The sequence below is a fragment of the Scyliorhinus torazame genome, chromosome 19, assembly GCF_047496885.1.
Source record: "Scyliorhinus torazame isolate Kashiwa2021f chromosome 19, sScyTor2.1, whole genome shotgun sequence".
Lineage (NCBI taxonomy): Eukaryota > Metazoa > Chordata > Chondrichthyes > Carcharhiniformes > Scyliorhinidae > Scyliorhinus > Scyliorhinus torazame.
This window is the reverse complement of record NC_092725.1, coordinates 101910148-102054326: the sequence shown is the minus strand read 5'-3', so window position 1 is coordinate 102054326 and position 144179 is coordinate 101910148. Positions and strand designations below refer to the sequence as shown.

Here is a 144179-nt window from a genome sequence, read left to right as displayed (position 1 = left end):
ATGGATGCCTATATGGACCATAGAATCATTGATTTTACAGTGCAGGAAGAGGCCATTCGGCCCATCGAGTCTGCACCGGCCCTTGGAAAGAGCACCCTACTTAATCCTGTGCCACCCTACCCTATCCCCGTAAACCCTCTGTAACCCGACCTAACCTTTTGGACACTAAGGGACAATTTAGCATGGCCAATCTACCCAACCTGCACATCTTTGGCATGTGGGAGGAAACCAGAGCACCCGGAGGAAACCCACACAGACACAAGGGGAAGTGCAAAATCCACACAGACAGTCACCCGAAGCCGGAATTGAACCTGGGCCCCTGGAGCAGTGAGGCAGCAATAATAACCATTGTGACATAGTGCCACCCCGGGTCCTGCCTGCTTGCCTTTTTGAAAGATAGGTGGAACGTTCTTTGTTCGGCTTTCTGTAAGGACTCAGAATCACAGAATTGTCACAACACAGAAAAATGAAAATGCTCGCTCGTAGTTACATCTGATGGCCTGGTATAGAAAAGGACATTGAAATCATGGTATGCCAGTATGGCCCTTGCCAGACACAGCAGGCATTGATTCCCTACATCGAACTAAGCCTTTGGGAGCGACCTAATTGCCCATGGATGAGGGTCCATGTGGGCCTCGCTGGTCCTTTCATGGGCAAGATGTTCGCCATTTTAATCATTATACATTCAAAGTTGTTTGAGGTTCAAGAGATGGGAACTGCGACCTCAGTAGCCACAGTAGAGGCCTTGCGGCCAGTGTTTGCTACTCATGGCCTTCCCGGAAGTAAAAGTGTCGGACAATGGCACCACCTTCACTGGCAAGGACTTTCAGCATTTTGTTAGAACAAATGGCATTTTCCATACCAGGACAACCTCTTAACACCCTCAAACGGGTTAGCAGAGAGAGCTGAGCAAACCTTCATGGCAGCTACGAAGAAGAAGTCCAGCTGACCACTATGTCTTAGGTTGGTCAGATTTCAGTTGTCTTACAATACTATTTCCCCATACTACTACGGGCGTCACAGCGGCAGAATGACTGATGGGCTATCATTTAAGGACACGGTTGGACTTGGTTTTTGCAAATTTGGTGGGAAGAAACAACATACTTCGCGAATAGGGGACAGATCGTTCCAAGTAGGTGACCCGGTCCTTGTCAGAAGCTTTGCCTCAGGCCCACCATGGTTACCAAGCCAGATCATGTCCAAGTCAGATCAGGGCCAGTTTCATATGTAGTGAGGCTCCTGTGACCACCTACATCTTAAGTTTATTGACCTTTACTGCAGGATAAATAGACTCCGCGCATACCTCACTCACATTGTACGTGTTATAGGAGCCCTCCTCTTCCTGCTCTGTGTTTTCCAGCTGATAAGGAACAGACTGAGGCTGCTTTGAATTTGAATTTGAAATTCCCAGCCCAGCCTTTGACTGGTCTCAGCAGTCTTGCACTTTTTAGCCAAAAGTCCGCTTTGATGCAATTGCGGCTACAGTGTCCCAGAACTTGAAATGATTGGCACTGTCTGCCTCCATACCTGAAACATTCTACTGCATTCACTTTTTTGTTTGCTGGCTCTTTTCTTACTTGATGCACTGCAGGCACCTGTGCCCCTCTGTGTGCCTTTGAATATCCTTTGCATTGTTGGCAGCAATCTCCATGCCCTGAGAAATGTCTAGAGCCTACACGAAAGTTAATGTGGCTTTCCCCAACAAACATTAATGCCACAGACCGATTTGTCCCAGAGCATGGGCGGGATTTTCCGTAATCGGCGCGATGACCTACCGACCGGCGCCAAAAATGGCGCGAATCAGTCCGGCATCGCGCCGCCCCAAAGGTGCAAATTCTCCACATCTTGAGGGGCCGAGCCCTTACCTTGAGGGGCTAGGCCCGTGCCGGACTGATTTGCGGGAAAGGCCTTTGGTGCCCCGCCAGCTGGCGCGGAAATGACTTTGCCGGGCGGCGCATGCGCGGGAGCATCAGCGGCCGCTCACGGCATCCCCGCGCTTGCACAGTGGAGGGGGTCTCTTCCGCCTCTGCCATAGTGGAGACCATGGTGAAGGCGGAAGGAAAAGAGTGCCCCCACGGCAGAGGCCCGCCCGCGGATCAGTGGGCCCCGATCGCGGGCCAGGCCACCGTGGGGGCACCCCCCGGGGCCAGATCACCCCCCAGGACCCCGAGCCCGCCCGCGCCGCCGTGTCCCGCCGTCCCAAAGGTGGTTCAATCCACGGCGACTGGCGTGGGTTGACAGCAGCGGGACCTCCGCCCCCGCCGAATCACCGGTGGCGGTGATTTCGCGACACGGCGGGGGTGGGATTCACGCCGGCCCCCGGCGATTCTCCAACCCGGTGGGGGTTGGAGAATCGCGCCCCAGATCTTCCAACACAGCGCTCAGAGAGTTGCTGCAGTTCAGCAGAAAAAGCAGCCATAGTTTGTCCTACCTTTCGAAACTGACTATGGAACTTGAACATTGGACAATCACGGAGGGCTGAGGATGGTTATGATTCTGAATGAGTGCAATTAACTCCGCAAATGAAATGTCCTCCGGTTTCTGTGGCGTTGCTAAATTCCTCATTAGTATCTAAGTCTTTGCCCCACACACAAGAGAATTGAGCACTTTTTAGCCTCACCTGCAATTTCATTTGCCAGGAAAAATATCCCAACCTTTCCACATACTCAATTCAGTCCTCTTGCCCTCCACAATCTCACTGATAGTCTGGAACATAACCATTTCCACCAACCACGCTGTAAACTAGCTACTCACGGTGCAAAACTTTGTGCACCTCAAATCTTTCTCTTGTTCTTTTTAATTCTCATTGCCAGAAAGGTGTAGTAAAGCTGTATTATCACCTCAATGCTTTCTAAAGTAAAGAAAATTTAACTTTTACAACGTGTTCAACTATCTTTCTTGTGATCAAGTTACCGTAAATACTTTTAAAGAATAAAATTGCACATGAAAGCAAAAGAAAATTACATTTTTCCTGAATGTACTTTAAACTTTCTGTCCATTGTTCAGCTGTGATAATTTATTACCTACATGCTGATCATGGGCACCGTTCATTTCCCTTCTTTTCGAGTAATGCACCATGTATCCCTGGGAGTAGTGAAGGGTGGTGACTGAGGAGGGTTGGCCGCACTTGTCTCCTGAATAGTATTTCCATGTTGGTTCCTCATTGTGATGATGTTTGCAACTTTGGAATGGATATTGTGATGAATATAGGAAATTTTAATATATATTATCTTATATGTCCTTTGCAGTCACGTTATTAACAGAACTCAGGTTAAGGTATTCAGATTATATGTCTGCTAAAGCTGTGATTAAAGGGTGAACAGCTTGGCAGGCTGTGATGTCACTCATGGGAAGGGGCTGGGTCTTTAGTTTTGCTTTTGCAGCCTTGTCATGTGCCTCTTGTTTTAAGTTTTGTTTTGAGTTCTGCTCTGGTTCCTGAGCCTGTGTTTACTCAGGCTGACTTCTGAAAGCTTCTCTCCCAAGGACTGTGTGAATAAATCTGTAAGCTATAGTGTGTTAGCATTGTTAATAAGTGGCATTTGACCTGGGTGTGTGGATTTTGCTGAATTAAAATTTCAGAAGTAGATGGGACAGTAAGTTCAAAGTCCTTTCTTTATATTTTTAAAGAACTGTTTAACTGTTAATTGAAAAGCTATTTTTTCCTTGGATGCTAATGGGGTTAATCGTGTGTTAAAATAAAGTTTGCCTAGTCGGCTAGTGAACGGAGGTGAGGTGAAATGAGGGCTGTGGACATTGGAGCTTGGTCAGCAGGTTTCGATGGGCCTACGAGGCGAGCGGGGGGGAACAGATTGATGCTGGGAGATGTTTTTTTCGAGAGGAAATGTAGGGGGGGGGGTGGTTTTGGAAGGGGGGGAAGGGGTTCGATGTTAATAATGGATAAGGGCGGGTCAGGCTCATGGGGCAGGGCCCGGTGGTATGATGATGGTGGATAAGAAGGGGGGAGTGAGAGACCCCCAGTTAGGATAGTCACGTGGAACGTGAGGGGGTTAGGAGGTCCGGTCAAGAGGTCAAGGGTGCGTGCGCATCTTATAAGTTTGAAAGCCAATGTAGCAATGCTGCAGGAGACTCACTTGTGGGTGAAGGACCAGGTGAGACTTAAAAAGGTCTGGGTTAGTCAGGTGTTTCACTCTCGATTTGATGGAAGGGCTCGAGGGGTAGCGGTGCTGGTCAGCAAAAGGGTACGCTTCCAGATGGCGAAGGTGGTGGTAGATCAGGGGGGTAGATATCTGATCGTAGCAGGGGCGCTGGAGGGGAGGTTAGTGGAGCTGTTAACTGTATATGGTCCCAAATGGGACGATGTGGGATTCGCGAGGAAGGTGTTTGGGGCCATCCCCGCCTTGGACACACACAAATTGATTGTGGGGGGGGGGACTGGAACTTGGCGCAGGAGCCAAGGTTGGACAGATCACGGCCGCGCTCGCTGGTCCCATCAGGGGGGGGGGGGGGGGCGAAGGCACTGGCTGGGCTAATGGTGGAAATGGGAGGAGTGGACCCTTGGAGGTTTCTGCACCCGAGGGAACGGAAGTACTCGTTTTTCTCAGCGGTCCATAAGGTATACTCGCGGATTGACTTTTTCATGGTGGGGAAGGCTTTGCTGGCTGGAGTCGAGGGTCGGAGTACTCGGCAATTGCAGTGTCAGATCATGCTCCGCATTGGGTGGATATGGTACTGGAGAAGGGGGAGCACAGAGTCCGGGGTGGAAATTAGATGTGGGACTTTTGGGGGACCAAGGTTTCTGCCAAAATTGAAAAGGTAATTAAGGAATATGTAGGTTTCAACTGTACAGGTGAGGTGTCGAAGGCAGTTGTTTGGGAGACTCGAGACTCTCAAGGCGGGGGTGAGGGTGAGGTTATTTTGTTTAAGGCCAGGGTGGACAAAGAGGAGAGGTTGGAGCGGCAGAGGATAATAGATGAGATGTTGGCGGTAAATAGGAGTAATGCAGAACATGGGGACCCAGCGAAGTTCATAGAATTTACAGTGCAGAAGGAGGCCATTCGGCCCATCGAGTCTGCACCGGCTCTTGGAAAGAGCACCCTACCCAAGGTCAACACCTCCACCCTATCCCCATAACCCAGTAACCCCATCCCACACTCAGGGCAATTTTGGACACTAAGGGCAATTTATCATGGCCAATCCACCTAACCTCTTTGGACTGTGGGAGGAAACCGGAGCACCCGGAGGAAACCCACGCACACACGGGCAGGATGTGCAGACTCCGCACAGACAGTGAGCCAAGCCGGAATCGAACCTGGAACCTGGGACCCTGGAGCTGTGAAGCAATTATGCTATCCACAATGCTACCGTGCTGCCCCAAATGAAAATCGCTTATTGTCACAAGTAGGCTTCAATTAAGTTGCTGTGAAAAGCCCCTAGTCGCCACATTCCAGCGCCTGTTCGGGGAGGCTGTTATGGGAATTGAACCGTGCTGCTGGCCTGCCTTGGTCTGCTTTCAAAGCCAACGATTTAGCCCAGTGTGCTAAACAGCCCCTCTTGGGTTGGAAAAGAGGAAGGAACTACAGGCGCGCTTTGACCGACTATCTACCAGGAAGGCGGTGCGCCAATTGAGATGAGCAAGGGGTGCAGTTTACGAACATGGAGATCTGGGACGAGATTCTCCGACCCCCCGCCGGGTCGGAGAATCGCCAGGGGCTGGCGTGAATCCCGCCCTCGCCGGTTGCCGAATTCTCCGGCACCGGAGATTCGGCAGGGGCGGGAATCATGCCGCGCCGGTTGGCGGGCCCGCCCACCCCCTCCGCGATTCTCCAGCCCGGATGGGCCGAAGTCCCGCAGGTAAAATGCCTGTCCCACCGGCGTGGATTAAACCACCTACCTTACCGGCGGGACAAGGCGGCGCAGGTGGGCTCCGGGGTCCTGGGGGGGGGCGCGTGTGGGGCGATCTGGCCCCGGGGAGTGCCCCCACGGTGGCCTGGCCGGCGATCGGGGCCCACCTGTGCCGTGGGGGCACTCTTTTCCTTCTGCCTTCGCCACGGTCTCCACCATGGCGGAGGCGGAAGAGACTCCTTCCACTGCGCATGCGCGGGAATGCCGTCAGCGGCCGCTAACGCTCCCGCGCATGCGCCGCCCGGAGATGTCATTTCCGCGCCAGCTGGCGGGGCACCAAAGGCCTTTTCCGCCAGCTGGCGGGGCGGAAATTCGTCCGGCGTGGGCCTAGCCCCTTAAGGTTGGGTCTCGGCCCCCCAAGATGCGGAGCATTCCGCACCTTTGGGGCGGCGCGATGCCCGACTGATTTGCGCCGATTTGGGCGCCAGTCGGCGGATATCGCGCCGATACCGGAGAATTTCGCCCAAGGTATTGTAGCCACTTGGCTTGGCCACTTCCCGACTTAAAATGGAGAACCGCAAAGACTACAGGGAAATTCAGCCAACACAGGCAATAACTAGCAAGTGCAGAAATCCTGTGTATTAGAACTTGCAAAAGCCAGACAGCACTGAAACTCACAGCCATCTGCATAGTAATGAGCGATTCCCGGGAACAATCGAAACATTTAAGGTGAATAAGGCCAAGCCAGACTCCTCGGCGCCAGCAGGAGCCAAGACAAAGGAAGGCCAACGGACACTCACGGACCGCCCAGCGATCCGGGAACAACTCCAGTGTTGGAGAAATCGATCCAAGTGATCGAAACCTAGTCCAATCACTTGGAACCAGATATGGGGTCCGCCCCGAACGGCGCAAAGCCCCTGGGGACTATAAAGTAGAGCCCCCAAGTTCAAATCGGTCTTCTTGGCAGGGTCACTCAGCAACTCGAATCAGCCCTCGACAGTGAACTGCCTAGCTGCCGCAACAACCAAGTAAGTCTCCAGTCAACGCTCGCTACGAGATAGGCGCTCCTAGCTACCAGTCCATACCAGCTTTTGAATCCTGCAGACTCAGATCGAACGATAGACCATTTGTTCCCCTGACCTGGTGGGCCAATTTCCGAAGCTAAGTATAGGCCTTTTAGTGATAGAGAATAGTCTAGAAAGTAGAGTTTATGCATGAGTAGCGATTACTGTGTATAATAAATGTGTTTTGATTTGAATCTTACTAATTGGTGTGTTGAGTTATTGATCATTACTTGAACTTGAACCTCGTGACGGTATCATAAAGATACCTGGCGACTCTAGAGCAAAGGTTATAGAAACAGAGCAAATTCAGTAAAGACCCAACGGGCAACGAATTAAAAGCCAACCAAAGTTAGCAACAGTATGTTAGCAGGTCAGCTCTGGAGGGAGGCAGCGGTAAGGGAAATTGTTCAGGTGAGGCATAGGGCAGGGAAGTTGGTGGTGGCTCTGGATCTGATCAACAAGGTCTTTGAGGAATTTTCTGAGAGGTTGCACAGGTCAGAGCCACCTGGGGGAGACCGGGAGATGCAGGAATTTCTAGATGGGTTGGAGTACCCGAGGTTAGGGGAGGGGACAGGGTTATATTAGAAGGAGCGATAGTGGAGCAGGAGATAAAAGATGCGATTGTGAGGATGCAGTCGGGGAAGGTGGCAGGGACGGATGGGTTTCCGGTGTAATATTATAAAAAATTCAAGGATAAGCTGGCACCCCTGATGATGGGGATGTTTGAAGAGGTGATAGAGAAGGGGGTGTTGCCACAAACTTTGGGGCAGGCATCGATTTCCCCGTTGCTAAAAAAAATAAGGATCCGACAGAGTGTGGATAGTATAGGCCCATATCACTTTTGAATGCGGACGCAAAAGTATTGGCGAAGGTACTGGCGGGTAGGTTGGAGGAGTGCCTCCCGAAGGTGAAGATCAGATGCGGTTCGTGAGAGGGAGGCAGCTCTTTTCAAAAGTTAGAAGGGTATTGAACGTGGTTATAGCAACGGCGGAGGGGAAGGAATGTGGTTGTGGCATTGGACGCTGAGAAGGTGTTTGACCGGGTAGAATGGGGGTACTTGACGGCAGTTCTGGAGCGGTTTGGGACTGGACCAAGATTTGTGAACTAGGTAAAACTACTATATAAGGAGCCGAGGGTGAGTGTCCGCACAAAAAACATCATCTCGAGATACTTTTCTCTCCACCGTGGGACAAGACAGGGATGTCCTATGTCCCCCCTGCTGTTTGCACTCGCGATTGAGCCGTTGGCCATCACATTAAGAAGCTCGGAGGGTATGGAAAGGAATAGCGCAGGGGTGGGGATAGAGCATAGGGTGTCCTTGTATGCCAATTATTTGCTGTTATACGCGTCGGAACCGAGTGTGTCGATAGGGGGAGTATTGGAGCTGCTTCGAGTGTTTGGGTCTTTCTCGGGGTACAAGCTGAATCTAGACAAGAGTGAGTATTTTGTGGTGTCTCGGCCGGGGGTGGGGGCAAGGGTGGGGGGGCTGCCATTCCGTAGGGCAGGGACTCACTTTAGGTACCTGGGAGTGCAGGTTGATCGGGTGTGGGGGGGGCTCTGCAGGTACAACATTTCTAATTTGGTGGGGAGAGTGAAAGCTGGTCTGGCAAGGTGGGATGGTCTCCCTCTGTCACTGGCGGGTCGGGTCCAGGCAGTTAAAATGAACGTGTTGCCGCGATTTCTGTTTATTTTTCAATGCCTGACGATTTTCCTGCCAAAGGCTTTTTTCAGAGAGATTGAGAGAAGGATTACTTTGTTCACATCATAGAATTCATGGAATTTACAGTGCAGAAGGAGGCCATTCGGCCCATCGAGTCTGCACCGGCTCTTGGAAAGAGCACCCTACCCAAGGTCCACACCTCCACCCTATCCCCATAACCCAGTAACCCCACCCAACATTAAGGGCACTTTTGGACACTAAGGGCAATTTATCATGGCCAATCCACCTAACCAGCACATCTTTGGACTGTGGGAGGAAACCGGAGCACCCGGAGGAAACCCACGCAGACACGGGGAGGACGTGCAGACTCCGCACAGACAGTGAACCAAGCCGGGAAGTGAACCTGGGACCCTGGAGCTGTGAAGCAATTGTGCTATCCACAATGCTACCGGAGGGAAGGTGGCCAGAGTGAGAAAGGTGCTGGACAGAGGGGAAGGCAGGCAGAGGGTTTGGATCTTCCGAACCTGATGTATTACTACTGGGCGGCGAATGTGGAGAAGGTGCGGAGCTGGGTCAGAGGGGTTGATTCCCAATGGGTCAGAATGGAGGAGAGTTTGTGCAGGGGGTCGGGATTGAAAGCACTAGCAACAGCGCCGCTCCCGATGGCCCCGGGGAAATTCTCGGGGAGTCCGGTAATAATAGCTTCAATGAGAATTTGGAGGCAGTTTCGCCAACACTTCGGGTTGGGGGCAGGGTCAAGGGAACCACAGATTTGAGCCAGGGAAGTGGGATGGAAATTTTTGGAAATGGGAGGAGAAGGGGATTAAGACGCTAAAAGATTTGTTTCTTCGGGGTCAGTTTGCAGGATTGAAGGAGCTGGAAGTGAAGACTGGGCTGGAGCAGGGGGAAATGTTTAGATACATGCAGGTTCGAGATTTTGCCAGAAAGGAGATACAGAGCTTCCCAGTGGGGTTGGCCTTCACATTGCTGGAGGAGGTGCTGACGACAGGGGGACTGGAGAAAGGGGTAATGTCAGCGGTTTACGGAGCTATTTTGGAAGAGAAGAAGGCACCACTGGAAGGGATCAAAGCAAAGTGGGAGGAAGAGTTGGGAGAGGATATGGAGGAGGGGTTCTGGTGTGAGGAGAGTGAATGCCTTCACCTCGTGCGAGAGGTTGGGGCTGATACAGCTGAAAATGGTATACAGAGCACACCTCACGAGGGTGAGGATGAGCCGATTCTTTGAAGGAGTAGAAGATGAGTGTGAACATTGCGGGGGGGGGCGCTAATCACGTTCATATGTTTTGGTCCCGTCCAAAGCTAGAGGATTACTGGAAGGAGATTTTTAGGGTAATTTCTAAAGTGGTGCACGGGAAACTGGACCCGGGCCCCCGGGAGGCCATATTCGGGATGCTGGACCAGCCAGGGTTGGAAACGGGTGCGGAGGCAGATGATCGCCTGAAGGCGAATCCTGATAGGTTGGAGAGCAACCTCTCCACCCTGTGTCCTAGCCTGGCGGGGGGGACTTGTTGAAATTCTTGACTCTTGAGAAGGTTAAGTTTGAACTGAGGGGAAGGATGGAGGGGTTCTACAATTCATGGGCATTATTCATTCTGCACTTTCAAGAACTGGATAACATCGAACATTAGTTGGGGCGGGTGGGTGGGAGGGTTGGGGGGAGGGGGGGCTGTGTGTGTTAATGGTGACTATGGGTGATCCCTAATTCCTTTTTGTCATTTGTTTATGTGAACATGCGGGCTAATGTTTGACATTTGGTGGGAGGATGGGATCGTTGTTATTGATATAGGGAGTGACATATTTGTTACTGATTATTGTTTATTGTTGGTGGGTGTAAATTTGGGAGAAAATTTGAAAAAGGGGGAGAATAAAAAATATATTTAAAAAAAATAAATAAAGTTTGCCTTAATACAAAAATTCCTTATTGCCAGTGCAATCATTCCTGGGGGTGAATCCTGGGGGTGAAGTATCTTTCCTCACAGTTTACAAATTGAACAATTGTTGTGGTTTCTCAACCAGTTTCCTGATTTATATTGGAGTGTCTGGTCCAATACCATAACAGTATATGTATTTGGTTCAAACAGTGGCATGTAGCCTGTCAACTTATGATCTATGTTGCAGAGTTAGTGATCTTCTCCCAGTGTAAGCACAGAGTTTCCAATGGTGTGCCTTGTTTCTATGGTCCTCGGCATTGTCTTAACAATACCATGGAAGGCAATCATGAACAGGTCCTTGCACATCGGTAGAGCTACGGTCACCGGAACTGAAGGGTGCACAACAAAAATATCTGGGGTGACCAGAGTGAGTTTTTGCAGGAACATTTCAGTGTACTGGTTTCAAGGGTTGGAATCTCTGAGCCAAAGGCTTCTGTTATTACCACCATGCCGATGCTCTCTTTAATGTTTACCATGCTGAATGTTGGCTCACCTTGCCATCCACATCATCTGGTCATCCACATCATCTGAACATGTAATGTGGCTAGGCATTTTATGGTTCTGATCTTTACGCCGTTTGCCACAAGCTCTTGGTTGTTTAGAGTATTGCACCTGTCTGGTCCTATTGGTGGCTTCTCATGATGTCGCACTGCTTTTTTAGCCTATGCTTTCTGCATTGACTTGCCCATAGTTCTCTGCTGCCGCAGACCTTCCATACAGTGATAAAAGCTGAGCATTCCCTTGGTGCTTGAGGCTACACTGCTTACTAGGCTTGCCAGCATTGGCTATCGTGCCAATGGTGGTTGAATTATACTGTGTCTGCCAATTAGTGTGGCTTCCTACTTTCATCTTTCTCAATAGTGCTTCCTCAGTGTACAATGATCTTGCAATAAAGGATTGCATGTCTGAATTCCAAATTCAGTCGGAGGGCAATAAACTTGAGACTCACACCAGTGTTCTGGTGTTAAATCAAGTTAAGTACATAGACATGAAGACAGAGTTGGCCCCACTGGACTGGGCAGAAAGACTAAAAGGTCGGACAGTTGATGAAGAGTGGCAGATATTTAAGGAGATATTCAATTCATCCCAACTAAAGATATTTCACAGAAGAAGAAAGGTTGTGTCATGATATTCAAACACACACATCATGATGGACACACTCACAGGCAAATCAGAGTACACAACACCACAACCAATCACAGACAAGAACACCAACCATATAAAAAGCACGAGCACGACACCTGGTGGTCAGTAGGTCTGGGGAGAAGGGAACAAGAAAGAGCTGTTAAAACACCACAAGCAGGGAACCCCCCACGTGCAGAGTGCAAAGACCAAACTGTAAATAGTAAGTTTAAATAAAGAAGCGTTGTACCATATGCAACTGTGTTGGCTCATCTGTGTGTCAGAACACCCAACACCACATGGTACAGGAGTGGATCGATACCTGCCTACTAACCTGCCATTCTGGACATGGACCACACCGGCAAACCGCAGCCGATGCAAGTCACGGGGAACCTAGGTACCAACTGGAAGCTCTACAGGCAGCGATTTGACCTGTACATCCGTGCCACCGAAAAACAGAATGTCTCGGATGACTCGAAGATTGCAATGCTCCTCTTCTACGCAGGTCCGCACGCAACCGACGTCTTCAACTCACTGGTGTTCGAAGAAGGCGAAAGCCAAGCCAAATATGACACGGTCATCCTCAAGCTGGACCAGCACTTTCAAGTTGAAGTAAATGAAAGTTTTGAAAGATACCTCTTTCAGCAACGCCTGCAAGGTAAGGAGGAGCTTTTTCAACCCTTTTTGACGCACCTCCGGATTCTAGCGCAGTCCTGCGGTTACGGCACCACCACAGAGTCCATGATCAGGGACCAGATTGTTTTTGGCGTTGCCTCTAGTGGCCTACGCCAGCAGCTTCTAAAAATGAAAAGCCTTACCTTAGCGTCTGCTGTGGAAGCCTGTGTCCTCCACAAAAATGCTACCTGCCGTTTTGCCCGATTTCAGGCATCCGAGTTGGCACGGAGGGGGTCCCCAGCCGTCGAATCGGCAAGCCAGGCCGCCCACGACGTCGAACGCATCCAGGCCGTCGATTACTTCCCGACCCACGGCCCGGACGACAGCGGCCGCTTCCCGCACTTTTCGCGGTCTCCCGCACAGGTGCGCGCCAAAAATAACGGCCACAACGAGGGACGCACTGCGCAGGCGCGCCCACCGCAAGATCGCACTGCGCATGCGCAGTGGCGCAACGAACGCCGTGACGTCATGACGTGCGGCAAGTGTGGAGCTCTACATTTAAAAGGGCAATGTCCAGCAAAAAACCGACAGTGCCACAGATGTGGCACGATGGGCCACTACGCAGCCCACTGTCGTTCGGCTCAACCCATGGATCCGGCGCATCCTCGACAACCTCGCAGACGAGTCAGGACCGTCCAGCCCACGCATCAAGACTTCCAGTTAAGTGATGCAGATGACCAGGATGCCTTCCGAGTTTCCGTCATAGATGTCAACAAGGTCAATGCCATCAATCCAGCCGATGAGTGGTGTGCCACCCTGATGGTCAACCCAAACTCATCGCAAGCCCATTAGACTGGACTTATAATACCGTTCATATGTTTAACAAGTTGCACAATTTTACATGATAACCTGTTGTTGTTTATCGTTCCAGAGGTCGTCTGACTGGACAACTGTTCAAGTTTTTTTTTTTTCTTCTTCTCTCGTTCGCATTTATGTTATGTTATGGTACAACTTGGCTCATGTGACGCACCCGACATCGCCCCATGTACATAGTTCCGTCATATGCACATGCTGCACACGACACACACACACTCCTAGATGCACTCACGACACGATCATATTTATCACCACGTAGGCACATATCTTTGTAAAAAGGGGGGATGTCATGATATTCAAACACACACATCATGATGGACACACTCACAGGCAAATCAGAGTACACAACACCACAACCAATCACAGACAAGAACACCAACCGTATAAAAAGCACGAGCACGACACCTGGTGGTCAGTAGGTCTGGGGAGAAGGGAACAAGAAAGAGCTGTTAAAACACCACAAGCAGGGAACCCCCCACGTGCAGAGTGCAAAGACCAAACTGTAAATAGTAAGTTTAAATAAAGAAGCGTTGTACCATATGCAACTGTGTTGGCTCATCTGTGTGTCAGAACACCCAACACCACAGGTTGTAAGAGGCTAAGAAGGGAGATACAAGGTAACATAAAGGCAAAACCTAAGGCACACCAATTTGCAGAGGTCAGTAGCAAACTGGAGGATTGGGAAACCTTTAAAGAGCAACGGGGGATGATTTGTAAAAGTAATAAAAAGAGCAAAGGCAAATTATAAAAAGTCTAGTGCAAACTACAAAAACAGACAGCAAAAGACTGTATAAGTATTTAAAAATGAAGAGAGTAGCTAAAGTCACCGTTGGTCACTTAGAGGACGAGACTGGAAATCAATAATGAGGAACACAGAAATGGCAGAGACAGTAAATCAATATTTTGCCTCAGTTTTCATGGTGGAGGACACTAGAACCATTCCAATAGTAACAGGTTATGGAAAAGGAGGAACTTAAACCAATCGCCAGCCCTAGGGATATAGTACTGAGCAAACCATTGGGATTAAAGGCAGACAGTCCCCAGGGCCTGACGGCCTAGATCCTGTGGTCCAAGAGGAAGTGGCAGCAGAGATAGTGGAGGCATTGGCTATAATATTCCAAAATTCCTTACATTGTGGAAAGGTTCCAGTGGATTGGAAAAAGGTTAATGTTCAAAAATGGAGAAAGGCAGACAGAAGAAAACTATAAACCGGTTAGTTTATCATCAGTTGTTGGGAAACTGTTAGAATTCATTATCAGTAAAGTAGTAGCAGGACATTTGGAAAGTCAAAATGCAATCCATCAGCATCAGCGTGGTTTCATGAAGGGTAAATCATGTTTGACTAATTTGCTGGAGTTCTTCGAAGATGTAACAAGCAAAGTGGATAATGGGCATCCCTTAGATGTAGGCCTGAATTCTCCGGATTCACGCCGGGAACTCTGCCCATAGGTTTCCGGGTGGCGTGGGATGGGTTCATTGGGAAATCCTTTTGATAAGCGGCAGGAGTAGAGAATCCCACCACCAGAGAACAGCGTGCCACCTAGAAACATGCAACTGGGGGACCGGAGAATCCAGCCCATAGTGTATCTGGACTTCCAGAAGGTATTTGATAAGGTGGCGCACAAAATGTTAACACAAGGTATGATCCCATGGGGTTGGGGGTAATATATTAGCTTGGATAGAAGATTGGCTAAACAACAGAAAGCAGAGAGTGGGGATAAATGGGCATTTTTCTAGTTGGCAAGCTGTAACTAGTGGTGTGCATCGGGGTTCAGTCCTCAGGCCCTGACTACTCACAATCTACGTTTTCATAATCTTTATTGTCACAAGTAGGCTTACATTAACACTGCAATGAAGTTATTGTGAAAATCCCATAGTTGCCACATTCCGGTACCTATTCGGGTACACAGAGGGAGAATTCTGAATGTCTAATTCACCTAAGAAGCACATCTTTCGGGACTTGTGGGAGGAAACCGGAGCACCCGGAGGCAGACACGGGGAGAACATGTAGGCTCTGCACAGACAGTGACCCAAGCCTGGAATAGAACCTGGGTCCCTGGCGTTGTGAAGCAACAGGGTGAACCACTTTGCACCATGCAGCTCCCACGATTCTCCGGTCCGGCGCTGTTGGAGGCCATTGAAAGAGGCTTCCGCGGCGATTCTCCAAGTGCAGCTGGCCGAGTTTCTGCCAGTGTGGTTCTCTCATGGTTCCACCCGGCGGGCACTCGGCGTGGCGGTTGCGGACTCGGTCCTCATTCCCAGCACCCACAATTTTCACTGGTTCAGGATAAGGGTGAAGACAGTAAGTCTGTAGCCTGCACTCGTGACATGCGTGCCTCCATTGCGGGGGTTAGAATATCCTAGCCCTTTGCAAATTTCTTGGGGCCGCAGGCCTGTTAAGTGCTTGAGTAGCAGACCTTCCCAAAAAGAGATGACACAGAGATCTCACCTCCACGAGATTGCTCCCGTTTCCCTCTGTATCTACCTTTGAGAACTTTGATCAGGTCAGCCCTTAACCTTCTAAGTTCCAAGGAATATCACCCTGGCTTGGTGGAACCTCTGCTTGTAATTTGACTCTTGGATTACAGACATCAATCTAATAATATCATGACTAATCTGCAAACTAACCAACCCATTTTTGCATGATCCCCATATCTCTTGATTCCTTTACCAAAATTATCTGTTTACCTCAGACTTGCCTGACCATCGATGATCATGTCTTCAGTTGCTGAGCTCCAAACTGTGGAATTCCCGCCTTAGACCTCACTATTTATCCACCTCGATCTCCTCCTTAATACCTACTTCCTTGCCCAAGCTTTCGGTCCAAATATCTTTTTGTGTCTCATAATGCTCCTGTACCACATCTGGAATACTGTGTGCAGTTTGGCCTCCATATTTAAGAAAGGATATGTTTGCATTGAAGACGGTATAGCGAAGGTTCACTAGATAGTTCCCTGGGATGAGAGGGTTGTTGATGCTCCGTCATCGAACACATTTACGGCTGGGGTAGACAGATTTTTCATCTTTCAGGGAATCAAGAGATACGGGAACGAGCGGGAAAATTGAATTGAAGCCCAAGATCAGTCATTTTAAAAAAAAATATGTTTATTAAGAATTTTTAAACAAAATTTTCAACCATACAAACAAACCCCCCCCCCCCCCCCATTAACAAAAAGAAAAGAAAGCTCGCATAGCAAGACATAAACATGGCAAGTCAATATGATACAGAACTTTGTATATTGGATTCCTCCCGTTCATATCAGTTTTCCGGATCATTTATGTATTTTCTTGCTCAGATGCCCCCCAGAAAACCCCCCCTTCCCCGTCCCTCCCTCTCTCCCCCCCCCCCCCAAAATAGATGCCCCCCCCCCTCCTCTCTCTCTCTCTCCGCCCCCTCCCCCCCCCCCCCCCCCCCCCCCCCCCCGCCCTGGGTTGCTGCTGCTGTCGACCGAACTTCATCTAACGCTCCGCGAGATAGTCTAGGAACGGTTGCCACTGCCTGGAGAACCCCTGCGCAGACCCTCTCAAGGCAAACTTTATCCTCTCCAACTTGATAAACCCTGCCATGTCATTTATCCAGGCTTCCACACTGGGGGGCTTCGCATCTTTCCACATTAACAAGATCCTTCGTCGGGCTACCAGGGACGCAAAGGCCAGAATGCCGGCCTCTTTCGCCTCCTGCACTCCCGGCTCGTCCGCTATTCCAATTAATGCCAGCCCCCAACTTGGCTTGACCTGGACATTCACCACCTTAGATATAGTTCTCGCAACTCCCCTCCAGAACCCATCCAGTGCCGGGCATGACCAAAACATATGGGCATGGTTCGCCGGGCTTCCTGGGAATCTCCCACACCTGTCCTCCACCCCAAAGAGCCTACTCAGCCTCGCCCCCGTCATATGCGCTCTGTGAACAACCTTAAATTGTATCAGGCTAAGCCTGGCACACGAGGAAGAAGAGTTAACCCTACTTAGGGCACCAGCCCACAGACTCTCCTCAATCTCCTCCCCCAGCTCCTCTTCCCATTTACCCTTCAGCTCCTCTACTAAAGCCTCCCCCTCTTCTTTCATCTCCTGGTATATCGCCGACACCTTGCCCTCTCCGACCCATATGCCCGAAATCACCCTGTCTTGAATCCCCTGTGCCGGGAGCAGCGGGAATTCCCTCACCTGCTGCCTCACAAACGCCCGCACTTGCATGTACCTGAAAGCGGTCCCCGGGGGCAACCCAAACTTCTCCTCCAGCACCCCTAAGCTCGCAAACATCCCATCGATGAACAGGTCCCCCATTCTTCTAATCCCTGCCCGATGCCAGCTCTGAAACCCCCCGTCCATCCTTCCTGGGACAAACCGATGGTTGTCTCTGATCGGGGACCACACCGAGGCTCCCATCGCACCCCTGTGCCGTCTCCACTGCCCCCAGATCTTTAGCGTTGCCGCCACTACCGGACTCGTGGTGTACCTTGTCGGTAAGAGCGGCAGCGGTGCCGTCACCAGCGCCCCCAGGCTCGTTCCTTTGCAGGACGCCATCTCCAACCTCTTCCATGCCGTCCCCTCTCCCTCCATCAACCACTTACAGATCATCGCCACGTTGGCTGCCCAGTAGTAGCCACCCAGATTTGGCAACGCCAGCCCTCCTCTGTCCCTACTACGTTCCAGAAACCCCCTCCTTACCCTCGGGGTCTTACTCACCCACACAAAACCCATAATGCTCCTGCCTACCCTCTTAAAAAAGGTCTTGGTGATCACAATTGGAAGGCATTGGAATACAAAAAGAAACCTCGGGAGGACCACCATTTTAATCAACTGTACTCTGCCCGCTAGCGAGAGTGGCAACATGTCCCACCGTTTAAAGTCCTCCTCCATCTGCTCCACCAGCCGCGTCAAATTAAGTTTGTGCAGGGCCCCCCAGCTCCTAGCTACCTGGATCCCCAAGTATCGAAAGCTCCTTTCCGCCCTCCTCAATGGTAAGTCGTCTATACCTCTTCCCTGATCCCCCGGATGCACCACAAAGAGCTCACTCTTCCCTACATTCAGCTTGTAGCCCGAGAAGTCCCCAAACTCCCTTAGCACCTGCATGACCTCCACCATCCCCTCCACTGGGTCCGCCACATACAGCAACAGGCCGTCTGCAGATAGCGACACTCGATCCTCCTCTCCCCTCCATTTCCTGGACTCCCTTAATGCCATGGCCAAAAGTTCAATTGCTAAATCAAACAACAGGGGGGACAGGGGGCACCCCTGCCTCGTCCCTCGATACAGCCGGAAGTACTCCGACCTCCGCCGATTCATAACCACACTCGCCACCGGGGCTCTATATAGGAGCTTAACCCAGCTAATAAACCCTCCCCCGAACCCAAACCTCCGCAACACTTTCCAGAGATACTCCCACTCTAATTGGTCAAAGGCCTTCTCCGCATCCATAGCTGCCGCTATCTCCGCCTCTCCCTCCACCGATGGCATCATAATCACGTTTAGGAGCCTTCGCACTTTGGTATTTAGCTGCCTGCCCTTTACAATCCTGTCCGGTCCTCGTGAATCACCCCCGGGACACAGTCCTCAATCCTCGTAGCCAACACTTTTGCCAGCAACTTTGCATCTACATTGAGGAGCGAGATCGGCCTATACGACCCGCATTGCAGTGGGTCCTTATCCCGCTTCAGGATCAAAGAGATCGTCGCCTCCGACATTGTCGGGGGCAGGGTCCCCCCCTCCCTTGCCTCATTGAAAGTCCTTACCAGCAACGGGGATAACAGGTCTACATACTTCCTGTAGAACTCCACCGGGAACCCATCCGGTCCCGGGGCCTTCCCTGCCTGCATGCTCCCCAGTCCTTTAACCAGCTCCTCCACCCCAATTGGCGCCCCCAGACCAGCCACCTCCTGCTCCTCCACCCTCGGGAACCTCAGTTGGTCCAAGAATCATCGCATCCCCTCTTTTCCCCCTGGGGGCTGGGACCTACACAGCTCCTCGTAGAAGGCCTTGAATGCCTCAGTCACTTTCACCGCACTCCGCACCGTAGTTCCCCTTCCATCCTTGACTCCACCTATTTCCCTCGCTGCCATCCTCTTACGGAGCTCATGTGCCAGCATCCGGCTCGCCTTCTCCCCATACTCATACATCGCCCCCTGTGCCTTCCTCCACTGTGCCTCTGCCTTCCCTGTGGTCAACAGGTCGAACTCCGTCTGGAGACTTCGCCTCTCCCTGAGTAGTCCTTCTTCAGGGGCCTCTGCATATCTCCTGTCCACTCTTAAAATCTCCCCCACTAACCTTTCCCTTTCCCTGCCCTCTCTCTTCTCCCTATGAGCCCTGATGGAGATTAACTCTCCCCTAACCACCGCCTTCAGCGCCTCCCATACTACTTCCACCTGCACCTCCCCATTGTCGTTGGCCTCCAAATACCTTTCGATGCACCCCTGCACCCTCCCGCACACTTCCTCGTCTGCCAGCAGTCCCACATCCAACCGCCACAGCGGGCGTTGGTCCCTCTCGTCCCCCAGCTCTAGTTCCACCCAGTGCGGTGCGTGGTCTGAAATGGCTATGGCCGAATACTCCGTTCCCTCCACTTTCGGGATCAATGCCCTGCCCAGAACAAAAAAATCTATCCGGGAGTAGGCCTTGTGTACATGGGGGAAAAAAGAAAATTCTCCAGCCAAAGGCCTGGCAAATCTCCACAGATCTACTCCCCCCATCTGATCCATAAACCCCCTGAGCACCTTGGCCGCAGCCGGCCTCTTTCCGGTCCTAGATCTGGAGCGATCCAGTGCTGGGTCCAATACCGTGTTGAAATCCCCACCCATTATCAAGCTTCCTACCTCCAAGTCCGGAATACACCCCAACATCTGTTTCATGAATCCAGCATCGTCCCAATTCGGGGCGTTTACCAATACCACCCCCGTCCCCTGCAACCTACCGCTCACCATCACGTATCGGCCTCCATTGTCCGCTACTATGTTCTTGGCCTCAAACGACACCCACTTCCCCACCAGTATTGCCACCCCTCTATTCTTCGCATCCAGCCCCGAATGGAACACCTGTCCTACCCATCCCTTCCTTAACCTGACCTGATCTGCCACCTTCAGATGTGTCTCCTGAAGCATGACCACGTCTGCCTTCAGTCCCTTTACGTGCGCGAACACTCGGGCCCTCTTAACCGGCCCATTTCGGCCCTTCACATTCCACGTGATCAGCCGGACTTTGGCTGGCTACAGCATTCCGAATCTCACCCTTTTTTTATGCAGCACCGCCTTGGCCCGGTTGAAGCCAGCTCTCCTCTTTGCCACCTCCGTGCTCCAGTCCTGGTAGACCCGGATCACCACATTCTCCCATCTACTGCTCCGCTCCTTCTTGGTCCATCTCAGGACACTCTCTCTGTCCGCAAAACTATGGAACCTCGCCACTATCGCCCTTGGTGGCTCGCCAGCCTTGGGTCTCCTCGCCAGTACCCGGTGAGCCCCTTCTAGCTCCAGGGGGCTCGGAGAGGCCTCCGCACCCATCAGCGAATGGAGCATCATGCTCACATACACCCCGGCATCAGCCCCCTCCACTCCTTCGGGGAGACCCAGAATCCGGAGATTCTTCCTCCTCGACCTGTTCTCCAGGACCTCGAATCTCTCGGCCTACCTCTTGTGCAGCGCCTCGTGCGCCTCCATCTTCACTGCCAGGCCCAAGATCTCGTCCTCGTTCTCGATAGTTTTGTCCTTCACCGCTCGGAGCTCTACCGCCTGGGCCTTCTGGGTCTCCTTCAGCCCCTCGATCACCAACAGCATTGACGCCAGCACCTCCTTTTTAAGCTCCTCCACGCAGCGCCTGAGAAACTCCTGCTGGTCCGGCCCCCATGCTGCTCGAATTCCGCCCTCCGCCATCTTGTTTTTTCCCCCTCGTTTCTGCCGCTGCTCCAAAGCCTCTTTTTCCGCCGCTCCACTTCTAGTCCCCTCCATACACGACGGAAGGGGGACCTTGCTTCACCTTCCCACACGTGATTTGATCAAAAGATTTCCGTTGGGGCTCCTCCGGAGAGCCCAAAAGTCCGTTCTAGCGGGAGCTGCCAAAATGTGCGGCTTAGCTCCGCATCGCCGCAACCGGAAGTCCCCCAAGATCAGTCATGAGGGTATTGAATGGCGGAACATGCTCGATGGGTTGAATAGTCTACTCCTCCTATTTATTGGTGACTTATTTTTTGTAAAGCACCGAGGGATGGTTTTACTGCTTTAAAGGTGCTATGTAAATGCAAACTGTTGTTGTGATTCTTTTAATGTTGTCAATTCTGGATGTATTCCTCAACTTTTCATCAAAGGAACTCTCACTTCCAATCACCTCACTCAGTCAAACACCTTTTTCCCACACCTACCCCATCAGAGTTTTGGTCTCCTTTTCTGAGGAAGGGTGTTCTTGCTCTAGAGTGCAGCGAAGGTTTACCAGACTGATTCCAAGGATAGCGGGACTGATGTATGAGGAGTGATTGAATCGGTTAGGATTGTATTCACTGGAGTTCAGAAGAATGAGGGGGGATCTCATAGAAACATATGAATTTCTAACGGGACTAAACAGGGTAGGTGCAGGAAGGATGTTCCCGAATGTGGGTGTGTCCAGAAACAGGGGTCACAATCTGAGGATATGTGGTAGACCACTTAGAACAGAGCTGAGGAGACATTTGTTCACCCAGTGAGTGGTCAGCCTGTGGAATTTGTTGCCACAGGAAGTAGCTGAGGCCAAAACATTGTGGGCGGGATTCTCCGTTCCTGAGACTAAGTCCACGACAGCAAAACTGGCACCGCACCTGGACTGATTCAGCGACTGTTGATGGACTCGCACTAGCGCCACGTAGTACGCAATCGATTCCAATAAGAAACAGTGCGGGTCTGTGATTGTCACTCATGCTGCAGCCACATATACACATTATAATCCCCACACACTCATCCCAGCTAACAAAATGGCACTGGTTGCACTGGAGCGCGCCCATCCCACTGATGGGTCGGCTGGAGCAAGAGTGTACCTAGGGGGACACCCATACGACCCTTGGCACTAAGTTCACAGTGGGCAGTCAGCGGCTTGAGTAGCTGCTTGGCACCCTTGCAGACTGGGGGCAATAGTATTCTGTGCTCGTCCACCCCGACCCCACAGCCCACCTCTTGCATGATTTTTAAAAGCACAAGTGAACCGCGCCGTCGGGAATTCGCCCCAGTGGAGGTGGAGCATCGTGGAGGCCCCGGAGAATACCGGGTCAGGCCCGCTAATGATATGCCAACGGCGTTTACGGTGTGTGCGTTCTGGGACGCATTGACGCGCTGTTGAGGCACCTGAGAATTGCAATTTGGCGTGAAACCGGCACCTGCCACGATTCCGGCGCCAAAACCGATTCTCCGCCCAATCGTGTTTCCCGATTCCACCGTCAGCCGACTGAGAATCCCACCCTGTATGTTTTCAAGAAGCAGTTAGATACAGCACTTAGGGTGAAGGGGATCAAAGGATATGGGGGGAAAGCGGGATTAGGCTATTGAGTTGGATGGTCAGCCATGAACATAATGAATGGCGAAGCAGGCTAGGAGGGCTGAATGGCCTCCTCTTATTTTCTATGTTGCTTTGTTTATATTTCTATAACTAAGAATCAATCGACCAGCTCAATTTATGGCCCTGACTTCTGATGCCACCTTAGAGTGGAAACATCTTCCATGTTACACACGGAAAGCAGACTGAGCTAATGCTGAGTACTTGGAGGATTTCTGGAGAATATTTTTCCAGCCGTGGTCATTGGGCCATTCTACAAGCAGCTGGAACAATTGACTCATAAATCACTGGCAAATGTTCCTTCCCAGCAGCAAATGTTTAATCTGCACAATTTTTGGCGGGCTCAATTTTTTGATCGCAAAATGGAGTAATTTCAAAGCGCACATTGCTACGGTGGGTGTGGGGGGAGGGGAATGTTTCCTAATTAGGTTGGCAGCTGCAAGTAATTGGATACTCATCATTTATCTTGGATATCCTGAAAGATTTTCTGGTCCTGTTCAAATTGTGAAAAAAAAGTTGTAAAAACATGTAAAAATAAACCCTCTTTCAGACTTTACAACTGATATGCCACATAGCAAAATAAACATGGCAGGTATTTTAATTGAATTGCAATATTATCCCTTCAGAGAACAATGCTCGATGCTGGGTTACTAACTGAGAGCGCCTCTCATCGCAGAATACAATTATCAAAAATTATTAAAAGTGTGGAAAGAAATGGGTTCTCACCTTATTGAGCGCGTGAAGTAACTCATTTACTTCAGAGATCGCAGCTGGTAAATCCTCCTGAGGATCTGAAGTCTCAAAGTTAGCCAAGGGAAGGGGTGAGGCGTTCAACCATCGCCACACAGCAGCTGTTGAGTGTAGTGGGTGGAGTTTCAAGAGAGGTAGATTATATCAGCTAACTCGGGAAAGAATTTGGACAAGTACTTGGAGAATCAATTGATGGAGTGCTGCAAGAGGAGCCATGGGATACGATATATCCTGGCCAACCTGACTAGCCATCTGGGCCACAGCGGTCTTTCCCTGTCCTGTAAATTCCTATGTTCCGATGCAACCATGTCTTAGGAAGGGTGGGAGGTTGTCGGAAGCGTGTGCACTGCTTGCTGCACAGTGACAGTATCTGTCTTCAGACACCACTGGTTCGCACAACTGGAAGCTGAGGACATCTTCCTGAGATTCCTAGTGGCCCATTTTCACTAGATGGAGTTTGAAAACATGACCAAAATTATAATCGGAGATACTGAGGACGTGGTGCGATTGTCTAAATCAGCAAAGAGGAAAAAAAGGACTTGCACTTATCTCACTTCTTCTAAAACCTCAGGTCATCCCAAAGCACTTTACAACTAATTAAGCACATCTAGCCAATGTAAGCAGCGCAGGATGGAATCTTGATGAGGGGACGGAGTCTTGCCCAACGGATCAAAGTCTCCGGCCTTCCGTGCTCGGTGGGCACCACACGGGTTGGATTGCTTCATCGGCCTCTCTTTTCACATTATGATTTGATGTTAAGTTGTTAAGTGCCCCGACCAGGAGATGCCCTTTTTAATTTGTCCCTGAGTTAATTTCCTTTATTATATTGTTTTAGATTGGACCTCAAAATAAATCAAAGTCCACAGGAAGTCCAGCCGGCCAAGAGCTCCCGATCAATCAAAGACTGATGCAGCTCTTCTGTACCCAGCAATGTCACGGGGGAGGCAGTGGCTGCTGCCAGTACCTTTTCCACCTGAGGCCTAGGATCGAGGATGCCTCGGGCACAAGTAGGTGATGGCAGAGAGGGATCACAGGGTAGAGGTGAAGGGGAGATTGTTATAATATACACCAGTATATCATGGTGCAGACACACTGATGGGCACACAGCAAGACCAATCAACACACACAACACCGCAGCCAATCACCAGTTAGAGCACACTCACTATATAGACAGAGGGCATCAGAGTTCCCGCTCATTCGGGATGCAGCCTCTCAGAAGGACAGAGCTTACAGCTTACAGCACAGATCTTCACCATGTGCTGAGTGCATAGACTGGTTAGGACACACATAGGTCTTTAGTTTAATCTAACATTGTGTTAACCCACATTGAAAATATGTTCAACGGTTTCTAACTTAATAAAATAGTGTACTATTTTAAGTGTTGGTGGCCTGTATGTGTTCCACGGATCCAGAGCACCCAACACATCAGAGATGAGGACAGCAAGGGCGGAGAGGGTGAATTCAGCTCTCAAGATTACATCCACAATAGCCCAATTTGTACACAGCAAGCTCCCAGAAACGGCATTGTGGTAATGAGGCACACAGGAAAGTAGACAGAATGTAGCGTCTAATGTGTTTTTCTTCTTGGTACAAGTTTTGCTTTCTTATCGTTAACACATCCATCACCTTCAGGAAATTACTTCTGGCTGTCTCTATCCTTCTGACTTCAGCATCACATCTACCATCTTCTGTTACCACTAATTAGACAAACTTATCTATTTGTTCCAGGGTGACACCATTCATTTCAATCTTCACACTTGTTTTTATAATGTATTCCCTCTGTCTCCTGTTGTTTTGTCTTTTTGGTGTTCATCCACGTTCTCAACTTCTAAATTTTACTTGATCTATGGGGTTGGATTCTCTGTTGGCGGGATCCTCCGATTCGCTGGCAGCGCACTCACGCCCGCGGATTTCCCGATGGCGTGGGGGTGTCCACAATGGGAAACCCCATTGGCCGGCTGTCGGGACAGAGAAAACGGGTGCAGTGGGATGGAGAATCCTGCCAATGATATATTGTGTGGCCTTTTCGGATCCTGCAATTAGTGTTGTGTTGGCAACGTCCTTGCCTCCATTTTCTCGCCCTGGAAATACAATTTATTCTCTGAATATATATGCTGTGTATAGATTGACTAATTTTGCTAGCAGTAAACAGATTCGTACTTCCCTCTTCATGTGAAATATATCTGACTCTCCACCTTCCTGACTGATGCTCACTATTTGGCTCCACTTTCGGCTCTGGATAAATCTCACATCTCACTGTCAATGTCACATTTCAATATATGCACTTGAAAAGGAAAGCAGAGGGTTTGGGATGAATTTGACAACTCTGTGATGCACGATCAATTGCACAAAGACTAAAGTTGGGTACAACTGTGGCTTTATTACAGTCAGATGCGTGGCCTCCTGCTGCAGCTGGCGAAATGGCAGGGCACTGGAGGTCATGCATATTTATACAGTTCTCCCTGGGCGGAGCCAGCCGGCAGGGGCTACCGGCGAACCTGTAGTGCAGGTCCTACCTTACATCTCCTATTACAGTAGATCACCACATTCACCCCCTGTTAAAAATGAGTCCGGCGGGGGTGACGTGAAACTATCTACAATTAGTGCAATTATGTACAGTGGTAGGGAACGGAAAGTCCATGTTGACGGTCCGGAGTCCGTCAAATGTTCAGCCGGTCCGGTGCTTTGGTGCTTCGTTGGGAGCGGCGTAATGGTGGCGGTGAAGTCGGTGCTGGCGGTAGTGGAGGTGGCAGCGATGGTGGTGCTGATGCTGGCCAGTCATCGGGGAACTCCAGGAGCGTGCAGAAATCCTCTTCGTCCTCTTGTGCGGAAAAGGGGAGGGGGGGTGGTCTGGTGGGGTCAATATTGGCGACGTGGTGGGAGGTGGGGGGGGAGGGGGCGCATTGGTGGGGGGGGGTGTTGGGGTGGAACCTGACGGTGCCAGGTCCCTGAGTGAGACAGTATCTTGGCAGCCGTTGGGGAACTCAACGTAGGCATATTGAGGGTTGGCGTGGAGCAGGTGAACCCTGTCCACCAAGGGGTCCGCCTTGTGGAGTCGGACGTGCCTACGGAGAAGGACCGGTCCTGGAGCAGCGAGCCAAGTCGGGAGCGACAACCCGGATGTGGACTTCCTGGGGAAGGTAAAAACACATTCATGGGATGTATTATTAGTGGCGGTGCACAATAGTGACCGGATGGAGTGTAGAGCGTCAGGGAGGACCTCCTGCCAGCGAGAGGCTGGGAGGTTCCTGGACCGTCCAGCTGGACGGCCCTCCAAACCTTCCCATTCTCCCGTTCTACTTGCCCGTTTCCCCGGGGGTTGCCGCTGGTCGTCCTGCTGGAGGCTATACCCCTGCAGAGCAGGAACTGACGCAGCTCATCGCTCATGAATGAGGATCCCCGGTCACTGTGGATGTAGGCGGGGAAACCGAACAGGGCGAAGATGGTGCTGAGGGCCTTGATGCGGAGGCAGATGTCATATCGGGGCATGGGATGACGAAGGGGAATCTGGAGAACTCGGTGGAGGGGAGGAGCCGTTTGAAATCCACGCTGAGGCGTTCAAAGGGGTGGGAAGCCTTCACCAGGCGTGCACGGTCCAACCGGTACAAGTGAGGCTTGCACTCCGCACAGATCTGGCAGTCCCTGGTGACTGTCCTTACTTCCTTGATGGAATAGGGCAGGTTGCGAGCTTTGACCAGATAGTACAATCGAGTGACCCCTGGGTGACAAAGGCTGTCATGTAGGGCCCGGAGTTGGTCCACTTGTGCGCTGGCACATGTACCTCGGGAGAGGGCGCCTGGGGGCTCGTTGAGTTTACCGGGGCGATACAAGATCTCGTAATTATAGGTGGAGAGCTCGATTCTCCACTGCAAGATTTTATCATTTTTGATCTTGCCCCGCTGTGTGTTATTGAACATGAAGGCTACCGACCGTTGGTCTGTCAGGAGAGTGAATCTCTTACCGGCCAGGTAATGCCTCCAATGCCAGACAGCTTCAACGATAGCTTGGGCCTCCTTTTCGACGGATGAGTGTTGAATTTCAGAGGCATGAAGGGTGCGGGAAAAGAATGCCACGGGTCTGCCTGCCCGGTTTAGAGTGGCGGCAAGGGCGAAGTCTGAAGCGTCGGTTTCTACTTGGAAAAGCAGTGGCTCATCCACTGCGCGCATCCCGGCCTTGGCGATGTCTGCTCTGATGCTGGTGTGGTAGTACCAGGTATTGTGGTACCTAAGAGGCTGATGACCATTGGTTAAACCCAGGAGTTTACCATTGGCTGTTGTTACGTAGCTCCGCCCTGACAGGCGGAGTATAAGAAACGGTGCCGTCCCAGCAGCCTTCACTTTCTGTACCGAAGCTGCTGGGGAACAAGTTCTAGTAGATTAAAGCCTTCAGTTATGAAATCACTTCGTCTTGAGTGTAATTGATCGCACATCAATTTAATCTACTAGACTTAAGCTGGAAGGGTGGATCTCCGAATCAAACCGGAGGCCTTCAACTCAGCCCCCACGTGGAGACCTCGGCTGCAATATTTAAACACTGGCTGGCGTGCTTTAAAGGCTACCTCGAGACGGCCGGAGACACACCCTCAGAAGGACAGAAAATGCATCTCCTGCGCTCAAGGGTCAGCCCTGGGGTATACCCCCTTATCGAGGAGGTGGAGGACTATGATGCCGCGATCGAACTGCTAAAAGGACATTATATCCGCCCTGTAAATCAGGTCTACGCACGTCACCTGCTTGCGACTAGACGGCAAAGCCCCGGGGAATCGTTGGAAGATTTCTAACTACTGGTGCTGGGCTGAAACTGTGGCTGCCCGCAAGTTTCGGGGAGCGAGCACACGGAACTTTTAATCAGGGATGCCTTCGTAGCAGGTCTGAGCTCCTCAGATATCCGCCGAAGACTCCTAAAAAAGGACACCCTGGGACTTAGAGAGACCCGGGTCCTGGCAGGGTCCATGGACGTTGCCTACAAAAACGCACAGTCCTATGCGCCAGACCATGCGGCAGCCCCCTGGGCTGCGTGGCACCCCGAAGCGGCAGCCCCACAGACCTTCCCCCTGACCCCGCAGGCCTGCGCTACCAGACGGCCCGCTAACGCCGCCGGGCCCCGCTGTTTCTTCTGAGGGCAGGCGAATCATCCCCGCCCGCGCTGCCCAGCCCGCACCGCTGCCTGCAAATGGTGCGGCAAGAAGGGCCACTTTGTGGGGATCTGCCAGGCCCGCGCCGTGGCCGCGGTCTCCAGCGACTCCGGACCGCTGCGACAACCCCCCCTTCAGGCCCCGACCAGCCAGCGCTCACCACCACCCCCCTATCCTAGGGCCACGTGCGACCCACGGGCGCGGCCACCTTGCCCCCCCGGACACCACGCTGGACGGGCGGGCGCCGCCATTTTGTCCATTCCCGCCGCCATCTTGTTCATCCCCGGTCACCATGTGCGACCCGTGGGTGACGCCATCTTGGATGGGGCCCCAGGCCCCCAGCACGGCCGACTACACGCGGCCCGATCAGAACTCGCAACTGCTTCATCTGGCCTCGGTGACACTGGACCAAAGTCGACCCCAGACACTCACAACAGCTACAACGACGGTCTTCATTAACGGCCACGAGACGTCTTGCCTGATTGACTCTGGGAACACGGAAAGCTTTGTTCACCTCGACACGGTAAGGCGCTGTTCACTTGTAACCCACCCTGTAAATCAAAGGATCTCCCTGGCCTCAGGGTCACACTTGGTGGAGATAAAGGGGTTCTGCCAAGCGAACCTCACTGTCCAAGGCAGGAAATTCAACAATTTCCGCCTGTATGTCCTGCCACACCTCTGCGCGGCTACCCTCCTGGGGCTGGACTTCCAATGCAATTTGCAAAGCCTGACCTTTAAATTTGGCGGCCCTATACCTCCCCTTACTGTCTGCGGCCTCGCGGCCCTTAAGGTCGACCCGCCTTCCCTGTTTGCGAACCTCACCCTGGATTGCAAACCCGTCGCCACCAGGAGCACACGGTACAGTGCCCAGGACCAGACCTTCATCAGGTCAGAGGCTGCTGAGGGAAGGGGTCATCGAAGCTAGCAACAATCCCTGGAGAGCTCAGGTAGTGGTGGTAAAGACCAGGGAGAAACACAGGATGGTCATTGACTACAGCGAGACCATCAACAGGTTTACGCAGCTGGACGCGTACCCTCTCCCCCGTATAGCCGACCTGGTAAACAGGATCGCACAATACAAGGTCTTCTCCACGGTGGATCTCAAGTCCGCCTACCACCAGCTACCCCTCCGTAATAGTGACCGCAAGTACACTGCCTTCGAAGCAGATGGGCGGCTCTATCAATTTTTAAGAGTTCCCTTTGGTGTCACTAATGGGGTCTCGGTCTTCCAGCGAGAGATGGACCGAATGGTTGACCGGTACGGCTTACACGCAACGTTCCCTTTTCTGGATAACGTCACCATCTGCGGCCATGACCAGCAGGACCACGACACCAACCTCCGCAAATTTCTCCAGTCCGCAAAAATCCTTAACCTGACATACAATAAGGATAAATGCGTGTTTAGCACCGACCGTCTAGCCATTCTAGGCTACGTAGTGCGAAATGGAGTTATAGCCACCGGCCCTGAGCGCATGCGCCCCCTTATGGAGTTCCCCCTCCCTCACTGCCCCAAGGCCCTGAAGCGCTGCCTAGGTTTTTCAGCTATTACGCACAGTGGGTCCCCAACTACGCAGACAAAGCCCGACCCCTAATCCAGTCCACTACCTTCTCCCTGTCGACGGAGGCCCGCCAGGCCTTCAGCCGCAACAAAGCAGACATTGGAAAGGCCACGATGCGCGCCATCGACAAGTCCCTCCCCTTCCAGGTCGAGAGCGATGCGTCCGACGTAGCTCTGGCGGCCACCCTCAACCAAGCGGGCAGGCCCGTGGCCTTCTTCTTCCGTACCCTCCATGCTTCCGAAATCCGCCACTCCACGATCGAAAAAGAGGCACAAGCCATTGTTGAAGCTGTGAGACATTGGAGGCATTACCTGGCCGGCAGGAGATTCACTCTCCTCACGGACCAACGGTCGGTTGCCTTCATGTTCGATAATGCACAGCGGGGCATGATTAAAAACGACAAGATCTTGCGGCGGAGGATAGAACTCTCCACCTTCAACTACGAGATCTTGTACCGTCTGGGGAAGCTAAACGAGCCTCCTGATGCCCTGTCCCGCGGCACTTGTGCCACTGCACAAGTGGACCGCCTCCGAGCCTTCCACGAGGACCTCTGCCACCCTGGGGTCACTCGTTTTTTCCACTTTATCAAGACCCACAACCTGCCCTGCTCCATCGAGGAGGTCAGGACAGTCACCAGGGACTGCCAAATCTGCGCAGAGTGCAAACCGCTCTCCTACCGGCCAGAGAGGGCGCACCTGATAAAGGCTTCCCTTCCCTTTGAACGCCTCAGCATGGATTTCAAAGGCCCTCTCCCCTCCACCGACCGCAACACGTATTTCCTGAACATGAGTACTCCCGGTTCCCATTCACCATCCCCTGCCCAGACATGACCACAACCACCGTCATCAAGGTCCTGCAGGGTATCTTTACACTGTTCGGTTTCCCCGCGTACATACACAGTGATAGGGGGTCCTCCGTTATGAGCGACGAACTGCGTCAATTCCTGCTCAGCAAGGGCATCGCCTCGAGCAGGACGACAAGTTACAACCCCGGGGAAAACGGACAGGTGGAGAGGGAGAACGGAACGGTCTGGAAGACTGTTCTACTGGCCCTACGGTCCAGGAATCTCCCAGTCTCTCGCTGGCAAGATGTCCTCCCGATGGCCCTCCACGCCATCCGGTTGCTGCTCTGTACAACCACAAATCAGACACCTCATGAACTCTCCTTGTTTTCCCCAGGAAGTCCTCCGGGACCTCGCTCCCAACCTGGCTAGCGACACCCGGACCCATCCTGCTTCGGAAGCATGTGCGGGCGCATGAGGGTCGAGAGGGTCCACCTGCTGCACGCTAACCCCCAGTGTGCCTACATGGCGTTCCCTGACAGCCGGCAAGATACAGTCTCCCTTTGGGCCCGCCGGAACCCCACGCGCACCCAAACCATTTCCACCCCCCCCCCACAGCACCTCACTGGAGGGTCAGTACTCCCGCCGCTCCTGCCTAATCCCGCCCATCCACCGACGCCCCCTACAGGCGCCCCCCCCCGTGTCAACCTTTTGCCTCAACAGCGCCGCCTAGGGGTGACGAAGCTGCCAGGGAGGCCGAAACCACGCTCCCGGAGTCGCAAACACCGGAACCCCCACCAGAATCACCACCGAAGCCCAGACGCTCCAGAAGGACGACCAGGCCACCCGATCGACTGATTGCTTTGCTGTGACTTTAACTGTAAACGAACACTTTGTAAATATCCTCGACAGCACGGTACCTCCATACCTGATCATACCATGTTAAAGGCGACTGTTACCACTGGCCACCACCCCTGCCGGACTCTTTTTTTAACAGGGGGTGAATGTGGTAGTACCAGGTATTGTGGTACCCAAGAGGCTGATGACCATTGGTTAAACCCAGGAGTTACCATTGGCTGTTGTTACGTAGCTCCACCCTGACAGGCGGAGTATAAGAAACGGTGCCGTCCAGCAGCCTTCACTTTCTGTACCGAAGCTGCTGGGGAACAAGTTCTAGTAGATTAAAGCCTTCAGTTATGAAATCACTTCGTCTTGAGTGTAATTGATCACGTATCAGTGGGCGAAAGCGTGTTGTGCCTCGGCCGTGAGGGGGAATTGGGTGGACTGGATGAGTGAGCGGGCCTTGTCCGCATAGTTTGGGACCCATTGAGCGTAGTAGGAAAAGGACCCCAGGCAGCGTTTGAGGGCCTTGGGGCAGTGGGGGAGAGGAAGTTCCATGAGGGGGTGCATGCGGTCGGGGTCGGGCCCGAGTAGTCCGTTTTGGACTATATAGCCGAGAATGGCTAATCGGGTCATGCTGAACACACACTTCTCTTTGTTGTAGGTCAGGTTGAGAAGAGTGGCAGTGCGGAGGAATTTATCGAGGTTGGAATCGTCGTCCTGCTGGTCATGGCCGCAGATGGTGACATTATCTAAGTACGGAAAGGTGGCCTGCAAACCGTACTGGTCGACCATTCGGTCCTTCTCCCTTTGGAAGACCGAGACCCCATTTGTGATACCGAAAGGGACCCTAAGGAAGCGGTAGAGGCGACCGTCCGCCTCGAAGGCAGTGTATTGCCGGTCCGACTTCCGGATGGGGAGCTGGTGGTAGGCAGATTTCAGGTCAATTGTTGAGAAGACCCGGTACTGTGCAATCTGATTGACCATATCAGATATGCGTGGGAGGGGGTACGCGTCGAGCTGCGTGTACCGATTGATGGTCTGACTGTAATCAACGACCATCCTGTGTTTCTCCCCAGTTTTAACCACTACCACTTGGGCTCTCCAGGGGCTGTTGCTGGCCTCGATAATACCCTCCTTAAGGCAGCCGCTGGACTTTGGACCTGATGAAGGTCTTGTCCTGGGTGCTGTACCGTCTGCTCCTGGTGGCAATGGGCTTGCAATCCGCAGTTAGATTGGCAAAAAGGGAGGGGGATCAACCTTGAGGGTCGCGAGGCCGCAAACGGTAAGGGGGGTAAGGGCCTGCCAAATTTGAGGGTGAGGCTCTGGAGGTTGCACTGGAAGTCCAGGCCCAACAGGAGTGCAGCGCAGAGATTAGGAAGGACATAGAGGCGGAAGTTACTAAATTCTACGCCCTGGACCGTGAGGGTGACTGTACAAAAGCCTCGGATCGGGACGGAGTGGGATCCCGATCCGAGGCTTTTGTACAGTCACCCTCACGGGAGGGTAGGGAGATCCTTTGATTGGCAGGGTGGGCCGCGAGGGAGCAGCGCCTTACTGTATCTGGGTGAACAAAGTTTTTGGTGCTCCCGGAGTCCAGCAGGCACGAGGTCGCGTGGCCGTTGATTTTAACCGTCGTCGACGCGGTGGCCAGGTTGTGCGGGCGAGATTGGTTCAGCGTCATCGAAGTGAGCTGCGGGTAGCCATCGGATGCTTAGGGTGGCAAGCGTGTGCGGTTCTGATGTCGGGATGTCCGGGGACCCTGTGGGGAACAAGATGGCGACACCCATGGTGCGCACATTGCGGGGTCGGGATAAATTGGCGGCGCCCATGGTGCGCACATTGCGGGGTTGGGACAAGATGGCGGCGCCCATGGGGCTCACGTGGCCAAAGGGGGACAAGATGGCGGCGCCAATTGGTCGCACATGGACCCGGGAGGAGAAGATGGCGGCTCCCATTGTGCGTCTGGCCTAGGGGAGGGGGCGATAGCGGGCGCGATCGCAGCGACTGCGCGGGCCTGGCACACAGCCGTGAAGTGGCCCTTTTTACTGCAGGCTTTACAAACTGCAGTTCGGGCCGGGCAGTGTTGGCGGGGGTGCTTCTGCTGACCGCAGAAGTAGCAGTGGGGACCCCCGGGGTGCGCGGATCGGCGTGCGGTGCAGGCGTATTGCGAAGGCAAGGCCCCGGCTGAGGAGGTTGTCGGGGGGGGGGGGTCCAGGAGGGGTAGGAAGGGGTAGAAGGGTGGGCAACGCAGCAGGAGAGGTACGATTGTACGTTACGGGATGCGACTGTCATGGGGAGCGCCAAGGTTTTCGTCTCCGCCAGTTCGAGTCTGGTCCCTTCCAGCAATCGTTCTCGGATGCGGTCCGACGCAATCCCCGTCACGAAGGCATCGCGCATGAGGAGATTTGCGTGTTCGGCGGCCGTGACGGCCTGACAGTCACAGTCCCAGACGAGTGGAATTAGGGCCCACCAGAAGTCTTCGAAGGACTCACCAGGTAGTTGCGAGCGAGTGGCAAGCACGTGCCTGGCGAAGAGCGTGTTCGCCTTCTGCGCGTAGTGTTCTTTGAGGAGTGCCATTGCTTTTGTGTAAGTCGTGGCGTCTTGGATCAACGGGAACATGCTGAAACTCAGTATGGATTACAGGACGTTTATCTTCTGAGCCTCCGATGGCGCGGGGTCCGCCGCGTTGATGTAAGCCTCGAAACATGCTAGCCAGGAAGTAAAGTCTTTCCTGGCGTCGGGCGGGTGAGGATCCAGCTGCAGGCGATCGGGTTTAATTCGGATATCCATTCTGTGGAAAATCTGACTGTAATAAATTGATGCACAATCAATTGCACAAAGACTAAAGTTGGGTACAACTGTGGCTTTATTACAGTCAGACGCATGGCCTCCTGCTGCAGCTGGCGAAATGGCAGGGCACTGGAGGTCATGCATATTGATACAGTTCTCCCTGGGCGGAGCCAGCCGGCAGGAGCTACCGGCGAACCTGTAGTGCAGGTCCTACCTTACATCTCCTATTTACAGTGGTTCACTCTGTCAAAGAGCAGGCAGAGAAATGATGGGCTGAGTGACCTCTATCTGCATTGACTCTATGAATATATATTATAACAACTTAGTTCATCCCCATTAAAGTTTGACTCACATTCAAGTGGTGGATTAATATCACGGTTCCATTCTGTGGATGCAGAACTATGCTTTCAACTGATCATTTACTATTTTCGATGCAATACAGTTGGGTTATTTTTGGGTGGGACAAATTAAGTCTTCAGAGAGATGGCGTAGAGCTGGCTCGGCTTCTCATTTCCTGTGTCCACGTCTCACATTGGATACAGTTCTCTAGCCAAATGAGTGCAGGTGCACGTGCACATTTAGACATTGTGACAAGAATTCTAGCCAGCATCCATATGCGTGATTATACATTTCTGGTTGAATGCATATTAACTCCAGCCATTTCGCTGAGATGTGTGGACAGATGGAACCAATTATTCCATCGACTATCTTCCCTTGTAATTTAGCATTCCTGTTGTACAGTTTATATTTTTTTTTTTAGTATGAATTTAGAGTATCCAATTATTTTTTTCCAATTAAGGGGCAATTTAGTGTAGTAAATCCACCTAATCTTTGGGTTGTGGGGGTGAAACCCACGCAGACACGGGGGGAATGTGCAAACTCCACAAAGACAGTGACCCAGGGCCGGGATCGTACCCGGGCCCCAGTGCCACAGGCAGGAGTGATAACCACTGCGCCACCGTGCGCCCACAGTTCATATTCTTCTACAAACACACACATTTCTTTAACTACACTCCCTCACCTACCCCCTACCTATCTCTGTAACCTCCTGTAGCTCTGCAAGCCTCTGTGTGCCTCCAAATTTAGTGCATCCAAGATTTTTGTCATGTCACCATTGATTGTACCTTCAATTATCTGAGCCCTATACTCTGCAACACCACCCACCCCTCCCCCCCAACCGACAAACTGGTTCGCCTCTCCACCTCTCTCACCCCTTTTACCATTCCTTAAGACTCACTCATTTGACCAAGTTTTGGTCACTTGTCTTAATGTCTCCTCACGAAACCTAGGGCACGATTCTCCGTTCTCGTTACGGTCTCGCTCAAGCGAAATGAGGCCGGTGAATAGCGGGACAGACCAGAAATGAGTAACGCGGCAGGCGTCAAACTGTTTGTGCTGCAACCGCCCGCTCCCCTCGGTGAAATCAGGATCTCGCCATAGCGGGGCGAGAAACCAAGTATCATCACTTAAGCCCTATTTCCATACAATTAACGGGAGCGACCCCATATCCAACGGCCTCCCGTCATTCAGCGACCTCCCCAGCAAGTTGTCATGCTGGCGCTGATTAGAAATCGAGGAAACGTGGCTACCATCCCCACTCCATGGGACGGATCCGGATTGCCACCCAGTGCCCCCGCCACCCAGTGCCCCCTCCACCCGCTCGGTGCCCATTGGGCCCTGGGGTTCACCATGGGAAGGAGCCCCTGCATTATTTGGCTCTGCCAGCCCTGGTGATTCCCCAAGTGCAGCACCATCGTGTCACGCCCTCGGCGATGCTCCTCAGTGACTGGGACAAGCTCTGCAACGCCTCGTCCATTCCCATCTGAGAACGGAACATGTCCCGCAGAACCTCATCAAGGTAGCCTGGTACTGGGTGACATCCCCCAGCGAGGCAAACATTTTGCCGAGACCCTCAGCCATGACTGTCACTAACCATGCGACACCTCGAACACCTCCACTAATGGTGCCGACGTCGTGCACCAGGCTCTCCACTGTGGTCAGCATCTCAGCAGTGTTGGCCTTGGTGCCAGGCTTTGCTGGCAACATCTCCAGTGCCCGTAGCCTCTGGGACCCCTCCAATTGGCTACGGACCTGCTGGAGTGTCGCTGACATCTCTGTCTGAATGTCCTGGCCACACACTAACATCTCCATCAGCTGGTGGAAAACAGGCTCAGAATCAGCTCAGGCTGGGATGCAGCTGGGTCCTGGGATCCAGCAGACCTCGGACTGCTGACTCCCTCAGATATTCTTGTCTCTACCTGATGTGTATCAGCAGCTGTGTGGTGCTCACCAGATTGTGCCTCAGAGGCCTGACCACTAACATTTCCCACCGAGATGCATGTATGTGCGCTGGCGGAGGGTGGGGATGACAGCTGTGATGCCTGGATTGTGTCTTTCTCGGAGCGCTCCTCCGACGTGTTCTCCTGGGATCTGGAGAGGGGGCCACCCGGGATGGGTAAACTGGCCTTTGATTGGAGGACCTACGGGAGAATGGACATCTGTCAGTCGGATGGATGGGTCAGTCAGTAAGGCAATAACAGCTCACGTTTGACAGGTCCTCCGGGTGGGGCCCGATGGATCCTCACATCTGCGGCTTCCGCCAACCTCTGTGTTGGTGACCGCTATGTCCTCAGTCACCCCTGACACCTCCAGGGCCCATTCTTGAAGGGGGGTGAGGATTCTTAAGTTCAGCACCCCTCCCCAATACGATGGTTGTAGGAGAGCTTTTCCTGAGGAGGCACAGAGAGGGCATCGTCAGCCACATGCATGGTTCACAGTGGTGGGAGGGTGTGTGTGAAGGAAGAGTTGGTGGGGTTGAAGGAGAGGGGGGCTGAAGGGAGGGTCGGGGCTGCAAGCAGAGTTGGGGGGCTGGATGCTCATGCGGGGATGGTAAGGTCTAGATGGGGGGGGGGGCTGGGGGTGTTGGTGTCAACTCACTCGTGCTGCCTGTTGTAGGTCATTGGCCTTTCAGCACTGCAGGACAGTCCTCCTGGTCACACTCCCCGAGCTTACACCTGCTGCCACCTCAACCCGGGTGGCACTGGCTGCCCTGTGGCACACCCTCCGGGATCTCGGGGTTATCAGGACATTCCTCCTGGCCTCCACTGCATCTAAGAGTCTCGCCTGGTCTGCATTGCCGAATCTTGGGGCTGGTCTTCTCGGCTCCATGGCTGTGAGCTGAGTGGGGTTGGCTGTGCAAGTGGTGTTTACGTACTGCTCGTCCTTGTTACCACGTTGGGGGAGGGTGGCTGGCGAGTGGAGTTCCAGCGAGTCTTCATTTGCGGCGAGATTCCCGTGGGCCTCATTGAGTGGACCAATTAATGTTGAATAGCGTTGCTAGTCTCGTTGGGCCGAGCACCAGGAAGCTCACGGCAGTTCCCATTCGCACCCGCACTTAGAAATTTGTCGAGAGAATTGCACCCAGTGGGTCTGTGTACCTGTACTGGTGATTCCGTGGATGCCTTGGCCAACATTCCTCCCTCGAAAAAACCTCTACCACAATAAAAAACAAACCAAATGGCAATTCCTCTGACTGACCCTTGGTGGTATTGCTGCATGCAAAATTGCAACTATATTGGCTTGCCCGTCAAGAGTGACTGTATAAATAACCATAGGTTTGCCCCGGGGAGAATGGATGGGGAATTTGGAACATGGCAAAGAGCAGGAGTAACACATTTGAAAGATCTGTTTGTAGATGGGACGTTTGCAAGTCTGGGAGCGCTGACCGAAAAATATGGGTTGCCCCAAGGGAATGCATTCCGGTATATGCAACTGAGGGCTTTTGCGAGGCAACAGGTGAGGGAATTCCCGCAGCTCCCGACGCAGGAGGTGCAGGACAGAGTGATCTCAAAGACATGGGTGGGGGACAGTAAGGTGTCAGACATATATAGGGAAATGAGAGACGAGGGGGAGATTATGGTAGATGAGCTGAAAGGGAAATGGGAAGAAGAGCTGGGGGAGGAGATTGAGGAGGGGCTGTGGGCTGATGCCCTAAGTAGGGTAAACTCATCGTCCTCGTGTGCCAGGCTAAGCCTGATACAATTTAAGGTGTTATACAGGGCGCATATGACTGGAACACGGCTCAGCAAATATTTTTGAGTAGAGGATAGGTGTGCGAGTTGCTCGAGAAGCCCAGCGAATCACACCCACATGTTCTGGTCATGTCCGGCACTACAGGGGTTTTGGGTGGGGGTTACAAAGGTGCTTTCAAAGGTAGTGGGGGTCCAGGTCGAACCAAGCTGGGGGTTGGCTATATTTGGGGTTGCAGAAGAGCCGGGAGTGCAGGAGGCGAGACAGGCTGATGTTTTGGCCTTTGCGTCCCTAGTAGCCCGGCGCAGGATACTGTTGATGTGGAAGGAAGCCAAGCCCCCGGGTGTGGAGACCTGAATAAATGACATGGCAGGGTTTATAAAGCTGGAACGGATTAAGTTCGTCCTAAGGGGATCGGCTCAAGGGTTCACCAGGCGGTGGCAACCGTTCGTCGAATACCTCACAGAGAGATAGAGGGAATGGAAAAGAAGAAGACAGCAGCAGCAGCCCGGGAGGGCGGGGGGGGGGGGAAGGAACCAGAAGGACTCTCAGGGATGTTAATATATAAGTACAATATGTATAGGTTGTTGTTATAGAAAATTGTATACTGGACTGTTAAATCATATTTTTGGAGAGTATTTATTTGGGACAAGGCAGTTACCATTTAGTTTTGTTTTTGTTTATATATTATTTATTTCTTGTTTATAAAACTGGCCATTGTTATTTATATTGTTATATTACTGTGTAAAGGATACACAATGTACTGTTATGGTTGGCCAAAAATTTTCAATAAAATATTTTTTTTAAAAAAAAGAGTGACTGTATCAAATTTTTAAAAAAAATTTCATGTGATGTGGGCATCACTGGATGGGCCAGCATTTATTGCCCATCCTAACCTCCCTTGAAACTGAGTGTCTTGCTGGGCCATTTTAGTGGGCACTTTAGAGTCAACCACATTGCTGTGGATCTGACATCCCATGTAGGCCAGACCAGGTAAGGATGGAAAGTTACCTTCCCTAAAGGACATTAGTGAACTCGAAGGGTTTTTGATAGATAATTGATCCATGTTCATCATTAAACTTTTAATTATAGAGCTTTTATTGAATTCAACTTTCCCCACTTGCAGTGGTGGGATTTGAACCCAGGTGCCCAGAGCATTATCGTGGTCTCTGGATTACTAACCTAGTGAAAACACCATTGCCCTCAAAGTAATGCAGAATTCAGCAAATGTTTTAAGCTGTTTCGGAGATAAGGGCCGGGATTCTCCCAAATCCCGGCCAAGTGTTGACGCCGGCATAAACACCGGAGTGGTGCACACCAGCGTCATCAGGCCTCCTGGCCCAGCCATTCAGTGGCCCTCGGGGCCAGCACAGCGCCGGAGTGCTGTGCGCTGCTCCGGCGCCGATACGCAGCCCTGCACTGCCGGCACGTGTCTCTGCGCCGGCGCATGCGTGTGGAGGCCGTCTCTGCGCCGGCGCATGCGTAGTGGCGGCCATCTCCACGCCGGCACCGCGTAACATGGTGGAGCCCTACAGCGGGCCCGCACGGAAGGAGGTTGGCCCCTCCAGATTGCAGGCGCCCGCTGATCGGTAGCCCCTGATCGGAGAATCGTGGCCATGATTGCAGACTTTATTAATGTAACCTTTTCCTTTTATTCCCCCCCCCACCCCCACCCCCCCCCCCCCCGCCCCCCCCCCCCCCCCCCCCGATAGGGATATGAATAAACAACCGAGGTCAAGCATGAGGTTGTAGTTGATGGAGCCCAATCTTCTCAGCTGAAAAATATTGAACCTGTTCCTCAGGGTAGTGTCCTGGACCCAACTATTTTCAGCTGCCTGATCACTGCTCTTCCTTCCATCCGAAGATCAGAAGCAGAACTGTTCAACTCAATTTGTAACTCCTCAGATTATGAAACTCCACAACATCTACAGCAAAGCAGTCCATCTATTCAGTATCTCATTCGCCAGCATAAGCCTCTCCACAAGAGGCACACTGTGTCTGTATTGTGAACTATGCTTTGTGGCAACTCACCGAGACTTCCTCATGACCAGCGAGACTCCCTCCAATTTCAATACATTTGGATGTGTTGTCTTGTATTATTATTTGCTCTCTGGATGCGAACGATGTGGATTTATTTTTCATTACTTATTCCCCATGTTGGGCCTTCTACTTGAACCACTGCAATGGAACTCCCACAATAATGTTCAGTGGGGGAGTCCCAGGACTGATGATGTTTATCAAAGCCAAAATAGTGTGTAACTTGGAGGGTAAGTTGGTGTTACCATATCATTGCTGGTCTCACTCAGTGTGTATGGGGCTCGGAGCTGCTGCAATGAATTTCTTTTAATCTTAATTGGCGTAGATTTAGTACAAGTGAGGAATCTCTATCAGCACTCTGAAGCAGGAAATAAATGTAATTGTGACATTACTTTTTTATTTATTTCTTAGCCTCAAAAACAACTCAGCCTCTCGGACCAAAGACCCCAGGCCACCTTTTAGAGAAAATTAGAGGAGTTCTGCCGGGTGTCCTGGCCAACATTTTTCCTTCCACCAAAACCCAAAATAAATGGTCAGACTCTTGTGGGATCATGCCGTGCACAACTTTCGGGCGCTCCGGTTTCCTTCCACAAGTCCCAAAAGACGTGCTGTTAGGTAATGTGGACATTCTGAATTCTCCCACCGCGTACCCGAACTAGGGCGACATTCACCAACCCCCCGCCGGGTCGGAGAATCGCCGGGGGCTGGCGTGAATCCCGCCCCCGCCGGTTGCCGAAGACTCCGGCACCGGAGATTCAGCGGGGGCGGGAATCGCGCCGCGCCGGTTGGTGGGCCCCCCCGCCGGCGTGGATTAAACCACCTTTTGAACGGCGGGACAAGGCGACGTGGGCGGGCTCCGGGGTCCAGGGTGGGGGCGCGGGGCGGTCTGGCCCCGGGGGGTGCCCCCACGGTGGCCTGGCCCGCGATAGGGGCCCACCGATCCGCGGGCAGGCCTGTGCCGTGGGGGCACCCTTTCCCTTCCGCCTCCGCCACGGTCTCCACCATGGTGGAGGCGGAAGAGACTCCCTCCACTGCGCATGCGTGGGAAACTGTCAGCGGCCGCTGACGCTCCTGCGCATGCGCCGCCCGGGGATGTCATTTCCGCGCCAGCTGGCGGGGCAACAAAGGCCGTTTCCGCCAGCTGGCGGGCGGAAATTCCTCCGCCGCCGGCCTAGCCCCTCAATGTTGGGGCTCGGCCCCCAAAGATGCGGAGCATTCCGCACCTTTGGGGCGGCGCGATGCCCGTCTGATTGGCGCCGTTTTGGGCGCCAGTCGGCGGACACCGCGCCGCTTCGGGAGAATTTCGCCCCAGGGGTCAGAGTGGGGCGAATTCGGGATTTTCACAGTAACTTCATTGCAGTGTTACTGTAAGCCTACTTGTGACACAAATAAAGATTATTATTATTATTAGCTGCTGTTTTTCTTACATTACAACACTGCCCCCACTTCGAAAGTACTCAATTGCCTGCAAAGTGCTTTAGAACATCCTGAGATTGTGAAAGATGCCGCATAGCTGCAAGTTCTTCAACTTTTCGAATGTCCTCTCTCGCGTGCTGCCTATTTATTTGAAGAATTAGATGCTTCAATATGTTGCAGATTGCGGCTTCAGACAGACTTCATTTAGATTCTGCTGCTGGTTCACTTTCCTCCTCCAGACAATCACATCTGGTCTGCAGTCACGGCACTGCAATCTCCAGCCGGAGATCTTTGAACTCGTTTTCAGGTTCTGGCTGGCTCACAGATTATGGTACATCTGTGATTAATAAGCAACACATTCTTAACTGTACTGCAATCCCAGCCAGGCAAATGTCTGAATTCTAGCCTGCTCGGCATTTGTTAATACTTTCATTCACAACAGGAATGCTGTTATGCTGGAAATGCAATTTGTCTTGCCATGCATTTAACGATAAACCTCTACAGTTCATACACAATTTTCAGTCGACGTTGCCGCACTGGCTTGCTAATGGAAGATTTGAAATCAGTATTAGAGGCGTTTACTGTACGGTCAAATCTTGCGTTGACGCGGCGGGTACTGATCAGTAAGAAGAAGAAGATGAATAACAGCAGTCCACCTACATTTGTACACTCCGTTTATTGCCAAGTGTTGACACTATCTGAAATTTGAACCTTTTCGGGGTGGAAGAAAATGCAACTGAGTTTATGGTCGGCCCAGCTCAATCCGAACTGAAAACGTTTGCTCCGCAGAAGCTTAATTTCTCCCTCCATTATCCAGGCCAATTGCCTTGAGCAGTGAGCTCAAAAGACAGCACAAAACAGAAACAACTGTTGAAGAACAGCTAATGGTCATGTGGCTGCGCTGCTGGAAGCTTAAAGGAGGCAAAGGACACTGAGGAGGAGGTGTACATCGGGTATATGGCGCAGAAACAGCCCAACCTGCCTGTGCCCATGTACCCTGCGCATACTTAAGGTTCGATAGGTGGCAACATTTCCCAGATTAGAAACCCTTGGTCCCACCAATGAACCAGCTGGTTCTCAGGAGGCCAGGTTGCGCCAATGCTGGAAATCTGAAATAAAATTAGAACAATGCAGAAAACAAAGAGGACGTCAGGCAGCCTCTTGGAAGATGGCATGTAGGGTAAATGACCTTTCACATTGACCTGAAGCGTTAACCCATTAGACCTGGGAACATTTGGCCCATCTGCTCTGCCATTCAATGAGATTATGACTTAGATCATATTCTGCTCACGGTTGCAATTCTTCATCAGAATGTGAAGAATTTACTGACGGCTCTGAAGTTTCCCTTCAGTGAGCCATTCAGTCCTTTACAATTCAGATATTGCAAAACCCATTGGAGGTGAGTATGGATTCTCATTGTTTAACAAACAGGAAGTTGACCTCTGGATCCTGTTAAGAAACAATCGTTTCACCAATGTTGATGTGCTTGGAGACCAAGGAAAACATATGGGGCTTCAAAAAGAAAACCAAGCCTAAACATAATGTAGGGGTGGATTCTTCTGTATTTAGAAGATTTTCAGCTGTCGGGGCCATTTTCCGGTCCTGGCCCTCCTGATGTTGGCGCTCCGTCCACCAGCATGATCTACCCAGAGGCAGCCAATTAACATGCTACCTCCATGTTCACTGCCAAATTAAGGATGGTGGATATGTGGGAGGGCCAGGCTTAGCACCTGGGACAGTGGGGTAATCAGCAACACCACCGAGTGAGGTGCTGGTACAGGTGAGAGACAGAGAGTGCATCTCAAGATGGAGGCAGCCTCTGAATGCTACCGCAATTTTATAAATTATGTTTGGCCACAACTGCTAGGCCGGCAATGGGGAAATCCCTCCACAGGCTGGCCTGTGGCAATATTTATAGCCCTCTGATTTCCCCCCCACCACTCAGATCTATGATGGGGGAATTTAATTGAGGCGTTGATAACCCCGCCTCTTTGGCCACCACAAGGCCAGGCTTTGGTCTTAGCAGGGGATCCATCTGTCATTGCGTGGATTCTGATAGCATCACCAATTTACCCCTAAGGGGGAAATTCATCTGCACTAATTGGCTGCTTTCCGTTGCTGGGCAGGTAACCAATACTGGTCTGTCACAGTCTCTGGCATGAGCGCTCAAAGGTGGGCTGCCCCGGCGCAGAGTTCTCTATATTTGTTCCTGGCCCCACTTCAAGACCCCTTCCATTGGAATGGGACATTTGTGCCTGAGGTCTTTAACATTTTGGAAGTATTTGGCAGGCTTGACTTAAGGAAATGTTTCCATCTGGGTAGGGGGGTGCTGAGAAGTTGGAGGGAGGGCAGCCAAAACCAAGGTCATAAATATAAGGGAATCACCAATAAATTCATTAAGGAGTTTAGCCGAAACATCTTTACCCAGAGAGTGGTTAGAATATGAAACTCAGGAACATGAGGAGCAGGCAAGGTGCAGAGTATAGATACATTTAATGGGAATTTACTTAAATACATGAGGGAGCAAGGAAGAGAAGGATTTGTTGTGAGGGTGAAAGTAGGGTGGGAGGAGATTCAAGCAGGGCACAAACACCAGAATGCACCAGTTGGGCTGAATGACCTGTTTGTGTAAGTTCTATGTATGGTGATCACACCTAACCAACAGAGGTTACAATGGGACTCTGCAACCTCAATAGTCTGGACAGAGAAACAGAATTGCAAGGGATTGTATTTGTTCGTGATTTCAGCACTTGAATATCCCAGCTTATATTTTTTCCATGCTGATTCTGAGAGTACTTTCCATACAGGATTTGATCTCCTCATGCCTAACAACGCCTATGCTGCACAAAGTGCACCTCAGTAATGCTTGCCACTCGCTCACTTCTCCTGTACGTTAACCAAATCTTATTTAACCTTGCGTGCCGTCCAGCGACCAGCCAGACTTCAAAGCACAACTACGTTTGAGTCCCACCCCAGGAATGGCCAACAAAGGTGACCAATGATTGAGCATCAACCTGCAAAATCCTTCCAACACGTCAATGGCAGGCAGTAACCCGGGACAGCTTCTGGTCAGCCATGCTTGATGAGTGGTGCCCCTCAAGCTACAAGCCACTGGTGACAGGCTAGCGACCTGTTCCTGTAAAAAGGTTGCTGTGGGAACAAGGAAAGTCTGCCTTGTGCACCATTAGGTGCGAGAAGAGAAACAACAGCACTGAGAAACCAGTGTCAATTCTGCATAAGCCTGAACTATAAACAATGCAGCACTATCCTCTGAGAAAAGACTTTTAACCCTGGGAAGGGGGCAAAGGAGCAGGAATTCAGGTACCCAACTATTTAGAAGTGAAAGAGCAAGTTAAAAAATAAAAAAGCATTTGGGATTCTAGATTTTATAAACGGAAGTATTGAATTAAAAATAAGGAATTTTCACTGTTTGTGAATCATTGGTTAGGTTGTAGTTGGGATATTGAAGACAAAGCTCCCCAGGTCTCTTAATCCAGAAACGCTGGAATCTGCACTCCAGGGCCAACCATTTCGATTTCACTGGACCATTTAAAATCAAGAAGTATTTCCTTCATCTGCATACTTGTTCTAATCCGCACCAGACCTACTGGGTAAGAAGACCTACGGGGGAGAACCAATCAGCCTCCCCGTGAGCCTTGTTGCCCCGTGAGCCTTGTTGCCCCGTGAGCCTTGTTGAATGCAAGCTCCCCCGCTGAGGGGTGGCGAGCCCTTGGACATTCTAATAATCTGTAATCGAAAGGTCGGCCAGTTTTGGTATCGGCACCTCAGACCCGGCTGGGATCTGGAGAGTATTGTACATACGTTAAACTTTGTAATAAAGCTCGTTTCTGTTATCCACTCAACTCGGACTCCTCTGTGGTCACCAAAATAATGTACCTGAATCACTAGCAGCACCTTCAGGGTTCACCTGGAGTCTCTGGATATTATTTCTAAAAGTGCTGAAAATGGAGAACAGTTGACAGTCAAGAAACCGCCAATCGGATCTGTTTGCTTTTCAGTTGGCGTTGAAAGGTGATGCATCACAAAGGTGGATGTGTGGAGTGACCAATGGCAGGGGAGCAGCTGGAGGTCAGAGGCCATGTGATGGAACTTCCTGGAGTAGGTCCAATCAGAGTTGGCAATACAACATGGCGGGAGAATGCTGAACCACCCTACAACACAAAAGTTGTAACTTTCTTATGCTTATTACTTGAGTGTCCAGTTCATGACTAAAACCCCAGATGGGTCCTGTTTGAACTCCCTTCAGCTTGGTTAGACATCTGACTGGACCAGGCAGCTCTTATGATAAGGCAGAGGATGCTCTAGCCCTACACACCCTCTGACAGGGGTGACCTGGCTTGGGACAGACTGCGGTTTTGTCACAAACAAGGCCCCGGGGGAACCGACAAAAAAAATCAAAGGTCAGCCAAACCAAGATGCAATCTAAATCCTGGGACCTTTGCTCCAAACTTTCACTAGTTTACGGTGGAGCCAGTCTGGAAAATTCAGGGCCATTGTGTCCAGCTTAGAGCAGCCTAGTTTAGGGCCCAACTGAATAGGATTTTCCTCTTTGCTTTTGCGTGGACCAATAATTCCGGGGTGCAGCACATGGAGAAAATTCTAGGGGGGACCACATTTTGTAACAATGGTCAATGCAGAATCAGAAGAGTGAAGACCTCATTCCGCTTCTTAGAGCTGGAGAGGGTCGCCGGGGGAAACAAGGAACATGATGGTGGACAAACCCTTCGACCAGGCCAAGAATTATGATCGTGATGCAAGAGGAAACCAATCGATATTTGCAAGATCAGAGTGATAGGGAATAATAAAATGCAGATTTGACCAAATTTCCTGTGGGTACCACAAAATCATGAACGTTTTATTTCGAAACAGGCTTCTGATTTGGTCGCATAAACTGGAAAACTGTCCCCCATATGCTAACAGTTAAATCCTCTGCAATTATATATCTTGAGATGTCTGCACCAACAATCCATCATTAAGTCAGTCCCAAAGTATCCTACTGTACTGCATTTAAAAGTTGGAAGACAAGACCAATATTTTTTTGGTAGTTAATTTTGTTAACCACATGAACCGCTGTGCTTAACACAAGTAGGCAGTGCTCTCTGCTGGCAGGTTTTGTACAATCTACATCTGAGGAATCTATGTGATGACGGAAATGCCCTCACTGAATGGATTACAAATACCCACTGAATCCCAATCCAATAAATAGCTGCGTAACAGTGGCTTTGACCCCCCTCCTGCTCAAAATCGGCCAACTCATTCTTGGTGGCAGCCTGACCTGTCCTTCACAGAAGATTTCTCAGCCGAAGCAGTTCCATATAGAATTATTTCCTTTGATGGCAATCTATACCGGCCTCAAGTATGACCTGGCCTCCTGCGCTCATTGACGCTCTTTTAATTGCGCATGCTTCTTTTAAAAAAAAACCTCCATCCTCTCCTTCTGTAATGTTTGTTTTACGGTTGAGAATTTGCTGGTTTTTCTATCGCAAATTCAGAATTTGTAGCCTGTCAAGGCCCACGTGCCTGACTATAAATCCTCATCTTCCTGTTGTTGCAGAGCTACATTTAAAAAACAATACCTGCAAACAGCACACAAACAGGCGGTGGGAATAAAATGGGACAGTTCAATCTGAGAGTAAATATTTCAGTATTTCCCTTCAGGTGGAGGATGCATCATATTAAATGAATCACACATTCTGCTGTGTGCATACTGATGTGTAAAAGACATGCTGGTAACATTGTATTCATTTATATGTTACAAGTGATCTATCCAAAACAGATGATAAATATTATTTTTTACTGTAAGCTGTATTTAAATCAAATTCTATTTGCCCTAAACTAAATCACTCCCTGATACTTAAAGGCTCGGCATGTCAAACACAGTCAATCCCACATCCTGCAAAAGAATTTGGGACAGTAGTGGATTTATGCTCACAGAATATTATCAGGTCACATTGCTGCTTCTTAAGCTGTTATTACTGGTCCAGCTATTTCCCTGCCATGTAAACTCGATGCCACATATGTGCCACAATATAGTGGAATTCCAATTTCTATTGCTGTCCGTTTAAAAACTGAATTCCTGATCTAATCATTTACGAGTCCTGTATTGTTCCTGAGTTTTTTGTGTCAGAGTTTAGAACATTTGAAATGTTTTGGTGCTGTTGTAAATTGTGGGTTTTCTTCTGTCCAAATGGTATAAAAGAATATTTCTTGGCTTTAATCTGGCATGAGCCATTCCAGGTCCAAGATCCTTCGAAGGGCTGATAAGAGACTACTACCCTTATGGATGGCACGGTTGCACAGTGGTTAGCCACTGTTGCTTCACAGGACCAGGGACCTGGGTTCGATTCCCGCTTGGGTCACTGTCTGTGCAGAGTCTGCACATTCTCCCCGTGTCTGCGTGGGTTTCCTCCAGGTGCTCCGGTTTCCTCCCTCAAGACCCAAAAGACGTGCTTCACCCAAAAGGTGAATTGGATATTCTGAATTCTCCTTCAATGTATCCGAACAGGCGCTGGAATGTGGCGACTAGGGGATTTCACAGTAACTTTATTGCAGTGTTAATGTAAGCCTACTTGTGACACTAATAAAGATTATTATTATATTTTGTATGCCTCCTCCCCCTCTAGCCTTACAATCCGCCAAGATCTAAGCATTCCTCCAATGGTGGCCTCTGCTTCGACTTCCCATTGGAAGCCGTCAGCTGCTTAGACCTTAAACTCTGGAATTCCCATCGCCATCTGTAACTCAGTGTCAATATTCGTCTGAAAAAGCTCAGCGTGTATCTTATTCATGTCATTTTTAACAATGTTAAACATTTTATATAAATGCCACCTGAAAGAGGCAGGGGAATCTTGTCTGCTGTCCCCTCCCGTGTCGTGGTCAGTGCTGTTTGGAATACATCATTGGGAGCATCCTTGAGACCTCAGGTTATTTCTCGCCGCATGTTGTAATGGTCTTTTATTAAGATGGTATTGTGCGAGTGGGGGAACCAGCTGGGGATCTAATGCGCTTTACTCAGCATCTTAAACAAAGGGCTAATCCATGAGATGTGGTGGCGAGTACACCATCAAAAGGCCGTACTGTGACATTATGTGGCTCCAGATTTCTCAAACATTGACTGGATGGTATCGACAAAATATCGACCCCATTTGGCCACGCATATTGACACCTGGTCACCTGACACCTGGCCGCGAGTCACCTCCGGCAGGACTGGAAGAACCTCGCCCTATATTTTTGCTTTGACATCTGTGGTGTGGGATTGGAATTTGCAACTTTCTGACTCAAAGGTAAGAGTGTTAACCACCGTGCCACAGCTGATGCAGTCACAAGCTCAGAGCAATGTTACATTTCAAAATTCTTATGATGTATGACTTGGAGCCAAGACGTTCCCATGTACCTGCCAGCAGCATCGACCTGGATTTCATCCTTTGGATATTGGAGAAAGCGCCCAAGAGGTCTGATATGTAAGTTGGTGTTGGGGACCTATCCTGATTAGCGTGCAACTGTTGCTGAAACTCCAACTGGTAGGACCACCGTTACAACGGGACATGAGTGGTCATGGGAGCACAGTAATACGGCAACCACACATTTAGCGGTGAGTTCTGCTGCTTGACATGCCACACTTGAGGAGCTGCTACCACCTGGTGAGGTTGCAAACCTGCACTTGTCCGTTGATCTCTTCCTGACCATCCTTCTTGGAGATGAGGGAATCAAGGATCTCTTAGATTAAAAGTGATTTCAAATGGAGAAACTGGGAGTTCAAAACCAAGTGAACCCATTATGGCAAATTTAGTAACTTGATGCTTGAGCCTGCAGATCTAAGAAATGTTTGGATCAGTGGTAGAAGTGTAGGGTTATATCAGCCACAAGGGGCTAGGATTCTGACTTGTCTCAGGGGGGGGGGGGGGGGGGGTTATGCAATTTTAACTGGTAAAGTTCAACTCTATCCCTGTGTACATTTTGATCTTGTTACTTCTCACCTGAGCTCTCTAAACCTAGGTACCTGAGCTCTCTAAACCTAGGTAAGTAAGGCATGTTTCTATGAGGGCACTTCACATTTTGGTTAACAGGGATGCTACTAATGCAGACTCTCTGTAGATTGGTTTGGAAAATCTTAAACTTGATAAAGTTTAAAACTTGACAATGGGTTTCTTCATTCCGATGAAGTAAAGACAACAGATGAAAACTACAGTGGAATGTGGTACTGATCATTATTAATAGGATCTTGAGTGAAAATTGGGGAAGAGTTGTTCTTTCATGTAAATAAATAAAATAAAATGAATAATATTTATTGTCACAAGTAGGCTTACATTAACACTGCAATGAAGTTACTGTGTTGCAAAATGAAATGCTCACAGAGTCAATAGAGTTTTGCAGCACAGCAAGAGGCCCTTTGGCCCATCGTATCTCTCCTGGCCATCAAGCACCTATCCTCATCTCATTTTCCAGCGCTTGGTCTGTCGTCTTGCATGCTATGATGTTTCAAGTGCTCATTCAATCACTTCTTAAACATTGTGAGGGCTCCTGCCTCTACCATCCTTTCAGGCAGGGGTTCCAGATTCCTATCACCCTCTGGGGGAAAAAGTTTTTCCTCAACTCCCCTAAAGATCTTCTGTCCATGTTGTCCTTCCCTGTTGGATATGTTGAAGGTAAAACATTGGTGTTAACCAATAGCATATTCAGCTACAGAAATGCAGTCTATTATGATCTACAAAGGACAAACTGCAGAAGACAACGCAGTCACTCTTTAACTTCTTCAAGTACAATTGTTGTTTTCTCACAGTAGAGATGGTTGAAGGGAGATTTAATAAAGGTGTTTAAAATTATGAGGGGGTTTCAATAGAGTAAATAGGGAGAAACGTTTTACTGGTAGGAGGAGTCACTATCCACTGATTTAAGATAATTGGCAAAAGCACGAGAGAGAAGATGAGGACTCTTTTTAACACGGTGACATGTTGCGATCTGAAACTCACTGGTGGGAGAAGCAAATTCAATAATAACCTTGAAAGGAAATTTAAAATTTGCCTGGGCTCTGGATCAAGAGCAGAGAGTGGGCTAACTGAATAACTAACATTTGATTAGCTATTAGCTAATAATATGACAAATTGAATAGTCACAGTCCTGTCAAATCCAGTTGCGAATGGTGGTAGGTGAGCAATTAAACAACGAACAAGAGGGGGAGACTCCACATATATCTCCATCCTTATTGAGAGGGGAGCGTCATGTGTCAGTGCAAAAGACAAGGCTGAAGCACTGGGATGTTCTGAGGTTGTGAACAGTACTATATAAACTCAAGACTTTCAATTAATTTGCCAGTTACCGTGGTGGGACTTGAACTCATGTCCCTAGAGCATTAGTCTGGACCCCCACATTACTAATCATATCCCCAATACACGACCATCTTCCGGGAGAGCTACTCCGAGTGGGGAATAGAGAAAACTGTTTCCTGTTTTATGCCCATTTTTTACTCATTCAGACGGTTTATGTTCAAGTACAGGTACAGACAAACACACTTGCATGAAGTACTCACTCTCCCAATACACATACAAGACACACTCAAATACAAAAGAAAAATTAATTGGAAGAACTTTCCCATTTTAATCATTGTCACATTATCCTGGCTCTGAATTCTCAGACTACAATAATAATGGTGAATTCTTTGACACTAAAATGAGTAACAATGGCATTAAATCATTGTCGGTGTGCAGCCCAACCTAATCTCACCAAACCACTTAACCCCAGTTGTTTATTCGCCTATATAACTCATGGCAGGAGTTAAGTGGGTGACAACTCATCCTGAGATCAATGCCCACCCGCATGCCCCCCCCCCCCCTCCGATTCCCACCCAACACTGGCGTGAAGCGTCAGCTGGCCCCTGGACAGCTGGTGACTATCACGCGGCGAGAGGCCAATGGCGGGGACCAAAAGATAGTTTGTAACTCTTGGATAAATCAGTCAGTATAGCCGAGGTCGGGTCAGGGTCAAGGTCAAGGTCGGGGCCAGGGCAGGGAGGCGGAAGGTGGGGGATGTGGTGCTTAAGCATTGCTCTCTAAAGCTCCCTGAAGCAAAGTAAAGCAAGAGCAAAAATAAATTGCCTTTTCAGGTGTCTGCCGGTGTCAGCGTTTTATATTTTGACCATTTCAGCAACACAGACATCATCTGTGTTCCACCAATGTGTGGCTGACAATGTGACAACAACCAGATTATCTGTATTTGTCATGTGGATATTGGCCAGGACACTGGGTAGAACTGTCCTGCTCTTCTTCAAAATAGCATCACAGGCTCTTTTACATCCACCTGAACAGGCATAGAGGACCTCAGTTTAACAGCTAACCCAAAAGACAGAACCACCGACAGTGCAGTGGTGCACATATTTTCTGGGGTCAAACGAGTGAGTCTGCAAAATGCACTTTAGTGGCACTGAGATTCCTTTGCCTTAAGCCATTACCTCAGCTCTCTCATGCATCATGGAATTACAGTTTGCACATCTACTCAATACTGGTGCCAGCCTTCGTAGTGCTCCAGCCATTGTGTCAGAATGTAAAGGTAAAGGATTCACACCAGTGGTGGGCAACGTGTGGCCCAGGGAATACATACGGCCTATCTGGGTTGTGAGTGCAGCCCACAAGACACTTTGTTGACTGTTGCCCACATGCAGAGTTGTAACATTCTGCTGATTTCTATCCTCCCAGCTTCTTTTCCTACCGGTATGACTGAAGTGATATGAATACAAAGCAAGGACAAGTGAAGGGAGGTGCATGGTGATTGCCCGAAACCGTGCTTCCAATCATAGTGTAAGTATTTATTTTCGTTTTACCATTTGAAGTTGATACAGTTCCTTTAAGATATAAATGACTAAACATTTTCTATAACTTATGAAATATTCAGTGTGTATCTTATTCAAGGGTCATAGTGAAAAAGCCTGGTTTCAAACTTACGTCCCACTGAGATGAGGAAGGGCCACTCTTGCGGCCCACTCACTTGTCTGGGTGCCCATCATCGATCCACACTGTGCCTCATATAATCCGAGCAAGTGGAGACATTAACTCCGGCTCAGAATTTGGACTTGACCGTCCAGTGAGATATTCATGTCTGATGTGGGTAGATAAATGTATCATGGAGCCCAGAAATTCCGTGCGCTGCCATGTTTTGGTTAAAGATGGCATGTTTTCCAGCCCACGAATCCTTCACCCAAGGAGGAGCATGAAAATATTTTTTAAAACTCATAGCAACAAGGATATGCCAACTGGTGATTGTAATGTAACCAATTTTAAAGGAAAGTTCGAACCATAGACCCTCTACAGTGCAGAAAGAGGTGGTTCAGTCCATCATGTCTGCACTGACCCTCTGAAAGAGCATCCTAACTAGGCCCACTCCCCCGCCCTATCCCTGTAAACCCACCTAATCTGCACATTTTCTGACAGTCACCCAAGGCCAGGATTGAACTCGGGTCCCTGGCGCAGTGAGGCAGCAGTGCTCACGACTGTGCCACCATGCCGCCCAAGTTAACAGATCTAGACTTAGGTAGGGCTCGCAAGTGAATGTAAAAATTCCCATCGCACTATTTCATAGGATGATAGAAAGGTTAGAGCACAGAGGGAGGCCAGATGGCCTTTCGTGTCGGTGCTGGCCCTTTGAAGGAGCAATTCACCTCATGTCACGCCCCTGCCTTCTCCCTCTTCAGAACATGGTCCAATTCCCTTTTGAAAGCCTCGATTGACCCTGCCCCCACCGAACTCTCAGGCAGCGTATTCCAGATCCTAATCATTCGCTGTGTGAGAAAGATTTTCCCCTGTCGCCATTGCTCCTTTTGCCAATGACTTTAAATCTGAGCCTTCTGGTTCCCAATCCTTCCACCAGTCGGAACAGTTTCTACTGATCTACTCTGTCCAGAGCCCTCATGACTTCAAACACCTCTATCAAATCCCCTCACAACCTTCTTTTCCCGAAGAAGAACCAGGGTTTTCTACTAATATTTTCCCCTTAACCAACATCAGATTATCTGGTCATTGTCACGTTGATGCGTGTGGGATCCTGCAATGTTTCCTACATTACAAAAGGGACTATTATTTAAAGGTATTTTATTGGCTGCAACATGCTTCGGAACACCCTGAGATTCAGCTAGAACAGGAAAACAACATGACTGAAGATGACATTTGCACCAAAGACTCTTCTGCTCTGGTGAGGCCGAGCAAAGATCCTTCTAGACTCTGTTTTTTTCTTTCAGATTTGGACTTAAAAGGGCTGTCATTCAACTGGAAAAGCTTCCGCAGAAAAATAAGACCTTCAGTTCTCTGGCCAAGAATGCTTGTCACAACCAACACTTGCCACAGGAAATTACTTAGCAAAAAAAAAAATGTCTCCAGCGCTGATATTCTTGTTTTCATAGGACACATGAGGGCTATTGTGAGAGAACATCAGTGAGCGCTGAATGTGTGGTTTTACTAAAAATGTATTTGTGATGGCGTGGGCCCAGGCATGAGGTCTCATTTCTTCAGCCAGAGAAGTTGAGTTAGATTTCTAAGTAAGGAAGAACAAAGTGATTAACATGGTAAACCGTCATCCTCCTGGGCAGCGCCAAATGATGTACACTTGTCCAAATATTATCATAAAGTAACAGCACCATGAGGGAAAGCAAAAATGGGTTTACAACATGTCCCCAGACATAAATGGGGCTGTCTGTCATTGATGAAAAAACAAATATGTGGGTCTAGTTTGTCAAAGGGAGGCGGTATTACTTCCATTTCCTACCCATTGAATTGCTAATGATTTTGTTTCCATTTAGAGATAATGCCCCACAATTGATACTTCAAACCTCCTCAGGGTTGTAATGAATGATGACTGAGACCAATATGAATATATTGCGGGATTCTCCGGCTGTGCCTGCCTGCCGACCGGGAATTCCCGCCCCAGGCCAATGAACCTTTACATGGTCCACATCCTGCCCATAGCGACCTTGCGGCAGGCGGGGTGAAGAATCAGCCTTTAGAGTCTTAACAGTTTTACAGTACAAAGAGAGGCCCTTAGGCCCACCTTATCTGCGCCGGCCAACAAGTACTGATGTATTCTAATTCCATTTTCCAGCACTTGCTTTGTAGCCTTGTGCGCTCTGGCGTTTCAAGTGCTCTTCTAAACACTTCTTAAGTGTTGTGAGGGTTCCTACCTCTACCACCCTTTCAGGCGGTGGGTTGCCAATTCCCACCACCCTCTGGGTAGAAAGATTTTTCCCAAAATTTCCTCAAAATCTGCTACCCTTATTTTTAATCTATGCTTCCTGGTTATTGGCCCCTCTACTCAGAAGACACGTTTCTTCCCATCAACCCTATCACGTTAACAGGCTAACAGGCTTGCGTCCAATTCCTTACTCCGTGAGACACCACGGGCGGGATTCTCTGCGAATGGGGCGGACAACTCCGGCGCGAAGGAATGGCATGAACCACTCCGGCGTCGGGCCGCCCCAAAGGTGCGGAATCCTCCACACTTTCAGGGGCTAGGCCGGCGCCGGAGTGATTTGCGCCCCGCCGGCCGGCGTGGAAGGGGCTTGGCACCATGCCAACCGGCGCCGAAGGGCCTCCACCGGCCAGTACGAGTTGGCGCATGCACGGGAGCGCCAGCGTGTGCTGGCGTCATACCAGCGCATGCGCAGGGGAGATCATCTCCGCATCGGCCATCGCAGAGGACCACAGCAGCCGACGTGGAGGAGTAGAGTGCCCCCACGGCACAGGCCCGCCCATGCATCGGTGGGCCCCGATCACGGGCCAGGCCACCATGGGGGTACCTCCCGGGGGCTGAGCCCCCACGCCCCCCAGAGGACCCCAGAGGCAACCCGCGCAGCCAGGTCCCGCCGGTAAGTACTGTCTCTAATTTACGCCGACGGGACTGGCCAAAACGGGTGGCCACTCGGCCCATCGCGGGCCAGAGAATCGCCGGGGGGGGCCGATTCCCGCCCCCGCCAAATCCCCGACGCCGGAGAATTCGGCAGCTGGTGGGGGCGGGATCCACACCGTCCCCCGCCGATTCTCCGACCCAGCGGGGGGTCGGAGAATCCCGCCCCATGAGCTGGATTCCATGAAGCCTGATGCTGAAATCGTGATCGGCGATTGGGTGGAGAATAGATTTTGACGCTGGAATCGGGGCCAGCGCTGGTTTGACGCCGGTCTGCCATACTACGCCCCACAAACCGGCGTCATCATGACGACGCTGCGTGCTGTTGGAGCGTCATCGGCTGGCTCACCCGCGATGCTCCACCTCCCAATGGGCCGTGTTCCCAACGGCGCGGACCACATGTGGGCCCAGCTGAGGGAACCCGGCGTGCCAACCAGGGGCAGTGTCCAGCGGCGGCACATTCGTCCAGGATTCGTGCCGCTGGCCGAGGGGGCTTCTGCTAGGGCTGGGGGGACTGGTGGGGGCTGGCCAGAGGGTTGGATGGGGGGCTGCGGTTGGCGGGTTAGGTTTGGAACATGGACGGCGCCATGTTTTATGGCGTGGCCGGCGCAGGTCATGAGCCCTGCGCATGCGCGGCCCGGGACTCGGCCATTCTCCGCCCGTTTTCGCCGTGATCTGCGGGCGTTTCACTTGGCACCGGTGCTAGCCCCTCACCGGTACCAGAATCGTTTTTTCTGTCATGAAACTCCCATGGGTTCTCCGTTCACGCCTGCACTTAGCCTCAGGAACGGAGAATTGAACCCCTTGTTTATGGGTAAAGAGATGGACGGATGACTTTCCTAGCTCATTCACACATACATCACTAATGTCACAGAGCATCATGTCACTCCATAAAACATGGAGTGAAAAAAGGACATTCAGCAAATGGTTCTGCCCCTGCCAGAGTTTACATTCCGACTTTCAACCATTGCCTTCCCTCCCATCAAACATCCCAATCCTGCTGTTGATAGCTCTCTAACCCAAGGATTCCTCTTCACAACAAATATAGATCAATCTCATTTTCAAGGTGTCAATTCACCCCCTCTCCCCCCTCACCCTTCCCCCAAATATTTCTGGGAGTTAGTTCCACATTATTCACGAACCTGTGGGACGTGTTTAAACATAGTCAGTATTGTACCTTTACCCCCCGCCCCCCCCAGCCTGCTGTCATTATCCAGGTTAAATATGCTGATCAGGCTGGGTGGGAGGAGTCTTCCTTGGAGCTTTGATGCACCAAATAGTCTGTTTCTGTGTTGCCCATTCGAAAATAACTTGCCAACGTCCGCCTCATCTGCACCTTTTACTAAGTTCTGTATGAAAATTCCCTCCAAGCTTCTTCATTGAAAATAAATATGATGTGAGCCTTTCTTCTGGATTTAGCGTTCTGATTTAGTGCAGGAAAATAAAGCAACATTAGTTGGGAAAGTCTATTGTTATAGGTGTGCCTCTATCAATGTGGAGCTTTAACTCCCTCCATTGCTCCAGGAATCCTGGCCTACTTGATCCTTTTATGTCCCACAGGTGGAGGACTGTAGGGGGGCAGGGCCTGTAAATCTGGGGCTGGATCCTCCAGTCCCCCAGCCATGTGTTTCTCAGTGGTGATTCTCTACTCCCACCACTTGTCAGTGGGATTTCTCATTGAAGACATCCCAACGACACCGGAAGATCCGCTGCCAGCGGTAACAGAATACCAATGGCTGGAGAATTCCGGCCTTCATCATTTTCCCTGTCTCATCCATGCGTTGACCGACACTGTTCCCAATGAAGGAGGAGTGGCAGCTGAGCCTGAGGCACAAGTGGAAAGTGTGACCAGGTCCTTTCTGGAGGGAGGTGGCTTGGTCTACGGCCCAGTTACTTACCCCTGTAAAGGATTTGGCTCAATATGAGAGGCGTGGAGCTGAATATCATGGGGTGGTGGGGTGGAGGTGGTGGATGTGTGTGAGTGTGTGTGTATGTGGTACAGCACATGGCTCCCCCTAACCACCTTCCACCCTGGAACTAAAGGTGGTGTGGAGTGGGTCTACTCCGCAGCTATAAAGAGCTGTGGGCAGGCTGATCAGGACAGGTGTTGGACTCAGGCCCTCACTAGGGAGGAAGCCCCACCCTTGGGTGTAGCCAGCGTTTCCATAAGTCCTGGCAGTGCCAAGATTGCATTAGTGGGCACTGTCAGGACTGCAATGGAGAAGCAAAAGAAGACCCAATGGATCCCCAGAAACAGGGAAACCTGGGGTCTTGGGCAGTCAGGGTTTGGGCTGGTTAGGGAGGGGCTGAGGAGGTTGGGGCGGTAACTATGGCTGCAGGTAGGTAGGAAGAAATAGGAAACATTCTGTCTCTTGGGGGGGTCACCTCTCAATCCACAAAGGGCAACCCCCGAAGATAGAACCCTAAACCCTTAATTTCCTTCCTTTCAAAACATTTATTTAAACTATCGGCTGCCCTCTCCTTAAACCCATATTATGGTGTAAGGAGCATATTATCAGGGTCAGGTGGCTTGGTAACAAGCCTAATTGGCCCTTGATTATCCAATTAAATATGACAGGCGAGCTACCAATTTTGGTGCCCGCTGACCCACTCCGAATTGGTCAAGCAATGATAAAATTCTTATCCTTGTTTCCATATCCCTCAATGGCCTCATCTCTCCCTATTCCTGTTCTTCTCCAGCCTCCCAATTATCTGTGCTCATCAAATTCTGGTCTTTCTGAGCCTTCCCAATTTTATCACTCTACCATTGATGATCCTCGGAGGGATTCTCCTATTCATGTGTTTGTCTGCAGCGGAAGGCGGATCGCCGTTCACTGGCGGCGGGATTCTTCACTCCTGCCACTGTTAATGGGATTTCCCATTTTGGAAAGCACCTCGGGATTTTTATCACATTAAAGAGGCTACACAAATACTAGTTGCTGTCATCAAAAAAAATGGATCCAAGGAAACCAGGACTGGAGCTTATGATATATTTTGTATAGTTCTCACATTAACCAGGTGAGCACCAACATGCTGTTTATAATACATACACTTTGCAAGAACGGGAGAGCCACATACTTCAATCAATCAATCAAACTGCCTCGTCCCCTTTCCCCACACACAAAGGCTTCCAACACAGATGGGACAAAACGCATTTCCAAGGAATTCTTGATGGATTTGGTGAGGGTTGTTGTCACTTAAAAACATAGACAAATGTGAGATTTAGCAATGAACCGCCCTTAGACGATGGACAACGATTGTGGTTGACGGATCATCATAGCGATGGATAATAAATTACTGGCTGGTGGGGGCTGGCGGGGGTGGAGGGTTCAGTTAGACCATGTAACGCACTTGTGCCCGCGGACGTTACAGAACAGGTGTACGGTTGGAAAACGAAGCTCGTGGATATGCTTGTTTCTATAATTATTCAGGAGTAATGAAGATAGTTTAGTCGAACTGTTTCTGTTTGGTCAGCTGCAGGGTTACGCCTTCCACCCGCTCTTGGGATGATTGTTTTTGTTTTGTTTTTAACTGTACGGGGGGATACTCAGCAGTGAATGTGACATTTCCATCTCACAGACTGGGAAGGTTTTACTTAAAGTTGCCAAGCTGGATGACTGCACGGTTCATGGCACAGCGGAAGGTGCTTGGCTGGATCTCCCAGTATGGGACAGGGTTGTTGAAGAGGCTTATCCCCGAGTACAGATTCTTCTTTGCATAGTAATCGAGTCCACAGAAGTCGTTAACACCCACGGCAGTGATGAGATTGTTATGGAGGTAAACCACCTGCAGGGAAATAGGAAAAATAGTGTCAGCAGAAAAAGCAATAATTAGTGAACAGAATGAAAGACGTGCATTTCCATTGCACCTTTCACCATCCCAAAGTGTTGTGTAGCCATGGTATTTCTAGGAGCATTTTAAGAGACCGCTCGTGACACCATTGGTCAACGGCCATTTGCGTGGGAAAACGGGCGGTGCAACATAGCAGCCTGTAGTGTTAACATCTCCTGAATAAAGCTCTTCATTTGCTTGAACATCTGAGGCCTGTAGACTTAATCTTAAAACTACCCCATAAAGGCTAGCGACGAGGCAGGCAAACAACGTTTGTCGGCACCCGAGAAAAATAAATAATTGAAACCGCCTCTACATGAAAACTGGGGGCAGGGGAGCCAAACAATAGTCGCAGACACTGGAAGAACCAAAATATCCGAAGCAAACAACTTTGGAAGGAAGCTCGCCACGTGCTCTGTCCAAAACAGAGAGATTCGACCAATTTTTTCAAGTTATATAAAAGTTCTAACTTTACTGAGCGTGGCAAGATGGGGGAGGAAACATTTAACCTCCCGAGACATCTAGTACACCCTGAAAAGCCAGGCATGAAAACCTACGATGAAATAGTGTAAATATTGCAGGGCTATAATTCACCAAAACCGTTACTCATCGCAGAAAGGTTTAGGTTCATAAGTGCAACCAAAAAGAAAATGAATCGATTGCACAATTTGTAATTACCCTGAGAAGACTGACTGACGACTACAAATTCGGGGATGTGTTAAATGATACCATCAGAGATAGATTAGTCTGTGGTTTAAGGAGTATTCAAGTATTAAGGAGTATTAAGTATTCAAAAGCGGTTGTTAACCAAAAGCAACCTGACCTTAAAGAAAGCTTTGGAAGTTGCTGTATTCATGGAACTGGCAGCCAAAGAAGTTTAACAGAGAGCTCGAGCACGAGAATTCACAAGATGTCAATCAAAACCTGACACAGACTCACACTTGCCATAAGTGTGCAAAAACAGGACACTCAGCAGCAGATTCTTGGTGCAAAGACATCATGTGCAGGAATTGTGGTAATATTCAAGTTCAGTTGTACCAAGCAAGTCTCCTTGAGTTCACAATTCTTGTTAATGGGAACAGTTTCTCCCTACCTACTCTGCCAGACCCCTCATGATATTGAACACCTCTATCAAATCTCCTTGTTACCTTCCCTTCTCACGAGGAGAATGCCTCCAGCTTCCCTACTCTCATCCGAAGTCACTCATCTCTGGAACCATTCTTGTAAATCTTTTCTGCCCCTTCTCTAAAGCTTTCGCATCCCCCCTAAAGTGCAGTGCCCAGAACAGGACACAATACTCCAGTCGAGAGACTGCGCTGCCCACTGAGTGACACCCAACATGAAGGAATAATCAGGAGCTTGAGGGTGAAGGTATTTCGAGACTGCACTTTGGGAATTTGAATTCATGTGAAGGAATCTGGAAATAATAACAGTTGGTGTCAGTAAAACAACCATGAATCTGATTATCGCAGTCCTTCCTTGGGAAGAAACCGCTGTTTTTACCCAGTTTGCTCGACATCTGGCTCCACAGCAATGAGTTTGATTCATAACTGCCCCAGAAATCGCTAAACAAACTAATCAGTTCAATCAGACGGGCAAGCAGATAGGAAAGTGGATTTAAATATCAGCTGTGAACATATTGGATGTGGGAGGGGGCTCGACGGGCCGCATTGTCTACTGCTCTTCCTGTTTCTTAGCTTAACTCATCGGAACTTGGGATGGGCATTAAAGGTCCTTCGGCAGCACCTTCCAAACCTGTGACCTCTACCACCTAGAAGGACAAGGGCAGCAGATGCATGGATACCCACCACTTGCAAGTTTTCCTCCAAGCAACACACCATCCTGACTGATCCTTCACTGTCGCTGGGTCAAAATCCTTGCCAGTGACACTCACACCCCATAAATCATATGTTAAAGACCCCAACTGCTGCCATTGATGCTCAGATCTCAAGAATTAATAAAATGAAAATGGCATTGCTGACTGTCAAAGCTTTTCATCGTGCACTCATCAGGACAGATACAAGAATGCTAAAGTTCAAAGGGAACAACCATTTATACAGGGTGCTGATTGGTTGGCAAGTTGCCATGAAGAATGCATCAAGAAACAACAAAGAAAATGGCCTTTTAATGTTCCTCCTAAGTATTATGTTCAGTCCAGCCAGTTACTACAAACAGATTAAACATAGGATCATTAATGCAAACAGGTCACAGTTTGGCATGTCTTTCACCTACACCTACATACCTGGATGTATCGATGGTCACCCAAGCCTGCGGGGACTTTTCTGAGTGCATTGTTGTCTATGTGAAGTTCTCTCAGGTATGGTACATGGTCCAATGTGCCATTGTCCACTGCGATGATCTCATTGAAACTCAAGCCAAGTCTGCAATGGTGGGAATGAATTAGAATGCTATTGTCCATGTGACATCAAAGTTGACAAGTTGAAAACTATCAGGCGATGTTCAGTAATAACAGGCGGGATTCTTTGGTTTTGACCGTGGTGGGATCCGTTGTGAGCCAGATCAGAGAATTTGGCGTTCCAGCCAAAACTACATTCACTTGCAGCGGCACCAGAAAACCCCGGCCAGGAATCAGGACGAAAGATTTTGGTCAATGCGAAATACTCAGTAGGTGAGGTAGCCCCTGTAAAGAGTTGGGGTGGGATTCTGTGATCCTGAGGCTAAATGTTAACGCCGTCGGAATCGCCGTCGCGGTTCACGACGGTGTCAATGCGGCCTCAGGATCAGCAATTCTGGCCCCTACAGGGGGCCAGCACGGCACTGGAGCGGTTCACACCACTCCAGCTGCTGATCCCGGCACGAACTGGACGCCGCGGGATCCGCGCATGCGCGGTGGCACCGGCGCCAACGCGCACATGCGCAGTGGCTTCCTTCAATGAGCCAGCCCCGTCGCAACATGGCACAGGACTACATGGGCCGGCGCATAGGAAAGGAGGCCCCCCCAGCCAAAGAGGCCGGCCCGCAGATCGGTGGGCCCCGATCGCGGGACAGGCAACGTTGGACATCCCACCCCCCCCCCCCCCACACCACAGGCCGCCTCCCCCGGCCCTTCCACGGCGAGTTATCGCCGGCCGAGAAGCGGTGGGCCGGCTGCGTAGAGCAGCCCCCGACCGACGCCGCGCCAACCACACCGCTCTGCGGAGAATGGCGTGTCGGCGACGGGGCGGCATGGCACGATTCGCAGGGATTCTCCGGCCCGGCCCCAGGCTGAGATAATCCCGCCCTTAATGTTTCAGGTTGGTATCAAACTTCGCGACCTTAAAAAAAAATCACCGACCTGAAACATTAACTCTTTACAGGTGCTACCTCACCTACTGAGTATTTCCCATTGCCCATATCTTTCATCCACAGAAGCTGCCTGACCTCTAATCAAACAATTAGAGGAGCGGCACGGTGGCACAGTGGTTAGTACTGCTGCCTCAGGGACCCACGTTCTCTCCCTGTCTGCCTGGGTTTCCTCCGGGTGCTTTGGTTTCCTCCCACAGTCCAAAGATGTGCAGGTTAGGTGAATTGGCCATGCTAAATTGCCCCTTAGTGTCCAAAGGTTAGGTGGGGTTCCTGTTTTTTAAAATAAATTTAGAGTACCCAATTATTTTTCTTTCCCAATTAAGGCGCAATTTAGTGTGGCCAATCCACCTATCTTGCACATCTTTTGGGGTTATATCCATGCCGACATGGGGAGAATGTGCAAACTCTACATGGACAGTGACCCGAGGCCAGGCTCGATCCCCAGTCCTCGGCGCTGTAAGGCAACAGTGCTAACCACTGCGCTGCCATGATGCCCGGGGTTACTGGGTTATGGAATAGGGTGGGGGTTTGGGTCTAGGTAGGGTGCTCAATCAGAGGGTTGGTGCGGACTCGATGGCTGAATGGCCTCGTTCTGCACTGGAGGGATTCTATAATATTCTATTCAATAATATGCAGACTGTATGGCATAGAATAGTTTATTCAGCCCACTGAATCCATCCTGAGTGCTTGTAGAGCAATCCAACCAGTCCATTTTGAATTATATAATGGGAAAGGGGTTGGAGGAGTTGGAGCAGAATAGAAGGTCAGGGGAAGATCAGAGTTAAGGAGTGATTGACAGAACAGTCATGGAAACAAGACAAAGGGAGTGTTCATCATCATAGAATTTACAGTGCTGAAGGAGGCCTTTCGGCCCATCGAGTCTGCACCGGCTCTTGGAAAGAGCACCCTACTTAAGTCCACACCTCCACCCTATCCCCATAACCCTGCAACCCCATCTAACCTAAGGGCAATTTATCATGGCCAATCCACCTAACCTGCACAACTTTGGACTGTGGGAGGAAACCGGAGCACCCGGAGGAAACCCACGCAGACACGGGGAGAACGTGCAGACTCCGCACAGACAGTGACCCAAGCTGGGATACGAACCTGGGACCCTGGCGCTGTGAAGTTATAGTGCTAACCACTATGCTACCACGCTTCCCAGAAATGCTGTTAATGGCAGCATTGCGGATTGCACCACATTGTCCATTTTCCCAGCGCTGTTAACATAATGAAATGCTCCAAGGTGCTTCACAGGAGAGTTATCAAACAAAATGTGACGCTGAGCCACAAAAAGGAGACATTAGGGCCAATGATCAAAAGATAGGTTTTACAGAGTGTCTAAAAGGAGGAGAGGGATCAGCAGGGGTCGCAAGCCAGGGTCTAAACAGGTGGAGGCACAGCCGCCAATGGCGGTGTGATTAAAATCAGCGATGCACAAGTGGCCATAATTGGAGTGCAAAGATCTGGGAGGGCTGATGGGACTGGAAGTGATTACAGAGCTTTGTTTACCTGGCCAAGTTGTGCAGACCCTTCAGCGAATCAGCTTTCATGTGAGAGATTTTGTTGCCATCAAGATGAATTTCAGACATAGTACTCGGGAGACCTAGTTTCGGAGTCGGGGGTGAAGGGAAAAGAAATGAGTCAAAAAGAGCCATGTGAGAGATACCATAAACCACTAGACTAAAGGCTTGTTCATAAACATTCTATCACCTTCAAAGATGGGGGTTCCATCTTTCTGTAACAAGGAGCCACACTTACTGCCAGAAACCCAACTCCAGTATTCATTGGAAAGCAGCCCACAATATCCCATGAAGCACTCCCTCCCTTCCTGGAATTGTTGGGATTGTCAAATCATCCCTCATACATTTAAGGAATATAATTATCATTCCATACAAACAAATTGCTGAAGAGGTTTTCCAGCAAGAAACATCAGTGGGTCTTTGGATCATACCAGGAGATTGCACAATGTTCCGAAGGGGGGGGGGGGGGGGCGGGTGCAGGAGTATAATAGTAACGTTACTGGACTAGCGATCCAGAGATGTGAGTTCAAATCCAACCACAGCTGTTGGAGGAATTTATATTCAATAAAATGCGGTGGAACTACTGATTGTCACAAAAAAAAATCTGGTTTACCAATGTTCTTCAGCAGATGCAATCTTCCACCTTTACCCTGTCTGGCCTACATGTGACTTCAGACCTATAGCAATATGGTTGCCTCTGAGATGATCTAGCAAGCCACACGGCTATAGGTAGCTCATGGATTACTCCTTTGAGAGCAGTTAGGGATGGTCAATAAATGCTGGCCCTGTGAATATTGCTCAAATCCCAAAAACAATACATCCGCAAATCAATTAGGAGAAAGGGATTTGCATTTTATAGCATCGTCCCTGATCTCAGGATTCTCAAAGTGCTTTATAGCCAATTAAGTATTTTTGCAATGTGGCCACCAACTATAATGTAGGTAAATGCATCAACCAACCTGCGCACAGCAAGCTCCCACAAACAAAAATGTGATTATCTGTTTTAGTGTTGTTGGATATGGGGACAATGTTGGCCCAGGACACAGGGGCAAACTCCCCTGCTCTTCAAAATAGTGCTAAGGGATTTTTTAAAATCTGCGTCCAAGGACATATGGGGCCTAGATTTAATTTTTCATCTGAATGATGGCACCTCCAACAGCGCAGCACTCCCTCATTACTGCTCTGGAGTGGTGGTCTGGATTATGTGGCCAAGTTTCTAAAGTGGCTCTTTAACGCACAATATTCTGATAGGGGATTAAGGCTTTACACTCTAACTTTTCATAAAATATATGTTGATAGCCTCATAGTCAAATTCTAACATTTAAAAACTGGACAAGGACTTTTAAACTGGTTGAAGCTATGTCTGTCTGTGACCCTCGAACGGAAGAAGCTACCATGGCAGTATTGCAGAAACTTGTACCTCATTATCTCTGAATTTTGGTCGCTGCAGCCCCCAAAGCGTCATTTGTGTCTATTCAAAGAGAACTATAGATGAGTCAGGCCTGGCCAACCAAAGCCTATTTGCCTACTAGGACAAAGGACCCTGCGACCTCCCTTTCAAGTCTTAATGTTTCAAACATTTAACAATCTCGGGGACCCAGACAACAGATACATACAGTTTGTCAAAGCCAGAGTGGAGAGGTGCATGTCATGCGCCGTGAATCTCACTCGTGCAACTAGTAACATTGCTTTGTGGCGTCTAGCATTTTACCATCGATAAACAGCATCACATAAAAGGGACTCTGCCCAGGTTGAATATCTGGCCGCATCTACACTGTTTCTCCTGGAATTTCTGACCCATCACCTACAAGGCTGATCCATCACTGTGTTCATATCACATTGTGCGAAGATAACGGCACTAGAAAAGTGAAATATACAGCATAGGTTTTCAATCTGCTGACCCCTGTGAATTAATACCTCATTGGACTTTGATTCTAGATACACATGAAACAATAATTATTTTTTCTATGGACTTTGCCCTGCAAATATTTCTTTTCTCAATCCCTATTTTACTTTATGAGGGCACAGGTGGCCGCATGGTGACGCCACTCCTGCGTTTTGAGTGTGCACAAATAAACTGACCTTTGAGTTTATCGTATCTCGAATTTGCTGTGGGGTGTTTAAAAGAAATTGGATCACCCCAAAACAATTGAGCAGTTAGATCTAGAGCTCAACTATGACTTTGAATCCAACCCCACACGCCCAGCCCAATTTCCATGGAATCCATAGAATCCCTACAGTGCAGAGAAGGCCATTTGGCCCATCAAGTCTGCATCGACTCTCTGAAGGGGCACTCCATTTCCCGCCCTATCCCCATAGCCCCACCTAACCTACACATCTTTGGAAACTAAGGGGCAACTTATCATGGCCAATCCACCTAATTTGAGCTAGAAATTCTCAGATTGCAGCAAGAATTTAAGAAGTGAGATAAACAGAGAGAAGGGAAGTACTGGAGAGGGGAAGAGAGAAAGAAAGAGAAAGAGAAAGGGGGAGAGAAGAATTCCGGCTTTGAAAATTAGAAATGGAGCTTGCAGCTCATAGTGAGAGAGAGAGCAGGCAGCTGGAAGGGCAATCCCCTATCTACCCAGTAGCACCCCATCTCTCTAACCTTGAACCAATCATTGAGGCCTGAAATATGTTAGCTTCATTCACAAATTCAAAGAGAGTGATGTGGAGTCATTTTTTGTCGAAAGTAGCAGGGCAATTAAATGACCATTGGATATCAGGACATTTTTAATTCAAAGGCAGTTGTCAGGGACAGATTAAGAGGTCTACTCCATGCTTCCCCCAGATGTGTTTATGAGTTATGAGCAGACTAAAGCTGCCATCCTAAATGCCTATGAGTTAGTCCAGGAGGTATGTCACCAGCAAATCCAGAACGCTCGTTAGAAATCCACACAAACCTAAATCGAGTTTGAATGGCTGAAGCAAATCACATTCGACTGATGGCTAAGATCCCTAAGAATCCCGCGTAGCTATGAGGGCTATGTGAGTTAGCACTGTTGCACGAATTCAAAAGTTGTCCACCCTCCAACATGTTGGTGCACTTGGAGGAGCAGAGAATCCTCACAGCTGGGGATGCCGCAGTCACAGCAGACTGCTACCATCTCACCGGAAACTCAGGCAGATCCTTTCCAAACCACGCTTAGGAGCATTGGAAAGGTAAGCAGGGTGATCTAGAGAAGAAAGATACCCCTAGCCAGAAAGGAAAACACAAAGGAGGCTGCAAGAAGCTCTCCTGCAGCCCGAAAGAGAAGGTATGGAGGCCGTGAGCTCCCATTGAAATAAAATTGACCATTCCAGAGATTGCCTGTTGATCTACTAGGTGTAGTGCCTCAAAAACATTCCCCGAAGTGTGGTGCAGCAGAGCCTCTCGCTATTGAGACTTCTCTTTGGAGGGCATGGCACGGCATGTTTGAGCTGGACAAACCCCCAGAGAATATCCAGAGTTTTGTCCTTTTGAGAACAGTGTCCCTCTCCCCATCCCAAAATGCGCAAGTCCATCGCACTGCTCCAGGACACAGGGGCCACCCAGTACTTTGTGTTGGAGGGAAACTTAAACCCTCCCCACAACATCGTACCCTCACCCCCAGCGTCCTCCCTGAAGGCTAGAACACTGATCCGTGGAAAGGGAGGAGGATCTGTGTTTGCAACCCTCCACAGGGCCCACCTAGAGTGTGACCTTGTTTCGGGTCCAGTCATGGGAGGTATTGTCCCTGAACTACCAGAAGCAGGAATCGATTTCCTCTTTGGGAATGATTTGGCTGACAGCAGGATGCTAGCTAGTGAAAGAAAAGAGACCAACGCCAACCAGCAGAAAGCTGCAGGCCAGCTGAAAGCTGTGGAAGATCCAGAGACCCAAAAGGGTGATAAAGAACCTGTAAAGATTGAGCGAGGCCGATGCCAAACCAACAAAGTTAGAAGAAGTCCTGGTGGGGCCAACACAATATCCCCGAATGAAATGGGCGGCATGGTGGCTCAGTGGTTAGCACTGCTGCCTCACAGCACCAGGGACCTTGGTTCAAATCTGGCCTTGGGTGACTGTCTGTGAGGAGTTTGCATGTTCTCCCCGCGTCTGCGTGGGTTTCCTTCGGGTGCTCCAGTTTCCTCCCACAGTCGAAAGATATTCAGGTAGGGTGGGGTTACAGCGGTAGGGTGGAGGAAGTGGGCTTCAGTGGGGTGCTCGTTCAGAGGGTCGGTGCAGACTCGATGGGCTGAATGGCCTCCTTCTGCACTGTAGTGATTCTATGAAACAGGGACAAAGTAGGGAAAGAGATAGTGAGGGAGTTGTCTGACGTAAGTGAAGAAAGGAACCCCAAATAAATTTGTTACAAGAAGGAAATGCTGCTATTTAAGGATTAGATCTCTTGGTTAAACCCTGCAGCTGGCTGGCGGTCAGATCATGAAACATGAATTAAGAAAGATGTTGTACATTGATTTAGTAACCAAGGGAGGCAGTGCTGTAGTGGTATTATTACTGGACTCATATTCCAGAGGCAAATGGATCAGAATACATATTTGTTATCTATCCACTAATACCGGCAGAGGTAATCTTATTTACTATTAGTTATCTTCATTAAGTGACAGAATTTCACAACGGTAAACAAAATCATGGTCACCCGGCAACAAAGGAGACCTGTCGGCCCACCACGTCCAGGCCAGTTCATTAAAGAACCTATTTTTAGTGCGACTTCCCTGTTCTTTCCCCCTTTTCCTACAAATGTTTCCTTAAAAAGGAGTCTGTCCAAATTATTTTTGAAAGTTACTGTTGAATCTACTTGTACCTATCAGATCACAATCCGCTGCGTAAAAAAATTCTCATCTTCTCCCTCGGTGGCTCTTTCGCCAATTATCTTCAGTCTCTGTCCCTAGTTTCTCCTTATTTACTCTATTGAAGCCCCACGCCATTTTGATCACCTCTATTGAATATCCCGCTCACCTTCTCTGCTTGACAGGGAAACAAACCCAGTTTTGCCGGTGGTCATGACTTAATAAGTGTGTTGACAAATTGATAAGAAGTTAATAGATAACAGACACATTTATGAAGTACTGCACCACAAGCTCAGTGCGGCTCTGGCAAGACTCACAGACCCCCGTTGTGCTCAGGGCTCCTTTGCCAAGGTGAATTTCTCCAATTGCTTCATTTGCTCATTACCTTTAGGTACGGCTGTGAGGACTGCGTCTGATAGTCGGATGAAAGAAAGCTTTTTCAGTCCGTTAAAAGCACCACTCTCAATACCCGAATTTTTCAGGGGGTTGCTGCCCATTTCTGTTGGGGGTTGGAGGTGAAAGAATTGAAAAGAAAAGTTAGAATCACCGTATTTTTTAGCACCTCGCTGGGTGCAGCTCCAACAACACTTAGGAAGCTCAACACCATCCAGGACAAAGCAGCCTGCTTGAGTAACCCACCATTCACCCCCTTCAATTTTCACTCTCTCCACCAGCCACACAGTGTGTACCATGTACAAGATGCATGGAGCAACTCACCAGGCCTTTTTCAAGAGCACCTTCCAAACCCTCGACCACCTAAAAGGTCAAGATCAGCAGGATCACCAGCACTTGCAAGTTCTCCCCCTCCTAGTCAAACACCACCCTGACTTGGAAATATATCGCCGTTCCTTCACTGTCGTTGAACTGCCCCTTGAACAGCACTGTGGGTGTACCAACACCACATGGGCGGCAGTGATTCAAGAACGCTCACCACCACCTTCTGAAGGGAAATTAGGGATGGACAATAAATGCTGGCCTGATTCCCGCATCACATGAATGAATACATTTTAAAAAGGAGACCATTCCAATGATTGTGGCTGTGTGGATTATTTTGAAACAACCACCTAACTAATCCCACTCTTCTCTTTCCCCACAGCCTTCAAAGTTTATTTTTTTCTGGGAAATATCCAATACCCCTTTGAAATTCACTATTAAATCTGTTTTCAGGCAATGTAATCCAGTAATACAATATAGTTGAAATATCGGCGGGATTCTCCCGTACACGGCGGGGCGGGGGGTCCTGGCGGGAAGGAGTGGTGTGAACCACTCCGGTGTCGGGCCGCCTCAAAGGTGCGGAATCCTCCGCACCTTCAGGGGCTTGGCCCATCCCGGAGTGGTTGGCGCCCCACCGGCCAGCGTGGAAGGCCTTTGGCGCCGCGCCAGCAGGGGCCGAAGGGACTCCGTTGCTGGCTGCTGACGTCATCCCCGCGCATGCGCGGGGGGGGGGTTCACCTACGCGTCGGCCATCGCGGAGGCTTACACAGCAGGCGTGTAAGTGCCCCCACGGCACAGGCTCACTGGCGGATCGGTGGGCCCCGATCACGGGCCAGGCCACTGTGGTGGCACTCCCTTGGGGCCAGATCGCCCCCCCTGAGGACCCTGGAGCCCGCCCGTGCCGCCAAGTCCCGCCGGTAAGGGACCAACTCCAATTTACGCCGGCGAGACCTGCATAGAACGGGCGAGACTTCGGCTAATCGTGGGCCGGGGGGGGGGCCTGCCGACCGACGGCCGCGATTCCCGCCCCCGCCAAATCTCCGGCGCCGGAGAATTCGGCAGACGGCGGGGGCGGGATTCACACCGCTCCCCGTCGATTCTCCGACCCGGCGGGGGTTGGAGAATCCCGCCCCGTTTTAATGTTTAATATAAAAAAGGATGTCCAAATGTGGGGTTTTTTGCATTAACCAACATGAATGACACAGTGAATCACAGAGTCGTAGAAAGCTCAATTCACTGATGTCGTGGGAATGAGGGAAAAGGAGGCGGACATTCAGCCTCTTCAGACTGTTCCACAATTTAATTAGCTCAAGGCTGATTTATGTCTTAATTCTGTCCATCCATCTTTATTCTGTACCCGCCTTGCCTGACAAAAACAACGGTTTTGAAATTTCCAATTGACCTCCATCCTGAACAGCATTTTTGTAGGAGTGAGACCTGGGGACCCGTGTTCGAATCCCGCCACTGTGAAATTTGAATTCAATTTTAAAAATCTGGAATTTAAAGTCTAACGATGGCCATGAAACCATTGCCAATTGTCGTGGAAAAAACCCATTTGGTTCACAAATGTCCTTTCGGGAATGAAATCTGCCATCCTTACCTGGTCCTCAGCAGACCCACAGCAATCTGGTTGACTCCTGACTGCCCCCTCAAGGGCAATTAGGGATGTGCAATAAATTCTGACCCAGCGACACCCACATCCCATGAATTAATTTTTTTTTAAAATCAGGATACAGGGTGATATATATCATCAACAGCCACTGTATAAAGCAGTGCTTAACTGTGAATACAATAAAACTATGGGGTGGCACAGTGCTTAGCACTATTGCCTCACAGCTGCAGGGTCCCGGGTTCAATTCCGGAATCGCGTGACTGTCTGTGTGGAGTTTCCACTTTCTCCCTGTGTCTGTGTGGGTTTCCTCCAGGTGGACATTTTTGGATGTCCTCCCTCCAGCCAGGCTGGGTTCAAGCAGGACAATGAGAAAATCTGTGGTTATATTTCCCTGGCTTTAACCCTGAACTCCCAGTGTTCACCTCCCACTTTGGGCTTGGTCCTTATTGTATCCAGCCCTCCGTCCCTTCACAATCAAGGCCAGTAGAGCAGTACTCTGCCTTCATTAGATTTACCTTTGTACAGTGGTGGTGTCAGAGGCCTGGAACATGACATGGCATGGAGCAAGAGTGTGAAACCATTAAAAAAAACATGAAATGGTTTATTTCTTCAGGAGGAAATATATTAGCACTACAGACCTGAAAGCAACAACAGTAACTAATCTTTGGGGAAACTCTATAAGCTTCAGAGAAGTTGAGCTTTGTGACAGATTGTCCCAGGGATGATTATCAGTGCGGTCCATTAGTATATTTTAGGTGGCATGATGGCACAGTGGTTAGCACTACTACCTCATGGCACCAAGGACCTGGGTTCAATTCCGGCCATGGGTGACTGTGCGGAGTTTGCACATTCTCCCCGTGTCTGAGTGGGTTTCCTCCAGGTGCTCCAGTTTCCTCCCATAGTCTAAAGCTGTGCAGGTTAGGTGGATTGGCCATGCTAAATTGCCCCTTATTGTCCAGGGATGTGCAGGTTAGGTGGATTGGTTATTCTAAATTGCCCCTTCGTGTCTAAAGATTGTGAGGCAATTGTGCGGGGTTATGGGTGTAGGCCAGGGGAGAGGGCCTGGGTACCATGCTCTTTCGGAGAGTCAGTGCAGACCCGATGGGCCAAATGGCCTCCTTCTGCACTATAGGATTCTATGTATTCAGACTACAATAGAATTGGAAAGCAATTGACTTCACGACAATGCTTCCAAACTACAATACCCCTAGTTCCAATGAGATCATTTTAACTTGAGTTCCCAATGTGGAGCCTTACTTTTGTGAGGGCCACGAAGAATCCAGCACAAGTTGTAAGGATACAAAGAAATAACATTTATTTACAATAACATATATTTACAACAGCAGCAGCAACTTCGCTTGCTGCTCCCTCCTTCCTGCTGGTTCCAAATTCCCAGCTTTATTTACACAGGGAGTCTGCTAATGATTTCTCTGCATCCGGGAAGCTCATACTCCCACAGGATTGTGGGATTGTCATTAGTCCCCAGCCAAAGCAGGCAGGTTATAACACTTACCCACTGTGAATGTTCATTGGGAATTCTGACGTGGTTTATCCTATGATTTCCCATCCACAGATATGAAGAATTAAAAGTAGGAAGGGTTTGTCAGAATTCCTGATCTGCCCAGATGGGTGAGAATGATAATAATCTTTATTTGTGTCACAAGTAGGCTTACATTAACACTGCAAAGAAGTTGCTGTGAAAATCCTCAAGTTGCCACTTTCCGGCGCCTGTTCGGGTACACTGAGGGAGAATTCAGAATGTCCAATTCACCTAACACGCACGTCTTTCGGGACTTGTGGGAGGAAATCGGAGTACCCTGAGGAAACCCACGCAGATACGGGAAGGACATGCTGACTCCACACAGTCAGTGACCAAAGCCGGGAATTACAAAGGAAGCACAAAACTTGTAAAATTAACCCTACGCATCCCCCAACCTTTTAACGCTAGCTAAAGAGAATACATTCAGTGCCAATGAAAGGAGTGTGAAATTTGCCATATTTAGCTTGGCATCGTGTCTGATCTCAATGAACATGGTGTCAGTGAGTTATACCTAAGGCGTACACCTGCGACAGATTGTCAAACACGTTCTTCTTCACTTTGGTGATTTCATTCTCGTGGATGCGAAGCTCATGGAGGGAAGGAGGCATGTTTGCCGGGATTTCCTTCAGCAGATTCTTGGACATGTAAAGTTTCTGCAACTTCACCAGGGGTACGAAGGCTTTGGGATGAACTGTGCCAATTTTGTTGTTGACCAGGATCAATGCCTAGAAAAGAAAGGAAAGCTGCCAAAAATCATTGTAAACACCACAAAACGCAAAATACTGCAGGTGCTGGGAATCTGAAAAAGAGACAGAAAATACTCAGCAAGGTGAGGCGGCACCAGAGGAGAGAGAGAAGCAGAACTAATGTTACAGGTTGATGACCTTCATGGGCCTGCTCAGAAGAAAGGTCATCACCCTGAAATGTTAACTTTGTTTGTCACTCAATGTATCATTTCAGCTGGCTTGTACATAATTTATACAAAAATAGCACCACCACCTTCTAGATGAGTGTCCACTAAATTATAACCATGCTGTGCTACTCATATTTTTCTAAATTGGGTTCATAGCTCAAGGGGATGCATATTAACTTATTTAGTTAGGTTGCACTTGACTAAACACTGTGCACAGCCATGGTCTCGATGCTACATAAAGGACACAGAGGCACCAGAGAAGGTGCAAAATAAGACTTTCACAGACCACAACTGAGATGTCTCAGGCAAGGCTGAACATGCTGGTGCCATTTTTTCTACATAAAAGGAGCGACCTACAAGACATCCAAAACTAGGGGCCATAAATACTAGATAGTAACTAATAAACCTGATAGAGAATAAATTTATTTACCCAGAGAGTGGTTAGAATGAGAAACCTCCTACCTCATGGAGTAGTTGAGGTGAGTTGGAGGAGTTAAGCTTGGATGAAATAGTTACGGATTAGTTGGAATAGTTAAGTGTTGTGGCTCGAGACATATACTGGAGGATTCCAGTAGTAAACAGAGAGGTTTATTGATGAAAGGCAAAGTCAGTTAAAGTAACAGGCACAGAACACTGTACAACAAGTCTTAACATTTCAGCTCATTGGGCCACACTGCCTGGAGTCCTGCACCCAAGGCCTCGCGCAAACTCCCCATTTGCAGGAGTTCACACCCTCCCGTGCGATTGGCCCTGAGCTGGTCATGTGGTACCTGGAGCCTGCCCCCTTAAAGGATCCACGCTAACACAGCCCTCCTCCCCCCTTAAGTCCCTTATTACAACTCCCCCAAAAACTGTGTACAGAAGTTACAAATGTAAACAGGGACAACAGGGGAAAGAGAGTCCATCAAAACATCAATCGGTCCGGAGACCTCCGGATCCTGCCGGACTTCTGCAGCCCTGCCACAAGCTCGACACCTTTTTGGGAGATCGAGTGGTCAACAGTTGATGCTACCTTGGGAGGCACCACTGCAACAATAGGCGAACTGACCTCACTGGCCTCAACTGGTGCAGCTCGTTGAACAGAAACAAACAGCACAGCACAGGAACAGGCCCTGCGGCCCTCCAAGCCTGTGCCGACCATGCTGCCCGTCTAAACTAAAATCTTCTACACTTCCTGGGTCCGTATCCCTCTATTCCCATCCTATTCATGCATTTGTGAAGGTGCCCCTTAAATGTCACTATCGGCCCTGCTTCCACCACCTCCTCCGGTAGCGAGTTCCAGGCACCCACTACCCTCTGTGTAAAAAACTTGCCTCGTACATCTCCTCTAAACCTTGCCCCTCACACCTTAAACCTATGCCCCCAAGTAATTGACCCCTCTACCCTGGGAAAAAGTCTCTGACTATCCACTCTGTCTATGCCCCTCATAATTTTGTAGTCCTTTAACTCTGTCCATCAAGGGGAGTCCCTGGCTCCCTTTGATGGGCAGAGTTAAAGGACTATTCACAGTGTTCCCTTGACTTGTCGACTCCAAGTTGGGGGTCACCAACCCACAACTCCTTAAGGGGTCTGTCTGATGGACTTCCCATTCACATTGACAACATAAAACACCGGCCCTGACTGGATCACAACCCATCCGTGTAACGAAGGTGAACCTGAGGCAGAATTATGGACCAAATCCCAAATCACCCAGCTGGAATGGCCTGTCTACCCTCTGCTCTGACCGCTCACTCTTTAGGGAGGCCTGGCATGACTCCACCCTCCATGCCAAATTTGGAAACACAAAATCCAATTGAGTTTTCAATTGTTGGCCCGTGAGCTGGTGTGATCCCCATGGTTGAGTGCGAGGTTGAGTTGTACAACTAACAAAATTAGCCAACCTCTGGCGAAGGGATTTATCAGATTGCTTTTTAATTACATTCTTGAAAGTTTGGACGGCCGTCTCAGCCAGACCATTCAACACTGGGTGGTAGGGGGCTGTCCTCATGTGTCATTGGCTTGCACAAAAACCTGGAAATCATTGTTGGTGGAGAGGGTGCGATTGTCCGAAACAATTGACTCAGGAAGCCCATGAATGGCAAACACTCGGCACAAGGCATCTCATGGCTGCTCAGGTAGTGGTCGCCATCTCTTGAACTGATAGCCACTTAGAGTGGGCACCCATCAACACAAAAAACACCTTGCTCATAAACGGGCCCACATAATCAACGGGACCATGGTCCACAGGCGATCTGGCCATTCCCAAGGGTGAAGGGTGGCGGAAGGCAGCAAAGATTTCTGCATTCGGCAAGGGTGGCATTGTTGTATTAGTTCTTCAATGGCTTTATCTATGACTGGCCTCCAGACACAACTCTGCACCAACATCTCCATCTGCTCTGGGTGGGCACTATGTAGCTCTTGACGGAGGGGCCCCCTAGCCTGAGGCAGATTGACCACCTGTGATCCCCACAGAATCTCTCCGACTTCAGATGTCAACTCATCCTGAGAAGTAAAGTTTGGCCTCAGCTGTTCGGACTTCTCGCAATGACAGGCAGACTGTATCATTCATTTTTACTTTGAAAGAATAGGGTCTCTTTGAGTCCAGTTGTGTATCTGTCCACGGACATTGGCAAAGTGCACAGGAAGTTTAAAGCTAGGCTGATCTCCTGGGGTATAGGTGGTGGTGATGGAATGCTCTTGGGTAGAGGCAGGTGGCTTAATGCATCCGCATTAGCGATTTGCATCCCTGGCCAGTGCTGAAAAGCATAGTTTTAGGCCACCAACAACAAGGCCCAAAGCTGTATCCTCACTGAGGCTATGGGCAGTTTGCACCTTATAATCCCTTAAAAAGCACAGTAATGGCTTGTGGCCAGTCATAATGTCAAACTGTCGACCGTACACATACCGGTGGAATTTCTTCACACTGAATATAACCGCTAAGCCCTCCTTCTTGATCCCTGCTTCAGAAAGCGTCCTTGAGGCAAAGGCGATAGGGTATTCCGAACCAGCTACCATTTTGTGGGATAAAACGGCCCCTATACTATAAGGGGATGCATCACATGTCAGCATGATTGGTTTCCCGGGTCAACGTGCCACGAGAGGTTTGATGACTGTAATGCTCGCTTCACAACTTGGAAGGCTTCCTCTTGAGGCTCCCTCCATTGCCACCGCTAATTCTTCCATGATAACTAGTGTAATGGTGCCAATGTTGTGGCTGTTCCTCCATTCAGATGAACATACGAAATAGGAGCATGTGTAGCCATTCAGCCCCTCGAGCCTGCTCCGCCATTCAATAAGGGGCAGCACGGTAGCATTGTGGATAGCACAATTGCTTCACAGCTCCAGGGTCCCAGGTTCGATTCCGGCTTGGGTCACTGTCTGTGCGGAGTCTGCTCATCCTCCCCGTGTGTGCGTGGGTTTCCTCCGGGTGCTCCGGTTTCCTCCCACAGTCCAAAGAAGTGCAGGTTAGGTGGATTGGCCATGCTAAATTGCCCTTAGTGTCCAAAATTGCATTGGGTGGGGTTGCTGGGTTATGGGGATAGGGTGGAGGTGTGGACCTTGGGTAGGTTGCTCTTTCCAAGAGCCGGTGCAGACTCGATGGGCCGAATGGCTTCCTTCTGCACTGTAAATTCTATGAAAGTTTCTATGAAAAAAGATCATGGCTGATCTGACTGTGTTTTGAATTTCACATTCCCATCTACTTCCGGTTACCTTTGATTCCCTGGCCTTACTCCTGCCTTAAAAATATTCAATGGCATCCTCCCCACTGCCTTCCGAGGTACAGAGTTCCAAAGTCTACCAATCCTCTGAGAGAAAAGAATTGTCCTCATTTCTGTCCAGAAGGGTGACCCCTAATTTTAAAACAGTGCCCCCTAGTTCTGGACTCACCCACAAGAGGAAACATCCTTTCCACATCCACCTTGTCAATACCGTTTAGGATCTTATATCCTTCCATCCCTCACTCTTGTAAACTCCAGTGTAAACAAGCCCAGTCTGTCTAACCTTTCCTCATAAGGCAACACGCTCATTCCAGATATCAATCCAGTAAACCTCCTCTGAACCACCTCGAACACATTTCCATCCTTCCTTCAATATGGAGACTAAAACTGCACACAGATATGCCTTGCCTCCAACAAGTTAACAGCTGCTATTCTGTTTTCTCCACATGTGTTGGCACGCCCATGAAGTGGAGAATGTCTGATTGGACTTGGAGTGTTTCTTAGCTGCAGAGGCTAATGTTCCATCATTGCTGAATGGGAACAGTAGCAGAAACAGATTATGAAACCGAGGGGAAGCTGGACAATTAGACAAAGCTGCTCTCAATCTATTCTTAATTTCCTACACTTCAAAATCTGCATACCTTCTATTGAAAATCTTTTGAAAGCAGTGGCATTACTTGTTATGCAACCACCTTGCCTCCTTTAGAGAACCTCTGTTATTCCATGATCTATCTAAGCAAAGGTTTACTAGGTTGCTTTCTGGGATGAATGGGGTTTGCCTCAGATGGAAAGGTTGAGTGGGTTAAGGGTATGTACTCATTGCAGTTTAGAAGAATGAGAAGTGATCCAATTGAAATGTATAAGATTCTGGGGGGGGCACAGCATTAAAGTCAGGGGTTTCCAATTTAAAATGGAAAATGTCTTCTCTCAGAGGGGCATTCATCTTTGGAAATCCCTTCCTCAGAGAGCAGTGGAGGTAGGGTCATTGAATAAATTCAAGGCTGAGTTAGACAGATTTCTGATCAGCAAGAGGGAGCCAAGAGTTTTGGAGCAGGCAGTGAAGTGGAGTTAAGGCCACAATCAGATCAGCCATGATGGTATTCAAATGCTGAGCAGGCTCAATAGGCCAAATAGCCAACTCCTGCTCTGACTTTTTAATGCACTTACTTTAAGCCAGAAGGTCAAGTACATGGTCGAGTTAACAAAATCGTAGGGTACTGTGGGACTGTCGTCTCTTAGCTGAGGCCCTCTCTGCCATCTGTAAAGAGTACAACCCATGGTAATATTCAAAAAAGATCAGGGGAGTTCTGGCTGACATTTCTCCCTCAGACATTCATCAGTTGATTATGGACAACAGTCACTTCTAGACTAATTATTATGCACGATTGTTTGCGATATATGTGGCACACTGACTACTCTCCTCAGACAGAATTGATCCTTCAGCCTCTGAGTGTGCTGAGTGTTCTTGGCACCATTCGTGACCGAACACGACCGAGCAAACCATTCCCAGGCCTTTTCTGATCCTAGTTTTCTCAACATCCTACAAGGTGCTTTGGGTTAAAATGTTCTCCGATTGTCCCTCCCTTTCTCTGGGGTTACACCTCGCCTGTGCTCAACATGGCCCTGCAGCTGCGGTGAAGAGCTCATTCTATGGGCAAATATAAAAGGATTATATGGGGGCAACATTTTTCTCCACTTGCTATTTGCACTGAAATCATTTGTGTAAACAAATAGAACAAGTTTACGATTCACTATGAAATCTGCCTCTGGCTCCCAAAATGTGCGGTTATAAAAAAGGAACGGCTTGTAAATAGAACATTGACATAAAGGAATTCTGGATCATTCTTTATGTAGTTTTGTCCTTAATGAAGTTAAACCTCTAATTCAAACAAGGCTTGGATTAATGCAACAGAGTAAAATACAGACTAGTGGCTTTCTGCCCAATACCTATAAACAGTTGTTTTGAACTTTGCTGGTATAATCTTTATGAAGCCACAGAGGAAACCAGTTAGTGCAGCCCCATCTGAACTTTATTACAGGCACCTTGGTGCTGAGGGAAGTTGTTGCTTTCAGACCGTGTTCTGCCGGAGGTTAGGTTCAATGCTTCCCATGGCTTTTATTCTGTTGGAGCTCATTTGCCTTAAAAATAAAGACATGTATTTATAATAACGCCTTTTATGAGATGTCTCAAAGCGCTTCACAGCTGTTGAAGCACTTTTGTGGGCAACCCCTGCTACAAAATAGGAAACACAGCAGCCAATTTGCACACAGCAAGTTCCCAGAATGTAATGAGGTTGATTACAGGATAAGCTTGGGCCACAACACTGGGGATAACTCCCCGCTCTTCTTTAAATTAGCACAATGGGATCTTTCATTTCTACCTGATGGTGGGGGAGTCCAGAACTAGGGCACACAGTCTGAGGATACCGCGTAAACTATCTAGGACTGGAAGAGGAAACATTTCTTCACCCAGGGAGTGGTGAGCCTGTAAAATTCTCTGCCACAAAAAGCAGTTGAGGCCACACGATTTAATGGCAACTGCGCACAAAAAGAAACTCGCCGTGGCGCAGAGTGGCCAATAAATGCTGGTAGAACCCGCTCCCGGGATCTACCCCGCTCGCAATGCCTCGCAAGCTCTAATGTGATCGCACGAGACGTTGCGATGTGAATCCTGCCGATTCTGAGCGGGACCACGTTTTAGCAAATCTGTATATTAAAGCGAGGCAACTAGTCTCACTTTGATGAGCAGATTCCTAAGTTACCCGACGCATTGGGATCTATCTCCTTTGCCTCGAGACCTCTGGCAAGCGCTGTTCAGTACTGGTATCCAGAAACGAGGATGAGACAGAACAGCGCTTGTGAGGGTCTCCCAGGGGTTTGGGTGGGCTGAATGGTCTCCTTCTGCACTGTAAATTCGATGATTCTATGAAATCAATGAGATCACCTTAGCATTCTTCTAAATGCCAGGGAATGTAGCCCATTCTACTTATTTGACCTTGCCTCTTGACTGCTTTGTTGATTTGAATTGAAGGTGACTGCACACTATGTTAGCAGCGATGGTTCTAACTGGTTGGTATCGATTGCAATTATTGTGACTCTTCAGGGCCTACTGCTGCCAAATCGCGCAGGCCATTTTCAATAGTAACAGCACTCCCACTGACAGCAGCTTGGCAAAAGTTTAGGGCGTGGAAGTGATGCCAAAAAGGATATAACAGAAAGTGGCCACTTATAGATAAGTGGCTACACGTGTGGGATAAATATTTGGGAAAATAATCCATTGGGAAGCAAAGCAAGTATGGGGAAGCCAGAAAGTGAAGCTTGAGGGTAAATGGTACACTGGGGCAGCACCTGTTTGATAGCTTGTGTACAGGTTGTACTGTTTTATCAGGCGATTGAGAAAAGAGTCCTGGAGCTGGATTTAATGGTGTGCCGTGGACTCCACTCTCCTGGTTAATATGTCTGGGGTAGAGCCAGACTTCCGCTCCATGTAGCCCTAATGGTCAACTGGATGTTAATTGGCTTGAGGTGGGACTTCCATCCTCAGCAACAGGAAGACTCACCTCAGAGAACTGCTGGTTCCTCAGTGGCCTCTGGCTCTCCAGTGCCAGCAGTGCCATTGACAGTACTGCAGTGAGGCATGCAGTGCACTGAAACTGGGAACGGAGATAAGCCTGGGGATTTGGGTGGAGAAGGTGAAGTGTGAGGCAGTTAGGGTATATAGGCTGGGGCGGTGGGGGAGGGGAGGAACCTGAGAGGAAGGTTACATGTTGTGGGAGACCCTCTGATGGCCCAGTGGGGGCCTGTTAAGAAGGACCAAGGAGGCCATTGTGCCAGCTCTTTGAATGGCCGGCTGCACTTAAATGAGAGGCTGGTCCCTTGCACCAGACTAGAGGAGAACTCTGAAATGACCTTGACTAAGAGATGGGCACTCTGTGTTCAAGGTAAAAGAGAGAGTAGGGAGGGAGTAAAGCCCACAGTTGGTGACTTGCAATAAGAACTCTGAATGGGCTGCTTTATTATTGGAGGCTGAGTAGAGCACAGAAGGACACAATAAAATAACAAAGCAACAAAACCCCCTACATTCCATTTGCCAGTATTCATCAGGAGCTAGTGGGAGAGCCAGAGCAGGATATCTGTGGGTGAAACTGTCCAATTTGACAGAGGGTCTTGATGGGGACAATTTGCCCTCCAGTATATGTACCAGTAAATATTCCTGCCCATTGCCATCAATAGAAAGTCACGGGAGACTGGGGTGGACATGTAGGGTGCATAATGAGAGACAGTTACATAGTGGTAATCTCATCGCTCTAGCAATCCCAAGGCACAGGCTAATCTCTGGGGACATTGGTTCAAATCCCATCATGGTAGCTAGTGGAATTTAAATTCAATTAATAAATCTGGACGATGAAGCTAGTCTCAGTAAGGGTGAGTATGACAATTACCATCAATTGTTGTAAAACCCCATCTGGTTCACTGATATCCTTTAGGGAAGGAAATCTGCCATCCTTACCTGGTCTGACCTACATGTGACTCCAGACCCACAGCATTGTGGTTACTCTTAACTGTCCTCTGTACTGTCCGAGTGAATCACTCAGTTCAAGGGCAATTAAGGATGGGCTATAAAATGCTGGCCTTGCCATTGGTGCCCACATCCCGTGAAAGGCTAATAAATAATCCACTATCATTCACTTTACATCCCTGCCAATGTTAAATCCTTTAGGGGTGATATTCCACTCCTCCATACCAAAGAGCACTGTGGATGTATCTCCACCACAGGGCAGCAGCAGATTAAGAAAGGGGATCTCCACCATCTCCTCAAGTGCAATAAATGGTGCCTGTACCTTGAACAAACATTTAAAAACGATTGGGTCAGGTTTCCTTCACTGAAGAACATCTGCAAACCAGATTCTTTTCTTTTCCACCCGACAGTCCAACAGCTTCACGGGTCACTTTCACTCATATCCAGCAGCTTCGTATTGCCGAGTTTTTTGAAACTCAATTTAACTTCACGAACTACTTCAAAAACATTTTTTTTACTATGGTGGGATTTGAATTTACTCTGATTACTGTTTAAGATGGCTGCATTATTCACCCAGTAATGTAACCATTCCACCACTATACCTCACACATTGAGGCAAAGAGAGACTGCAGTGAGAAAATTCCTTTACAAAGACAACTTGAAGCCAGTTTAACTCTGTTAACCAATCAGTAAGGGTGATAAATCAGCACAAGGGAACCCTTAAAACCTACATGCCCCTTATTAGACTGGTGCAAATTCAAGTTCCAAATCATACAAAACTAGCTTGAAAAACAATTTAACAATTTTAATTTTGTTCTCTTAAGCCTTCGACGCATTCCAGTCCCTCGTGTGCCCACCGATCGAGGAAGGCCTCAAGCATAACCGGGGACAAAAAGTGCTCCCGGTAATTGACTTCAGGAAGCAAAGTACTGTACACACCCCTGTCAGCATCAACGGTGCCGAGGTGGAGATAGTTAGCAGTTTCAAATTTCTAGGGGTGCACATCTCCAAAAATCTGTCCTGGTCCACCCACGTCAACGCTACCACCAAGAAAGCACAACAGCGCCTATACTTCCTCAGGAAACTAAGGAAATTCGGCATGTCCACATTAACCCTTACCAACTTTTACAGATGCACCATAGAAAGTATCCTACCAGGCTGCATCACAGCCTGGTATGGCAACTGCTCGGCCCAGGACCGCAAGAAACTTCAGAGTCGTGAACACCGCCCAGTCCATCACACAAACATGCCTCCCATCCATTGACTCCATCTACACCTCCCGCTGCCTGGGGAAAGCGGGCAGCATAATCAAAGATCCCTCCCACCCGGCTTACTCACTCTTCCAACTTCTTCCATCGGGCAGGAGATACAGAAGTCTGAGAACACGCACGAACAGACTCAAAAACAGCTTTTCCCCCACTGTCACCAGACTCCTAAATGACCCTCTTATGGACTGATTTCATTAACACTACACCCTGTAATGCTTCATCCGATGCCAGTGCTTATGTAGTTACATTGTATATGTTGTGTTGCCCTATTATGTATTTTATTTTATTCCCTTTTCTTCTCATGTACTTAATGATCTGTTGAGCTGCTCGCAGAAAAATACTTTTCACTGTACCTCGGTACACGTGACAAGAAACAAATCCAATCCAATCCCTCATTGGCGTTGAGGCAAACTCATGGTGAAGATTGAGATCTCAATGCTGTTGCTGGAGGAAACATATCAAGGGGCAATTCTGTACCAGGATGACCACTTCAGAAATAAAAGCTGCAAGGCAATAATGAGAGGGAGCTTACATGAAGGTTCTTTAGGTTCTTGAAGTCATTTTCTTTTATCTCTGTGATCTTGTTGTTCTGCAGATCAAGTAGTGTGGTGTCTTTGGGAATGTTCTCAGGCACTGTGGTCAGACCTGTTTCAAAAGAAGGTTTGAAAAAGTGTCACGTTTTAAGAGCTAACACATCACTTTCTAGACTTGAGTCAGCCACAGCTCAAGTGGCAGCACTGTTGCCTCTAAGATTGCGAGTTCTGAGTTCAAGCACTTAATCCGGGTTGGCACTGAATGAAGTCTCGTTTAGAAATGGAGACCCGGTTACACTGCAGGAAACGCGGAAGCCAATATATGCATAGTAAGCTCCCGTAAACAGCGGTGTGATTGAGGTCAGGTACTCTGTTTCTGTATAATATAATAATAATCTTTATTGTCACAAGTAGTACATTAACCCTGCAATGATGTTACTGTTAAAAGCCCCTAGTCTTCACATTCCGGCACCTGTTCGTGTACACAGAGGGAGAATTCAGAATGTCCAATCCACCTAACAGCACATCTTTTGGGACTTGTGGGAGGAAACCGGAGAACCCGGAGGAAACCCACGCAGACACAGGGAGAACGTGCAGACTCCGCAGATAGTTACCCAAGCCGGGAATTGAACCTGGGACACTGGCAACAATGCTTGGTGTTAGGCGAGGGATAAATATTGGTTGGGAAAACAGGGAGTGTTGCCTGACTCTTTTTCGAAACAGTGGCATTCAATCTCTTACATCCACCCGAAAGATGACACTTCCAACAGCGCATTAGTGACTTGAATGGACCGTGCAAATGAATGGGAGAAGATCCCAGCAGAATTGGCACAGTGTAATACCAACATTAATCAGCCAGGGGTAGGAAACGTCGCTCTTTCATCAAAACTGTGACGAAAAGACATTGATATTTATTCAGTGATTTGAAAAGCAGGATCTCGCAAAGGATTAAATTACAGCCCCTGGCAACTTAACTCTCAGCTCCAATTTTCTCCACATCTGACTTCAGGATACCCGTTTCTAGAATCAGTTGATTTATTTTAGCTGCAGACAAGCAGAGACTGTAAACATTGAATATTATCTCCCTTGTTATCTGCTGGTCCATTGAGTTGGGAATGAATATTAGTTTGAGTGTTGCCAGGAGGCTACTTTCACCGTGACACTTTTGCCTTGTGTATATTCATCGAAATATCGTTCAGTTGCAGAACAAAACTAGCACCCCATTTCCTGACTGTGCCCCCAGCCCCCAATTTTTATTTTCTCTTCACAGAACAGGCAAAGCATGTATGTATCCCAGAGCGTAATGGTCCACTTATCAGAACGTGTAATTCACGTAATCTTTTACAGATGCCGAGGCAACATCGCCCCAGGATTGAATGTCAAGTAGATGAATGAAAAACAAATTTAATTTAGTTGAAGACATGAGATATTGATAAAAGAAATGTGCCTGATGATTTACATAGAGTTTTACAGCGCAGAAACAGGCCGCTCAGTCTGACTTGTCTAGGCCTGCGATAATGTTCTACATATGAGCCTCAATCTACGCTTCTTGATTTAACCTCATTAGCATGTCCTTATATTCCTTCCCCCCCTCATGTACTTATCTAATTTCCCCTTAAATGAAACTACAAAATTGACAACTATCCCTTGTGGCATTCTAAATACTCACTGGGTAATAATGGTTATCCTGAATTCCCCGGTGGATTTAAACAGAAATAGGAACAGACCATTCGGCCTTACCAGTCCACATTGTTTTTATGCTCTGCCCGAAACTCCTCCCATCTTTCCTCGTCTCATCCATCATCGCAACTCACTGTTTCACTTTGCCTTAAATGCATCTAAAGCATTCGCTTCAACCACTTGCTTTCAGAGCGAGTTTCACATTCCCACCACTCTCTGGATGAAGGTGTTTCTTCTGAATTCCCTATCAGATTTCTTGGGGACTATCATCTTTTAAAAATTTTTTCCAGTTAAGGGGCAATTTAGCGAGGCCAATCCACCTACCTTGCACACCTTTTTGGGTTGTGGGGGTGAGACCTGCGCAGACACGGGGAGAATGTTCAAACTCCACACAGACAGTGACCCGGGGCTGGGATCGAACCCGGGTTCTCAGCGCCATGAGACACATGTGCTAACCACTGCGCCACCATGCCGCCTCTTGGTGACTATCGTATCAATGGCCTCCAGTTCTGCACTTCCCCAAAAGAGGAAGCATTCTCTCAGCATCCACTCTTTCAAGAATTTTATAATTATAAAAACCTTGATTAGGCCATCCCTTGGCCTTCTTTTTGCAAGAGAAAACAAACCCAGTGTGTCAATCGTTTCCTGATATTATACCTACACATTTCTAATGTCGCCCACGTAAATCTTCTGTGCACCCTCACCAATGCCTCGGTATTATGTTCTGGGGTCCAATCAAGGTTCAATAACGGTTGAGCATAACTTCCCTACATATAAATTCTACGAATGACTATCTCACGTTAATGGCCCTTAGTTTTGGATTCACCCCACAAGTGAAAACATCTTCTCCAGCTGCCCTATTGAACCTTTTGGTAATTTTCAAGACCTCAGTTTTCTCGTCTCCAGGGTAAAGAGCATCTGCTCAGTTAACTGAATGATCTCAAACTGTCCACAATTCATGAAAAACTTGCTGAGGTATTTGCACCAAATGATTAAGCAAAGTGTTCAGTTGTGAAAATGTCACTGGACCAATAATCCAGAGGCCCAGGCTAATGCTCTGGGGACACAGGTTCAAATGGCAATTGGTGGAACTTAAATTCAATTAATAACTCTGGAATATAAAGCTAGCCTGAGTAATGGCGATTGTGAAATTATCACTGATTGCTGTAAAAATTCACTAACGACCTTCAGGGAAAGAAATCTGCCATCCCTACCTGGTCTGGCTTACATGTGACTCCAGGCCCACAACAATGTGGTTGACTCTGAACTGCCTTCTGAATTTTTTAATATTCATTTTTATGGGATGTGGGCGTCGCTAGCTAGGGCAGCATTTATTGCCCATCTTAGTTGCGCTCCAGCAGGTGGTGGGGAACTGCCTTCTTGAACTGCTGCAGTCCATGAGGTGTAGATACACCCAGATTGCTGTTAGGGAGGGAGTTCAAAGACTTTAACCCAGTGACAGTGAAGGAATGGTGATATAATTTTAATTCAGAATGATGAGTGACTTGGAGGGAAACCTCCAGGTGGTGGTGTTCCCAGGTATCTGATGCTCTTGTCCTTCTAGATGGTAGTGGTAGTGGGTTTGGAAGATGCTGTCTAAGGAACCTTGGTGAGTTCCTGCAGTGCATCTTGTATATGGTGGTGGAGGAAGTGAATGTTTGTGGAAGGGGTAGCCCTGGATGGTCTAGCAAGCCACTCAGTTCAAGTGCAATTAGGGATGGGCAACAAATGCTAACGTTGCCAGTGATACCCACATCCCATAAAAGAATAACAAAAACTCCTCCATGTACTTAAATTTACGTATTGGCAGAAGGTTCAAATCACAAGAATTATAATAATGTCTTGTTGAACAAACCTGTAAACGTTAAATTAGAAAACAATTAGAAAACGCAAATTGCTTTTCTGGCTTTAGGTTAATGGAACATTCAAAGTGACTATAAGAGTCTTGTGGTTTGTTTGTGTAATAGTTAAAGCGGTATTCCTGAATTATGTTTCTGTTTTAGTTGTGTCGGTAGTGGACTAACATCGTGTCCCGCCAACATTAATATGGGTAGCGCCAGCTAAACCAGGCAGGAGCTGCTGAAATGGTATTGGCCTGATAATAGAAACATATAACTAGAAACAAATCTGAAGATGGGTCTTGAAGATTCCATGTGGCTGACCATTCACAGCTTCTCCAATGGGGATTGTCCTAGGGAAAGAAGATGGGACTTCCTGGCCCCACCAATGGCGGGCAGGATGGGAACATTTTGAGATTGACTTTTCTCATCCCACCCGCAATGATTGCACTGACCACCGCCCCCCCCTCCCCCCCACCCCCCCCCCCCCCACCCCACCCCCACCCCCCGACCACCCCCGGTTACCCCACCTTGGTGGGGCTGGAAAATGTGTCTTGCAAACAAATGGGGTGGGATTTTCTGCATAGCATGTTTTCCAGTGGTGGCAGTCACTTGGCATTGGCTGCTGGTGAGACCTGCTGGTCCCACCAATCTCTATGGGGTTTTGCCTGGATCAGTCATCCCGGTGCTGGCGAACCCACCGCAGGGGGTCATCTTCGGCAAGAGAAGAGGCCGCCCACGGTCTTTGTTGTTTCTGTGGGTGGCTACCATGTGTTTTGTGATTGCTGGAGGACACCAGATACTTGTTTCTGTCAATTCCCACCGGTCCATTCCATGTAACTCAGTCAGTCTCTTTCCCTCATCCTTTTGGAATTTACATATCACATATTTCCCTGGGCATTGAAATGCATGCAAGCTAAAGGATAATCTACAGCCCTATATCAGGAATTAACATTGAGAGATATACATTGAAGCAGACTGAGAAATTATTGGGCTGGTGGGGGAAGGGAATGCAAAACTTGCATTAACCAGACCCAGCAAGATCTGAATTGAATTTGACTGAATCAGACGCTTGGTTCATTTAGACTGGAGCCTGGAGCCATAGTCTGGCTTTAGCAATTAAAGCTGTCCTTCGCAATGGAGTGAATCAAGCGCTTCAAAAGCTTTTCAGGCAGCTCCACTGGAGATGGGGGAAATATCTGTCTGATGTGCCTGTGAGAGACCTGACTAAATGCTGGATTGGAGCTAACTGATGGAAAGGGGGAACTGGTGTTTGAAGGTTGGGAAAGAGAGGGCGAGGGTATAGTCTGGGCCTGTCTAAAAATTATTTTAGAGGCAAGATGCTTCCCCGTGTTTGATTTTGTTAAGCCAGTGCCAATTCTGAAGCAAGGAGACAATGCATTTCATAGATTCATATGACAAAGAATGCGGCCATTTGGTCCATCATACCTGTGCCAGCTCATTGAAGGAGCTACCCCATTAGTTCCTGCTACATCTTCGCAAATTGGCTGCTGCAGTTCACTACATTCCAACAGAGGCTATAACGAATTTTCCGGTCACCCCAACAATTGTGGCGTGGAGTGAGGGGTAATTGGCAGGAGGTGAAATATCTGTTTCCCGAGAGTGGGATAAACTGTTGGAATTTTTGCTCACGACTTTCAAGGCAGGTTAAGAATTAGCTGCCTGATAAACAATATTGGGAGTATCATTTGTTTGAATTAAAGCATTTCATGCATGTTCATTTAAAAGTCACCTCAACGAAATGATTCGCCCCCTAAATTAAGTGCCTCGCCAGTGGGAATTCAGTACATTCAGTTTTATGATGGTACATGAGTGGCATGCACCCGGCTGAGCTTCACCTCTTCCACGACATTAAGGTCCATAGATGTTGCTTTCTCCTTCTTGGGGACCGTGCGTAACTTCAATCAAGTACCCTTAACAAACACTGCACCAAAACTGGACAAGAGAGACAGGGGAAGGCTGGAATGCTGGAGAGGGATTGGGTGGAAGGGTGAGTGAAGGCTGGAAAGGGAAGGCAGGCTCACAGCGGACGGGTGGGGAGAGTATATGGGGAAGGGGAGGGGGAATGACTGGGGAGTTGGGCGGGGGAGGTAGTGTCTTAAAGGGCAGGGTCGGTGGTCTTGATGATTGGCTCCTTGGATGAGAACTCAGCATACTGCTGATAGGCAGCAGCAATTCAAGAAGGCAGCTCACTATCACCTTCTCAAGGGCAATTAGAGATAGGCAATAAATGCTGGCCTAGCTAGTTACATACACATCCTTTGAATAAATAAAAATAGGGAACAGTTGCAGTCAGAGGGGGAGTGGGGTGCGGTAGGATAGCAAGTCCAGAGTGAGAGTCTATGGTGAAGGTCTCATTGATAAGGTCACGAAGAGCGACAAGTCAGGTGACCCGGACAACAGGAACAGGCAAGGTCAGGGTGGGCAAGGGGACAGTAGCGAGTGTTAGCAATGAGAGGAAGAATGGCATGTGGAAGTGGATCGTGATAGGTTCCAGGGTAACGGGGAGGTTCAAGTGTGACAGCAGAGAGGATTGGTGATATTGGGTGGCTCTATGACAATGGAGGGAAATTGGTGGCTCCAAGGGGAGGGTAGAAGGTGTTGGAGTGAGGTTGAAAGGTGACACACATCATTTGTCCAAACTGACCTTGACCACATAGTTGGTCAGTCAATGAGACCCCTCAAGGTGGGAGGGGGGATCTTTTTGGGTGGGTGGAGTTCAAGATCAGCACAAATGGCCAACTAAAGGGACACCCTAGTGAATATGAGGCAACTGGATGACAAAGAAGCTCAGTCATATGGTTAAGCCTGCATTGCAATATTATGTGACTCACGGCTCTCACAACATTGAGGTCCCAGCAAGGTGTGGAGCTGCCATTCATTCTGTGCCATTTGGCATCAACTTCAGTTGGAGGCAGAGATGAAGAGAGGGAGAGAGGTGCATGTCTCCGAGAGGTACGGCTAGTGGAGGGTGGCCAACTCGTGACTCCAAGCCTCCATCCTAACAGGTGAATAGTCATGGCTGGCAAGGTCTCATGTGGTTAGTCTTTCAATGCTACCAAGGCAATGGTCTCTCCATAAAATCTCTGGGGTGATGGTGACAGAGGAAAAGTGTCCACATGAGGCTTCTTGCAGATGGCTCCCATTACTCTGGTCAAAGAGCAATGTCTCCATGTGTGAACAGCAGAAACACCCATCTCTGGTACTCCAGGATGTCCTTTATATCAAAGGTGTGGTGTGGGGACGCTATGTCATGACAGAGGTGGAGGGCACAGCATTGGCCTGCTAACTTTGAGATGGAGGGACATGCTCACTGAATTTATTACTTCAATTCGTTCAAAGATGCACTGAGGTGTCCATGCTGCAGGCAATGGCTCGCATCCAAAGGAGAAAGAGGACCCATTGCAGAGGGCAAGGAGGAGAAAGGGACTGAGCAGAAAGAGACAGCGCGACCTCTGGAAAGTAAAGGGCTGGTGAACATCGACCTCTGTAATGGCTCACATTGGACTGACCCTGGGTGTATCGCCGGCGCTGCTCTTATCACGCGGTGAACAAAAGGCAATACCAGAGGTGGTCTCCTATGCCCTGGGATGTGGTTGCCCACATCAGTCAGCTTCTCCCGTACGAGCTGCGGCCACAAGGGCTCTGGAGTAGCAGTGTAGAGCTCTTGGCCTGCAATGATTGAATGTCTGTTGAGGTGCTTTTTAAAAATGGCGGCAGGATCTTTGACCCCATGAGGTAAATGCAAGACGGGCGACTTCCTGCCTGTCCCACCATGAGATTCCTTGAGCATCTCGCCGATACATGATTAGTGAGCTGAAAAGTGGAAGATTGCATGTTTTCACCCATCCCGCCACCCTGCGGGAATCACGCCGACTTTTCCACCCACCGCTGGGAAATTCCGTCCTCCTCTTTCTCAAGCAAACGTCAATGGCTTTACAGCGCTTTGGAATGTCCTGTCATTATGATAGACACAATACAAATGCTTCATCACCAAAGTCCGACAAATATTTCCTTTTCAAACATTTATCTGATTCCTTTCCAAAAATTATTATTGACATTCTTTCACCACCCTTTCAGGCAGAACAACAGCTCACTGAGTAAAAATAATTCTCATCACCTCCCCCATTGCTGTAAACACGCATCTGGTTCACGAATATCCTTCAGGGAAGGAAATAATAATAATAATCGCTTATTGTCACAAGTAGGCTTCAATGAAGTTACTGTGAAAAGCTCCTAGTCGCCACATTCCGGAGCCTATTCGGGGAGGCAGGTAAGGGAATTGAATCCTAGCTGCTGGCATTGTTCTGCATTACAAGCCAGCTGTTTAAACCAGCCTCTATGTGCCATCCTTACCTGTTCTGGGCAACCTGTGACCCCGGACCAACAGCAATGGGCGACACTGTCGGTAGTACAGTGGTTGTTTCACAGTTCCAGGGACCCGAGTTCGATACCCGGCTTGGGTCACTGCCTGTGCGGAGTCTGCACGTTCTCCCCGTGTGTGCGTGGGTTTCCTCCGGGTGCTCCGATTTCCCCCCACAGTCCAAAGATGTGAGGGTTAGGTGGATTGGTCACGCTAAATTGCCCTTAGTGTCCAAAAGTTAGGTGAGGTTGCTGGGTTAGGGGGATAAGGTGGACGTGTGGGCTTAGGTAGGGTGCTCTTTCAGGGGCCGGTGTCGACTCGATGGGCTGAATGACCTCCTTCTACACTGTAAATTCTATGATTCCATGATTCAATGTGGTTGAAATGGCCGAGCGAGCCACTCAGTTGTGTCAAACTGCTACTACCTGCTGATCATGCGTGAGTTACACGGAGTAACAGAGAAAATGAGCTCCATTGTGTCAAGTCAGAACATGGAGAGAAAAATTAGATGAAAGCTCAGCTGTGGTGGTGAAAAACCTTTGGACACTTTCAACCTAGTTCCGCAGGATGCGAGTGATGCACCAACAATTACACACGAGGCAAGTTGTAGAGAACAAAGTAATGGTTTTAATACTCGAAGATGTCTGCTGCTGAACCCAGACTGGAGACAGGGCTACAGATCAGTCAACTATATACAACACCCAGTGGGGCGGAGCCACGGAAGAACAACAATATATAACACAGTGAGTAACAATGGAACAAACAGTAACAGAGAGTATATACAGCGCTGTAAGTAACAGTGGAACAACAGTGGAACTACAATAACAGTGGTTCACCACAGCGAGTCCCAGGGCACAAGAATTGGTCCTGATTTCTGTTCCCATTGACACTCCCAGGGAGACGCCTCTCGCAGGAGTTGGAAAAGCTTACAATGGTGTGGTGTAAAGTGGCCTCTGAGTTGTATCTGAGACACATTGTTGGGCAGGATGGAAAAAGCCTTTACTCTCCATCTGGCCCGGCCGCTTTTAATGTGCTTGCTGTTTCCATTGGGTAACTTAAATGAGGAAACTTTTTTTCCCCTCATTTAAGTCACGTCCCTCACAGCAACGAGCACAAATAAAATATCACATCACCATCTTGGAAAGGACTTAACCCGAGAAGTGGAAAAATCCAGGAATGAGAGTGCCTTGGCCAAGATTTCTGGTGAATGCATTCTCACCAAAAGTGATGTGCCAAGAGAACATCATAAAGCATTAAAGCAAGAGTCTCGAGTCAAGTAAATTCCTGCACATCTGATATTTTAGCCTGAATGAAGTAATGGAACCACAGCAGCAAGACTCCACTTGAATTAGCTCTTAAGCTACTTGCCAGGTTTACTGCTACCACCAATTTCCAAACTCTCGCTTTCCAATTTTGATTCTAACCAGGAGATTAATGGTCTGAAACCCAAACTGATTTTGTTCTGCATTTCAAGTAGATTTGTGTGGATTCTTCCAATTGATATGCCTTGTAACTTACATTTTACTCTCAAACAAGGTGTCTTGTAGGTGGGTGTGGTGTTAGGGACCAGCAAACCTGACACTTGGGGATAAAAGCAAATTATTGCCGTTGCTGGAATCTGAAGCAAAAAAAAAATACTGGACAATCTCCTGCGCTGCTCCCATTCTGGTTCCAGCTGCAGGAGGCTCAACATCTTGTGCAATAAAGCCTCAATAGTTTCACCATTCTCGTCTCATGGTTATTGATGGTGCATCAAACGTTTGGTTAGCGGTTGTATGGGACTGCGGCATGCAACACCCTCCACCCCACAGCCCCGATGGTGAAGGGTCGGACTCCAGCGTAGGGATCTCTCCACCGAAGACCTTCATCGCCGGATGGCAAGAAAGCATTCCAGGGCATGTCTGGATGGCAGGCGAGGGAAGGAGGTGAATGGTGCACAGCAGCATCCCATGCAGGAAATCCCTCTGCTCCACGATAAAGGGCAGCGAGGGCATTTCAATGAAGCGACAGCACTGTGTGTGTTCCTACACAAGGACTGCAGCGGTACAAAAAGACAGCTCACAACCACCTTCTCAAGGGCATTTAGGAATGGGCAATAAATGCCCACATCCCATGAAATATATGGGGCGCGATTCTCCACTCCCGCGCCGGTTGGGAGAATCACCTGGGCCGCCAAAATTTCCGGGGACGCCGGTCCGACGCCCTCCCGCGATTCTCCCAAGCGGCGGGAACGGCCCGGTCGAGTTTCGTGGGCCGCAGGCCGGAGAATCGCCGGAGACACCCAAAATGGCGATTCTCCGGCACCCCCGCTATTCTGAGGCCCGGATGGTCCGAGCGGCCAGGCCAAAACGGCGGGTTCCCCCCGGCGCCGTCCACACCTGGTCGCTGCAGTCGTGGGCGGTGCGTGAACGCTGGGGGGGGCGGCCTGTGGGGGGGCGAGGGGGGATCCTGCACCGGGCTTCACCTGGAATGTGGGGTGGCCCGCGATCGGTGCCCACCGATCGTCGGGCCGTCCTCCTTCCTTCCGTGGCCCCGCAAGATCCGTCCCCCATCTTCTTGCGGGGCCGACTTAGAGAGGACGGCAACCACGCATGCGCGGGTTGGAGCCGGCCAACCCGCGCATGCGCGGATGACGTCCGTTATGCGGCGCCGGCCACGTCATCTATGCGGCGCCGCTTTTACGCGGGCAACAAGGCTTGGCGCGTGTAGATGACGCGGCCCCGATACTGGCCCATTGTCAGGGCCTGAATCGGTCGGGACCGGGGCCATTCCGCGCCATCGTGAACCTCGACGGCGTTCACGACGGCGAGGCCACTTCGGCGTGAGAGTGGAGAATCCCGCCCATGTTATTTAAAACCCAAATCTTTCTTTCTCATGAACTCTTCTATAAATGTCACCTTGTTTTAATTTACCCAGGCCACCTACCTTTCTCAGAAACCTTTGTTAACTTACATGAAAGCTGATGATCAAAACTTTGCAATTACGGCCACATGGAGTTGGCACATGGCTTTCTCAGGGTAGTGAACACCCACTGCCCTGGCAGAACCCACAATGCTGTCATTCTGAGGCAATCTGCTTTTCTTGTTATCTTCAGGCCTGAGAACCAGAGGCTGGCTTCTCTGGGACAAAGCTACGTACACGTGGCTGGCAACCCAAACCTCAACACCACCTGACCATGCATAAACATTTTCATCTGAGACTCTCGTCTGAAACCTCATCCTCCAGTCAGCTGGCACATCAGCTGATCAGAGAGAGCCTGCATGGATTTGTAAAGGGTAGTTCATGCCTGACGAATTCGATTGAATCTTTTGACGAGATGGCTGAAGTGGGGGACAAGGGAATGTCTATGGATGTTATTTGAATGGGCTTCCAGAAAACATTTGATGGCTTCCCTCATCAAATGTTGTCAGCTAATGTTGAAGAAGAGTTAGCCCTGTATTTAGCCTGAGTGAGTGAGACACAGCCAGAGTGGGAATTGGAACTTGGTAATTTGGGCAGTGTGGTAATTTGGCGCGGAGTGGGAGTGGGGTGCTGTTTCCCTTTTTGTTCTGTTTCCTTCGTTTGGCTTTGTAACTGGTAATCAGCAGAGAGAGATCCAAAGTGCATTCCGGGAAGCAGGGAGAAAACCAGGGAGCATCCTGGGAAGGTAGGTGATATAGAATCTTACCCCCAGATTCCAGCGGCCTTCATCTTCGGGAGCGAGAGAGAGCCAGGGAGCAGCTTGGGAACAGGTAAGTGATAGATATTCTGATATTCTGAGTGATCCAACTGGGGGGGGGGGGGGGGGGGGGGGGGACTGAAAAGTGATGTCACAGAAAAGCTGTGACATGGTTGGCTGATAGAGAATCTGCACTGAATTTAAAAATTAAACATTGTTAAACTAATTAAACATAATTAATTAATTACTTAATCATAATTTGGAGGGGTATCTAAGCCAGAGATCGGAGAGTACTGTATTTAGCATTTACATTTATAGTAGAAATCTAGTGCTAGGAAACATATAGTTAACAGTAACTTAAATTTTTTTTAAAATTTAATTTATGAATTAATTAACGCAATGTCAATTAGAGAGGTGCAGTGCTCTGACTGTGAGATGTGGCAGGTCCAGGAGGCTTCCAGCGTCCTGGGTGGCTACATCTGCAGAAAGTGCACCCAACTGGAGCTCCTCACAGACCGCATGGTTCGGTTGGAGCAGCAGTTGGATGTACTTAGGAGCATGCAGGTGGCGGGAGGTGTCATAGATAGCAATTATATAAATGTGGTCACACCCAAGGTGCAGGCAGAGAAATGGGTGACCACCAGAAGGGGCAGGCAGTCAGTGCAGGAATCCCATGTGGTTGTCCCCCTCTCGAACAGGTATACCCCTTTGGATACTGTCGGGGGGAACAGCCCATCAATTACTAGGGGGCATAGGTTTAAGGCATGAGGGACAAGGTTTAGAGGAGATGTGCGAGGCAAGCTTTTTACACAGAGGGTAGTGGGTGCCTGGAACCCGCTGCCAGAGGAGGTGGTGGAAGCAGGCACGATAGTGACTTTTAAGGGGCATCTTGACAAAACACGAATAGGATGGGAACAGAGGGATAAGGACCCCGAAAGTGCAGAAGATTTTAGTTTAGACGGGCAGCATGGTCGATGCAGGCTTGGAGGGCCGAAGGGCCCATTCCTGTGCTGTACTTTTCTTTGTTCTTTATTGTTCTTTTGTTCCTTTTTGTAATAGGTAACACAATTTTGATATACAACGTGATATTCAACACGGCAGTCAAAAACCTGCAAAAGTACTTGTGAGAGGAGCAAAGTTTGGAAGATTGTGGGGTTAGGATTCAAAGCAAGGCATCTAAATTGAAAATACATATCCTAAAGCAGCAAAAACCATAGAATGGTCATGGCCCAGAAGAGGCCATTCATTGTGGTGTCCGTGACTACGCTCTTCAGCCAATTCCACTGCATTGCTTTTTACCACGATCCCTGCAAATGTTTTCTCTTCAGTTAATGATTCAATTCCCTTCTGAAAGCCCCGATTGAATCTACCTCCACCATACTCTCAGGCGGTGCGTTGCTGACCCTAACCACTCGCTGCGTGAAAATGGCTTTCTTCCTGCCGTCATTGCTTTCCTTGCAGATCATCTCAAACCGATGGCCTCTGGTTTGTGAATTTCCTCTCTTCTCCAAGGAGAACAACCCCAGCTTCTCCAAACTGCCCCTGTAACTAAGGTTTCTCATACCAAGAACTATTGTTGTCAAGTTTTTCGACATTGATCTAAAACCCAATGCGGTGCCCAGAATTAGACACAATACTCCAGTTGAGTTATAACTTTTCATCATAACTTTAGTGCTTCTGTATCCCATGGCCCCTGTGTATAAAGCTCAGGATCCTATATACCTTCGTAATTGCTTTCTCAACCTGCCCTGCCACCTTCAATGATTTGTATACATGTACACACAGTCCCTGTGCTGCTGCATTCCCTTTAGAATGGAGGCTTTATTTTATATTGCTTCTTCTCGGTCTCCTCACGGTAATGTATCACTTTCCAGTTCTCTGCACTAAACTCCATCTGCCATGTGTATGTCTGTTCCCCCAGCCTGTCTATGTCCTCTTGAAGTCTATCATTATCCTCCTCACAGTTCACAATGCTTCTGGTTTTTGTGTCATTGGCAAATCTTCAAATTGTGTCTTGTACGGCCAATCAGGAAAAGACTATCAGTACAAGCCCGACACCGACCCCTGCGGAAACCCACTATATACCTTGCTCCAGTCCTAAACACAACCAATCACTGGGGACTGTCTCTGTCCTGTCAGACAGCCAAATTGGTGTCCATGCAAATTGTCCCCTCTATTCCAACAGCTTCAGTTTTGCCGACAAGCCTATTACATGGGGCTCTTCTGGAAAATAGAAGCCAATGTCGTAAGGGCAAATTGAGAGCTGCAGTCCATATCATGAAACCATGACGGGATTCTCTCAGCCCGGGGCCGGGCCGGAGAATCGCCACGACCGGTGTGAATCGCGCCACGCCGCCCCGACGACAGTACGCAGAGCGGAGATTCGGCGCCATTGGCGTCAGCACGGTACCATTGGCGTCGGCACAGCGCCAGCCGGGGGCTGCTCTACGGGGCCCCCCCCGGCGATTCTCCGCACGGGATGGGCCGAGCGGCCGCACCAAAAAACCTGAGTCGCACCGGCACCGTTCTAACCTGGTCTTACCCGGAGGGACCTCGGCGTGGAAGGGTCCGGGGGAGGCCTGTGAGGGGAGGGGTTGTCCAACCCGGGCTGGGGCCTCCTTTGTTCCACGCCAGCCCCTGTAGCCCTACGCCATGTTGCGTCGGGGCCGGTGTGGAGAAGGGAGACACCGCGAATGCGCAGCAATCGCGCTGGCCCCACCGCGCATGCACAGACCGGCGGCGCCCATCTGACGCCGGGATCAGCAGCTGGAGCTGCATGGGTCGTTCCAGTGCCATGCTGACCCCCTGTAGGGGCCAGAATTGCTGACCCTGAGGCCATGTTGATGCCGTCGAGAAACGCGACGGCTTTTCCGACAGCATAAACACAGCCTCAGAATCAGAGAATCTCGCCCCATATATCCAGATTTACATAAAAGCAAAATACTGTGGATGCTGGAAACTTGAAATGAAAACAGAAAATGCTGGAAAAGCTCAGCAGGTCTGGCAGCGTCTGTGGAGAGAGAAACTTAGTTAACGTTTTGAGTTCATTGACCCTTCTGCAGAACTGAAGAGGGATAGAAATGCGTTGAATTATACAGTTGGAAAGGGAAGTAGGACAGCATAGAAGGTAAGGGATGGGTTGGAGCTAAGCCAAAGATGTCATGGACATTGGGCAAAGGGTGCATTAAAGGTATCATTTATGACTAAAGAGTGTTGATAGTGGCATAAAGGTAAGGACTCACACATGAACTCTCTTTCTCTCTCCACATGCTGCCAGACCTCTGAGTTTATCCAGCATTTTCTGCTTTTAATCCAGACTTACAAATCTCCATCAGATGATTAAATTCAGCATTTCCATCCTCAGTACTCGAGAACATCATCAAACCATACAATCATCCAACAGAGCGCTAATTCCAATAATGGTATGTTGAGGAAGAATGCGCCTGTACCTTAAGGCAAGTTTATTTCCAAAACAGCAAAGTCACAGACACACCCAGTTGCCCCCAGGCGCCTGGACTGAACTGGTTTATATACTGTTACAATGATCCCTCACCCTTCCCCAACTGTGCTCAATTACCAACTTAAAACATGTAGGGCGGGATTCTCCACTCCCACGCCGAAGTGGCCGCGCCGTCGTGAACGCCGTCGAGGTTCACGACGGCGCGGAACTGCGGCGGTCCCGACCGATTCAGGCCCTGCCAATGGGCCAGTATCGGGGCCGCGTCATCTACACGCGCCAGGCCTTGTCGCCCGCGTAAAAGCGCCGCATACATGACGCGGCTGGCGCCGCATAACGGGCGTCATCCGCGCATGCATGGTTGCCGTCCTCTCTAAGTCCGCCCCGCAAGAAGATGCGGACGGATCTTGCGGGGCCGCGGAAGGAAGGAGGTCCTCCTTCAGAGAGGACGGCCCGACGATCGGTGGGCACCGATCGCAGGCCACCCCACATTCCAGGTAAAGCCTGGTGCAGGATCCTCCCTCGCCCCCCCCCCCCCACAGGCCGCCCCCCCAGCGTTCACGCACCGCCCACGACTGCAGCGACCAGGTGTGGATGGCGCCGGGGGGAACCCGCCGTTTTGGCCTGGCCGCTCGGCCCATCCGGGCCTCAGAATAGCGGGGGTGCCGGAGAATCGCCGGTGTCTCCAGCGATTCTCCAGCCTGCGGCCCGCGAAACTCGACCGGGCCGTTCCCTCCGCTTGGGAGAATCGCAGGAGGGCGTCGGACCGGCGTCCCCGGAAATTTTGGCGGCCCAGGCAATTCTCCTAACCGGCGTGGGAGTGGAGAATCGTGCCCGTGGTCTATCGCAGCACAGTTCCAACATTAACACAGAGAGGAGACCATTTGGCCCACCATGCCTGTGTTAGTTCTTTGAAAGCCCACTTCATCTCACACCACTCGGTCACCCCAGCTCGTTTCCCGTTGCCCTTCATTTCCTTTTTCTTTTCAAGTATAAATTTGATTCTCTTTTGAAAGTTACGATTCAACCTGCTTCCACCCTTTCAGGCAGTGCATTCCAGATCACAAACACGCGTGTTAAAAGGAAGATTTCCGCATTTTCCGTCCATTTCTTTTGATTATTACCTGAGAAGTGAGTCCTCTGGTTACAGATACCCATTCTCTCACTGGTTCCCATGCAATAGAATTTTCCTCATAAGTAGTCTATCAGAACCATTCATCCCATCGAACAAGAACTAGTTGAAATGTTAAAAAGTAATAAAACAGCCCGAGGAGTTTCACAGGTGCATTCACAAAAAAAACACTGAACCACAGAAAGGGTGATTGAGGCAGGTGATCAAAACTCCAGTCAAAGAGGTAGGTTTTTTGAAGACCATCTTAAAGGATGAGAGAGGCCAAGAGGTTTGAGGGGAGGGGGATTTCCAGAGATTAGGGCCTAAGCAGCCAAAGGCACAGTCATCAAAGGTGGAGCGATTAAAATCGGGGACGCTCATAGGCCAGAATAAGAGCAACAAAGAAATCTCGGAGGGTTGGAGGCTCGGGGGTGGTTCCAGAGGTCAGGAAGGGTGAGGAAATGGAGGGACGTGAAAACAAGGATGAGAATTTGACATGTTTTATTCAACGTGAAGACAATGGGAAAGAGGAGTCCCCACGACTGAAGCAGTTTGAGATCACATAGCTTACCCAGGTCAGAACACTGCACCACTCTGCGATGGCACTGGCAACCAAATGGGCACATTGGCCCCTCACTTTCAGGGAGAAAACCAGATCCTTCATCCTCCAGCATGAAGTCAAGTAACTGTGTCTGATGAAATGGCTTGGCCCAGGAGGCTACGACCAGGAACGCCAGCGATATGATCACACGCATGGTTGGCACAAATAACACAGTGACTTAACCTGGGAGAAAACAAAAGGAACACCGGTTACGACACAGAGATGCATTGAACTGACAACACAGAAACAGGCCATTCAGCCCAACTCGTCCATGCAGCCTCCTCACACCCTCTTTATTCTAACCCCATCAACATGCCCTCCTATTTTTTTGTTCCGCGTGTATTTCTCCTTCAATGCGTCATGCTATATTATGTGTACCATTTACTATGTCATTCAACAGTCCAGATGACGGCAGGGATCAGGGAGCGGAGGCTCACTGGCCAAGGGAGCAGCAGATGGAGTTTTTTAAGAACTGCTTCGCCGAATTGAAGAGGGACACGTTGGACCCGATGAGGGCGGTAATGGACCGAATGGTCGAGGCGCAGGCGGTCCAGGAGAAGGCGCTCAGGGAGGTCGAGGTGAAGCTCTCCAGCCAGGCGGACATGGTGGCAGAGCAGGAGCATGAGGTGGAAGAGTTGAACTCCCGCCAGAGTAGATGCAGGAGCAGCTTGAAGAGCTGGGGAACAGAGCCAGGAGGCAGAATTTGAGGATCGTTGGCCTCCCCGAGGGCTGCGAGGGGTCGGATGTGGGTGCATACGTGATGGGTATGCTCGAGGCGCTGATGGGGAAGGAGGCCTTCCCCTGACCCCTGGAGTTGGCTGGGGCGCATAGAGCCCCCGCAAGGAAGCCCAGGAAAGGCGACCGACCGAGGGCCTTGGTGGTCCGCTTTCACCGGCTTGCTGACAAGGAACGTGTGCTGCGATGGGCCAAGGCGGAGAGGAGCAGCAGATGGGAGAACTGCGAGGTGCGCATCTACCAGGACTTGGGAACGGAGCTGGCCAAGAGGCGTGCAGGATTCATCAAGGTAAAGGCAGCCCTCTACAAAAAGGAGGTGAGGTTTGGAATGCTGTATCCTGCGAAGCTTTGGGTGACGTTTGAGGAACTCCATTACTACTTTGAGACACCACAACAGGTTTAGACTTTTATTAAAGAAAAGAAGCTGGACTTGAACTAACGGGCACTTAGTTTTTTCAGTGCTGTACAGTGGCGGCGGTGTGTTAACCTAACTTGCTCTGACTAGGTGTGGACTTTTATTAAAAGGAGAAGCTGGACTTGAACTAAAGGACTCTGGGCTCACAGAGCTTTTGTGTGGCGGCAGTTTGTTAAGTTATCTTGTACTGTAATGTTCTATCCAAGATTGCTTCTGTCATGATATTCAAACACACACATCATGATGGACACACTAACAGGCAAATCAGAGTACACAACACCACAACCAATCACAGACAAGAACACCAACCACATAAAAAGCACGAGCACGACACCTGGAGGTCAGTAGGTCTGGGGAGAAGGAAGCATGAAAGAGCTGTTGAAACACCACAAGCAGGGAGCCCCCCACGTGCAGAGTGCAAAGACCAAGTTGTAAATAGTGAGTTTAAATAAACAAGTGTTGTACCATATGCAACTGTGTTGGCTCTTCTGTGTGTTAGAACACCCAACACCACATGGTACAGGAGTGGATCGATACCTGCCTACCAACCTGCCATTCTGGACATGGACCACACCGGCAAACCGCAGCCGATGCAAGTCACGGGGAACCTAGGCACCAACTGGAAGCTCTACAGGCAGCGATTTGACCTGTACATCCGTGCCACCGAAAAACAGAATGTCTCGGATGATTCGAAGATTGCAATGCTCCTCTTCTACGCAGGCCCCCACCCAAATGATGTCTTTAATTCACTGGTGTTCGAGGAAGGCGAAAACCAGGCCAAATATGACACGGTCATCCTCAAAATGGACCAGCACTTTCAAACTGAAGTAAACGAAACTTTCGAAAGATACATCTTTCAGCAACGCCTGCAAGGTAAGGAGGAGCTTTTTCAACCCTTTTTGACGCACCTCCGGATTCTAGCGCAGTCCTGCGGTTACGGCACCACCACAGAGTCCATGATCAGGGACCAGATTGTTTTTGGCGTTGCCTCCAGTGGCCTACGCCAGCAGCTTCTTAAAATAAAGAGCCTCACCTTAGCGTCTGCTGTGGAAGCCTGTGTCCTCCATGAAAATGCGACCTGCCGTTTTGCCCGATTTCAGGCGTCCGAGTTGGCACGGAGGGGGTCCCCAGCCGTCGAATCGGCAAGCCAGGCCGCCCACGACGTTGAACGCATCCAGGCCGTCGATTTCTTCCCGCCCCACGGCCCGGACGACAGCGGCCGCTTCCCGCGCTTTTCGCGGTCTCCCGCGCAGGTGCGCGCCAAGAATAACGGCCACAACGAGGGACGCACTGCGCAGGCGCGCCCACCGCAAGATCGCACTGCGCATGCGCAGTGGCGCAACGAACGCCGTGACGTCATGACGTGCAGCAAGTGTGGAGGTCTACACTTAAAAGGGCAATGTCCTGCAAAATACCAACAGTGCAACAGATGTGCCATGATAGGCCACTACGCAGCCCGCTGTCGTGCGGCTCAACCCATGGATCCGGCGCATCCTCGACAACCTCGCACACGAGTCAGGACCGTCCAGCCCACGCATCAAGACTTCCAGTTAAGTGATGCAGATGACCAGGATGACTTCAGAGTTGCCGTCATTGATGTCAACAAGGTCAATGCCATCAATCCAGACGATGAGTGGTGTGCCACCCTGACGGTCAACCGATCGCGCGTCGCCTTCCGTCTGGACACCGGCGCATCCGCCAACCTGATTGCTTACTCTGCAGTCCAGGCCATGAAGGTCAAACCACTCATCACACCATCCCGGCTTAAGATGGTTGACTATAACGGGAACGTTATCCCGTCCGTAGGATCTTGCCAGCTACAGGTGACTCACAAGGGGTACACGGCCACACTCCCCTTCGAAGTTGTGGGCTCATCAAAGGACTCGTTACTGGGCGCACAAGCGTGTAAGGTCCTTCACCTGGTACAGCGCATCATGTCTCTCTCTCCAGATGAGATATCCGACTTCCCGGATGCTGAGTTCCACGCGAATCTCCATTCCCTCCTCGCTCACAACCAGGAGGTTTTTGAAGGCATGGGGACATTGCCACACACGTACAAGATTCGACTCAGACCGGACGCCATCCCTGTCGTTCACGCACCTCGCAGGGTTCCTGCGCCTCTCAAAGACCGCCTCAAGGCACAACTGCAGATTCTTCAGGACCAAGGGGTCCTATCCAAGGTCACGGAGCCCACGCCATGGGTCAGCTCCATGGTCTGTGTAAAGAAGCCCTCTGGCGAGCTCCGTATATGTATAGATCCAAAAGATCTGAACAACAACATCATGCGGGAACACTATCCCATCCCAAAACGAGAAGACCTCACCAGCGAGATGGCGCGAGCCAACATATTCACTAAATTGGATGCGTCCAAAGGATTCTGGCAGATCCAACTGGACCCGGCCAGCCGAAGACTATGCACATTCAACACCCCTTTTGGCAGATTCTGCTACAACCGGATGCCATTCGGCATCATTTCGGCATCTGAAGTATTCCACCGCATTATGGAGCAGATGATGGAAGGCATCGAAGGGGTACGTGTATATGTGGACGATATCATCATTTGGTCCACCACTCCGCAGGAACACATGCATCGTCTTCGACGTGTCTTCACCCGCATACGGCAAAATGGCCTGCGTCTCAACCGTGCGAAGTGTGCTTTCGGCCAGACGGAGCTGAAATTCCTCGGGGACCACATCTCAAGGTCCGGGGTCCGTCCCGATGCAGACAAGGTTAGCGCCATCACAGCCATGCCACGACCGGCTGACAAGAAGGCTGTCTTAAGATTCCTGGGCATGGTCAACTTCCTTGGGAAGTTCATTCCCAACCTGGCTTCTCATACAACAAACATGCGCCATCTCGTAAAAAAATCGACGGAATTCAACTGGCACCAGTCGCATCAGCAGGAATGGGAGGAGCTCAAGCACAAACTGGTCACGGCACCAGTGCTGGCCTTCTTTGACGCGACTCGCCCTACAAAGATCTCAACAGACGCCAGCCAATCTGGTATTGGAGCGGTACTCCTGCAAAAAGACAGCACGTCATCATGGGCCCCGGTTGCGTATGCCTCACGAGCCATGACCCCTACCGAACAGCGCTACGCGCAAATCGAAAAAGAATGCCTGGGCTTGTTAACTGGACTGGACAAGTTCCACGACTATGTGTATGGCCTGCCACGATTCACGGTCGAAACTGACCACCGCCCCCTGGTCAACATCATTAACAAAGACCTGAACGACATGACTCCTCGCCTCCAGCGCATCTTACTCAAACTCAGGAGGTACGATTTTGAACTGATCTACACTCCGGGGAAGGAACTCATAGTGGCGGACACTCTTTCCCGAGCAGTGAGCACACCACCAGATGCGGAGGGGTTCGTGCGTCAAATTGAGGCACACGTGACTCTGACAGCAGCAAATATGCCAGCTGATGATCCTTGTCTGGCCCACATACGCGCAGAGACGGCGACTGACCCTCTGCTGCAGCGAGTGATGCGCCACATGACGGAAGGGTGGCTAAAAGGGCAGTGCCCCCAGTTTTACAATGTGCGAGATGATCTCACCAATATAGACGGGGTCCTTATGAAATCGCATAGGATCGTCATTCCACACAGTGTGCGCCAGATGATTCTTCGTCAACTACACGAAGGCCACCTGGGTGTCGAAAAATGCAGACGAAGGGCCCGGGCGGCAGTATATTGGCCGGGTATTAATGAAGACATAGCCAACATGGTGCTCAACTGCACAACCTGTCAGAGGTTTCAGCCGGCGCAACCTCCGGAAACACTTCTACCACACGAGATGGTGACGTCCCCCTGGGCGAAGGTGGGTGTTGACCTATTTCACGCGCTCGGCAGAGATTACATTGTTATTATAGACTACTTCTCAAACTACCCGGAAGTCATGCCTCTCCATGATCTGACGTCGTCCGCAGTCATTGGGGCCTGCAAGGAAACGTTTGCTCGCCATGGCATTCCAAGGACTGTCATGTCAGACAATGGACCTTGTTTTGCCAGCCGTGAATGGTCGTCCTTTGCCGCAGCATATGGTTTCACTCATGTGACATCCAGCCCTCTGCATCCACAATCGAACGGGAAGGCTGAAAAGGGTGTCCACATCGCAAAGCGGCTCCTGTGCAAGGCGGCTGATGCCGGATCGGACTTTAACCTTGCCTTGCTGGCCTATCGATCGGCCCCGTTATCCACGGGCCTCTCGCCAGCGCAGCTACTAATGGGTCGCTCCCTCAGGACGACGGTACCTTCCGTCCTGGCACCGACAACAGACCATGAGGCGGTTCTTCGGGACATGCAACTGCAGCGTGATCGCCAGAAAGGTCGGTACGACACACGAGCGACGGACCTGCCCCCCCTGTCCTCCGGAGACAAAGTACGCGTCCATCAACCGTATGGTGGCTGGTCAGCACCGGCCGAAGTCCTCCGACAAGTGGCTCCCCGCTCGTTCCTGGTTCGCATGCCGGATGGTTCCGTGCGTCGCCGCAATCGGCGCGCCCTTCGCCGACTTCCACGTTCACAGCCACACAACACGCCAGATCCTCAACAGGCTTCCGAGGATGACTTTGTGGAGCTGCCGCACATCACGCCCTTTCCATCGCCACCCATGGCCATGCCTGCACAGCAGCCGGTGGTTCTTGATCCACCCTTAAGGCGGTCAACCCGAATTCGTCGCAAACCCATTAGAATGGACTTATAATACAGTTCATATGTTTAATAAGTTGGACAATTTTACATGATAACCTGTTGTTGTTTATCGTTCCAGATGTCGTCTGACTGGACAACTGTTCAAAATTTTTTTTCTTCTTCTCTCGTTCGAATTTCTGTTATGTTATGGTACAACTGGATTCATGTGACGCACTCGACATCGCCCCATGTACATAGTTCCGTCATAGACACATGCTGCACACGACACACACACACTCTTAGATGCACTCACGTCACGATCATATTTATTACCACGTAGGCACATATCTTTGTAAAAAGGGGGGATGTCATGATATTCAAACACACACATCATGATGGACACACTAACAGGCAAATCAGAGTACACAACACCACAACCAATCACAGACAAGAACACCAACCACATAAAAAGCACGAGCACGACACCTGGAGGTCAGTAGGTCTGGGGAGAAGGAAGCATGAAAGAGCTGTTGAAACACCACAAGCAGGGAGCCCCCCACGTGCAGAGTGCAAAGACCAAGTTGTAAATAGTGAGTTTAAATAAACAAGTGTTGTACCATATGCAACTGTGTTGGCTCTTCTGTGTGTTAGAACACCCAACACCACAGCTTCCAGCCGGGACGGGGGCTGGTGGGCGCATTGTGTAGGGTGTTTTTGGGGATAGCATCGGGGGGGGGGGGGGCGGGGAGCTGCTGTAGAGAGAGGGGCCCTGCAAAGGGGGCCCTGCGCTTGGTACCTTTTGGCGGGAGATTGGGGCCGCAGAGAGGGGGATGGGCTAGGGGCTGGTTAAGGGACTTGAAAGGGCAGGGTGAGATACAATCAGGTTAATGGGTTATTGGTGTGTGTGGGGGGGGGGGGGGTTTAGAGCCACGTTAGTTTAGTTGAACACGTGGGGCATGGCAAACAGAGCTGACAGGGGAAGTGCTTTATTAACATGTTTATTCTTTCCCACTGTTTGTTTTCACTATGTTAAGGCTCTTTGCATCGGGCCTGTTTTCTCTCTGAAAATGTTACAAATTTGTTTTAAATAAAAAATTTCACAAAAAACAGTCCAGATGATGTAATTTAGAAGGGCAGCATGGTGGCACAGTGGTTAGCACTGCTGCCTCACGGCGCTGAGGTCCCGGGTTTGATCCCGGCTGTGATGAACGGTTACTGCCTTGTCATCATGTATGGGGATGTCCCCTTTAAGACCGGGCTTGGAACCCTGGGGACTCCGCCCCTGGCTCCGCCCATCTGTGAACCATACATAAGGGGCTGCCTTGTGGGCTGTGCAGCAGTTAGCACATGTCTCAGCTCTAGCATAGTTCTTAGTCTATTAAAGCCTTCTTTACCGTTTACACTCGAAGCATCATTATTATGGTGATGTCCCCTTTAAGACCGGGCTTGGAACCCTGGGGACTCCGCCCCTGGCTCCGCCCATCTGTGAACCATACATAAGGGGCTGCCTTGTGGGCTGTGCAGCAGTTAGCACATGTCTCAGCTCTAGCATAGTTCTTAGTCTATTAAAGCCTTCTTTACCGTTTACACTCGAAGCATCATTATTGAGGGTACCTCACCGGCTCTGGGTCACTGTCCGTGTGGAGTTTGCACATTCTCCCCATGTCTGCGTGGGTTCCTCCCCCACAAACCAAAGATGTGCAGGGTAGGTAGATTGGCCACACTAAATTGCCCCTTAATTAGAAAAAAATGAATTGGGTACTCTAAATTTAAAAAAAAAGATGATGTAATTTAGCAAAGTTTTGGGAGAGAAAAGGGACAATCAGTCAAACCTTGGAGATCATAGGAACATAGGAAATGGCAAGGGTACACTATTGTGCCCCTTGTGCCTGCTCCGCCATTCATCTAGATCATGGCTGATCTTCCACCTCACTACTATTTTTCCACCTGAACCCCATATCTTTTGATATCTTTAAAATCAAGAAATCTGTCTTAAACATATTCAGTGGCTGAGCCTCCCCGGCCCACAGGGTCTGACTGAAGAAATTCCTCCTCATCTCAGTCCTAAATGGCCTACTTTCTATTCTGAGACTGTGTCTCTTGATTCTAGACCTGCCCCCAGCCATGGGAAACATCCTACTGTATCTACCCTGCCCAGCCCTGTCAGAATTTTGCTTGCTTCAATGAGATCACCTCTTATTCTTTCAAACACTTGAGCATACAGACCCAGTCTCCTCAATCTCTCCTCACCCGACAATCCTGCCATCCCAGGAATCAGTCTGGTGAACTTTTGTTGCACTTCCTCTATGGCAAGTATATCCTTCCTTAGATAAGGAGACCATAACTGTACACAATTCAGTGGCGACACATTGCTCCCCACTCCTAGTCAGATCTTTCCCGCAGTGTACTTGAAACTGAGGCCTTCCAAATGGCTTTGGTTTTGGTTTGGTCAACTTAGTTGTGTGTTGGGCTTCTAAAACTGTAATCCCTGGCTCAGTGGTCAGCTAACATTCCAATCTGTTCTGCTCACTGGCACACTTGTTCTAACGTTCAACCAGCACTGAGCATTAGAACAAGTTCAGAGCTAAGCGAAATAAATAAATTGCATTTATATAGCACCTTTCACAACCTCAGATCATCCCAAAGTATTTCATAAGCACTTTTTGGAAGTGTGGTTACTGATGTAATGTGGAAACAACCAGTTTCTGCACAGCAAACTCCTATAAATAATGAGATAACGACTGATAATCTGTTTTATTTTTAGTGGTGTTAATTGAGGGATACATATTGGCCTGAATGCGGGGGGGAGGGGGGGGGGGGGCTACTCCCCACACTTCTTTGAGATCTGCCATGGAGTCTCTCAGATCCACTAGCAAAAACAAAGCAGCCTCAGTTTAACTTCTCACCTGAAAGCTGGCACCTCTGGAAGTGCAGCACTCCCTCAGTAATGTACTGCAGCATCAGCCTAGATTTTGTCCCCAAGTCTCCGGCTTGGGAATTGAACCCGCAGTCGACTGACTCATTGAGTCATAGAGTTTTACAGCACAAAAAGAGGCCCTTCGGCCCATTGTGGCTGAGTTGGCCATCAAGCACCTATCTATTCTGATCCAATTTTCCAGCACTTGGTCCGTAAACTTTTAAGCTATGGCATTTTGAGTGCTCATCTAAATGTGAGGGGTTTTGCCTCTACCACCCTTTCAGGCAGCGTGTTCCAGATTCCCACTACCCTCTGGGTGAAAAAGGTTTTCCTCAAATCCCCTTTAAATCTTAACTAAATCTATGCACCCTTGTTATTGACCCCTCTACTAAAGGGAAAAGATTCTTCCTATCTACCCTATCTAAATCCCTCATAATTTCATACACCTCAATCAGGTCCCTCATCAGCCTTCTGTGCTCCAAGGACAATAGCCCCAGCCCAACCAACTTCTCTTTCTCTTGATAGCTGAAATTCTCCAGCCCCGGCAACATCCTGGTGAATCTCCTCTGCACTCTTTCTAGCGCAATTACATCCTCCTTCTAGTGTGGCGACCAGAACTGCACACTCCACTCTCGCTGTCAGCTAACAGCTCCATAATAGCCTCCCTGGTCTTACATTCTGTGCCTTGGCTAATAAAGGCAAGTATCCTATATGCCTTCTTAACCACCTTTTCTACCTGCCCTGCTGCCTTTATGGATCGTTGAATATGCACCCCAAAGATTCCTCTGGTCCTCTGTACTTCCAGAGTCCTGCCGTTCATTGCGTAATCCCTTACCTTTTTAGCCCTGCCAAAATGTATCAGCTCACACTTTTCAGGGTTAAATTGCATTTGCCACAGATCTGCCCATCTGACCAGCCCATCCAAATCATGCTGCTTTCCTCCTCGCTATTTACCACACCACCAATTTCCATGTCATCTGCGAACTTATTGTTCCTACCCCCCTCATTCACATCTAGATAATTAATGTACACTAATGTACACTTGAAGCATTACGCAGGTCAAGGACACACAGCCTGAGTGAGAGAGATACAGACCGAGTGAGAATTTGGTAATTTGGTTCAGTGAGGTAATTCGGTGAAGAGTGGGAGAAGGTGCTTTTTCCCTACTGTTTTGTTGTCTCTCTTTCTTCGGGCCTAATTTCGGGAGCTGTTCGGCGGAGGAGGAGCAGTCTCTGAGTATAAAAACCTAATGGAAACTTCCTGTTTTCCAGTTTTTTTCCCAAAAGTGACGTCAGAGGGAAGCTGTGATCTGAGTGGTTGATAGCAAATCTGCCCCAAATTTAAAAAAAAACACAGCTAAACTCATAAACTTAAATTAAACTAATTAATTAATTAGTGATGGCTGGTCAGGTGATGTGCTTGAGCTGCTTGATGTGGGAGCTGGCAGATCCCATTGCGAGCTGCAGCAACCACATCTGCAGTAAGTGTTGGCTGCTCGAAGAGCTCCGGCTCAGAGTTGATGAGCTGGAGTCTGAGCTTCAAACACTGAGGCACATCCGGGAGGGGGAGACTTACCTGGACACTGTGTTTCAGGAGGCAGTCACACCTGTCAGAGTAAGTACTTTAAATCCTGCCAGTGGCCAGGGACAGCAGGGTGTGACTGCAAGTCAGGCAGGTAAAGGGAACCAGCAGTCAGGAACTCAGGAGCCTCAGCCCTTGACTCTGTCCAACAGGTATGAGGCACTTGCTCCCTGTGTGGATGGCGAACAGGGCTGCAGGAAGGATGAGTCAGCTGACCAAGGCACCATGGTTCAGCAGGCCATTCAAGGGGAGGGAGTAAATAGGCAAGTTGTAGTTGTAGGGGATTCTATTATCAGGGGGATAGATAGTATCCTTTGTGAGCAGGATAAAGAGTCCCGCATGGTATGTTGCCTGCCCGGTGCTAGGGTGCGGGACATCTCTGACCGGCTTGAAAGGATACTGGAGAGGGAGGGGGAGGATCCAGTTGTTGTGGTCCATGTCGGTACCAACAACATAGGCAAGTCTGGGAAAGAGGACCTGTTTAGAGATTATAAAGAGCTAGGATTCAAATTAAAAAACAGGTCCTCAAGGGTCATAATCTCCGGATTACTGCCCGAGCCACGTGCAAATTGGCATAGGGAGGCAAGAATCAGGGAAGTTAACACGTGGCTGAAAGAGTGGTGTGGGAAAGAGGGGTTCCTTTTCATGGGACACTGGCATCAGTTTTGGGACAGGGGGGATCTATACCGTTAGGATGGTCTCCACTTGAACCGAGCTGGGACCAGTGTTCTGGTGAAAAGAATAAATAGGGTGGTCAATAGGACTTTAAACTAAAGATTGGGGGGGGAAGGGAAAGTCAGGGAACCAAGAGGTGAAGTAATCAGTGGGAAGCGTAGCTGCTTAGGAATACAAAAAAGCACGAAAAGACAAAACTCAGGAGAGGTTACGATAGTCCCCATCCCACAAAATATGACACAGTGTATGGAAAGGCTCAGTAAACCAAGGTCCACCACACTAAGAAAACAAAAAGGGACGGTCAATAGAGAATTAAAGGTGCTATATTTAAATGCGCGCAGTGTATGGAACAAGGTAGATGAGCTTGTGGCCCAGATTGTGACTGGCAGGTATGATGTGGTAGGCATCACAGAGACATGGTTGCAGGGGGTTCAGGACTGGCATTTAAACATCCAGGGATTCACAACCTATCGAAAAGACAGGGAGGTGGGCAGAGGGGGCGGGGTTGCCTTGTTAATTAGGAATGAAATTAAATCAATAGCACTAAATGACATAGGGTCAGATGATGTGGAGTCTGTGTGGGTAGAGTTGAGGAACCACAAAGGCAAAAAAAACCATAATGGGAGTTATGTACAGGCCTCCTAACAGTGGTCAAGACCGGGGGCACAAAATGCACCACAAAATAGAAAGTGCATGTCAGAAAGGCAAGGTCACAGTGATCATGGGGGACTTCAATATGCAGGTGGACTGGGTAACTAATGCTGCCAGTGGACCCAAGGAAAGGGAATTCATTGAATGTTTACAGGAGGGCTTTTTGGAACAGCTTGTGATGGAGCCCACGAGGGAACAGGCCATTCTGGACTTAGTGTTATGTAATGAGCCAGACTTGATTAAAGATCTTAAAGTAAGGGAGCACTTAGGAGGCAGTGATCATAATATGGTAGAATTCAATCTCCAATTTGAAAGAAAGAAGGTAGAATCAGATGTAAAGGTGTTACAGTTAAATAAAGGTAACTACAGGGGCATGAGGGAGGAACTGACGAAAATCGACTGGGAGCAGAGCCTAGTGGGAAAGACAGTAGAACAGCAATGGCAGGAGTTTCTGGGAGTAATTGAGGACACAGTGCAGAGGTTCATCCCAAAGAAAAGAAAGGTTATCAGAGAGGGGATTAGGCAGCCATGGCTGACAAAGGAAGTTAGGGAATGCATCAAAGCAAAAGAGAAAGCCTATAATGTGGCAAAGAGTAGTGGGAAGTCAGAAGATTGGGAAGGCTACAAAAACAAACAGAGGATAACAAAGAGAGAAATAAGGAAAGAGAGGATCAAATATGAAGGTAGGCTAGCCAGTAACATTAGGAATGATAGTAAAAGTTTCTTTAAATACATTAAAAACAAACGGGAGGCAAAAGTTGACATTGGGCCGCTCCAAAATGACGCTGGTAATTTTGTGATGGGTGACATGGAAATAGCTGAGGAACTAAATAAGTACTTTGCGTCAGTCTTCACAGTAGAAGACATGAGTAATATCCCAACAATTCCGGAGAGTCAGGGGGCAGAGTTGAATATGGTAGCCATCACAAAGGAGAAAGTGCTAGAGAAACTAAGAGGTCTAAAAATTGATAAATCTCCAGGCCCAGATGGACTACATCCTAGAGTTCTAAAGGAGATAGCTGAAGAAATAGTGGAGGCGTTAGTTATGATCTTTCAAAAGTCACTGGAGTCCGGGAAAGTCCCAGAGGATTGGAAAATCGCTGTTGTAACCCCCCTGTTCAAGAAGGGAACAAGGAAAAAGATGGAAAATTATAGGCCAATTAGCCTAACCTCGGTTGTTGGCAAGATTCTAGAATCCATTGTTAAGGATGAGATTTCTAAATTCTTGGAAGTGCAGGGTCAGATTAGGACAAGTCAGCATGGATTTAGTAAGGGGAGGTCGTGCCTGACAAACCTGTTAGAGTTCTTTGAAGAGATAACAAATAGGTTAGACCAAGGAGAGCCAATGGATGTTATCTATCTTGACTTCCAAAAGGCCTTTGATAAGGTGCCTCACGGGAGACTGCTGAGTAAAATAAGGGCCCATGGTATTCGAGGCAAGGTACTAACATGGATTGACGATTGGCTGTCAGGCAGAAGGCAGAGAGTTGGGATAAAAGGTTCTTTTTCGGAATGGCAACCGGTGACGAGTGGTGTCCCGCAGGGTTCAGTGTTGGGGCCACAGCTGTTCTCTTTATATATTAACGATCTAGATGACGGGACTGGGGTCATTCTGGCTAAGTTTGCCGATGATACAAAGATAGGTGGAGGGGCAGGTAGTATGGAGGAGGTGGGGAGGCTGCAGAAAGATTTAGACAGTTTAGGAGAGTGGTCCAAGAAATGGCTGATGAAATTCAACGTGGGCAAGTGCGAGGTCTTGCACTTTGGAAAAAAGAATAGAGGCATGGACTATTTTTTAAACGGTGACAAAATTCATAATGCTGAAGTGCAAAGGGACTTGGGAGTCCTAGTCCAGGATTCTCTAAAGGTAAACTTACAGGTTGAGTCCGTAATTAAGAAAGCAAATGCAATGTTGTCATTCATCTCAAGAGGCTTGGAATATAAAAGCAGGGATGTACTTCTGAAGCTTTATAAAGCATTAGTTAGGCCCCATTTAGAATACTGTGAGCAATTTTGGGCCCCACACCTCAGGAAGGACATACTGGCACTGGAGCGGGTCCAGCGGAGATTCACACGGATGATCCCAGGAATGGTAGGCCTAACATACGATGAACATCTGAGGATCCTGGGATTATATTCATTGGAGTTTAGGAGGTTGAGGGGAGATCTAATAGAAACTTACAAGATAATGAATGGCTTAGATAGGGTGGATGTAGGGAAGTTGTTTCCATTAGCAGGGGAGACTAGGACCCGGGGGCACAGCCTTAGAATAAAAGGGAGTCACTTTAGAACAGAGATGAGGAGAAATGTCTTCAGCCAGAGAGTGGTGGGTCTGTGGAATTCATTGCCACAGAGGGCGGTGGAGGCAGGGACATTGAGTGTCTTTAAGACAGAAGTTGATAAATTCTTGATTTCTCGAGGAATTAAGGGCTATGGAGAGAGAGCGGGTAAATGGAGTTGAAATCAGCCATGATTGAATGGCGGAGTGGACTCGATGGGCCGAATGGCCTTACTTCCGCTCCTATGTCTTATGGTCTTATACAAAGAGCAAGGGTCACAACACCGATCCCTGCGGAACACCACTGGACGCAGGCTTCCTAATAATAATAATAATAATCGCTTATTGTCACAAGCAGGCTTCAATGAAGTTACTGTGAAAAGCCCCTAGTCGCTCCTTTCACAAAAACAACTTTCGACCATCACCCGCTGCCTCCTGTCACTGAGACAATTTTGGATCCAATTTGCCAAATTACCCTGAATCCTATGTGGCTCTTACTTTCTTGATCAATCTCCCATGCGAGAACTTGCCAAAAGCCTTACTGAAGTCCATGTACATAACTACATCTACTACACTGCCCCCATCTACACTCATAGTCACCTGATCAAAAAACTGAATCAAATTTGTTACACATGATCTTCCTCTGACAAAGCCACACTAACTATCCTTGAGTAATCCTTCCCTCTCCAAGCGGAGATTAATATCTGCCCCTCAGAATTATTTCCAATAATTTCCCTAGCACACTGGCCTGTAATGATCTGTTTTTTCCTTACTTCCCTTGTTGAATAATGGTGCCATAATTAGCTGTCCTCCAGTCCTCTGGCACCTCTCCTGTAGCCAGAGAGTATTTAAAAATGAGTGTCAGAGCCTCTGCACTCTGCCTCACACAGCAGTGTAGGATACAACTCATCTGTACCTGGGGATGGGGATTTAGCCTGCTAAAACTGCCAATACCTCCTCCCTCTCAATGCAAATCTGTTCAATTATATTACAGTCCCCTTTTCTGATTTCTATACCTATATCATCTTTCTGAATTGTGAACATGGATGCAAAACCCTCACCTAAGTCTTTCAGCCTCCACATACAGATTACCACTTTGGTCTCTAATGCCCAACCCCTTCCTTGATTACTCTCTTGCTATCCTATCTATGTCACTCATAATTTTGTACACCTTGACCATGTTCCCCTTCAACCTTCTCTGCTCTAAGGAAACTAACCCCAGCCTAGCCACCCTACTCCAGCCCAGGCACCATCCTGGTGAATCTCCTCCGCAACCTCTCTAGTGCAATCACATCCTTCCAATAGTGACTCATTCTTGTTAATTGTACATCAACCAGCTAGAAGCCTGCCATACAGCAGGTGGAGAGAGGTAGATCTTTACACACCCGGCTACTGAACATTCAATGAGAGCTCTTCCATTTTGCTGCCTTTTCCATGGGACTAGGTCCAGGAGGAAGGCGAATGGGAAAACCGCATATTTCCTGCTCCTGATCTCCACCCAGTATGTGTAACTGATAGATGTGGGTCTATGATGCAAACCACAAAGCAGAGAATCTGCCCTCAATGTTTAGAGAGAGAACGAGGCACAAATCGGGGGAATTTGTCACAGGGTGTGGCACAATAGCTTAATTGTCCTCAATAACGTAATCCCTTGCAGACACCTCCTGAATCCTATTATCGGCAATGAGTTCCAAATATAATAATGGAAAAAATATTGTGTTACTGTCTCAAGTGAACTGACAATAATTCATTCAACATGCAAGTTTCTGATGAACGCAGAGGAAATATTACTTTGAAAAAGATGCTTGTGGAATTGGGGCATATAATTAGGAAGGAACATTGGAAAACATCACAAAACCCCTGAGTACCTATTTCAGCAACTTCATTCAAATCGAATCATATTTAAATCTTGTCAATTAGTCTGGTGTATTTTTCTAAAACTGGAACAGGTCTAGCTATCACAGGCAGTTACCCTCCATTATGTTCCAGCCAATGTTGCTTATGAGCATAAGGAATTTCAGGTCAGACATTGCTTCATCCCTTAGCTGGGCATCTCTTTTGAGCTCATTAAGTTATACTGCCTGAATATTGTAAACACTAAGTTTGTCGCTAGAACGTTTTGAGATGTGGTCGTGTGTGATCAAACACATTAGATGACCAGAAACTTAACTGGACCAGCCATATCAATACAGTGGCTACAAAAGCAGTTCTGCAGTGAGTAAGCCTTTCCACTATCTATAAGACACAAGTCAGGAGTGGTGGAATACTCTTCATTTGTCTGGATGAGTACAGCTCCAACAGCACTCAAGAAGATCAACACTGTCCAGGACAAGATAGCCAGCTTGATGGGTTAGCACCTTCCAAACCCGTGATCTCTGTCACCTAGGGGGCAGGTGCATGGGAGCATCACTATCTGCAAGTTCCCCTCCAAGCCACATACCATCCTGACTTGGAACTATATCGCCGTTCCTTCACTGTCGCTGGGTCAAAATCCTGGAACACTTGCCTTAACAGCACCATGGGCACATCTACCCTACATGGACTGCAGTGGTTCAAAAAGGCTGCTCACCACCACCTTCTCAAGGACAATTAGCGATGGGCAATAAATTCTGGTCTCACTAGCAATGTTGACATTCCAGGAACAATTTATTTAAAAATTCATGAGAACCTGGGCATCCTTGGCTGTCTGGCAAATAGTCAAATGCTCAAAAAGCATGTTCCAGAAGCCAATAGTAAAATCTCTTACTTTTATATCTAAACAATTACTTACGATCAAAACACAAGTAGATAGACGCACAGCCATGCACAGAATTTTCCATTATAGAACAAAATGGAGAACTTGCATTTATATAGCATCGTTCACACCCTCCGTACTACACAGGGCATTTTACAGCCAATTCAGCGTTTTCAAGTGTAGTCACTATCGTAACATTGGGTAACATGACAGCCAATTAGCACACAGCAAACTCCCACAGTAGAAATGACCAGATAATCTGCTTTTAGGTGTCGGTTGAGGAGTAAATATTGCTTAAAGAATGCCAGGGGACCTTTGACAGCCATATGACAGTACAGTTTGGGCCTCACTTCAACATTTAATCCAAAACATAGCACCTCGGATAATGCAGCACTCCCTCAGTTACCGCATAGAAGCACCAGCCTAGATTTGGTGCTCAGATTTGGACTTGAACCTGCCACCTCCTGGCTCAAAGGTGTGAGTGCTCCCCACTGAAGCACAGCAAACAGGCCCAACTGGCTGAAAATATTAACAAAACCTTGGCCTTAATGCATGCAAATTCCTCCCTTGGAAAAGGTCTGAGTTTTGTCGTAACATAAATATCGCAGCGGGAAACCTGTAACAAAAAGTAACCAGTAACAGTTAAAGGTTGACAACAAATGACCGGTTTCTTAATAATAAAGGTTGCTACATAACAAATATTTGAAAGAATTGAGATGTTTTAGGACAGAAGAAACGTGGGTAAATAAAGCAGATAATGGGTTTAGCAGCTTTAACTATGTGTGAGTCAAATAGACATTGAATTGTCACATCTTACAGCAGAGGAGGAGGCCGTTTGACCCACTGTGCCCGTGCTGGCACTTTGAATGATCCAATTGGTCCGACGCCCCTGCTCTGATCACATTTTCCTTTCAGATATCTATCCAATTCTCTTTTGAAAGTGAAGATTGAATTTGCTTCCACTCACTTCCGAATGACAATAACTCACGGCTGTTACAAACAGCAGACGGTATTTGCTGAGCAAACCAGATCCCAGAGGGAAGCCTGTCTGATCTTGTATTTTGAAAATGAGGAGAAATAGCTCCTGAGCCCAAAAGCACAGAACTCCAGTAACATTTTAGGATTTTTAAAATTAACAAATTTATTTAAAAAACAACTCAAGTACATAAAATTAAAGTTACACAGTGTAAATAGTATTACAGTACAACCCCTCCCCCCCCCACAAAACAAAACACTTGGTTAAAACACACAAGTAAACTACCTTCCTGACAACAACTCCCTTACGGATTTTTAACTATGAAAATCCAGTAATATTACCCCAAAAGAATTGTTGCCACTTTAACAAATGTAAAACTCAAGACTCCTCGAACACCTCCACTCAGGTGTGGATATCCAAAACAAAAGCTCAAAAACAAACTGTTTTCTGGAAACACCACCCTCAACCACACCCCACCACGGTGTATTTTCCTGCGGTGAAGGCAGCCCATCATTGGATGATGGTGGGATCTTCCAGACCCGTCAAAGTCTACAGGGCTTTGCGTGCCCTGCAACCTCCACCGCTGGGGAACGCGCCACAGGATGGTTGCCATTGGTGGGACTGGAAGACCCCGTCAGCATAAGGAGCCAGAAAATTGCAGCAAAGTTTTTTCTGCGTTGGATCTAGGTGGCTGCTGCAAATTCATCCTTTCACACCTTTACAGCATGCAAATTTTGTCTTCAGGAAATTTCCAGCCACACAACACAGCTAAAAATCTTTCTTTAAATATCTTTTTTCCCTTTCATTATTCTCAAAAACCTCTTTGAACTCAACATTTCCCAATACAAGAACCTTTTATCTTTTCCTATTGAGTCCCCATCTCCTGTTTAGTTATGAAACCTTTGTAATTGTAAAAAGTCCCTTGTCACTTCTAAACTCCCTTTGAAATTCTACATCTGAAAAGCCTAGTCCATGCTTATCTCATTAAACAAATTATGAATCCAATTGATTTACTTGTAAATCAAACTCTTCATAACCACTCTACTCTTTTATCTCTCAGATCTCACAGACAAGCTGTCTCTAGTAACCTTCCCCCAATTTAATTAATCATGAACACACAGTTTTCTTTACAGACCATCACCATAATCCCCCCAATTGTTTTTAAAATAACATTCAAAATGTGGATTTATTGTAACTTCACTCAATAGACAGGATTTTCCACCCCCTCTGTGGCGTGTTTTGTGGGGGCAGGCAGAGACAACCTGCCATGGGCTAGCGGTCGGATCTTCCAATCCCGCACCTACAGCGAGTTTTACCATTGTTCACACCCTTCCGGGAATCTGCAATGTGGGTCGCCGTTGGCAGGACCACGAGATCCCACTGGTGGGAATAGTCAGAATATTTTGTCCAATGTTTTTAGTTCCTTGTGTTAAATAGGGAACTAACATACATAATTCAACATTACTGATTAACTACAAACTGGTCATAGTTAGAAAGTATTCAGTAAACAACAGTGACTATACTTCATTGGCTGTAAAATGCCTTTGAGACATCGTGGATTATGAAAGCCCATCAGATAAATGAAATGTCTTCCTTCAATTCGATTATCCAAGAGTACCAGAGAGACTATAACATCCATTTCAGGGGTAGGCCTTTTTAAATAGGCACCCGATCTCCTCCCATAGGTTGGGTGAATTTTGCTAATCTTGGTCCTTCAAAGAACAAAGAACAATACAGCACAGGAACAGGCCCTTTGGCCCTCCAAATTTCAGATAATTGATCGGAGCTACACCAGTTCTGTTGGTTGATGGTGAAGTTGACTGCACCCTTAGCAATGCGATGCCATGGAAAGAGAGCAAGATAGTTCTAGAACACAGCCAGACGGTACATCCATATCCATTCAAAACTTCAGCTGGAGCAAAACATACAAAAGCAGCAGATAGCAATACTAGCAGAACTAGAGAGAATAGATAAACAGACAAACAACATGAGTAGAAAGCTCAAACTATAAACACTGTACATTAAATTTCACTGCCCCAAAGTTGCTTGGTGTCTTGCTGAGAACCAACTGAAAGAAGGTTGTGGACAGTCAAAAACACCATATTCATTCGCTGGTACTTGATGTTATTCTAGACTCTGTTTTTCTACTTAATTCTTAAGATATGACAAATTGCTTGACAAAGCCACGTAAAACCCGACATGCCAAGTCTGCGACTGAACTCCACCTCATCCTTCCTTTATAATGTTCCACCAGACTCTCTGGCTGTTATTTCACTTGGCACCAAACATCTGTTTAAAATCCAGCCGTCCTTGCCTGCACCAGCCGCACACACACCGCCCCCCCCCCCCCCCCCCCCCCACCCCCCTTTGCAGGATACATTGGAAAATGAAGATACTGCGCAGGGAAAGGGAAATGTGCTTTAATTATTATTAAATATATGCAGAGGAAATATTTTTAAGAGTGCTAAATATTATAAATTAAATGTCATCCTTTGGAATGTGAGACATGTTTTTATCAGTGTTCTGTGAGTGGCTGCTTATTGTCATAGAGCCGAGGCTCTGAAATTTCAGTGGGGTGTTTTGCTGCAATCTCTCAGCCTGGTTGTAATGAGAGATCAACATCTGCTCTGAGGGAAATAGCAATAATGGCCCGAGTTATGGCGGGGGACCCCTGTGGAATTTCAGGCGTGAGAAACCTACATCCTTGTTTGAAGTTAAAAATGTGAGTGTCGCTTTGTGTAGCTCACTTGAATCAAACGACAACAAACTAAAGATCCAAATAATCATCTGGACTGGTGTTCAATCACCTGAGGGGAAAGTCACAGATTTTTATTATTGACCCTGGATTTTTCATTGGCTCTCTGTTCCTGTCTCCAGATGTGGTATTGTGGGGCAGGAGCGGGTTTATGGGTGGGCGGGTGAAGGACAAGGGATTCAAGATCGGGGATGGGGTAGGAATTGTCTAGTCTTGATGCTCTAATCATCACAGAGGTGAGGCGTATGTTTTGCCGGTCTTCAACTGCGCATCATTTTTTGTATGTACTTTGGATTACGCTCCTAGCAAACTAATGACATCAAAGATGGTAGATCCACCTTCCCCATTCTCATCAGCTCTTATTGTCAGCTGAGAACTTCCACTCTCGACTCCAATGGCACTGCAAAACTTCAATAGCAGCTTTTCCTCTTGTTTATAGACTCCCATTCCTGATTTACTACTCGAGATCGTCCAACACGTTGAATACATGGACTGAAGTGTTGAAGCCAGTACTGATGGTCAGGACAGCGTGGGTTTCTATATAAATACAATGAATTCATGTAACTGTGCTAATATTTTGCTTGACACTCACCCACTAATAATTTAATTCGACAGTGTTGTAAAATATTATCATAGGGAGAAGATGACATAGAGGTGATATCAATTCTCATCTGGGATGGCCCACCCCCTGCAGTCCAAGGGAACACCTCGGAGGAGAGCTCCAAGGACGCCACCATTGATGCATCACAGTTGTCTTCCCCACCCTCTACCAGCGCAGAGACACACACCTCGGTGGGCGAAAGTAGTGGATAGGCTTCTGCGGCACGATCTGGCGAGCACTACACAGTCACAGATGCACATCAGGTGGAGGCAGAAACGTCCAGGGGGGAACCGCAGTCGGGGGTCTGCTGGATCCCAGGACCCAGCTGAATCCCAGTCAGATGCTGAGCCTCTGGCCCAGGCTTTCCCGGAGCTGATGCAGTTGATAGGGTGCAGCCATGAGATTAATAGTGGGGGACGTCAGTGTCACTCCAGCGGGTCCATAGCCAGGTCCCAAAGGCTACGGTTCCAGGAGATAGTGCCGGCAATGCTTGACACCAAGGCCAACACTGCTAGGGTGACAACCGCAGTGGAGGACCTGGAGCACGATGTCAGCACCATGAGTGGTGGGCAGTCAGTGACTGCCATGGCTGAGCACCTCAACAGCATATCAAAGTCACTGATGGACCTGTCCCTGACACAGGTGTACCTTTCCGAGGTGCTGCGGAGCATGTCCAGTCTCAGGTGGGTTCGCTGAAGCACTCCATTGTATGTCCAGGTCACTAAGGACCATGTCCCAGGTGCAAGTGGCACCAATTGAGAGGAGGGAGCACTGGAGGCCGAACCAAAGCCTCATAGAGGGTGACAACAACAGTCACCAACTCTCCCATGTCCACCCTCCCTAACAAAATCCCGGGATCAGCGTGGAGAACAGGGGGTACAGCGAGGCATGTGCCACCGCCAAGTCGGATGGGGCCCTCAGGACCCAAGCCCTCCAGAGCGTGCCCGCCAGGGGCATCAAAGGCCATGGGACGTAGCTGGCTACCCCCACCCAAAATGTGCATCCAGGGGACACACCCAGACGTAGTGGTAGAGCACGGAGGGCTAAGCAGATAGAGGATCACTGAGAGAGTACTGGGGGGGATGGAGGGCGGCACCATCAGGGGCTAGGGATGGCTGGAGTCATGGCTGCACACCATTAAATAACGTTATACCCGAGACATGTGAAGCCTCTGTCACATTATTCTGCACTATGGGCCGGCATGCACCCCCCACTCCGGTAGCCCTTTGCCCTCCCCAGGCCCCAGTCCCCTGTAGTGGTTAACATTGCTGCCTCACAGTGCCGAGGATCCGGGTTTGATTCCAGCCCCAGGTCTCTGCGTGTGGAGTTTGCTCAATCTCCCCTTGTCGCACTCCTACAGCCCAAAGATGTGCAGGGTAGGTGGATTGGCCACACTAAATTGCCCCTTAATTTTTTTTTTAAAGTGAAGCTTTGAGCTGCCTTCTTGAACTACTGGAGTCCCTGTTGTGTAGGAACATTCACAATACTTGAAGTTTTCTAAATGGGATCAGAGAAGCGGTTTATAAAAATGCACCATAACCTCCTCGCCTTTGTATTTCAGCCCATTGTTATGATGTTCACATTATCTTTGCGTTTTTCTTGTAGCTGTCGATGATTATTTAGTGCTTTCGGGCACCAAACTCTCTCTCCCCGTCCAGTAAAAACTCAGCTCAGCAAACTCATTTTTTTCAGCCTTTCCCACCAGCGGGATCTTTCCGACCTGCTTAAGGTGAACCTTTGTGGTGGGTTCCCTGGCAGCAGGATGGGTGAGCTACAAAAAACAACACAGACCTCGGCGGGGCCGGAAAATCACGCTGGCAGCCAATGGCGAACCGCCTCCACGGCCAGAAAACAGGGATCGAGAGACGGGAAAATCCCACCCAACTGCCTGTTGAAAATGATCATGTCCTCCAGATTAGCTCCTGATAATCTGAAAGAATGGCATTGTTGCAGTTATATTGCACATGTTTTACGTAGATGCAAGTCCGGGCATTGATCTTGGCTATTTTGTTTGACTTTAGCCAAGTATTTATTTCCAATGTTTTCTTGTTGCCCACTCACGTCTCCCTCAGAAAACTCATGTTGGTACTTTTCACCTGCAGCTGTGCCAAGCAATAGTAATATGTCGGGTTATTTAGGGTGTATTAACATCACAAGTCCAGTTCTGAAGTGGCCTTAGCTTCATACCAACGCCACCGAGGGCTTGGGGCCTACAGCACCAGCTGTGACTGCTTGGTTCAGGTGGTGGCACACTCACTTTCCGAGTTACAGGGTTCTGCATCCAAGTACCATTCCAGAGCTAAGATTGACACTCCAGTGGAGCCCTGTGGGAGAACTTCACCATCAGAGGTGCTGCCTTTCTGGTGTGGTGTTAAAATAAGGCCCTGTATGGATAATAATAATAATCGCTTATTGTCACAAATAGGCTTCAATGAAGTTACTGTGAAAAACCCCTTGTCGCCACATTCCGGCGCCTGTTCGGGGAGGCCGGTACGGGAATTGAACACCATGGATGAATCCCATGCCACTATCTGGAAGAGTAGCAGGGGAGATATCCACAATGTGCTGGCCAATAGTTATCTTCCAATTCTTCCAAGAATATGTCGAATTAATGTTGCCAATCCTTTTTAAAAAATAAATTTAGAGAACCCAATTATTGTTTTCCAATTAAGAGCCAATTTAGCGTGGCCAATCCACCTACCCTGCACATCTTTGGGTTGTGGGGGTGAGACCCACGCAGACACGGGAAGAACGTGCAAACTCCACACAGATAGTGACCCGGGCCCGAGATCAAACTCAGGTCCTCGCCATGTCAGGCAGCAATGTGCTGCGCTATATGCGCCCTAATGTTGGCAATCCTAAGCAAAGGGACCACCCACCAATCCAACTAACTGCCCACAGCGTCTAAACAGTCAATGGTGCTGCATTCAGCTGCACTTCAGCTCAACAGCACTGGACTCAGGAACAGTTTAAATAGGTGATCAGCAAAAACAAGGAGCTGAATTTCACGCTCCCTTGCTGACAGAATTTTAGGTAGGATGGTGGTGGGGGAGGTAAGCAATGCGATTCCCCCTGGGTTCCTACTGACCCTGACCTCGCAGTGATTTTACCCTGGGGCAGGGAAGGTCTCGGGTGGGCCATCTGCTCTTTCCCCAATTAAGGCCCTTATAAATCTGATCCTATTTCCAATTCTCTCTAGTTTTGACATCCAGATTCGAAATGTTAACGCAGTTCTCTCTCCACAGATGCTGTCAGACATGCTGAGATTGTCGCATATTTTCTGTTTTTGTTTCAGATGCCAGCGTCTGAAACAGCATCTGATTCCAGGGCGATGTGGTGGCACATTAGTTAGCACTGCCACCTCACTGCACCAGGGACCCAGGTTCAATTCCGGCCTTGGGTGTCTGTCTGTGTGGAATTATCACTTTCTCCCCTTGTCTGCATGGGTTTCCCCCGGGTGCTCCGGTTTCCTCTCATAGTCCAAGGATGTGCAGGTTGGTGGATTGGCCATGCTAGATTGACCCATAGTATCCAAAAGGTTAGGTGGGGTTATGGGTTACAGGGATAGGGTGGGGCCTGACCCTGGGTAGGGTGCTCTTTCGGATGGACGGTGCAAATATGATGGACCGAATGGTCTCCTTCTGCACTGTAGGGATTCTATGATCTGCAGTAATTTGGTTTTACTCAAAATTTACCTTGCCATACAGCCCTGGAGCTTAGGCTCCGGTATGTTGAAGCATTTTCTCTCCTGTCTGGTGTTGCTCCTGTTGTTGCAGGGGCCAGGGAGCTGCTGACCAATCAGATTAGATGGTAGCTCTCTGAGGTTGAACTTCCTCCCAAGTGAGGGGCAGTCAGAGTCAGTGGGGATGTGTTCCCTGCCGGTCCCTCATATGGCAGGAAGGAAATCCTGCCGTTGGGAATGTTCAGGTCAGGGAATTTAGCCCTTGCACCGCCAGTTGTTTGCTTCATTCCCTTATACAGTAAACTGAAAGTTTGAGGTTTAGATATTTAAAGAAGTAAATGTGGGAAAGACAAAACTAGTGGTTAGAAATACAAGATCGTCACCAACAAAACCACTAGTGAGTTTGGAAGAAACCTCTTTATCCAGGGAATTGTTATAACGTGAAACTTGCCACCCCAGAGAACAGTTGAGGTGAATAGCATATAGGTATTTCTGGGAAAGCTAAATAAACACATGAGGGAGAGAGGAATAGAAGAATAAAAGCAAATTACTGCAGATGATGGAATCTGAAACCAAAAGAGAAAATGCTGGAAAACCTCAGCAGGTTTGGCAGCATCTGTAGAGAGAAAAGAACTAACGTTTCGACCAGATGACCCTTTGTCAAAGCGAGCCGGAAGGAATAGAAGAATGTGTGGATGGGATTAGATGGAGTAGAAAGAGGCTCGATCATATGGAACATAAACATCAGCATGGAGCCCATGGGCTGAATGGCTTGTGCCATTCGAAGTATAATAGAAAAAGGTCAGAACAAATTTAGAAGAACTGCAATTAGAACTTTCAGCACTTTTGCAAAAGCGGACAATTTTTATAACTGAAATAGTAATTCAGGGCGCGATCTAGCGGCCGCGTTGCGCCACAATTGGGGACCAGTCAGAACGGCACTTTGTTGGTCTCCCAAGGGATCGGGGGGGGTGGCCAAGCCATTGCCCTCAGGGCAGGGTGGCACCCTGACACTTCTGGCATCTTGCCAGTGCCACCTGGGTGCCAGCCTGGCACAGCCAAAAAGTACCAAGGTCCAGACTGGCATTTTTCCAATGCCAGGGATTAGGCCTGGGGGGGGGGGGGCCTCGAGGACCCCCTTTTAGTGAGTTGGGCTTTGGGGGAATCGCATTGCGGGGTCAAAAGATTGGAATGCCATTTTCCCTCCTGCACTGAGGAGTTCTAGCGGGCGGATCTCCTCAATACAGGAAACGGGACTAAGTGTGGCCTCGGCGGAACGTTCCCCACTGAGGCCCCGGATTGCAACAAAGTCCCGATTGATAGCGCACTGCGAGGGCAGGGAAACACCCGGCTAAACACGCTCGACATTGGACTCTGTTGCAATTTGGTTAGACCCTACCCTCAGTCTTTGTTTCTAATTTCAGAATTCTACGGTAAATTATTTTCATGTTGGCTCACGCTCTGAAATTGGATCCATATCTTTGATTAGTCACACCCATGTCGAACAGTGCCAGAAGGAGCACTATTACAGGTAAGTGCAGTTTGGATATTAACTGGTAGAAAACTGACCAATGAAATCCCACAGGGCACAGGCATTCAGAAGCAATTATTATTTCGGACCCACTTCATTAATAGAAATCCAAAGATATATCGGGAATACTGTGTACAGTATTGGTCTCCTTATTTAAGGAAGGATGTAATTGCACTAGAAGCAGTTCAGAGAATGTTCATTAGACTAATACCAGGAATAGGAGAATTGTCTTATGAGGAAACTTTGAACAGGCTTGACTTGTATCTACTGGAGTTTAGAGAAGAGTAAGAGGTGACTTGATTGAAACATATAAGATCCAGAGGGGTTCTGACAAGATGGATGTGGAAAGGATGTTTCCTCTTGTGGCATCTAGTGCAAGGGGTCATCGATTAAAAATAAGGGGTCACTCATTTAAGACAGAGATGATGAGAATTTATTTCACCCAGGGGGCTATGAGTTTTTGGAACTCTCCCCCTCAAAAGGCATTGGTAACAGTCTTTGAATATTTTTAAGGCAGAGGTGGACAGATTATTGATAAGCAAGGGGATGAAAGGATATTGGAGGTCGGCAGGATTGTGGAATTGAGGTTAGAATCAGATCAGCCATTATTCTGTGGAATTTGTACATTCGTATGTATTTTCACACCACAGTTTCTAAAAGGAGCATCAATCTTTTCTCCATTAAGTGTTGGGATGTTGGTGACATTGTCTGCCAAGTTGCTGAGGTAATGGAATTAAACAAGCCACCTGATGTTTGGCTGTGAACATTATCAATGTCTATTTTGTAAGATAAAATGGAAGGTGCAACGTATAGAGGGAATGAAAATAGACAGGTCATTTAAATTAATTTCATCTTCTTCCCGGCTATGGGAAACTTACATTTTGGCCGCCAATAATTGTTAACCAATCAAAGTAAGTTCATTATTTGCTAAACCTGTCTTCACATTTTCAGTATGTCCTGGGAGGGATGAATATCCCCACACTGGTTAATTTTATTAACCCAGTTTAACATGGTTCAGCTTTATTTAGAATGAAAATCAGGCTCCTCCGGTCTACAATTGAGTACCAGGGTACCTCATGTGAAATGATAAAATAAAGAACATAGAAGGAACATGCATTTTCACACTCTCAGGATGTCTCCAAGTGTTTTACAGCCAATTAAATACTTTATCGTCATTTTTGCACAGCAAGCTCCCTGATGCTGCAATGTCATATTGACCAGACAACCTGGGTTTTTGTTTTAATTGATATTGTTGAATATGTCACATTCATGTTCAAAATTGGGGAGAAGGATAAACCTGCAAATTAAAAGCCAGCCAGCCTAATATTGGCGATGGGGAAACATTTCGAGAGGTTCATCCAAGGCAAAATTAATTGGCACTCGGCAAACTATGCTTATAAATCAAAGTCAGCATAGATTTGTTAAAGGGAAATCATATTTGACTAACTTGATTGAGTTCTTGAATGGAGTAACAGAGAGATTGCTGGGGATAGTGTTGTTGAGTTGGACTTACAAAATTTGCCAAAATACCAAATAATGGACTTGTTCGGAAAGGTGAAGCCCATGGGAATATTGAGATGGTACAGTGTCCAGGATCAAATCCCATCATGGCAGATGGTGACATTTCAATTCAATAAAGATCCAGAATTAAAAGTCTATGGATGACCATGAAAGCACTGTCAATTGTTGTAAACAACCCATCTGCTTCACTAATACCCTTTAGGGAAGGAAATCTGTTGTCCTTATTTGGTCTGGCCTACATGTGACTCCAAATGCACAGCAATGTGGTTGACTCTTAACTGCCCTCTGAAAAGGCTCTCCTCTCCGTTCAAGGGCAATTAGGGATGGGCAACAAATGCTGACCTTCCCAGTGATGCCCACATCTCCTGAATGAATTTTAAAAATTAAAAATTTGCTGAACAATTGAGTCATGGTGAACAATTGTTAGTCAGACAGGAAGTTGAATGTACACTGGTGTTCCCATCGGTGAACATTAGGACCCCCACTCTTTTTTGATATATATTATATATTATAGTGATCTGGGCTTGGGTCAACAGGACGCCATTTCAAAGTTTGCAGATGGCACAAAGCTCAGTCAACCATGAGGAGGGTGGTAACAGATTTCAGGAGGACACGGACAAATTGGCGAAATGGGGGGGCACACATGGCAGATAAAATCTAAAGCAGAGAAGTAGAATCCAGTTTGGTAGGAAGAATGAGGAGAGGCACCCCAAAATAAATGACACATCTTAAAAGAGGGTACAGGAACAGAGGGATCCAGGTGTGTAGATGCACCAGACAGAGCAAGTTATATGGACATATGGAATCCTTGGCTTTGTAAATAGATTCATGGAATCTCTACAGTGCGGAAAGAGGCCACCCACCCATCGAGTCTGCACAGACTCTTTGAAAGAGCATCCTAACCTCGGCCCACCCACTGCCCTATCCCCACAACCCCACCTAACCTACACATCCCTGGACACTAAGAAGCAATTTTATCGTGGTCAATCTGCCTAACCTGCACATTTTTGGACTATGGGAGTCCACGCAGACACAAGGAGAAAGTGCAAACTCCACACACAGTCACACAAGGCCGGAATTGAACGCGGATCCCTGTGAGGCAGTAGTGCGAACCACTATGCCACCATGCCGCCCCTTGATAGAAATAGAGGCATAAAGTGTAGTAGCAAATAAATTATGTTACTTCTTTATAAGACACTAGGTAAGATTCAGCTGGAGTATTATGTCCAATTACAGGCATCAGGAGTTAGGGGGGTTGTTAAGGCCTTAGAGAGGATAGAAAGAAGTCAGTTGTGAAAGTGCAGAGAGACTGGAGAAGCTGGGATTGTCCTTCTTAGGGAAGAGGAGGCTAAGGGGAGATTTGATAGGGTAAATGAGGAGAAACTGTTTCCACTGGCAGAAGGGTCAGTAACAAGAGGACACAGATTTAAGTTGATTTGCAAAAGAACCAGAGGTAACATGAGGAAGAAAGATCTTAGGCAGCAAAGACAAGAACAGCACACACCAACGTGTGCAAGTTCCTCTCCAAAGTCATACATCATCCTGATTTGGAACTATATCACCATTTCTTCACTGGGTCATAAACCTGGAACTCTCTTCCTAACAGCACTGTGGCTGTGCCTACACCACAGGGGCTGCAGCAGAGCAAGAAGGCAGCTCACCACCACCTTCTGAAGGCCAATTTGGAATGAGTAATAAATGCTGGCCTAGCCATGTCCCTCGAAAGGATTTTTAAAAAATGTTATGATCTGGAATGCATTGCTTGACAGAATGGTGAAGTCAAATTCCATAGGAACTTTCAAAATGAAATTGGCTATTTACTTCAAGGGGAATCATGTGTTAGGCAGTGGGAAAGAGGCACCAATTGGATAGCTCTTTGAAAGAGCCAGTATAGGCTGATGGGCCTCCTGTTATACTGCATCATTATATAATGGAGGGTAAATATCGGCCAGGATATCGGTGAGAACTACACTACTCTTCTTCAACACACTGTAGTGCCATGGATCTTTTATATCTGCCTGAAAGGGCCGCAACGCTTTGGTTTAATGTCTCATTGAGGTAACAGCACCTGTGGCATTGCAGCACTCCCTCAGTGCTGTGCTGGTGTCAGCCTAAATTGCATGCTCAATTCTCTGAAGCGAGACTTGAACCAATAACCTTGTAACTCAGGGGCAAGAGTCCAGCCCATTGAGTCACAGTTGAGTCACCTGCTGGTGGCTGAATGACCCCCACACTAATAAGTGTCCCATCACGATGTGCTCCACGCCACACACATCTTCCCATTTTAGTAGCTACACCGCTCAATAGGCCAGGGCACAAAGTGATATGGAAATTAGTCCACAGAGGAATTAATCTATAATCGCTCAGTAAAAAGTCAGATGGGGCATCTGTCACCTGGCTTCAATTCTAATCAAGCACCCTCCTCGAGGTCCAGCACAACTGAACAAAAACTCGAAGGCAAGGATCTCAAAATGACTGTAATTGTCCTTTGCACTTATGTTAGTTCCTTATTTTTCCCCCAAGAAATCTTTATTTCAATTTATGGGAGAATAGGCCATTATCTATGGCATCACCAAGGGACCTCAAGTCACTATTTACCGCATTAACACATTAAAGTCTTGATTTCATAAGTGAATTTGGACATGTTTCCAACACACTGAGAGGAAGAGACCAAAATGATCAGTTCAGAAATGAAGCTGATAAAATAGCTTGTGAAAGAAAATCGCAATGATGGAACTTTGCAGAATTAGACAATACTGAACTCAAGTACTTCGAGAACCTTCTTATTAAAGTAGCATTTTAGGACCATGTGATTGTTTCATTCTTCAGAATTCTGCGAATTATCAGCAGTGATCAAGCAGCACAGTATTCCCAGGACCACAGGCTGACGAACTTACTGTCACCGTGTGCTTTTATTTGCTTACACCCCCCGGAATGCTGCTAGCAGAGAGCTGCAAGTTCAGCTTTGCATCTCCTTTCAATTGTGTTCAAACATTCAGGGGATAAAGTCAGACAACGCGTTCATCCTCCAGCCGTTAACATCTCAGTGGTGGGCTAAAACAATTACTGCAGTCAACACAAAGGGCTCGTCCTACACGGTAAATGCAAGCCACTTAATCATTAGTCCACGCGGAATGGGTAAATAAAAGCATAGCTAGTTCCACTTGCAGCAAAGCATACCGGTGGGTGGGTGGGTGGGGAGGGAGAAAGTACCTCAGTTTCAACGCATGCAACCGACTGAGAACAAGTCACTCAGATTCACAGAGGCGACAGTTTTTAGCGAGAGAGAGAGGGGGGGGGGGGGGGGGGAATCACAATCAAAGGACTATTTGCAGCAAGATTGAATTGATCAGCACTGGACGCGAGCCATACCTTTCAGTTGCTGAGATCCTTCCCAGTGTTTCTCTTAAGATGTTCTGGTGGTGAAGCTCTGCTGTCTGGGGAGAGCAGTACAGGTGTGTAAGGGGGAGGGAGCCTTGTTGCTGTTCGCTGGAAGGGTCACAGCTGGTTAAAAAAAATCCCCTGCTCCTGTTCTCTTAGCTAGCCTCTAGACTAGGTCCCATTAACTGCAGAGAACTTTAACTGACACATACATACCGGCAACTCCTGATCATATGGTAATGATATGTCCCTTGTATTGAAGCCAAGAACACTTTATTAGCCTTTTGTTAGATTCCACCCCCCACCACCACCCCCGTTTGGCTTATGTATTCCCCCTTGCTCCTCGAATTGTGCAGCCACACACCCACTAGATCTGAACGTGTAATTTATCAAACGTGTCACTGGGTTTTGAGAAAATAAACTCCATAATAGTGACTCCATAGTTTTGAAAAGGCAACAGTTATAATTGCTGAAAACGATAATTGCCATCAATTAGAAATGATCTTATTTGGGGCACTACTGCCTATATTGAAGGTGAAGATTCTGCCTAATGGAAATCCAAGGTTCTGTCACCGAATCTCTCGAGTACTCAGTAAAATGCAAGTCTGTTTTTAAAAGAAACGCTTCTTGGGAGGCCAGCTATTTAATTGACAGAAGGCGCCTGGCCATTTTTAACATTGTAACAAGCCTACCGTTAGTCTGGACTTTGAAAGTGCTCATTGCACCAGAATAGCCTGATTCCACCAGTATATTTTCACTGAGTGAATGGCCAGTACTTCTTCCCCCTCATACGTTAAAATGAACTGCAACTACCCAGCAGAACATCGCACCCAGTAAAGAGTTATAATACAATTAATATTTACTTTCTGCTTAAACAATTATCATTGCTAGCTTGTTGAAACGATTGCCCAGAAATTGCTGGAGTGAGACATCTCTCCGTGAGTGCCACAAATTGAATTCTTACTGTCTCACCCTGCACTTTGCCTGGCAGGATTGCTGGCGGTATGAGTTATTGCGACGCACCTCCTTGCTGGCTGTCCTGCGATTCGAGGATGATGTCCACTCAGGGTGGCGAGTTTCTGCCATGGGTCTCCCTGCGACTGATCGGCCAATTCTTAACCAATAGATCTTTGGGGGCATGGGGCAGGATGTCCCACGAGGTAGTGGGATCTGCAGTGTGGGATTTGCTTCATTTTCTTTCTTCTCTGTCACTGCTCTCTCATCATTAAGAGATTGTGTCTCAAAACGTGATGCAGCTTGATGGACAAGTTGCCACCATTTTGAATGATTGGTAGCAAACTCATCCCCCAGTCATTAAAGTCAATGAAACTGCCATTCTTCAAGGTGGGCTTCAGATGGGCCTTGAAGTGTTCTCTTTGTCCTCTCCGGCAACATTGACCATTTGGGAGTTGAGAAAACAGGACCTGGCGGGGAGATAATTTTTGGCCTCCCAAAGATGGATCCAATAATCTATCTATAAACCAATGAAATTTAAGGTTGCATAAGAAAGCAGGGAGAAGCAATCCTGAAGGGATTAGGGTGATATAGGGTCAAATCAACTACAGGAAGAAATGAGGAGAGGGAGAGACAGATTGGATTAAAAATGAGAGAGGAAACAGGAAGAAAAAAAAATGAGAGGAAAAGTAAGAAAGAAAATGTAAAAATCTTGAATGGCTCTAGAAACAATTTGCTGCCTACTGTAATGAAACAGTTACAGTTGTTTCTTTTCTGGGCTGGGTGGTTGGGTGGAATGTCACAACCACAAATTACCTCATTAATAGGGTTTTTACGAGATGAAATACCAGCCCTAACTTTCTGTGGTGAGATTCATTCAGGTTCATGCCACAAATCTAGCCATTTCTTTATCCTCACTGGGAGGATGAAGGTTTTGCTGCCATTTTCAGGGTTGGGAGGGGGGGGAGGTGTTGCGGAGAGGGTGCTGAGTGGCCCAAATCATCCAGCAATTTGTGAAGATTCCTAAATTTGATGGAAGCAGTGTCTTAGTGGTATTGCCACTGGATTACTAATATAGACCAAGGGTAATGCTCTGCGGACCTGGAATCAAATCTCACCATGGCAGTAAAAAACCTGAAATTATTAGCTTAAATTGTCGTAAAAGCCCATCAGGTTCACGAATATCCTTTAGGGAAGGAAATCTGCCATCATTACCTGGAATGGCCTACATGTGACTCCAGACATACAACAATGTGTTTGACTCTTAAATGCCCTCTGAAAATGGCCCAGCAAGACACTGAGTTCAAGGACAATTTAAGGATGGGCAATAAAAACTGGCCCAGTCAGCGACTCCCACATCCCATGAAAGAATTTTTAAAAATTCATCCCTTCCTTGCCTCAATTTGCTGGGTTTTATTTTTACCTGCTAATATTCACAGGCTTTGTGAACTCATTGTTAATTGTTCACTCAATACTGGACCATTATTAAACCAATGGGAAAAACTCTGATGCAGCGAAGAAGCACAAATTGCTTTTAATTGCTCCACGCTCATCACTCAGGCAGGTTTAGAGGGATTGGTATTAGAAATCGAAAACATGCTTCAATTGCATAGTTTGTGGTACCAAAGATGAAAGTGGAGGGAGATCTGCACTGGCTGTACTATTGCGAACCTGGGTTCTGTGAGTACTTGAGCTTGACACTGGATGTCTGTAATCATAGACTGATAGAGCACAGAGGGAGATCATTCTTTCCATCACCGACTCTTTGAAAGAGCTAGTCGATTTCATGACATCAGAAAATCGCAAAGTGCTGATGAAAAGTGCTCACTGTTGGAATGTAGGCAAATGCGCCTGTCAATTTGCACAAAGCAGCAAATTACCATAATCAGCACTGAGATAGATGTGCAGATAATCTGTTTTCGGTGGTATTGGTTGAGGGATGAATGTTGGCCAGGTCACCAGGAGATCATTTCCCCATCCTCAGATTGTGTTGCAGGGTTTTCGTTCACCTGACAAAAGCACATAGTGTTGACTTTTTTATCTGCTATAAAATATGGCAATCAATTAGGTTGCTCTTCTTTCTTTGGATATCTATATTATATTGCTCAGAGTCGCCAGGTATCAAATGATACCACCACAAGGTTCAACCAGATATCGATCAAAGAGCCAAACACCAGTTAGTTAGTTCAAGATCAGGGGTACTTTATTTACACACACAATTAATCATGCAACATAGACACTACTAGTTAAACTACACCTATCAACTATGACAACCTGTACTTAACTTCAGGCACCCGGCTTAGGTCAGAGGAACTGTGGTCTTTGTTCGGATCTGGATCTATCGGGTCTGTAGAAGTAACTGCTGCTCAGCTAGGCTCATCCGTCTGGTAGCGGGCGTTGAACTTGAACTTGCTTCTGGTGGTGCTGCACTTGGAAGTAGACGTTGCCGGAGCACCAGGTCCAAGAGAGGCTGAACACATGGTGGTCTCTCTTTTTATCCTTGGGGGTTTTCGCGCTCTTTTGGACGATCCTTCAATTTAGACCCCATTAATTGGGTAATTCCTAATCACTGGGTTCGATTCAAACCAATAAAGGGACGGGTGCCTTGATGGCCGGGCGTGTCCTAAGCGGTCATTGACCCTGTTATTAACGCTTCCCAAGTACAGGGAGTGGTGCAGAAATGTCTGGGGTTGTATCGGCCACTCAAGTATCAGTCCTTTGTCTGGCGGAGATGGGCCATCAAAATGCTAATCGGTTGGGGGTTTCGATACCGTCTGGATTCCTCGCTTACAAATATACATTCAGGCTCTGAGCCTGCCTGAATCTCGCATTGTCCATTTTTCCCGTTATGTCTTACGACCTTCCCTGTTCCTTATTGTTAGTGGCCATCCCAGATGGCTACAATAGCGCCTCAGTTTAATTTCTCATCCAGAAAATGGCAAGTCCAACAGTGCAGCACTCCCTCAGCACTCCAATAAAGCCGCAGCCTGGAATTTGTGCTCTGGAGTAATCCTGGACTAAACAGCCGTCTGACTTCAGCTGCAACATTGGAACAGCATAGGCAAGGAGCTTGTGCAAATGTCTTCTACATTTGTCTACTCACTGTTGCCTGGCTTTTAAAATTAATTAATTGTACAGAAGGTACTTTGGAGCATCTTGAGATCGCATTTCACTGAAATGCGTTCTTTTCAGCTGACTGATACCTAATTCCACTTTTTGAGAAACCTTTTGGGATCTTTCACAAAGTTAAAGAAGTTAGATAAGTGTACAGTTGGCATTTTTAGCCCAGTTTTAACACAAATGTCAATATACTGCAGATGAGTCGATAACTAAAGGATAGAGATCGCAACAGCTAATTACCAAAATGAACCAGAGGTGGGGAGAAGAGATTCCTTTTACACAACAAGTTATTATGATCTGGAGTACACTGACTAAAAAGGCAGTGGAAGCAAATTCAGTTGTAACTTTCAAACGGAGAGTTGGATAAATACTTGAAGGGGACAAAATTCTGGGGATAAAGGGGACAAAATTCTGGGGATAAAGGGAAGAGCGAGGGGAGTAATGTTCCCGCTAAGCTGTACAGATACATGGTGGTGCAACATATTAAAAGGCACCATACAGGTTTTGTTATGTGATAAATAAGACATATGCGCAGTTGCAGAAAATTTTAATGTGAGAGAGAACGAACAGCAATGAGATAAATGTGCAGATAATGTTTTTGGTGGCGATGGTTGAAGGATAAATCTTGGCTGGTATGCCAGGAGAACTGCCCCCCTCCCCCGCCTCTCCCATTTTCAGATTGTGTCACAAGAATTTGGTCGGTGGGACTAATCGCCGTAACAGCCTCCCCGAACAGGCGCCGGAATGTGGCGACTAGGGGCTTTTCACAGTAACATCATTTGAAGCCTACTTGTGATAATAAGCAATTTTCATTTTTCATCAGTAAAAACTTTGAAAGGGCTAGCACAGGCATGCTGTGTCGAATGGCCTCCTTTTGAAATAGATGCTTTGATGATACTTAAGGGTGTTCTGAAGTAGCTCCCTGATTAACAGAACAGAGCAGCAAAACAACTCGCCTGACTTGGACATATATCACTGCTCCTTCACTGTCGCTGGGTCAAAATTCCGGAATTCCCTCCCTAACAGCACTGTGGGTGTACCTACATCACAAGGACTATAGTGGTTAAAGAAGGCACTCACCACCACCTTCTCAAGGGCAATTAGGGATGGGCAACAAACAGTGGCTTTGCCAATGATGCCCATATCCCATGAAAGAGTTAACAAGAAATGGATTCCTCCATGTGGCATTAGCTCATTTATTTGGTTTTATAGTCAATGGGCTGACAAAAACAATGTTATGAATAACCTGCATAAAAACAGCACGTGGGAGAATGAAGCATGAGCAGGTTAAATGTATGTTCCCAAGCTTCACCAGTAACCACACTCCACTTTGTTCTGAGCAAACCATTTTTTGTGTAAAATCGTACTTCAACAGATCCTAGCCGATAATTGCCTTTTCTGCAACATGTCTCTCCACCCATGTCAAATTTCCAGTCAGGACCAGAAAAGGCCTGTCAGTTGTTTGAATGAATAAAAAGCAATTGGGATTTGAAGTAGGAACAAAATCTTAATACTAATCCCATTTCAAAAGCACTGCGTAATGATGAATGTTGGAGTTGGAAACCTTTCTACTTTGAAAGAAAGATAAAAATAACTTATATAGGCCCCAGGATGTCCCAGCGCACTTTGCAGTCAAATACATATTTTTTGAAGTATAGTCTCTGTTGTAACAATAAATAATGATCAGATAATCTGTTTTCAGTGGTGATGGTTGAAGGATAAATATTGGCCAGAACACTGGGGATAACTCACACCCCACCCCCCAACATTGCTGCTCCACAGACAGCTGGCATGAGATCTGTTAAACCCCACCCCCAATTGGGCAGATGGGGGATTTGATTTAACGCCTCATCCAAAACACGGCATCTCTGAATGTGAAATATTCCCTCAAAAGCAGACTTTGGGCATCTGAGGGAGTGTGAGGGAATTGGCTGCCAGTTTCATCCCTTAGAATAGTGGCCACCCTTCAGAGAGTACTTGTTTGGCTTCAATTGGGAAGTCTTGAGTCATGAAAGGCACCACATAATTACAAGTTCTTTCTTCCTTCCAAACACAGGTCAGATTTGACATGTATATTTGCTGACAGCTTCCTCCTTTACCTCACCACCATCTCTCTCGACCCCTTCACTGTCTCCAAAGTGTCAACCTGTTTGTCCAACATTCAGCCATGGATGAGCAGAAATTTCATCCAACTAATTTTTTTTTTAAAATGTCTTAATTCCCACCACAAGTTCTGTCCCCTCGCCACCAACTCCTTCCCTCTCCCTGACTGTCTGAGGTTTAACCAGGCTGGTCACTGTTGTGTTATGTACTCTGAGATAACACGGCAGCAACTCGATGCAGCTTTGACCAAAAGGTACTCCAGACTTTGAAGTAAGTTCAACGTGATTTATTGAACCATTAGCACAGTTCTCTATGAGTTCAACTCTCCTGCTAATCTTGCTATGGTAACTCAGTCTAACTAACCAGTCTGTTCTAAGCCACGTGGTGGGTGTGGTGCTTCTGATCTGCCCCTGTCCTACTCGCTAAGTGTCGCCTGTGGAAAGAGACAGAGTATGTGTGACCTGTCCTTATATATGGGTTGTGTAGTGCCCCCTTGTGGTAGTGTCACCTCTGGGTGTCTTGACTATCCATTGGTCGTGTCCTATTCTATGTGTTCATTAGCTGTATGTCTGCATGTCATGACGTCTCTGGTGCGCCAACTCGTCCATGACTGTGTCGAATGTGTCACTGTACAACACATCTCGTTGCGGTTCGGAATTGGTACTGAGGTCGCCACGTCCAATGACGAAATCATCATCTGAGTCGTAGTCTTCAAGAACTAAATCATCTCTTAGGGCGGTGCTAACTGCTTGTTGCAGGGTTCTGCGGAGGTTACTTTCAGCTACTGGTCGAAGTTCAGGCATTGTGCTGTCATTCCAGGTGAAAGAATTGTGTTTTCTGGCTTTAACATTTTTTTTCACTATTTTCGGACATTTCCCCTTTAAATGGGGGTGGTCCAGGGCCTCTGACGTCATGATGCTTGTGACGTAAACGCAGGAATGGATTGTGCATGCGCAGATCACTTTTCCTTCACTGCGCATTCTTTTCCCAACTGCACATGCGCAGCTTCTCGCGCATTCGCAAGACACTGTTTCGCCGGTTCGCATCTTCTCGGGAACTGCGCATGTGTGGCTCCTTGCGCAAGATGGCTGCCAATCAAAATTGCCGTTTGCTTCTGTTGCAAGTCTACCTTTGCCTCGTGGTGGGTATAGGCGCCAGTTTTACCGATTTCTGTTGTGTTCACCTCGCAGTAGTTTTCAAACATGTCCAGGACTGTCTGGAAGTCTCTCTTGGCCTGCCCTTTGGAGTACTTGAAGGAGTTGAAGATTTCTGTTGCACTTTCACCCACAATGGTGAGTAGAAGATCTATCTTCTCAGCATCGGCCATGCCATCTAGGTCGGATGCTACCATGTAAATCTCAAATCTCTGCTTGAATGCACGCCAGTTGTCGCTGAGATTGCCGTGGTACCTGAGCTGCTGAGGAACCGGAATCTTGATCATCTTACCAGGATTCTGTTGCTGGTAGTCACGGATCTTGCTGAGTTGAACTATATAGATTCAACAGGCACTCCTGGTACCATGTTGTGTTATGTACGCTGGGATAACACAGGCTGCAACTCGATGCAGTTTTGACCAAAAGATCCTCTAGACTTTGAAGTAAGTTCAATGTGTTTTATTGAACCATTAGCATAGTTCTCTATGAGTTCGACTCTCCTGCTAATCTTGCTATGGTAACTCAGTCTAACTAACCAGTCTGCTCTAAGCCAAGTGGTGGGTGTGATGCTTCTGATCTGCCCTACTCTCTAAGTGTCGCCTGTGGAAAGAGACAGAGCATTTGCCCTGTCCTTATATATGGGTTGTGCAATGCCCCCTTGTGGTAGTGTCACCTCTGGGTGTCTTCATAGATTATAATAGAATTTACAGTGCAGAAGGAGGCCATTCGGCCCATCGAGTCTGCACCAGCTCTTGGAAAGAGCACCCAACCCAAGGTCAACACCTCCACCCTATCCCCATAACCCAGTAACCCCACCCAACACTAAGGGCAATTTTGGACACTAAGGGCAATTTATCATGGCCAATCCACCTAACCTGCACATCTTTGGACTGTGGGAGGAAACCGGAGAACCCGGAGGAAACCCACGCACACACGGGGAGGATGTGCAGACTCCGCACAGACAGTGACCCAAGCCGGAATCAAACCTAGGACCCTGGAGCTGTGAAGCAATTGTGCTATCCACAGTGCTACCGTGCTGCCCATTGGTCGTGTCCTATTCTATGTGTTCATTAGCTGTATGTCTGCATGTCATTACGTCTCTGGTGCTCCCTCTAGTGTTTATTTAGTCGTAGTGTATTTACATTAACCCCTTGTGTATATACAGTGATGCATATCACCACAGTCACAAACCTGGAGCTGGATTCTCCACCTCGCGATGCCGGAAACATGAATCGTGATTGGATGGAGACGAGCGCCCGGCAAAAATTGAGGTTCGCGCCCAGTGCCAATTTGGGCACTTGCCGGTCCCTCCCCGGAGGCGAAAATGAGGTTTGTGCCCTGCGTTGGTGGGGGCATGCAAAACCGGCATTTATATATATTTAAATGTGATTAGCGCCTTGCAGACTTCATACTCCGTCCTTCTGCGATGTTCTGCCTCTCTCAGGCAGAAGTCTCGTGGACTCGAATTACTACGCATATGTACAAATGGCGACTGGGCGCCATGGCTGCAGAGAAAGAGCGAGAGGCTAAAGCTTGAAAACTGTTGGGCTTGCTGGGGCGTGGCTGCCCAGGCCGGGGACAATGGTGGGGAGCGCCTTGATACTGGGTCTGTGGACTTCGGATGTCCTGCTTGGGATTAGTGTGGCCTGGCTCAGACCACCATTGCTGCAGTCTGTCTTTCAAACGCACCCCTTTGATGCTGCTTAGATGCCCCTGGCTGTTCACTCTGCTGACTGCTGCTTGTATCCTTTGAATGCTCAGAAGACCTCTGGTCATCTGGGAGCCCACCCAGGCAACCACTTTGGACCCCCTCATACCCCAGCTATATCATCAAGGAGATTGACATGGCCAAGTTCAATCTGGGGCCCACCAAATGTTGGCACTCCTCAGAAGCACTGCCCCACTGCAGAGGAAGCAGGGGATCAGCAGAGATCACCTCAACCAGAGGACACGTGCACCATGGCCTTTGGAGCCCTCCCTGGTTCACTGCCCCTCTCAGGGCAGAGGCCTCACTGGTGACCCCCAACCCTTTAGATCGCCAGCTGTCTCCTCCTGGTGAGGCTGGCAGCACTGACTGCCTCTGCCACCTCCTCTCATGTGCTGTTCAGAAGGGCAGGCTTGAGTCTGCGGCCCGCCCTGGGGAAGAAGGTGGCCCTCCTCTCCTTACTGGCATGTAGCTGTGGGTCCACTTTGGACTCGCGACCTTGTGCAGCACGGCTTCTGTGAGCTATCTTTGTGGCTGCAGTGAGTGTGTGATAAGTGGACCGCTAAAAAACAGCTCCAGGTGTCAGTGCTAACTCCGGCTCTCTGGGCCAGGAATTGCTCTGAATTCGCACCGTCAGAGTGCTGGCCCATTTGCTTGTCCTGGCTCTCTTAGCGAATGGGAACGCGAACCGCACGCAATTCAATCCTGGCAGCAACACTTAGGGCGGGATTCTCCGGCCGTGTTCACCCGGCAACCAGAGAATCCCGCCCGAGGTTAATGGATGTTTCCATTGCCGGGGTCTGACCTGTGGCGTTCTTGCGGCGGGTGGGGCTGAAGGATCCAGCCTTTAGTCTCCCAAATGAAAATCCTGCCCTTGGTGTCATAGTTCATCGGTTTAAAGGTGCAAGAGAACAGTTAACAGTGTGAGTTTTCAGCTTTGAGGAGGACAGCACATGGTGAAGAATATGTTCCCAAAAAAATCACAAAAGGGCCACGGAGTGAACGTTTCATTATGGAAAGATCATCTGATTCATCAGAGGAAGCTGGTTCAAACATGCGTCTTCCTACACCTGTCCTTTCTAACATCACTTTATACTTCTCATGAAAGCAAAATCATTGCTCAATAGTACAAAACTTGAATGTTACTGAACAGGGAGACATGATGTTGAAGTTTTTCACCGTGCACTCACCAGTACAAATACAAGAATGCCAAATTTCAAATGATCACCACAATCTATACGTATTGGCCAGTCAGAGTCAACTTGCCAACCAATCAGCAATCTTTTCTCCTGGCGTATAAATCGTTGTTTGAAGCGTTTGAAATTTGGCATTTTTGCATTTGTCCTGGTGAATGCAAGATATAAAGCTTCAGCAACATATCTCTCTTTTCAGCAATATAAAAACAAAACAGTGCAGATGCTGGAAATCTGAAATAAAAACAGAGAGTGCTGGAAATACTCAGCTCTCGATTCGACTCAAAACACTAACTCTGTTCTTCTCTCTCCACAGGTGCTGCCGGACCCGCTGAGTATTTTCAGCACTTTCTGTTTTTATCATCTTGCAGGTCCTTCTCATCTAATACTAATCCAGTTCCTGTTTAAAAGCTTCTTTTAGAGACGGTCTTTGTTAGTGACTCATTAACCAATAGTTCCTCAGGATTTATCTGATTTTCTCATAACTTTGAATAGCTGCCTTAGATTTTCCATTAAGCCTCTTTAAAAAAGGAAAGAAATTTCTTGGGCCAGACTTTGCTGAAGAATTAACAGCATGTGAACGACGCACCTTGTTACTGATGCAAATCTCCCACAGGTTTCTGCTTGTATGGCGTGTTCTATTCTTTGTGAAAATGGTTTGGCGCACTCAATTTCCCTGTGATTTCCAGGTAGTCGCTGCATTTGCACATTAATTATCCATTAAGTTAGTCTAGCATTTATCAGCCTAAGTACTCTTTTGATTACATGGTAATCGTTCATGACTAACAATCACCCTCTGTAGCCCAGAAAGCGAACAATTAGAAGTTTCATTCCTTCAGCTTGTGCATTGTTTTAAGAGATTTTTTAAATGGCAAATTTTAAATTGTTCATTTTTTCTTACTTTTCCTTTTGGTCTATTATCTCTCCAAATCTAATCTTCTTCTGTCCCTCATTTTATTTCTCCTTTACATGATTTGACACCAAATTAATCAAGCTTCATTCGCCTTCCTCAATTTTTAAGGGAATATGCAGTTTGTTCCATTATCCACTGAGGTTCCAGATGTCCGGATGCTCTCACTATGCCATTATCAGCTCACACTTTCATCACCTTTGTGGACAAAACATTTGAAACCCTTAAACATACAATCGGAAATTTGCATTAAAAAGGGCAGTGGGAGACTTCACTCGTGAAAAAACTGACCTTCTGAATTTATATAGCACCTTTCATGACCTCAGGTGGTCCCAAATCACTTTGCAGCCAATTAAATATTTTTGAAGTGTTGTTATAAAGTAGAGAAATGAGGCAGATTGGACACAGCATGATCCAGCAGCCATGATCAAATCACATGTTTGAGAGATAGATGTTGGTCGAAAGACAGAAAGAACTTACCTGTCCTTCTTGAAAGAATGCCATGGGATCATTTGTGTCCACCTCAGAGGATTGACAGGGTCTTGATTTAACATCACAGCTGAAAACAGCACCTTTGGCACTGACCTATTATTACATTGGTGAATCAGGTTGGATTATAAGCTTAACTGTGTGGTGGGGTTTGAACCAACTATGACTGAGAGCTTGGTGTACAAGCCCCGATTTCAAAATTTTCAAACTTGGAAGCATTGTGAAGAGGATAAGTGTAGAACTTCAAAATGACACTGACAAGTTGGTGAAACGGGCAGACCGCTCTGGCAAATGAAGTTCAGTGCAGAGAAATATGAAGTGATTAATTTGGCACGAAGGACATGGCAAGACAATACAAAATAAAGGATGCCATTCTTAAGGGTGTGCAGGAGCAGCGGAACTTGAGTGTATATGTGCATAAGTCATTGAAAGTGGTAGGGCAGGTTAAGAGTGCAGTTCATGTCCTAGGCTTTATTAATAGGGGCATAGAGTACAAGACCAAGGAGGTTATGTTGAATTTGTAGAAGACACTAGTTCAGCCTCAGCTAGACTATTGTGTTCAGTTCTGAGAGCTGTACTTTAGAGAGGAACATAGGAAATAAGAGCAGCAGTAGGTCATTTGACCCCTCTAGCCTGCTCCTCCAATCAATTAGATCAGGGCTGATGGACCACAATGCCATTTTCCCACAATATC

At 48.4% G+C, this 144179-nt stretch overlaps 1 protein-coding gene across 1 annotated transcript; it reads right to left on the bottom strand.

Annotated features, from left to right (window-relative positions):
• Positions 1–58811: 58811 nt before the first annotated feature.
• On the bottom strand, positions 58812–132067 carry dcn (decorin). The gene is made up of 8 exons (XM_072484945.1): positions 131849–132067; positions 100762–100974; positions 84062–84174; positions 73643–73856; positions 69651–69764; positions 64485–64578; positions 61909–62047; positions 58812–59621 (listed from the first exon to the last, which is right to left on the bottom strand). The coding sequence occupies exons 2-8, from the start codon at positions 100943–100945 to the stop codon at positions 59427–59429; spliced, it is 1053 nt and encodes a 350-aa protein (XP_072341046.1). The 5' UTR covers positions 100946–100974; positions 131849–132067; the 3' UTR covers positions 58812–59426.
• Positions 132068–144179: the final 12112 nt, after the last annotated feature.

Bases quoted from the DNA above. Each gene is read 5' to 3' on its own strand.
- dcn (XM_072484945.1), bottom strand. From the start codon at position 100,945: ATGCGTGTGATCATATCGCTGGCGTTCCTGGTCGTAGCCTCCTGGGCC. The intron at 73,857-84,061 runs GTAAGCTCCCTC...TTTCTTTTCTAG, and splicing joins AGAACCTAAAGAACCTTCAT to GCATTGATCCTGGTCAACAA. The intron at 69,765-73,642 runs GTATAACTCACT...AACCCCCAACAG, and splicing joins GTCGCAGGTGTACGCCTTAG to AAATGGGCAGCAACCCCCTG.